Here is a 144,179-nt window from a genome sequence, read left to right as displayed (position 1 = left end):
AAAGGGTCATGAGTGCTCATTTCAAGGGGTGCACAATTCTTGCATTCTTAATGCTGCACCATTTTATTTTCAGATTTTACGGAAAGTGGCCGCACATTCCCCAACCTAGATCTGCGCCTGCGGTTAACAGTTACTTTTCAAACAAATCATTCCTGTCGATCGATTGTGCGATATCACAAAATCATTGATTTTGTAACAAAATAAGAATAGCAGGTTTTTGTTGTTGTTGTTGCATTACATGGTTTTATGCTTGTTGCCCCGCATTTAGATTCCAATTTGGCTGATATTGGCAGGTTGAAGACCATTTTCCACAAATGAAGTGGTTCGCAGCCCCCCCCCCAAAAAAAAAAAAATGAATAAAAAATCCGAGGTCAATAATAAAACACAATACGATTTTTCTTTCAACCGAGAAGCCAAGGCATGAAATACGGGCTTACCTGTCGTTGAAGCTTGCGCCCAGCACGATGTAGAGATCTGTCAAATTGAAGTATAATAGAAGTAAGAATGAATTCCGTTGAGAAAAGGCTTTCTTATCACCAGTGATGATGAAATAGCTTACATAGCAAAGGATCATATTGATATTGTTAGGGCTGAATATTGATTTATACAAAAAGGGCACTCGTCGAGTTTTTTCCTTAACGGGAAACTATCAAGAAATGAAAGGGCTCAGGGTCGTGTAACTCTATAATACACCTTTTTTTTAAAGTGGGGGTCGGGGCAGGAATTCACAATCATGTTTCCCCCCTCATGAAAATACCGTGAATCCGCTTTTTTTAATTCATTTATTATAATTATTATTTTTTTTGGTGGGGGTGAGACGAATCTGTTTTCTTTATAATGTAAAATGAATTACAGTGGTAATATGCCTTGTGTATAAAAAAACAGGCCAAAAATATTTTTTTCACGGTTTGTTAATGTCATCATGCCTTCGATGGAATGAGGGCTCTGTCCTGCCCGAGGGTGTCCACCTCTGTCATAGAGTGGCGAAGACCTTCGACTTGAGATGTCCCGAGTATAAAAAGTCGAGTTGGGTCAGGTCGGGTGATCTCGGGGGCCATTCTGCGGGGGGGGGGGGGTTTGAGTGCGTTTCATGGCGATTACGCGGCCCCCAAACAGTTCAATCAAGCACTCTGTGCCGACTATCCTTGTGGGAGAGTCATTACAGTGTCGACGGCATGAAGAGAGCGACGTTGTGCATTGAAAGTCACGGAGGACAGGTGGAGGATTGAAGAGGTACTATAAAGATTGAGTTTGGACAGAGAGACTTTCTAAAACTCGAACTAAAACTTTGAAAATTATGCACTTTCAGATAATTTCATTCCCTTTCCCGTTCAATGTAAATATTTACATGTTAAATAATTCATCTATCTTTAACCAAAAGAACATTACGGTTTTTGGCTACATGAAGGAATCACGAAAAAAGAGGATAAAACACATCATGTGATAGCAAAAAAAGGAACCTTGTATTTAGAGAGTATTTTGTGCGCAAGTCATTTTCGTTACACATTCCACACAAATTGATCATGCTCAGTCATGCATAAAACACTCATACAACTGGAAATTATATATATTATTTAAATTGATTATATCAAATAGACCCTAAACAAAACGTGAAAAATCACTTTTGTTATACTTCATATAAATTAAGAGTTTTTCTTTTCAGTGCCTGTTTTGTTTTTGATACACACGGTTGAGTTAAGGGACTAATAAATCTGTTTTCCTCCTTCTTTCTTCTCTCTCTTTCTCTAAAGACATCCTTCCCTCTCCACCTTTTAAAAAGAAAGGTTCATGTTTTGAGATATTTTGACAACGAAAGAAGGGGTCGTTTGTGCGCACATCTTTTGTGAGACGCGTTTGTCAATTTTGTATCTGTCAACAATCTTCTCCCTTTTTGTAACATACAAAGAAGGGCGTAACGGTAAAAATTCTTTCCAATGATATCATTGTACATTTCTTTTCATTACCATAATGGCTTATCCTTTATTATTCAGAAATTGTGGGAATCAGTGCGTAAATGATTCTTTCTTAATACTGAACGAATAAATCATTTTCTTGGTCTCCCCCTAATGTAGATTGATTGTCAGACAAACAAGAATTAAATGAATTCAATGATGCATTGTTCATGTTATTTCAATGCACTTCTCACGCTGATCACGTAGAGAACCATACGCTATGGGTATTCAAGGTAAAAACAAACATGGTCGGTTCCAGTCCACTTACACTGGACTTGTCCACGCCGTTTCTTTTCTCAAAATGTGATAAAGCTTTTTAGCTCAAACGCTTGGTGATGGAAGATGAATTATTTCATTTTCCTAAATCTGATCTCTTTTTCGTGTTGATATGTTTTTTTCGAAACAAGTTTCTAAATCACAGCAAGTCAACTGATTGGGGTACTAGATTTGCGAGAGAGACTTGTTCCTTTCATTTGAATTTGAAGAGACATCGAAAACTCCGCACGGGACGTTCAAAACCCCTTCCCTGCATCCCCCTCCCCCATATGGAGCGCGCTCTGTGAATGTTGGTTCGCTTCAACGTTTAAGCGCACTTTCCGCCACTTAAAAATTAAATCCTTGCTATGTAGTTGGATTAAAAAAAAAAAAATCTGTGGCCCGTTGCATAAACCTTTTGCCATTAAAAACACAGGCAAATAAAAAAATGATGGGAAACAAAATTATGACATTGAACGTTACATATTTTTATGCAACAGGCCCCTGGAGATTAGTTTATAAAAATCAGAGCTTAAATAGAGCACTTGTCATGCTATTTTGTCAAAAAGTTGGAATTGACACTTGCTAGAACGTGGGGGCAGTCATATTCATGTAAAAAAGGTCAAGTCCACCCATTAAAGATATTGATCTGAATAAATAGAGAAAATCAAAGTAAAAAAACGTTGAAAATTTTATCAAAATCGGATGTAAAAAAAGAATGTTATGGTATTTTTAAGTTTCGTTTATTTTTCACCGAAAAAGTGATATGCACAGGCACGTGACATACAAATGAGACAGATAATGGTGTCACTCACTATTTCTTTTGTTTTTATTGTTTGAATTATACAATATCTCATTTCTTACAGATTTGACTATAAATACCAACTTGACTGCACTATTTAAAATCGCTAATTCCACATGTTCAGGGACGAAATAATCGATTTTCACATGACAATGAGGAGAAAATTAGAATATTTTATATGAGGGTATATACAACAGAATTACTGACGACGGCACGAAGAGAGCGACATTTTGCATTGAAAGTCACGGAGGACAGGTGGGGGATTGAAGAGGGACTTTAAAGATTGAGTTTGGATAGAGAGGCTTTTCAAAATCGAACTGAAACTTTGAAAATTATTTTATTTGCCTCAAATGCACTTTCAGATAATTTCATTCCTTTTCCCGTTCAATGTAAATATATACATAATTATGTATCATTATCTGTGTTGAATAATTCATTCATCTGAAATAACCAAAGGAACATTACGCTTTTGGCTACATGAGAGAAATATGAAAAAGAGAATAAGACGCTTCATGTGAGAACAAAATAAAAGTGTCTTGTCTTCAGTGTCAGAGAGTATTCTGTGTGCAAGTCATTTTTTTTACACATTCCAAAAAACTTGATCATGCTAGGTCATGCATGAAATACTTATACCACTGGAAATAAAATGACATCAAATAAACGCTAAAATTAACAAAACGTAAAGAAATCATTTTGATAATACTTCATATAAATTTAGGATAATTTTTTTTAGTACCTGCTTTCTTTTTGATAAGGGACTAGTATCTCTTTATATCCTCTCCTTTTCTTCTCTCTGTTTCTCTAAAGACCTCCTTCCCTCTCCGCCTTTTAAAAATCACAAGGGCACTTGCACCCCTACCCCTTTATAACCAACCCAATCGGAGCAGTTATTAAATAACTTACAAAATTTACGCCGGGAGTTGAACTTACGAATATCAGAGCTCAAAATGAGCTCTTGTTGGGAACAAATTATACTACGTAATGGAAATGCCGAAAGGGCTGTAGAATTATGTAAGACTTTAGGTGACCGATTAACAAGAGGAGGTACATGTTTTCAGATATTTTGACAACGAAAGAAGGGTCGTTGTGCGCATATCCTTTGTGAGCCGCGTTTGTCAATTTCATATTTGTCAGCAATCTTCCCCCTTCTTGTAACACACAAACAAGGGCGTAACGGTAAAAATTCTTTCCATTGATATAATCATACATTTTTTTTTTCATTTTCATAGTGGCTTATCCTTTATTATTCGAAAATGGTGGGAATCAGTGCGTAAATGATTCTTTCTTAAGACTGAACGAATAAATGAAATCATTTTCTTGGTCTCCCCCTAATGTAGATTGATTATCAGACAAACACAAACTTAAATGAATTTAATGATGCATTATTTCAATGCACTTCTCACGCTGATCACGTCTGTACAGAACAAAAAAGTAAATTATGGGTATTTAAGGTAAAAAGCAATTTTTAGTTCCAGTCCAATTATTTTGAACTTTTTCATGCCGTTTTCTTTTCTCAACATTTGATAAAGCTTTATAGCTTAAACGCTTTGTGATGGAAGATGAATTATTTCATTTTTCTAAATCTGATCTCTTTTCCGTGTTAATATGTTTTTTTTCGAAACAAGTTTCTAAATCACAGCAAGTCAACTGATTAGGGTACTAGATTTGTGAGAGAGACTTCTTCTTTTGATTTGAATTAGAAGAGACATCGTGAATTTCGCACGGGACGTTCAAAACCCCTTCCCTGCACCCTCCCCCATCGGGAGCGCGCTTCCCGCGCTCTGTGAATGTTGGTTCGCTTCAACGTTCAAGCGCAATTTCCGCCATTTTGAACACAATTAAATCCTGGCTACGCAGTAAGATAAACAAAATGAAAAAAAAACATCCGGGACCCGTTGCATAAAATTTTTGCCAATAAGGAATAATGGCAAATAAACAAAAACTCTGGGAAACAAAATTATGACATTAAAACTTATATATTTTATGCAACAGGCCCCTAGAGATCAGTTTATGAATATCAGAGCTGAAATGGAGCACTTGTCAAGCTATTTTGTCAAAAGATAGAATGAACACTTGCTAGAACGTGAGGGCAGTCATAATTATATTAAATGGTCAAGTCCACCCCTGAAAAATATTGATCTGAATTAATAGAGACAAACCAAAGTAGCATAACGCTAAAAATGTAATCAAAATCGGATGTAAAAAAGGGGATATGCACGTGACCTGCAAATGAGACCGATAATGATGTCAGTCACTATTTCCTTAGTTTTTAATTTTGTTTGAATTATACAATGTTTCATTTCTTACAGATTTGACAATAAAAACAACTTGAGTGCATAGAGTGTTAATACTAGTTCCACATGTTCAGGGATGAATTAATCGGTTTTTCATTTGACAATGGGGAAAAAAGTATAAATATGCAACAAAACTAGTGATTGCATGCTATTAGCAACCTTTTTTGAATCAATGTTTGGAAGCTACATTAGATTTTCAGACATACCAGACCACTGGCTGTCTTTGTAACTTGTCCCAATATCTTATTTGACCCGTTAAACCAGTGATTTAGACATCCAAATCACATATCCTTGGCCGATATGAAATTAGCTTTGTCCGTTTTAGGTATTAGCAGCCATTTTAGAATCAATTTCTGGAAACCATCTTGGTTCTTGGAAATTCCAGATCACCGGATGTCATTGTACCTCGGCCTGATGTACTACTTGATTCTTAAAATCACTGAAGCAAATTAGAGCCACATTAGTAAGTACATGAATTGTGGAATTTTATCCTACGGCAGCCATTTTGAGCGCAATCTTTCCAGGTACCACGGAGTGCTTATGTATTCACTATAACCTGTATGAACAGATTTTTTTACCCCCTGGAATATGCACTTAAATAAGATTTTAGGTATAAGTGAGTTATATGAATTCTCAATGAATGGCGGCCATCTTCGACGCCATCTTTAACATAACTACTTCCCGGATACGGATTTTGGTAGATTTGTATAATGTTATTACTGACATAAAATAGTACTAAAGACCGTTGAAAACCATTTACTGCAATTTATTCGGGGTAAGGGTATTTTGGTCGTGTATTGACCCGTCTATTTTTTATGTTAAATGATCAATGAATAAATTACCTTTTTATGCTGAATGGATTCATTATGTTACCTTAAACATTGTCCCAGTATTTCAAATTTACTTCGTCAAAATCTATAGCGTAATTTTGAGAGGGCCAGATATGGCAAAGCGGGCTAAATCTATTAAAAAGTTACCAGCAAAGCGAGCGAGCAAAAATGTTAACATGCTTTATTACAAAAATCCTCTTTAACGATTTTTGGTATAGTAGTCAGAAAATAATAATCATATTTCCTCCGTCTCTCTTTACTTTTCTCTTCTTTTTTCTTGGTAATGATTTTTTTTGAGGGGAAGCGCCCCCAAGCTCGAAGCCGTTTTTCAAAATGGCTACTTGCTGCCAATCGTGATATCTTATTGAATAAAAAAATCGATCTCAAATAGACTTCAGATTTTGATTAGTCAACCCCTGTAACTTACTGAGATGATGAACAGTTATAAGGCACGAATGGCCCCAAAATACTTTCATCAAAATAGCCGCCTGCGAATGGTTACACTTCGTAATTCCGAAGCTTCGTAATTCCGAAGGTTCTTTATTCCGAAGGTTCGTAATTCCGAAACACGTAAATTGCCTATACCTCGATGTTCGTTAATCCGAAAACGAAAAAGGGTTCGTTAATCCGAACATTTGTGGCGTAATTCCGACGATTCGTTATTCCGAAGGTTCGATAATCCGAAAACGAAATAAGGTTCGTTGTTCCGAAGGTTCGTTAATCCGAAAACGAAATAAGGTTCGTTGTTCCGAAGGTTCGTTAATCCGAAAACGGAAAAAGGTTCGTTATTCCGAAGGTTCGTTGATCCGAAAACGAAATAAGGTTCGTTTTTCCGAAGGTTCGTTAATCCGAAAACGAAATAAGGTTCGTTTTTCCGAAGGTTCGTTAATCCGAAAACGAAATAAGGTTCGTTAATCCGAAAACAAAATAAGGTTCGTTAATCCGAAAACAAAATAAGGTTCGTTAATCCGAAAAATGAAAACCGGGAAAGCAGAGGCAGAGGCAAGGGGGGGGGGGGGGCGGGGGGCACTGTTGCCGTTCAATTATCATATGAGGATGGGAAGGCAAGGGTGGCCGAACGAATTTTCGTTGGGGGTAAAGCCAAAAAATGAAACTCATACGTCAAAATGGGCACTTTGGTGATATTTTCACCTTAAGATTATCATCTGCTTGAAGTCATTGTGTGTTTGATAGTGATTAAGTAGAGAAAAACTTTATTGAAGTGACTTCTTATTATGGCAAAATGTATATTTAGGCTTTATTTTTCGGGAGAGAATATAATGAGGTGAAGTTGTATAACGTTTTTTGTGGTCAATTATTCTTAAAATGGCATTATTGCGAGGTGTAGCGAGCGTGAATCACAAGCTAAAACTTTAGGTTATTTAAATAAAAATAGAAAATTAGTTTTTAAAAATCCGAGCAGATTTCTGCTGTCATTAAAAAGATGTGCATCTAAATAAAGAATTAACACGAGCGCAAAACGCAAGCTTAAACATACTGACCAGAAAAGGAACCTGTTAAAAAAGCATTTAGTGACCTCTTTAGGATGCATATTTCACCAATCGAATGAGAGTGCGAAGCGCAAGCTGAAATTTTTCAATATTCCAGCCTGAAAACTTAACTTGTATACTTTAAAAAGAGTATTTTATTTCGAAAAAACATGAAAAACGGCATATTTATTTTTGAAAAAGGAACTTTCCCATTTTGGAAAATATTAATTCCCCTGATTTTTATTTCATTTTTGATGCCCCCTGCCTCCCTCCCGGAGGATCCAACTTTCGTCAAATAGGGGGGGGGGATTTGTTTTAGCCATATTTTCCTTGATCGGCAGTTTAAAGTTGATTTTTTTTTGTTTCTTTGAAAGGGTAGTCCTAACAGTCAATAATTAGCTTTATCCTTATAAAATAAAGTAAATATGTAATAACATGATAAACCCTTTTTAAATAATGCGAGCGCGAGCTATATATTTTTGTTGATATGATGGGCAATATGTTTGTGATCTTCAAAGCGAGATGCCTATGTAACTAAATTTAGATAATAACTGCTAGCAAGAAGCGCGAACAGAATTTTTAAATATATAAGCTCTGACCTGATCTAAAGGGGACATTTTAAGAACTTTTTGCAGTTAGCCATGAAGACGATGCGTGTTTTAACCAATGGCGGCGGAACGATTTTTTTTTTTTTTTTGGGGGGGGCAAAGCAAAAAAAAGGGGCCAGTAGGGGCAATTTGGTGCAAACGGATATTTTCACCATTAGATTATCATCTGTGTAAAGAGGTTGTGTGTTTTGTAGTAACTAAATTGAGCACAATTTTTTAAGTGATCACTAAAGTTATATATTTACGTTTCATTTCTGCGAGCGTAGAGAGCAAGCGGTTTGGGGGAAAAAGTCAAATCTGAAGATGTCAATTCACCTTTTTGGTCAATTACTGTTAAAAGGGCATCCTTGTGAGATGTTGCGAGCGAATCACGTGCTCAAACTTTTGGAAATTTCATGTGGGCCTAGAATGATAATATTGATATAGATATCATTTACCCAGGGAAGCCACTTCAGTTCTGAAAACTATTCTCCCAGCTATTATTATTTTTTTTTACAAGAATGCTTAGAACACGTAGAATGTCCAGTTTTCAGGTTGGAAAATCGGAAAAATTTGGCTCACGTTTCTCGCCCGCATCAATTATTTTTTATTGAGCAACTCATTCTATTCCTGGTTACAAAAAAGAAGTATGAAATGTTCAGTTTTCAGGTTGGAATATCACAAATTTTAAGCTTGCGGTTCGCGCTCTCATTATTTAGTTCGTGAGATATACATTCTATTCATGAGTCACTAAAAGCAGTCCTTAAAAGATTACTTTCTGAAGCCTGTTGCATAAAACTTTTTACCTGAGAAAACTCTGGTAAAAACTGAAAACTAAGGTTAGTCTAGCTGATTTCCGCCATTGACTTTGGCACAGGGCAAAAACTCCTGTAAAAACAACCTGAGTTTTTTCTGGTAAAAAGTTTCATGCAACGGGCCCCAGGTCAGTATATAAACAAATTACAGCTCGCCCTCGCATTAATTCTTTAGAAAGATACACATTCTCACGATTACAAAAAATGCTCCGAATGCTCACCTCACGTCTTGTTACATGAAATGTCTACTAGTTTCAGCTTGCGATTCGCGCTTTCAACATCTCACAAGGATCATTATTAGTATTATTTTTATTACCAGCAGAAGCTGTTATTAAAAATGACATCCCCTCCAATACAAATCCTATTATCTAGAGGTTGCTCGCACGCTTCCAACACACTCGATCCCCTTTAATTAAACAATTTGCTTATAGGCAGCAATTGCTCAGATAAAATCGAAATTAGCCTATGCTTGATCAGGGCGCCATTCTTAATGAAATACATGCTTTGGCCCCAACACACGCATGTATCATCGATCGTTATTACTATCATTGCATAATATCGTGTAATCTTGTAATGACAACATCGTTTTTGTTACCAAAATGAATTATTTTCATTTTCGGAAATACGAACCTTATTTAATTTTCGGATTAACGAACCTTATTTCGTTTTCGGATTAACGAACCTTATTTCGTTTTCGGATTAACGAACCTTCGGAATTACGAACCTTATTTCGTTTTCGGATTAACGAACCTTCGGAATTACGAACCTTATTTTGTTTTCGAATTAACGAACCTTCGGAATTACGAACCTTATTTCGTTTTCGGATTAACGAACCTTCGGAATTACGAACCTTATTTCGTTTTCGGACTGACGAACCTTCGGAATTACGAACCTTCGGAATTACGAACCTTCGGAAATACGAACCTTCGGAATAACCGAACCTTCGGAATTACGAAGCTTCGGAATAACGAATGTAGGCGCCTGCGAATATAAGTCTTTGGGCAAAATTGTCCAGCATCCAAATGCGTGTTTGGGGATTTGGTTTAGCCTATTAGCAATTATGATCTGTTATAGGTCTTCTTTCGTTGCGATGCTAATTAAATGATTAAACAGGATAGTGTTTACACATTTAGCAACATGTACATATTCATGTTCAGCACCCTCGAATAAGGGAAAAGGAAAGAAAATGAACTTGTTTTATCAACATTTCTACTTTTCTGGGGCCATTTGCAACAGTGAACTCATTCCTAACACATTTTTTAACTTTTGTTTAAACTTAAAAGAGTAGGTCAAATCTTATGCACGTAGAGCAAGTTATTTGCATCGTATTTCAACCTCTCCGGTTTCTTGACAACCATGTTATATTTTGTAAATTAGATTTTTAGATTTTCTGCAATGGCAATTGCTTAAAGATGTTATTTATACATTTTGCAGCAAACATGTACATGAATGTTTCGTACCATAAAATTAGGGAAAATGAAAGAAAATAAAATTCTTCTTTCCTTTTTTATCAAAGCTTGTAATTTTCTTGGGAAAATGAGCCGTTGCTATGGCAACAGGCCATTTGCAATATTTATATCTATCATAGAATCCAAGGATTACACATGCAACATCAATTTATATCATTCCATTGAGTTCATGCATAACACTTAATGAATTTAGTAGTCAAAATCAAATGACGGGACCCAACCTTTTATGCATGTAAATTAAGTAGATTTTTATTGTATTTTTTTTGGAAATTAAATGTTATTTTATTGCTATGGCAATGGATTAAGATATAATTGTATTATTATATTTAGCCACAAACATATCTTCATTTATCACTGTAAAATTAGGGAAAATGGAATGATGATCATTTCCTACATTTTTATCAATATTGTTACCTTTCTCGGGGGAAATACGCTTTGCCACGGCAACGGGCCCCTTTTCAACATTGATATTTTTCATTTAATTCAAGCATTTCAAAGGAAACGCAATGTCTAATCTTTCTAAAGAACTCACGCAGAACACTTTTGTAATTTTTGCTCAAATAGGTGGGTCAAAACTTAAGCATATACATTAAATCAATTCTAATTGAATTTTCCACTTGTCCATTGTCTTGGCAACCACTTCGTGAATTAGACGCTATTTGGTCGCTAATGCAATGGCTTAAGATGCTATTTGTACAGTTAGAAACTAACATATCTGGATAGTCGAAAGAAGAAACACAAACCGTCACATCCCGCCGTACCGATATATAACGTCGTTAAATGTATACTTTATTCGATCTGTTTGAACAAAATATATAAAACAATAACAAGTCTTTGTTACATAAATGACTTTATGGTTCAGTTTACAGCATGTTCATAAATAAAATTGTTTTATCACACAGCATCTTGTGTCACGTGTAATTATTTAACTGTTGTTCTCATACATGAACAATCATTGTCTATTGTCTTTTAAAACAATGTAATCATAAGGATTATGGAACCGAATTGCTATCGAAATTATGATTATAATTCACGTCTGTTTGCTGAAATAATAAACAAAGATAATATTTGTAAAATTCTTATAGTTTGGAATTAATCTCAACTTTCTTTGACTTCGTCAATTTGCTTTCAGCTATGCACACATTTATTTAAAATAACTTTGCTTATCTTTCATATACATAAGTCAACTTAATCATAAATAGTGAAAGCTTATATGCATTTTTTTCTAATTCTTTTCATAAACAGTAACAATTTGTTACTACATTGTACATTAAATAATTCCTTTGCCAGCTAGCAATTAAAATACGACACGTATTTGCGTTTGTAAATGTAAATATAACAATAACCAAACATTTTTTCTTAGTATACATCACTAAAGTTAAACATTTATTTGATTCTGAGATGATTTGCTCTTAAATCAAAACTTGTTTTGATTTAGTGTTCATATGTTTATTTATTTATGCAAATACTATTCTGCTCTGTTATATCAAAAACATAATATCATTATTTTCCTTTTCATTTCGCAAATAAGTTCTTAATACAAACATACAATTTTCACTTTCGTGGATCGACTCTTTCAATTAGCATAATTTGTAATGAATCTAGACAAAAACTGAAAACTGAAATCCGAAACCAGGAACAGGGCTGAAAACTGGGTCAGAAACCTACACGCACTGCTCTTATTCCTAAACAGGGCAAATCGAGACACTATAAATTGACTTTATTTAATTTGTCTGACATATATGGAAAACATAAAAGATCTAATGAATTAAAAAAACACTTACTCTTTTCTGGCGGGACAAAACCACGTTTAAATCACATTTAACAACAGAAAGTTTCCCCAAACTATGGAGGCCGATACAGGCGTCTGACTCCTGAACCTTTCAAAAATGGAGTGACACGTCAACGCACCTATGCACCAAACTCCACTAAGTGGACATAATTTGCATAACAAAAAATCGTATGTCATTCTATACGGTATCCTAAACAAATGATAGGAAATAAATTCAAATAATTCAATGTTTCCAATATTGGTATTATATAAATTCAAACAATCTTTTCGCTGGCGAAACAATATCCTTGCTTAGCACTGTAGAATTAGGGGAAATTAAAAATAAATCCGATTCTACAATGTATTTTTTTTGTCTGGGGGAAAACAAGCCGTTATCATGACAACGACCAATTGGAATTATAGTGATCTTGAATATTTCTAAGTGTCATATGTGTTCAAATGGATGCTTAAAATTTTATCTTTTTTGGTCATCTTACAACGTATATTCACCATTATTATAGGAATGTATGTTATTATTGATGTATGGCAACGGCCAAAAAGGCATCAACGCTGATTAACAAATTTACCTCCCATCTTTAAAATGGAGTGCACGGCATATATACTAATAAATGTAAAAGTTTCATGCTTTAGTCATAATTTGAACAACTGTTCGGCGGAGTAGATGTCGAGGATCAATTGTCATAGTACCACGATAACATGGTTATATACACTTCGTAATTCCGAAGGATCTTAATTCTGAAGGTTCTTAATTCCGAAGGTTCATAATTCTGAAAAAGTTAATTGCCTATGCCTCGATGTTCGTTAATCCGAAAACTTAAAAATGTGCGTTAATCCGAACATTTGTGGCATTATTCCGAAGGTTCGTTATACCGAAGGTTCGTTAATCCGAAAACGAAATAAGGTTCGTTGTTCCGAAGGTTCGTTAGTCCGAAAACGAAATTAGGTTCGTTAATCATCTCGTTTTCGGACTAACGAACCTTCGGAATTACGTACCTCATTTCGTTTTCGGAATAACGAACCTTCGGAATTACGAATGTATGCGGATAATATGGCGTAAGTCTGCACTTGTAGTATAATTTTATAACATGCCCCACAAATGATCTACTCAAATTGAATATGGATGGAGTAGAGGGGCAATTAGTTAAGTTTCTATAGAATGTATTAAAAAATGGATAGCTTCTCGTGATTTTTTGTTTAAAGAAGCTGGTCATTTTGTAATAAGAGTTATAATCATTTGTCATTCATGAAATATTAGCCATGTGTATGAAGCGCCGTCAAAAGTCTTTAATTTTGTCTCTGTTCACTTTAAAAGGGATCTACAATTAGAAATTAGTTCATGTTCAATTAGATTTTTCAATCAAATGGAAAGGGTAAAGCACACCCACAGATTACATTAAACCCGAATATGTATTTAAAGATACTGTTAATCATTACATCATCGGGTTGAAACAGTAATGTTGGCATTACTGTAATGGGTACGCTTTGATTATCTGATGATTTGTCCAAACCTGATATCACAACCCCACTCACCTTACCTCCATGCACCCCCTCCCCCGTCTCATACATTGCAAACTATTGCACATGGTATTATATTTTCTAACACAAAATTGCAATTGTTCCATCTTTAAGATTAAAACCGGATTAAAATCTTCTCCAAGAATTTAGAAACAAGATTGAAATGTACATAGGCTAATTTGTTACAATAACTTATTTTCAACTTAACCCTTTGCGTGCTATGGGCTTCTACAGAAGCCCACGAGTCCTTCACTTACATGACTTAGCTACGACGGGCTTCTACAGAAGCCGAGATATGTTTGGTTTAATTCGATGAAGTTTCTCAGCTTTTTCGTAATTGTTATTTACTAAAACCTCTGCCACTATTTCCTGTATAAACCTACTTCGATAACCAAATGAAAAAATATATAGCTACGTGGGGAAAATTCCCCAAATAGGAAATCATTTCAACTTTACCCGAATTTTTCGTTGGAGTCAGATGGGAAGGAAAAATTTTGTGACGTGCACGTACGCGCGCGCACAAGGCCTGATCACGTGATTTATTCTGATCAGGGGATTTGATCCAAATCGTTGTTCTTATAGATAAAAAATCTTTTCTGCAAGATCGTCACGTAATAAGCTACGCGTTTATTCACCATTTTCGTCTGATTTGTTTCATCAAGGAGATCACTAGGATAAAATTATATCTCCTTGGGTTCATCGATCGATTGTGGAGCGTTGTGGCCCAGTGGATTAGTCTTCGGACTTTGAAACAGAGTGTCGTAGGTTCGAATCCCAGCCATGGCGTAATTTCCTTCGGCAAGAAATTTCGGCAAGGTAAATGGGTACCTTGCAGGAATTTATTCCTTGAAATGCCATCGCGCTGTAAAAGACTGCGAGGCTAAAGCCAGGGTAGTAATATCCAATTAAGCGCATAGCGACGCATTTGGCAGTGATGTGCACTATATAAGCATGTTGGTATTATTATTATTATTATTTTCAGAAAAACAAACAAATTGTAATGTCTTAGTACTTTGAGCTGATCTCGGTGCACTTTTGAACTTTTCCCCTCCCCGTCATCAATCTTCTCGTTATTTTTGTCTACTATTCTGAAAAAAGAGAAAAGAAAGCAATTCAGCACACCATTTATCTTACGTTCTTTTCAAAAGGGAAACGTCCATGTAGTTCATGATATCGGCACTACTCAAACAAAAGAATGTCTGGGCGGTCACTAAAACAAATTCCTTCCGAAAAGAGCAGGATACAGATGGTCAACGCCCCGAACAAAAGGAAGATTAGTGTTTATCGACAGGATTCTCAAAACGGGCCCCTGGTACATTTTTGAACCCCCCTCCCGCTTTCTCTCGTTCTCTCATCTTATTGCTCCTTTTTTCTTCTTCTATTTCAAAGGAGATAAACAGAAAATAAAGCAATTTAGAACACCGTTTATCCTCTGCTCTTTTGAAAGTGAAAACGTCCACGCAGTTCTTGATCTCGGCACTCCCCAAACAAAAGAAAGTCATGGCGGACGCTCAGACAAATTCCTTATAAAAAGAGCAGGAGACAAATAACCAACGCCCTGAATGAAAGGAAGATCAATGTATTTCGTCAGGATGTCCTCCTGAATGCTTTTCGGATTTAGCAATACAAAAGCTCTTAGGAATACTGCTTTTCATATTACGACAGTAAAATTTAAAAAAGTAAATGTTTCCTCACTCATTGACAAAACATGCAGGCGCTTAAGACATGGCAAGAACATTTTCTTTTTGAGCATGACAGTGCTTTCTTCATAAAAAATACAATTTCCCCTCTGTGATGATACACATAAGGCTGGAAGAAGATGCAAGTGAGATTGAAAAAAAAAGAAAATGCAAATCGGGATACATGTATAGGAGAATGATGAAACGACAGAAGGATGAGAGGGAAACACGAGGAAATAGACCAAACAGGTATAATGTAAACCATAATGTGCGCTTTTGCTATTGCATGAATATTTACTTATAAAGAATTATAGATTTTTAGTCCCCCACCTCAATTTTTATAATTCACGTCATTTTATAGAATGACTATGTCATGTTAGGTTTTAGAAGCTCTTCGTCTCATTCTCTCTTTCTGTCCCAGGTGAAATTTTTTTTTACCGAAAATTCGACAAGAGCATAATCAGTTCAAATTAAAGAACTAAAAGTTTCCTCGCCGGAAACTGAGGAAATAGAATGAGAATTTACGTTGAGGTATCCACCTTAAAAAAAACATGTTTGTTTGGTGTGTCCCGACAAACCCCTCTAAATCTGACACCTACACCTCCCCCTAAAAGTGTTATCAATTTTCCTACTTTTTCGCCAGTTTCGTTCTTTTTTGTGTCTTTTGTTTTTCTTGCGAATAGCGTAGTAGAAAAGGATCCATATAAAGAAAAAAGAGACAGGTTGACCTTTTATTTTTCTTTACGGCAAACATACCTTTAGGGCGATTACCCTGGTGAGCATCAACACTAAAACTATTTGAAAAGATGTATAAATTACAGGGGCCGCTGAGCGTTTTTGATAACGGAAGGGTTGAGCTGAATGTGGGAGGGAGTGATCCGGCCAAAACAAAACCACAAGTTTATGGACTTCGCGTTTTTGTATACGTTTGCTGAAGGGGGGGGGGGGTGGACTGACGCTTCCTACAGACTCCAACGCCTCTGTACTATTTAATTGAACGATTAAAAAGATATAGGCAAATAGGGATATAAATCTTTCAGGATTTATTCCTCACCTTTTTTCGGTTGTGAAAAATGCCAGAACGGTTAAAAATTAATAAAATGAAAGAACATAATAAAACACTTTTAATTTAGATGCTACAATTTCAATAGATAGGAATAATTTACTTTCTCTCATTGTAACGAACAGTAACCGGTAGCATGGTTATTTTTGGAGGGAAAAGGGAAATAGAAAAAAATGAAACGTAGAACGAGACGAGGAGAGCGTTGGGAGGTATGATTTCAGATCCACTATTCGAGTCACATTTATCTCGTTTACTCTGAAATTGCAACAGGAAAACAGATCGAATACTGGTATGCAATCTTAAGGAACAAAATTATTTTTTATTACAAACAATAATTCATGAAAAGAAGAAACCAAATGCATTTTTTAGTGAAACATTGAGGCCACCGTCTTGAAACCCATTAGAAGCCACAAATCACAAATTAGTTTCTGACTTTCGTTGGCCAGCATCATCATTGTACTTGCAAGGGAATATTTACCTTTTTTTCATTCTGGAAAATAAAAGCATTTGGTATGCTGTGATTTCACCCAAAACGGATTATCGTCGTAATTATACACGTCTTTGCAAATGATCTCTATACAAGGAGCTTAAGAGACAATTCATGAGAAGCGTGACAATAGGCAATGAAAAAAAGCACTAGAGCAGACAACAAAGCCGACTTACCTATTTCAAATTCACGAAAAACATTGAATTATGCATACATGGTGCGTCTGTAATCAATGTAGTAATCTTATACAGAGGTTCGCGGTTCGAGCCGCGCCCCATCGAGCCCTTGTGGGTCACATATTTCGGATAACGATATTAAAGGACAGACTCAGACATAAGTAATCATATCAGGCTGATAAACGTCTTTAATAGAAATCAAAACGCACAAGCTCTCGAACACACTCACACACACACACACACGCACACACACACACACACCCACAGACAGATTAGTGAAAAATTAAAGTAAGACTCACCATGATGAGAAAAAAGATTGTCCCCCACATTGTTCTTAAAAGGTCGGTCCCCTTAACAGGCCTGGGCATCCCTTCACGGACCTTCATGCTGACCTATGACCTCTCAATTAACCGTAATATGTAATATGTTATCCCACTGTTTCCATGAGTAATGAGTCGGTGAAGAAAGTGTACTCTGTGCAGCAGTATTTTCTAAACCATCATGCCGATTTACAGCATAAAAGATCCTTAGAAGGAAAACAATGTTTCACCTATACGAAAGAACAAATATAAATCTAAGATTAAGAGACTATAACAGATTGAAACATAAGAGAAACTGAAAAGTATTTTTCTGCTTTTTCCTCTCATACATTTTGAACCGCTTTGGGTATGCAATCACAATTTACAAATCTTGTGTAAGTAATATGATGATACATCAGTACGATTACCGTAACTGCTATTTGATTGTGAAATAAAAATGAAAAGGATAGTTTTATTGATATGTTGCGTATATTCAAACGATTTTAAATTTATTTTCGCTTTTAGAAGAATGACGAAAAGTTAGATTTTTTATGAATTGCATCATTTTCCATTTCTGTTTCTACGGCTTCATGATATTCAAATAGATACGGTAGAAATTGTAATTTTCTTCTAAATTTATATTGATAATAATTTAAAATAATTTTCAACAAGATAAATTTCCAAAATTTATAGAAATTAAATAGAAAGTAAATTAGATTGCGTGGGTATGTCCTACAAAGAAATAACTAATGCTTCACAACAGTTTGATATTATCATATCTGAATTATGGAATCATTGTCTAGGGGTTTCAAATAAATGCTTCATAGAGAAACAAATTAGTCAGAATGATATCTTATTCTGGTTTCAGAGGATGCACAGCTCCACTCTTTCCTAGGTTTAAAATATTAATAATGTGTTTGTATTTATTGGTATATTATCGATATCTTCATGTATTTATACACTAGAAATTACTTCCATTAAATCTTTTTTTTTTGATAGTCACATTTATGACAGTCTGATTATCGTCTTTAAAAAAATTTCATTATCCCGGAAAGCAACTCAAAATGTTCTCGTATTCTGGAATGTTATCCTCGAAGACGTTTAAAAAATATCTCAATATACTTAAATTTAAACTTAGAACATTTCTTCAACATAATTCCCTAGATTTAATTACATCAGTTACATTTTCTTTCATGTAAGCTACTTTTGATAACACCTCCTGGTGATAGAAGTATTCTCTACACATTGAGAACAAGGGCAGGGATAATAATATATACACCCCAGCTCAAAAAATGTAAAAAGTAAGGCGTATCAGTTTCATCAGAAGTAATTGATTAAACATGTCTGATAAAATTTGCATAACTCAATATACAAACACTTTTATTATTTTTATGTATATCAGAATTCCATACTTACCGATTTCGTAATGAAACAGCTTTTTGACTTCAATTTCGAGGGCTTGTGCTAAGCATCCAGTCCGAATGAAAAGCAAGAGCGCCTATGATATTTTTCTATGTTGGAGACCACTTTCCCGACATTTAGCAGAATTGGTTGGTGAACTTGCTGCTGCCTCATTCACACTTCCGAAACCGAATCCATTCCGATCAAAGCAATTACATTATTTCCAATGACGTACCATCGGTCGGTTTGGCACTCATTTCGCTCGTGTGACTGCGTAAGAGTTAGCCAATAGAATTCATGACAGGATTGACGTCGAACGTTGTAGGGGGTATAATGTTTGTTGGATTTTAATGGTATTAACACTTCCTTGTACGGGCACAGGGCATGAAGAATAAGTAAATAACACATTGAATGATGTTTCATGGCTGGAATCGTTGTTATTACTAATGTTAATTGCAATTCAAGAGAACATTAGCATGCCAATTTAATTCCTTGTTTTTAGAATGTACAATCGTAAAACGGTCAATTAATGGGAAGTTCACGCTGAAGAAAAACTTGTCGTAAAAACACCAGAAAAACAACACTTAAACATATTGGTGGAGGTGTTAGGAAAATCAATTAAAGATTAAGAAATGTGTTTTAATTTCAAGTTTTCATTTGTGACGTAATTTCGAGCAGCTACTCAATATGTTACATCATTTTTTTAAATTACATGTCATTGTTTGTTTTTTATTCAAGAAATATGTCATAACCTGACACATGATCAGATTTTATTTTCAAAATGGTAATAATTGTTGTTCGCTCGGAACTTAAAAGAATACATTTCCACTTACGCCATGTTTTGATCCTTCATTTCACGGCGGCCCATGAAACCCCGAGCCGATGACGTATTTTATTTTTCTTTCGATTTTTTTTTATTGATCAAACAATCGGTATGTTCAGTGTATAACAGTTAGTGATCATAATATCAATCACATTTACAATGGTATAGGGTAAAACATACATCACAGTACATGAAAAGTGGGCAAAAAAGTAATATGTATATCAAGGATATTTCAAAATATGGTTTTCAACAGGGGTCCATTTTGTATAGTGCACTCCTTCAATATGCCTCTATTTTGCAATGTTAAGCTCAATTAGTTTTGTATTGGAAATTAAAAATATTAGCCCTCTTATACATGGTTGTGAATTTTTACACTTTTCTACCTAAACATATATTTTGAACATTAGAACCAAATGGTTTAGTAACATTTTGTGGGGGCCTTTCCAGTCCAAAATGAATCCAAATTAGATTCTTTTCTTACTAACATCTTTCAACTTAACATTAAAATTCTTGCCAATCTTAAAAATAAATTCCCGTCGAAGATTACAAATAACATCACAGTCACAAAAAACGAAAATGTGTCTCTAAATTTGAGTGTTCTGAGTCGACTACTTTCATCTTAAACAATCTATGATGAGTATACAGTATATTATGTATTAATTTGAATGGAAAAACTGTAATTTTTGCTTCTACTATGCACTTAAACACGAAAGGATGTAGATTTGAGACAAGCCATCATCTTGAATATCAAAGGTTGTAGAAAATAATTGTTCACTTACTGGTCTGGTTATCAACCCAGACAAAAAGTTCTTGTATTTTGCTTTCGATTTCACATTATATAATGCAGAAGTCACTTTTTCTTGTAACTGATATTCATTATTTTTTTATCCCAAAACATTTGTAATATCAAAGGATGGAATTCAAATGTCCAATCTTTCTTCACTGACTCGATTACTGACATGTATTAAAAACAATATTTATTTTTAACACATTTTCCGTTCCAATAATCAAAATGAAAATCAATTTCATCACTCTTGAATACTTGATAAATATTAGATAGCCCTTCTTCATACATTAGTCACCAAGCCCAAATCAAAATCTGTCTTTGACCACGCTTTTAATAAAGCAATATAAAATGGATGGATATCCTTAACTTTTGGCAGTTTCTCAATTGCATAATTACTGACAAATATAGATACTCCACCATATGACTTTACGAAATATTCCCACATAGTTATCGAACTTATGATCTGATCCGAAGAAATATCGCTGGACCTATTTCACTAGCTGATTGTTTATCATACATTAAATGTTTGGGAATTTTAGTCCCCCTTCTGCATGATCAGCAAACATAGTTGTACATGCAATTTTATCTGGGCCATTCCCCATGAATGAAAACATGAGCTTCTCAACTTCTTTTACAAAAGCAATGGGTAATGAAATATTGGATATTAGATAAGTTACTTTGGACATTATACAAGTTTTTCAATATTTGTATTTTGCCTATCAAGGTAAGTCCTCTGTTTTTCCCTTTATTTAGTAAAATTCTCATCTCTTTATCTCTGGTTTCAAAATTCATTTTACCTGTTTTTTCTGTATTATAAGAAAAGAAGATGCCTAAAACTTTAACTCCTTTCTCTGGCCATAGAATAACACTGTCCTTTTCACCTAGATGACGATTCTTACCAATCCACATGGCTTCATTTTTTTATTTACTGATACATAAACCATATATTTTTAGAAAATTCCTCAAACTCTTAAAATGCATGTTGTAGGGAGTGACGGTCTTTACAGAAACATGTAATGTCATCTGCATAAGCAGTGTAGTTTACTACCTTTCCTTCAACTTCAAACCCTTTATACTGTCATTATTTCTAACCCTATTCAAATATACCTCTAATCCCAAAATGAATAATAAGGGCGCAAGAGGGTCCCATTGTCTTACTCCTCTACTTACTTGTAGCCTGTAAATAGCCTGTAAATCCATTACGAGAACAGAGCTATTGATATCATGAACAGTTTTTACCCAGTGGATAACGGAAGGATCAAGTTATAGGCTTCCAAACATTGATAAATAAATGAGTGGCTTGATGAGTCGAACGCCTTGGTAAGATCTAACGCCATAATCGTTCATGGAAATTTTCTCTTTTTCATAAAACATTAAGTCTGATATTAATCGAACTCCTTTACAAATGTGTCTAACTTTTATAAGTGCCGTCTGTTGACAATTAATCAGGTTTCCTATCACTTTATAAATTCTTTTGGCTAAACATTAGGAAAGGATTCTCGCATCAACATTTATCAAAGTAATTGGTCTTCAGTAATTCAGTAAGCATCTTTCTTTATTGGGCTTTGGGATTAAATTTTATCACCCCTTGCCTTTGTGAAACTGATTTAGATTGGTCTTTATATGCTGCATTAAAAGAGTCTATCATATATTTTGAGACCATTGGCCAGATTGTTTCGTAAAACTCCACCTATAGGCCATCATTTCCTGTTGTTTTATTTTTTAGTCATTTTAACCAGTTCTTCTTTTGCTTCATTACATGAGATTAAAACCTTCACCTGAAGTCTTTTCTGATTCTGCTATCTTTTCCAGGTTGCTATGACAAATATAATTGTTGGAGATCTCGTCATATCTACTATATCTCAGTTAAAAAAGTGAAATATTCCTTGAGAAATATATATTAATGTTTGATTGTTTTCTAAAAGTCCCATCATTCGCATCCAATACATCAATAGATGTATTTTCAGCCTAGCTTTTATCCAATGAATATATATATATATATATATTTACATATATATATATATGTATCTATTGCTTTACCCCCTGATCATACCAATTGCATTTTGATCTCAAAATTGCCCCTATTGCAAAATAACCATAAAATTTGTATAATTCGACCTCAATGTGTTTCTTTCTATCTACAACGTCTTCATCTAAACCGTTTCCTTCTATTTCACTTCTGTCTCATATATTTTTCAATTCCTCCTTTAGTTCTTGTCTTAGTCTTTCTTTTTCACCTCTTTTCTTCTTTGAGTACGGGATAGTAAATTTTTTAGTTTGGTATTTTATCCAGTCCCACGACATTTTTTATCATGTTTTTGTTCAAATTCATTAACCCAAAACGGGAGGCTGTCACTGAGAGCAGTAACAGGATCCAACCAAAAGTACAGTCTTGACTAAATACATGGATTGAGTCTCCTCCGTGTAAACCTTTTTGTTTGGTTTGTTGTTCTCCAAATATAAAGACAGAAGCATTCTTTCAGTTTAATATTGTTCTATATGAACCGCTAACGTTTCCACACTGTTCTCGTACTATCACTTTCTCTATCCATATCCAAGTCCTGTATGAAGTTATAGTCTCCTCTTATTATGCATTTATGTCCTTCATCAATGAACTCTTGTAGTTTCAAATAAAGATCAATAAAAGAAAATCTACATGTTCCTTTTCATTATTGGGTGCATATACGTTAACAATAGATTTTCAATGCTGAATCCGTCCATACACTATCAGCTTGTTTTGTACTCTACTTCCTTCTGTGTTTGTTTATCACGGTAAAACAGCCTAGCCGGAAACGTGAAGTAGGCCTTTCCATGCTCTGTCTTCAGCTTCTGTCGGGTATGCGATATCTTCTTTCGCTGGTCTCTTATCTCATGCACTGGTCGAAGAAGACACCCAGATTACGAGCATTCTTTGAAGGAGGGACAGACACACTGCCAGATTGATGCTTATGTGGACAATCTTGTTTCGCATATGTGGTGAAGAAATGACTAACAATTCAGTCTTGTCATCATTCAGCTTCACAAATTTCATGACCATCTATTGCCGGATTTCAGCCAGGTAGGTACTAGTAAGACTTGAAATAGCATCAACATTATCATCTCTCACTTTGGGGTCGAATTGCGTTTCATCCGCATAGAAGTGAACCTGCACTCCATGATGACGAGCAATTTCCCCAAGAGGTGCAGTGTACAGATTGAAGAGTATACAGTGGTCCGAGGACGGAACCATGCGGAAAGCCGTACTTCAAGAGAGCCACCTTTGTCAAAGTCCCATTGATATTCACCTTTTGCCGTCTGCAGTGGAGATACGACCGGAATCATGCTAAGATAGTGGCATCAACCTTAAAGTCTTCATACAGTCTCAGGAGAGAAACTTCATGGTCTATCGTGTCAAATGGTGCTGACAGATCTAAAAGGATAATCATGAATGCTCGTCAACTGCTTTTAATATGTCATCAGATATCCTGAGAAGAGCTGTCTCAGCATGTTGAGCTGTTTGTAAGAAGACTGGATAGTGTCGTGAAGGCCATTGTCCTGCAGATGTGTCTTCATTCTCTTCACAGAAACTTTCTCAGCAACTTTGGCAAGTCATCATTTTCCTTCACAACTGTAGTTGGAATAGGATCTAGGGATCAGGATTCTTTCTTATGATTCTCTGTATTTCTAAAGGAGATGATCTGGCGTAAATGCAGTAAGATGATAATCGTACGAGGAAGGTACAGTTCTGTCCAACTCTATTTTTGACTCCTCTCTGCCAGAGATGGGTGTGTTTGACGGTAGGTTACATCTGATAGACTCAATCTTTCCAGTGAATATCTTGAGAAGTCACTTGCTAACTCAACAAATGAAAAATAGGGCCATATTAACAATTGATTGCATAGATTATTATGAGTAATCAATCGTATGAGTCAACCCTAGGATCAATCGTAAAGTTGTTGTGTTATAGGCCGTTGGAATGGCTCAAGGTCTAACGTGATTTCTTTGAATGAATTATTTAAAACTGTATACATGTATGGAATGAGTAATTTTTGCTTATATGTAGTATCTGTATCCATAATTTAACAAAATGTGGAGCTCACATTTGTTTATATTCACTCAGAATTTAGGTAAATATCTCACACTTTTGTACGTATGTGCATTATTTTTTGCTCATGAAACAAGTTGATGCTTACTTTATGTGAATGCATTGTACATTTAAAAACTGCCATGCCCTAATGATTAAATGATTTATAACAAACTGGATAATTAGTGGGAGATGTCATTCGTATTTTGGGTCATTAGAAGTAAGTTGGTGAGACTGTGTAACGACATTGTCGATGTGGGTGGTTGTAAATGTGATGATGTTGTTGATAATTGTGATAGGATAAGTATGATGATGATGATGATGATGATAGTGGTGGTGGAATGATGATACTGATGATGGTGATAGTGATGATGATGTTGATGATATGCATGCAGGGAGATTAATAACCAAAGACAAACACTTAACAATCGGTGTTGTAGTCCATGAACCCACCGACTCTCTTTCAGAATCTAAAGACCCCTAAAATAGATAGAATATTAATCATTTTAGGTGTAATCTTTAGAATTTTGGTAAGAAACATCTTAGACATCTATGGGTTTGATAGTTTTTTTTCAGTGTCAATGAAAACCACTTTTTGCCAACCATTTCCCTATAAATAAAAGATTAAACTAGGTGATCATAATATGCACAATGCACTTTTTTCACTTCAACAAGCATAATCATGCAAATAAAAAAAATACCAAAAGAAGATCACTACAAATGTATTCGTCTTAACATATTTTAATCATACTGTTCTCTGAGTAAAATATATTTCGAAGTATAAACTTTTAGTATGAACATTTTTTTTACTGGCAATATAATGGAACATGATCCCCACGTTTACTGCGCATAGAAGCATTTTCAATTGGCAATTAATACGTATACATACAAATGACTTCATTCGAAAGTAATAGCATGAAGCAGCTCAATGGTAATACATGTAGCTAATGATTACAAGTTTCATAATCTTTTAACATTTTGCGAGAAAATTTAAATTGTGAAGATGTTGACTACATACTGATATATTAATAATGGTCCATATAGGTGTGTGTAGACAAGTAGTATTTTTATGTTATTAAAAGGGTGCACACACACACACACCCTCACCCACATACACAAGTGGATCCACTCACAATTATAAAATGATGTTATGATAACCTACATGTATATTCAACTCTATTAATTCAATTCAGCATGAAAACTACAATAAACAAGAATCACACAAATATGAATACAAAAATAAGGTAAAGATACACAAAATATTTCAGAAATATATTTCATGTATACTGAGGATCAGCTAGAAAGACAAGGTCTTAGAATACATATTATAACCAAGTGCATATCCCAACCCAAAACCCCACACTTCTCTATCACACACACTCTCTCTCACACACACACACACATGCATTGACACACCCTCACAATTCTTCCTCAGCCCCTTAATACACAAATCGAATAAATTATTAAATGAAAGACATTGTCTGGTACCCATAGGCGGTGGAAGCGGGGGGGGGGGGTTGACTCGTCCCCCCCCCTCCATTAAATTTGAGGTGGGGGGACGGTCCCTCCTAATTTTTTATTTGATAACATTTTTTTTTGCTTGTCAATTTTATTTCCTGCGCCCCCCTTCTGATCCCCTAATTTTTTTGTTGGCTTGTCAAATTGTTTACCTGTGCCAATTACAAAATTTCAGGTGGACTCCCCCCCTAATTTTTTTTGCTTCCGCCGCAAATGCTGTTACCTGACATAAATACTCTGTTTAACCTTAATAACCCTCTGGTGCCCAAAGAAAGAGAGGGCACTTAATTTGGTATTTGTACACATACACAGGACTGTACTGAGGCATTTATAAGGGCAAACTTGATATTGCCTGGAATATAACGTGACCATATGTAAAATGTTCAAATCATAAATGCCATTAATAAGCTACGATATCAAGTAATAAATATATCAAATACTATTAATTTTTTTTGGAAAATATATGTACATGTATCTATTTGAGGTGTGGCAGAATCAATATATTGAATATAATAAATCATGTCAAAAAATGAAGTTCATGCCCCAGACAGGAATATAATAATAATTATACTTGCTTATATAGCGCTTAATACTTACTTTGTCAGAAGTCTCTAAGAGCTCTACAGTATATGCAGCATAATTACCCTGGCTTTAGCAGTGCAGTTGTTACGCGCGCTGTGTTTCAAGGAATAAATTCCTGCCAGGTACCCATTTACTTCTCATTTACTTGGGTTGAGTGCAGCACATTGTGGATCAATTTCTTTCTGAAGGAAATTACGCCATGGTTGGGATTCGAACCCACGACCCTCTGTTTCAGAGTCCGGAGACTAAGCCACTGGGCCAAAACGCTCCACATTTCTCCAATATTACATGGTCTGTGTATAATACATAAGCTAAACTTTCATTATATTCATTTAGAATGTAATATCGGAGCCATAAGTAAATAGAACTTTCATATATCAGGAACTAAACAAAGTATTTACAATAACTCTGATATATTATCACATATCTGTGAACCCTTTGCATTGACTTATGTATTGAGGTAAATATTAAATGATTCAGGAAATTTATTTACTCCTGGGAGTCGTTTCGCATAAGGACTTGTCGACTGTTTTATCCGACAGTTTTCACAGGAAATGTGCATCTTAGCCATTCAGATTCAAGGAAAATTATCAGATCCGATAACTTGTCGGACGACATATTCATATGAAACGCTTCTCTGGCGAAGTTATATCCATTGATGTGTAACGCATGATGTTGATTACAAACTATTGACAAAAGTATAGAGATTTACATTTATTATTCTAAGGAGTGTAATTAATCATTCTTCTTATAGAATGCAAATTTACATTTTTAACCTGTTTGCTTAAAAATGTATACATTTGATATCTGCTCACTTTTGTATAACATATACATGTACTATCATGTTCCGAATAAACAAATCATAAGAAATTACAATGGAGAATTGTCATTTAAACAATCAGAATTATATAATGTTGACATTTTAAATACTTCAAACCCCACCTACATGTATGTATAATATTGTTTTAATTTATTAATAATAGAAAAGATTGATTGAGGCTAGATATATTTAGCTCACATAGCATATAAAATAATAATTAGAAAAGGGCAGAGTGAAGGTAAATTGATATTTGTAATGTTTAATTTTAGATTATAGGATTATAGTCTATTCCGAGGCGCATTATCTACTACCCCAGGTTTGGGTCTGGTTGCCGCTTCCAGTGCTTAGTGTATGCAATGAATCAATCCTGTACACATTCACATCACATGTAGGTTGGGTGCAAATCAAAATTGTACTGGGACTGTTTGCAGATACATCTAAGCCTTAGTAGTACATGTAGCTGTAGTGTAACGGGTTTCGTTCAACGACGCTCTGTAAACAATAAAATCGTACAAAATAATGAAAAAGAAAGACATACTAAAATAAGTGCTCGTTTTGAAGATTGCACACTCGGGTTCAATTTCAATTATTTCTCTCCATAATTACGTAATAACAACGCATACGTGTGCAGAACAATAATGTTCAAAACAAGATGAATATAATTCATGAGCGATGAACTGCAAATATCAGAAGTAGATGGGAAAAGAAGTGGTCGGATAGAAGCAATTATCGTTGATAATTATCGTTGATAATATCGTTGATAATATCCGAGGTGTAGAACAGTTGTTTTAGTGGCCAAAACAAATATGGAGTAGTGTGTATGCAGCGCTTTGTAACCGAAAGGAAAAGGCGCTATATCAAATGACTTTTGGATTGGATTGGATTGAGCAGATATAACTTTTCTAGCATTAGAAAAAATTTGATGACATAATAAATCATATGTATCAGTTTTGATATTTTGATCCTGTACTCTTATCCAACAAAATGAGGACAGATTTTTTTCTTCAAAATTAACTCTTTACAACATTCATGCAACAAATATGTTTGTACAGAGCAAAATACTTTCCCACACGTTGCCTCCAAATATCATTTTCATACTCAGTGCGTCCCACAACAACCGAAACCGAGATTTATCGATGATTTATCATAACTTAATCACAAATACAATAGACAAATGGCCTATCATTGTAAAGCATAGCATCTCATCCTTCATCTGAAATTACTTGGATTATTTTTTATTCACGCATAGTGAGCAAAAGCAAATTGAAGAGGGGATCCCAAAAACTCACTTGGCGGGCTCTATCTGGGTTTTAAAAAGAAAACCACATTTTTGATAGGTTTAATATCTGCTCTTTAAGTTGATACCTCAATTACAGAAAATGGTCAAGAAATAATAAAGTTCTGGTTATTTGAAATACGGCTTGACTTTCAATAATTTCATACAATGAAGAGGTTTTACAGGCTAGCGTTCAATCTCACTCAAATTCCGTTTTGCTGACGATCAGCCATGCATTAAGGCTTTTTTTTAACCAGGTGATAGCTTCTGTGGGAAATCGGTGACACACGTTAATTTAATGAAATTATGGAGATACAAGCATTGTTTTGAGGGAACATAACTTTTTTACTTCTTGACCATTTTTTGTGATTGATTAAAGTATTAAAAGAGAACAGATTTTCTTTTTGAAATTCAGATAGCCCCGCCAAATGAGTTTTTGGTATCCTTTCTTCAAATTGTTTCAAATTGCTCACTCATGCGTGAATGAGAAATGATCTCAGTAGTATCAGATGAAAGAGGAGATTCTAAGCTTTACATTGTTAGGTTATTTGTCTATTGTATTTGGGATTAAATTATGATAAATCGTCGCTAAATCTCGGTTTCGTTTTTTGGGGACACACTGCATAGCAAGTCGATGTTAAAGGGGAATCCAGCCTTGGCCATAAAATGGTGTGTTGGGAAGGAGAAAAATAAATTAAACAGAATGGTGAAAGTTTGAAAGAAATCGGACAAGCAATAAGAAAGCTATTGCTGTTTTAAAATTGAGATCACTAATACTATGTAGATTTCAAATTGGCAACTGGGTAAGTAAATTATGACAAGGGGCAAGGACAACTTTCCCATAGGCCATGTACTTTATTATCAGGGATTTGTGGTTTTCTCCTAAGTACCCATTCCCCTGGGGCAGTAATCTAAATATAACCCAGATAGTATATTGTTTTATGTCCTCATGAAAGAAAAATATAATTTGAATTAAAACTTTTGGGAAAAATGACAATTTAGCCATGATATGTATTGGAGTACATGGAAGAGTAGTCCTTGCCTTACATCACTATGACATCCCATATGTGGCCAATTTGAAGTCTCCATGGGTATAGTGATTACCAATATTTACAACTTTTAAAAATTCTTAACTTTCTTGTTGTTTGTCCAATATTGTTCAAACTTTCAGCTATCAACTTGTCTGATTTTTCTTTTCCTTATAAAAACAAGTTTTTATTTGGGTTGGATTCCCCTTTAATGTATACCTAATGAGTCTGAACCTTGAAATCATGTGGTGAGCATTGGGGGAAGGGGATACTTACCTCTCCACTGGCGCTGCTATGCCCATCAACTACATATGGTGTAGCAAAGTTATCTAAGCCTCCTCGTCCCTGTTCATAGGGAGGGGAGGGAACATACAAAAGAGAATAAAAGAATCAACAAAGAACACAACGAACAGAATCATTGGGAAGGTACAAAAAATGTTTAATCACATGGATTTCATATATCTTTAACTATCAAGCAAATTCTAAATCCGTACTTTTTTTGCGGGGGTATATTTTTTTATGGATAAACCATATAATCTTTTACAAATAGCAGCAGACTTCTACAAATATTGTGTCTGACAAATTATGCATTAAAGTCTGACAAATATACTAACAATTAAGATTACATGAATTATCACAATTAGGTTGATTCCTTATGCATTGTGGTTATATTCAGATGTGGAATTATAGGATCCGACAGTTTCATGGTTTGAAATACCCATGCAATGTTTGTTTGTTATGTGTTTGCTACTGTAGAGGTGTGTTCGATTCCATGAAAACAACATACTTTCGATTAACTGCTATGCAAAATATATATAAAATCGTAAAAAAAGTTTGAAAATCTGAATTTTATCGAAAATCCCTCCTCGGTTTTAGAGAACCATCGCTGCATAAACAACATCAAAACATAAAAAAATGAAGAAGCAGGGGCTTGGTTTGAATGTGTTTTTTTTTCACCTCTACTGTCACCAAAAAAAGGGGATCATGTTCTTTGTTGACCCTTCAAGACTATTTCTGCTCATTTTGCAGCTTTTCAACTCAGACTTCATCTAACAATTTTGAATTCTGCTCCTTTTGAGATGGTATGATCATACCCAGTGGCGTACCGTAGGTCATGGCATTGGGGGGGCACCAGGAAAAATTTCGGGTCACTAAGGGAGCGCGCGAAGCGCGCTCAGTTGTCAGGTATACTGACCTAATAGAGATATTTTAAGGACATGCAGTGCCATCAAACGAATATGTATCTCACTGATTAAATAATGCGAGCGCGAAGCGCGAGCTGAAAATTTTTGATATTGAGGGCTAAAAATTGACATTATAAGCAAATTGTTTTGTAATCATGATACTTAACTGTCTCGTTAAAGAAACAATGTGAGTGCGAAGCGCGAGCTAAAATTTTTGTATAAATTGACCCTAAACAAGGAAATTTTAAGGATTATATTTTAGAATCCATTAAGAGTATAAATATCTCACCATAGTCATCTAATGCTAGTGCCATCCTTTGCTGATTTTGTTAGAATTACATCTAAACACAGTCATGAAGCACCTTTTGTAGTCATGTAATCATGATTATCATACGTATCTTACTAACCAAATTCTGCAAGCGCAAAAGCGAGCTGAACATTTAGGAAATATAGACCCGAAGAGGGGCATTCTAAAGGTTGTTTGTATGAATTCTCTAAGACCCTACGTATTTGACTAACCAAATGATGCGAGCGCGAAGCGCGAGCTGAAATTTTTGTATATATTGACCCCAAAACATGGATATTTTAAGGACTATAATTACGAATCCATGAAGTCAGAGTATACATATCTCACCATAGTCATCTAATGCGAGTGCCAAGCGCTTGCTGATTTTGTTAGAATTACATCTAAACACATGGAGCACTTTTTGAAGTCATTGTAATCATGATTATCATACGCATCTCACTAATGAAATACTGCGAGCGCGAGCTGAAAATCTAGGAAATTCAGAAATGAAGAGGGCATTCCAAGGCTTGTTTGTAAGAATTCACTAAGACCCCACGTATTTCACTAACCAAATGATGCGAGCGCGAAGCGCAAGCTAAAATTTTTTGATATTCAGATCAGAAAAATTGACATTTTAAGGACTGATTTTAGGAGTTCATGAAGAGCAGAAATCTCACCAATCCACTAATGTGAACGTTAGCACGGACAGGAAATGTTTTATATTAAGACCTTAAAATAGGGCAATAACTTTCAGTAGTCATGAAAAAGAAGAATATATCACTACTTAAAACAATAATAACTCTAATTGCGAGGAAATATATTATTTTGTTGTATATTGATTTGAAAACGGGAGGCTTTAGTACAGCAGTTTTATATGTCTCGTTAAAAAGTCTATGCGAGCACCAGGAACAATGAAGACACAATTAAGCAAATAATGTTTCATAAAGTTGTGAAAAATGCTTCTTATGTTATATAACATAATATAACACTATGATAAACAACAATTTCTTCTTTCCCCCACTACGTTTCTCTTCCTTTTTCCTTCTTTTTCTCCTTTTCCCCCTTTTTTTTTGGCCAGCCGATTGGGGGGGCACGTGCCCCCCCATGCCCATCGTAGTTACGCCACTGATCATACCAAGCATGGGATCATTTTAAAGATAATTAAATGATCTTTTGAATGATAATAAATATGCATTGTGTAACATTGAGAGTTTGGAGAAAATAATTGCCAAACTCAGATTTCCAAATATTTCTGAGGGGTATATATTATTCAATCTCTATCTCTGTTCTACAAAAAAAATGGTTTATCATGATTAACTAAAGAAAGATAAACCAGAGTGAAAGAGATAGTCATAGAGAGGAGAGAGGGAAAAGGGAATGAGAGATGGAGGATGAGAGGTGAAAGGGGGGGGGGGAGTACGATAGAGTGAAGAAACTTAATCCCTATTCGTACCCGATAATAGCCTATTTCACTTACAGGGTTATCCATTCCTTGATATTGTCTTATCCGATTAACAGCTCTACCGATATCATATTGTCGACGATCAAGAGAAGCTTCAAACGAGTAATCGTCAAATGAACGATCCGACCGTCGGTCATCGAATATACGCCGGTGCTCTGAGATGTGGTAGTTGCTATGCTTCTGCATCCTGTCAAATTGCATTAGAAAGAATAATTATTTTCATTTTATATATATATATATATATATATATACATGGATAAATACATACCGATTTACAGTAAACTAATACACATCGTCAGAGGAATTAGAAAGAATTCCACGCAGAATACCATTGAAACATTTCTATAATGTTACGTCTGGACTGTTTCAAAAGTGACAACAGCTACAAAAAAAGTGAACAAGCATTATAACGCCCAGGCAAAATTATGTGTATTATTTATTTTATAAGATAGTGATATAGATGATCATTATTATTTCAATATTCTATCCTCATCTCAAAACCATGACCGGTCAATAGAACTAGTCATTAGTACCAGTCAATAGACAATTTTCATGTTGGCTAATACAAATAAATCACCGGTTATGTGATAGAATTCAGCTACGAATTTGATTAGGATCCATTTCACCAATTCATAATATACCTTTATTTTTGAAGAGAGTCAATTGATCGGTACTGCCATATGGATTGATAAAATAAAGTGGAGAAGGAAGAGGAGAAGAATGGAAGAAATAGCAAGCTGCTTCAAATAATCATGCAACTATAACTTACCCCATTAACATCCTATTTGCCTCATTACGACGCACTGTCTGGACCATTATTAAACAAGCGCAGATAACGAAGATCAGAGCTCCCGACATAGCACCAAGTATGATTCCAACAATAGCACCAGGTGATAGGCCAGTCCTGCCAGAGACTATGGGGATAAATTAATAAGAAACGATTTTGCTTAAAATAAAGTATAATTTACCTATGAAACTTCAACGTAATGATTATCATGTAAGTGAGTGTAAAACTGCTCGACCATCGGGAAATGCAAACTATTGTGATTTAATATCACCAATGGCAAGACAAAACAAAAATCCTAGCTTAAAAGTATAAAATCCATCGGGGTATGATGGAGAGAACGCCAATTATAAGTTGGGCGTTCACACCTACGAGTACCCATGATTGTAAAGTAAAGCAAGTAATCGTGTGGTTAATATAATGCTTCCCTTCCCTATTTCTTTTCATTATACCTGATTTACTCGCGATCTTAAAATAATTCTTTCAAGTACATGCATTAGTGAGAAAGCAAGATATATTGAGGGATACTGATGGTCAATGTAAAATTTTCTATTTAATACTCTTTGATAAGAATTTGAAGTTTGACGATCATCAAGGGTGAAGGCTTGTTGTATTGATAACATGACAAATTGTTCACGAGGGCTAGTTACCATTTCTTTCTTCACAAATCTTACCAGCAGACTAATGACTATGACTGCATTCAAAGTAATAAAAAGAATTAGTTCATGCTTACATGATGAACAGTCTGTCCCTGAGTAATCCTCTGGGCATGCGCAACTGTACGTGTTGAATTCATCCGTGCAGGTCCCTCCATTTCTACAGGGGTTGCTGTTCTCACAACTATCGGTATCTAAACAATGGCACATAATTAATACCCGTAACAACATGCGGACCGATCTCAAAGCTATCGGTATCTAATAAACCATGGCATAGAGCAATATCAGCGATAATATATGAACCAATCTCAAAGATATCGGAGTTCAGTAAAACAGCGAATAATACTAGCTGTGATAAATATGTCGAAGATATTAAAGTTTGCCAAATGTTCAAGCACTTTGGAGAGATATTGGACATAAATTAATATTATAACAAGAATATGAGAATCTGTTTGTTATGGATTGAAGTATATTTAAATACTATAAAACAATTCAATACAGTAATTTTAATAGTTAAAACAGAGATTTATTCTGAAAGGCAGGGAGCTGCTTTACCACCTGTTGGACCCATAATGACAAATTGTAAAAGGAATATAATGAAGAATTAGATAAGTGAGGAACATCTTGGGAGTACATCTCCAGAAATGGAAACAGACTGATTGATGCGTATACTTTACTTTTATTATTGCTAATTTTTTCCCAAAGTTTGGAAATGTATTACACAATGTTTTATAAAATCATTTTATGTTATCTTGTAATCTTCAGCAAGTGTGAGATAAAACTGTTACCTTTAATAATTATTTGCAATATTCATTTTGTCTTGCAATGCTTGGTGATACATGTATGATTTTTTTGTATTATGAATATATCCACCGATATACACCGATCAAAAAATATATCGGTATATACTAAAAACATGTCAAAAAGATTGATACGAGTTATATCGTACACACCGATCTAAAAGACATCGGTATCTAGTAAAACATGTCAAAGAGATTAATACAAGCTAGAGTATACACATCGATCTAATTGCTATCGGTATCTAGTAAAACAAACATAGTATAATACTCATATAACATTATACATGTATTTTGTCTGTGTGTTTATTTTTGTTGTATTACGTGTCTGTTATAATTAGATGTTAAGGAAGATGTGAGGTTTTTTTTTTTCGGGGGGGGGGTGATACAGAATTAAAAGCACTAGAAGTAACATTTTTGACGCATTATATAATCTCTTTAAAGGGTTATTTCTTTATTTAAGCAACTTTTTTATACGTTTAATCAAATTATCGGTTATTCAACAGAAAAGTATGAATTTGTTTTACTTTGAATGTGCACTTACTGTCTATGGTTAACTCTTCGACGTAAAGAGAATCGTCGAAAAAGGGTAATGTCTCATTAGCAGGTGATAGGTCAGTGGCTGATTGAGCAAGACTATCAGCGGAATCCTGAGATGGTGCTGCGAGACTCATTTGAAGATCACCAATCACACTACCACTTCGGAAAGAGACTACCACACATGTGATACTGATGAGCTGAGCTGAATTTAAGCTTACATTCAAATACGTTGAAACCTGTGAATGACAAGGTTTATTTGGGATAGAAACGCGAGTAGATTGTTAGAGGAATGAGACAGAATCTAGCAATTGTTGCAACAAAATGTTCACTGTCTTCTAAATGGAATCAAAAAGCTGTCCCGATGCTTACGCCTATCAACAGTGTCTATATTCCAAAAAAACATACAGACCTATACGATGTACAGACAAATACTAAAAATCTGATTAATTCATATAAAGTAGAATCTAATCTCATCTAATTTATTCTGATTTAACATAATCTCACCACTTGAAGCGAATTAAAGCATTAAAACATAAATAAGTGGACTTCCTTACCGCACCACAAAAGACATCTTCCAAAGCCATAAAAGCGGCCGTAGACCGATCATTAAGTTCTTCTGTGAATACAAGCAGTACACCATTTCGTCTGTTGGCTGTGATACTAATCCTTATGATGCTCACGAACGTTTCTAATGAGAAATAGATAGCAATGTAACATGTAAATACCTTCTTCCTGTGTGACCATTTCGTACTGATCACGAGTAACCTTTTGTTTTAGAGTGTTCTAGAGAGTAAATAGTTATGATTATGTTTTTTTTTATTAAATACCAGATACCATGGACCCCTGAACAGTTTAAGTGAAAATTCGATGTAAGTTTGATGAACACGACCAATTACTTTTAATAATTTTCCTTTTTCGTAATTTCAAACATGGTTAGTATTATTATCTTTAAAGATCATGTAACCTTTAGTTCGTTAGAACAGAGACACTAGATTTCCACTTTACTAGTTGTAATCTCATGTAATCAATGTGTACATTTATTGTCACAAGTATCCTGTAAATCGGCGGAAGTGAATGGTAATGAATTAATTACCATGACAACATGAAAAGAACAAAAATATTATATACTGTAAGAGGGTAGATCTCATACCACTGCAGTGGAATGGGTTCTGGTGCACTGGTTACTTAGATAAATAAATTGAATTGAATTCAGAACATTTATTGGGGTAATTCATCGGTAAAAAATTAAATACAAAATTTGTTGACATTAATTTGCTTTATTTTCTATTCATAATTCATTTCACTTCCGGGTCCTGTTGTATAAAGAATTGTTATAAAAAAAGAAGAAATTACTATCAGCCAATCAGATTGTAAGATTTCAGTAGCTTTTAACTATCATTGTAAATGTGTAAAAATAACACAAGCAATAATAAGAAAAATACTACTAATAATAAGGTACTGATATTACATGGCATCCTGAAAGGGGCACTATATTTTACCCCGACTTTAACTCCAAAATAATTTTATTGAATCATTGATCATTGACGTTTTCATCTCAGTAGACATCTTTATTTTTTTTACAGGCATTTACATAAAAAACAAAATGTGTTGAAATTAGATTTATTAATTGATTTTACTTCTGAACATACCAGGTGAGGCGATCGTTGATGGAAGAGGGGTAGAATCAGGAGTATCAGTAGTTAAATCTGTAGGACTAGTATTTTCCGGAGTAGCTGTGCTGGGTTCCATGGTAGTTGTATCTAGTGAGCCCTCTGTGGTGGTGGCGGCAGTGGACGTAGTTATTTCTTTAAACAAATAGAAACGGCAAGATGAAATTAGATGTCATTTTGATACAATGATAATGATAGTAATAATAAAAAATAATAATAGGAGAAGAATACGAAGGAGGATAAGGAGGGGCAAAAGAAAGAAAAAAAGAACATATAATAATGATAATAATGATGCATGGCCCTGGCAAGCAGGGGTGCTAAAGCACCCACACGATTTTCTTTGCGGGGATGCTGCATGTATTATTCTCCTGGAATTTTGGAAGGTGTGAAAAAGTGGGGAAATGTAATCAAAATGACCTTCATTTTGCAGGATTTTTTTTTCATCAAATCACCATCATTTAGGGGTGACTTCTTTTTTGTTATTGCTTTTTCATATTTACATCCGCACTCCCAGCAAAAAAATCATTCCCGTAGCCCGTAATAAAAATGATAATAATAATCAAATATAAAATATGTAATATACTATTTAATGTCGAACTCTATATATCCCGGACTTTAACTTAAAATAATTTCATTGACATTTATATCTGAGTAGACATATTTTGTTACATTTTATGGACAGATACACTTCATACAATAAATGCTGACACTAGATATTTTAATTCAGTTTACTTCTTAACATACCAGTTGAAGTAATCGTTGTTGGAGGAGGGGTAGAATCAGAAGTAGTCAAATCAGTAGGACTAGTATCCTCTGTATTAATTGTGCTTGGTTGTATGGTAGTTGTAGGTGGTGGGCTCTCTGTGATGGTGGTGGTTGTGGGCGTGGTGGTGGCTGTGGGTGTGGTTATTTCTAAAAAAAAAAAGAGAAATCGCAGGATGTCATTTTGTAACTACAAAACAGCAACAACAACAATAATGATAATAACAATTATAACAGAATATACCATCGATATATAATTATGAAGTAGCATATTTAATGGTACCCTACATACCCGGATTTAACCCAAAAATAATCCGATGAACTTATTGATCATTGGCGTTTATAGATGGCCTTTCACTTTAGAGTATTCTAAGCTATTTTCCAATTCAAAAGTGCAATCATTTTGATGCACACAACTCAACATTTACATTGTTCTGGTTTACATTATACTTGGCCACTCTCACATAATATGTATATCAGAGTCATCTTTAACACATTATTATATATCAAACCAATGAATTTCATGTTAATCTAGTTTTCTTTTTGAAACACATTGAGGTGCTTGATCGTACTCCTGGTTGCAAATCAAGAAAGTATATCTGGCTTGGAAGAGCAGTACTCTTACTTTTAACCAAAACCTTGTTTTAATTCATATGACGAAGGTGAGATCCCCGAAACGTTCGTCCCTCAAACTGATCTCAAGATTGCCGTACTACTTATTTTTGGTCAAATTACCCATTGAGCAATTAGTTTCAGTAAAACCAGGTGCGCAGGTACAGCTATACATGTTGATCCCATCCGTACACGTCGCTCCATTTTGACAAGGATCAGATTCGCACTCATCGATTTCTACATGCGTAAAAAGGAAAACGTATATAAGGTCATTTTGTAGGGAAGAAAAACAGGTAAAAGAAAAAGAAGAAAAAAAGAAGAAAACAGAGGGAGAAAAAGGAGAATAAGAAAAAAGAGGAATAAGAAAAAGAAAGAAAATGAAGAAAGACAAAGCAAATAAAAACACAAAAGATAACAAGAAGACGAAGAAATAAGACTTAAAGAGGAAGATGAAAGATAAGTAGACAGAACAAGTTTAAAATACGATGTAAATCGTACTTTTACAACCAGTAGCAGTCTTATCGTAGAAGTAGAAATAGTATTTTAAGTGGAAGTAGTAAAGTAACGGAAGCAATAGAAGTAGTAGTGGTACAAGTAAAAATACATTTAGTATTTCTTACATTGAAAATCATTACCTGTACAAGAATCATTTCCAGTTCCAATGAAACCATCATCACAAGTGCAATAGTAGCTTCCATATGTATTTGTACAGTTCCCGTTACTACACACGTCTGTTGCATTACATTCATTAGTATCTAAGGAATAAAAGAAAACAACATATTTTCCTTTGCAAAATAAGCTGGATTTCAATCATTCAATTTGTAATCAAAGTGTTCAGTATTCTAAACGTGGATTAATGATAACCAATTTAAAAGGCGGAATTGTTTTCACACCGAGTTTTTAAACTTGGTTATTCACTCAAAATTGAAATAGTACGAATTGTTTAAGGACAAGATTAATGAAATTGCTCTTATTGCAGTAAGCTTGCTTTCTTGGCATTAAAAAAAACAGACTGGGCTTCCAATTGTATTTAAAGCACTTTTCGAAACTTTGATTTCTTAAGTTGGAATGTTTATATGAATTGTTATTCCAATAACTTTGAAAATCGAATCGCAACGGATCTTGTGATGTGAATGACATCATACCAATGCATGCAAAACCATCATCATCAAGCTCAAATCCAGGATTGCAAGAACACGAGAAATCCCCCGGTGAGTTGATACAAGTTTGGTTGCATCTATGATCCCCGAGACACTCATTGATATCTAAAACAGTAACAAAAATAATCAAGAAAAGATTTACCATTAATCAAAAAGTGAGGAAAAGCCGTGAGGAAAAGCTTTGAGTAACAGTAGGAGCAGAAGTGAAAGTATATCTAGTACAGCTATACTATTCATCCTATCATGAATACTGGTTAATGATAGGGTTGATATGGTTGGAAGCATTATGGTCAGACCGGTACCATCGTGGGGGGGGGGTAGGACCAGGGGGTCGCCATTAAGATATATAGGAGTGAAAAGAGGAGAATGAACAGGAGAAAATAGAAAGGGTAAAAGTATTTTAAAGAAGTAGAGTTTTGGGGACGGCAGCTGGGCTAACGCAAGTGTGATAACGACATAGTGCCATGCACGTCTCAAAATTGATACAAGCTATATACATATTCTATTTTCATTAATTTGCATGAACCTTTGACTGACAAAACCTTCAGCCATAAGTAGGAAAAGACTTTACTGCAATGATATACAACAGTTAAATGTATTAATTATCAACGCACTGTAAACTAAATAGGCAAACCTTAACATGCTGAGAGTGAAATCAATTTATGGCTAAGTATTTTAATAGTACTCCACCGTTATGCACAATGTGATTCAGATTTTTTTCAATATTTATGGTGTCGCTTTTATTTTATGGGGTATTCATGGTTTGTATAATACAGATCTATATCTGGAAACTCGTTTACCCACCTACACAAGAAGCATCCCCGTTTCCGAGTTGGAAGCCTTCAGAACAGGTACAAAAATAGCTACCGTCTGTATTTGTACAGTTACCGTTACCACACACATCCGTAGATAGCTCACATTCATTGATATCTGTAAAAGAAGGAGAAGGTAAATTTAGTAATGATGATGATGATGATAATGATGATGGTTGTAGTGATGATGTTGATGATGATGGTGGTGATTATATCAAAGATGAAGATGATTACGACGATGATAATGATGACAAATGAGAGGTGAAGAGGAGGAAAAGTATGGCGATTAGTAGATAGAAGAATAAGACGAAGAAAAGGAGCAAAAATGATAATGTGGAAGAATAGAGGTATAACAAAATAGGAGAAGGTGGAAAGAACTAAAAAAAAAAAAGAACGAGAAGACATAGAAAAAAAATGTCACACTAAAAACATTTTAGTGATAGCATTCATTGTGCTTTGTTGATCTATCTCTCACTCTTCTCACCCCTCATTATTTCATATCAAATCAATTAACAACAAAGTTACACACTGAGGCAAAATACAAAACAATATAATCACTTCAATTTATTGAAAGATGTTAAAGCTTGAAATCAATATCAAAGTAGGAATGACAGTTCTACGTGACCAATATTATTAAATACCTACCCTCAGGCGTAACTTCATGGTTTGGTTCAATAAGCCGTGAGCTTGGAAGAAGTTCCATAAAAATATTCTCCAGACCAGATTCGATCAGTGACGAGTCGGGTTTTAAGTCAACCCGGAAGGAAATCTGAAGAGAACTTCCTGCCAAGCTGTAGTTCTGCACAGATACAGCCTGCAACTCGTCTGCACTTAGTGCTGAGGTGTTGAGGTAACGCAGGACCTTAAAAGTAACAAATAGAGAATAATTTGATTTTTTAAATATGTATCATTCTGATCTTCCAGACTTGCAGAAAGCTTTGATTAATGTATTTCACACACCAGTAATGGCAAAAAGCAAATTGTCAGCAATAACGTTCTTCAAACTCTCACGTAAGCACAATTTTTGCAACATTCAAGCCTTTTGAAATGACGCCTTTCCAAAAACTTACATCTTGTGCCAACTTCTGCTGATTTTCTTGAGAGTCAATTGTGTCAGGGTAGGTAACAACGCTAAGCCCGTTGATGAATGAAAAACGAGCGTTGAGCGACAATGTCAATGCACCTATTTCATACAATCAATGAAAATATTACAGATTCAGATATTATTATTAACATTGTCATTATAAAAAAAAAAAAAAAAAAAAAAACATTGTCATTATCATTACTATTATTATTATCATTATATTTTAGTTTTATTTGGCATTTCAAATACGTAGAGAATACAAAATTACAAACAGGTCAAAAAGAAGAATGACAGTGTTACATGATAAAGAATATATGACCTAAATGAGAGTTGAAGAGGCTGCCTGGGAATAGAAAAGATATAGAAAGTACTTATATCATGTTTTTATACCTCTAAATGTTCATTGTCATTATTATTTTCATCATTTTTACTGTCATTATTGTTATTATTATTATTATTAATTTCATTTTTAAATTCATTACTTTTATTATTATTGTTATTATTAGGAACACATTTTCTTACCTAGACAAACTCCATTGATTTCTGTTGTATCCTCCTTGCATACGCATGAGAAGTTACCCAGTGTGTTCACACAGTTGAATTCAGTCCTGTTGCAATTATCCAAGCCAAGTTCACATTCGTCAATATCTATTTCAGTGTAAGAGAGTATTTCATACTTACAAACATAAAATTGATTAAAATACAGTGAGTCAGTGAAACACAGTTTTAGAATGAATATGACATCTAGCGATTCCAAGGACAGAGCCTAATGGGACAGTCCAAAACCTACGCCAAATTAAACAATAAGTGGTGCTCACTCAAGCAGAAATGTTTTTTTGACAGTTATATCGTTATTTGTACCAATGTTAAAAGGTGGAAAAATCCTCAGGATATTACAAATGTATAGTTTTACAGGATTTTATCTAAGTGTAAACTTTTTTTTATACGCACTGTATAAAAAATGTGAATAAATACATAAACCCATAAATAAATAGGTAAATGAATATATAATAAATACATAAATAGATAAATAAATAATTAAACAAATGAATGATAGACAAATAAATAAATAAAAAGAAATCAGTACCTTGACACTCTTTTGGGGACATGTTTTCGTATCCTGAATGGCAAGTGCAATTATGATCTCCTGGTATGTTGTTGCAAGTAGATATATCAGGCGGGCACTGGTCGACACCAGCTAGACATTCATCAAAATCTAAGAATGAAATGAAAGGATAACATTTTTAGGGGAATTTTGATTATTTAAAGATCTTTTTTTTCCGAGTTAGATTGTTCAATATATGTATGATATTGCACAAGATGTACATGTAGGCTCAAAGTTCAAGTCAACCCCCAAAATATACTGATTTGAATTATAAAAGAAAAAAAATCGCACAAGCATAACGCAGAAAATTTCATCAAAATCGAAATTAAAAAAATATATTTTTCACAAAAGAGTTGTATGGATATGAAAGAATCGGTGATGTTTCTCACTGTAAAATGATGAAACCATTCTAGTTGCACATGTTCAGGGAGGAATGTATCTTTGTTTCACATATCCATGAGGAGAAAATCAAATATTTCATAAAATGAAATACAAAAGAAATAGTAAGTGGATGATGTCATCAGTCTCCTCATTGCATACCGACCGGGATGTACATTTTTGGGGAAATTAAGCAAAACTTTCAAATGTCGTAACTTTAGTATACATCCGATTTTAATGATTTTTTTCAGTGCTAGTCTTTGTTGGATTTTCTCTTTTCATTCAATTAACATTTTGGAGGGACTTGTCCTTTAATGCAGATCGTGGACTACTTTTGTTCTCATACTCCCTGCATCGTACTTAGCCCGTCAGCGTTATGAAGCTAGCAGAGGTGCCATTGCCGAGTGGTGTAAGGCGTCGATTAGATTTTTAAAAATCCCACGAACAAGGCATTTATTCGGCAGTGATCTTTTATTTAACATTTAAATAATGGATATGCTATTCTCTGCAACTAGGTACAGATATTTTAAAGATCACGATCTAATAATTATGTAGCCCGTTTACTATTATGTCGAGTTCCGATTTATCTTCCATTAATTTATAGTTAGATCAAATTATTGTTCTTCAAATTAGGAATAAGGATTATCAAATAATAAATCATTAAATTAAACTGGATTGCACTTTGATATCAAACATTTTGTCATTAATACAACTGTTAAAACTAACAACTATCTTTCCTCTAGAAGCCTTGTGAAATTTTGCCATTGTTACAAGCTAAAATCACCACCAATGATTTCAATGATTGTAAATAGACTGATGGTGTGCCATTAAAATAATGAAATAGCCATGATAGTTAGATCGGACTGGATTAGGTGTAGTTGCTGTAACTGCCTCGTGATGTAACGTTTTACCTATACAGGATCCATTTATGAGTTCAAAGCCTGGCTCGCAAGTACAGTTTTCAGATCCAGTGGAATTCATTAGTTCCTCAGTACAAAATATCTCTGAAAAAAAACGTAAAAGAAGGTACATTTAGGTAAAATAATATTGCGAAGATAATTGAACTGTCAAGTTGTGGATTTTATTGTCCACTAGTATCGTTATTGTAACCGTTATATCAATTAACATCATTAACGTTTTCTTGAGTTCTCATGATTAGTAATATTTAATATCATTATCATTAATATCACTATAGTATAATCATCCAATTTGCAACCATTTCAATTATAACGTATATTTTCGATCTTTAAGAAGTTTTACTTCTGCTGTTGCTATTATTATTACTACGACGACGACGGCAACTACGACTACTTATACTACGACCACACTGCTTCTACTACTACTACTACTTCTACTACTACTACAACTACTACTACTACTACAACAACTACAACTACTACTACTACTACTGCTACTTCTACTACTACCACACTCTACTACTACTACTACTACTACAATTCTACTATCTTTTACAACGATGACAAAGACAATCTTTTTTTATTTTCATCTGCTTAAACTTTTTTTTTGTGGCTTGTCATTCTATTCTTTGATCAGTCCGTATCTTCCACATTTTAAAAGCTTTGTTAATCAATTTTAATGGCATCTAGTTAAAAAAATCACAAAAACCACCCCAAAACCCGCAAATGGACATTTTATTTCCACACTGCCATACACTATACTCACACTCGCAAATATATATATTTTTTTTTTTTTTTTTTTTTTTTTTAAACAAGTACACACCTAGTTACAAATAATGCGTGAAGCATTTCCATTTATTTGAATGCAGGATAAAAGAGCACAGGTGTCGTAGCCGGGGATCGAACCCCGGACTTTCCATGTATAGCCAGGCGCCTTAGACCACTCGGCCACGGCAAATATGTGCTCACACACACACCCTCACCCACACACATCCACCCACCAGTCAATCAACTTACCCACACACACCCACAAAATTCCCCTCTTTGTCATACACACGTTCACACACACCCTCACACCAACACACCCTCTCCTACGTACCGAAACATACACCAACGCACCCATCACACACTTCCACACACTCATCATATCCTGCCCTATTCACACCACTGCAACGCTTACAAACTCATACATGAACTTACCAATACATGAACGTTGATCAAGGCCAAGCCTATAGCCTGTGTCACAAGAACATGTGTAGGATCCCAATGCATTTTCACAAACCTGATCACAGTTATTTGTGTCATTATCAGCACATTCATTGAAATCTAAACAAATCAAGGTAAAAAAGGGAATCACAATTATCAATGGTTATAGTTTTAAATGAACTCTTGTAACAAAAAAAGAGAGAAAAGAACGCAGAATATATCAAGTTATAAGCATGATGATGGTTAGACCCAAAACTTCAGTCTCTGTAAACTGGTTGTTACGCCAAACTACGTTGGCTACGGATATAACACCGAATGATAGAACATTGTCAGAAATTGATAAATAAATTCACCCCATACACGATTATTCCTATTGCCTACTCCACTGTGCCATATCACAATCCCTCATGCTCCGATGGCCCTAATGTAAAGGATAACCTGCAAGAATATCAAACGAAAATGTATTAAAATCATCTCTAAATTCCTTATCTGAAAAAAACCCCAAGTATCCTGCAGTTGTGTATTTAAGAGGCTGGACAGGGGAATGTGCCCAGGACGCCCCCAAAAAAGGAAAATAGAAAGAGAAGGGGGAGGAGAAGAGAAATGATTCAGTTCGAGGATTTCATCCCTTGTCCAATATGAAGATGAATTAATGAAAATAGTCCCTGGATTCCTTAACAGTTGCGGAAAACTCGGCCATTTCACTTCATCGCACGTTTTACATCGGAGCTGCATTTTAAAGGCTTTCGCTGCTGTAAACTCTAGGGTTTACAACATTTAACTCACCGTAGCAGTTACTTCCGTCGCCCGTCAGCAGGGGAGGGCATGGCCCACATCTGTATTCTTCATCCGAAGATGGAGGCTCATCGTAGCAGATAACCCCGTCATAGCAGGGCCCGCTGCCCTCACATGCATCGAAGTCTACGTCACAGTGGTCACCTGACCATCCATCAGTGCAGTTGCACGTGACCACCTGCAGTGGCATTACATTCGTGTAAAAAAATGGCTTCTATGCCGGGGGGGGGGGGGCACTTACATTGACGAGTGGTCGGAATGGATAACATGCGCGATCCCCAAAACACGTAAAAAGGATGTCTTTTTCAAGATAGGGCATGTTACGTACGTAACGTGATAAGGGTATCCATAACACAAAAAGTAATGAAAAAGGGTATCCATTTTGCTAGGAAAGCTACGTGTTTAGGGTCTAATTTGCGGGGATGATAAATAAAACGTTTTATAAAGGATGTTCTTTTCGCCCCTACTACGGTACGTGTTTAGAGTGGGATTTGCGTGAGGTGTGGAAGGTGGGGCGGTACTAAGACCAATAGTCTAGATGATCGGTGCAAAAATAGCAAGAATTGTTCAGATTATGGTAAAAGCATGAAATTTGGCTGACAGGTAGAGAAAATAGTGCTGAACATTTTTAGTAGGGGGTGCCAACCTGACCTCTTCTCGTATAGCAACAGTTGCTAGGTAACTTATTTACCTTGGCAACCACCATTTCTGGGATGTTATCTAAAATTCAAAAACTATATTTTGACTTCTAAGCTCCCATTTTACAATCATATATCAAGAAAAATTCCGACCATGTATAGCAACAGTTGCTAAGCAACATATTTTCCATAGCAACCATAGATCATATTACTTAATACAACATCTGGACATAATGTTTGGATGAAAGTGATTAAAAATTGGTCAAAGTGTGAATCTGGAGTGAAAAAATATAATACCAGATCCCTAAAAAGTTCAGAGACAGTCCAAATAATAATGTGTGCATAGTAGGCCTAATCTTATCTAGGTAACAAGCCTAATTTCGATATACATAATTTTTTTTCATACTTTTTACTCACACATGACAAAGCTAACACACAGATAGGAATCATCATTGGGTCATTAAATGTGCAGATAGGATCTCTCTTGTTATGAAACCGAAACAGGGTATTGTAGTAGATGTAGCATGGAACACTCGGAAAGACACCGAACCTTGAGGGAAAAGGGAAGCTGAAACTTTATTGATACTAACTAATCGCTCCAATTAAATGACAAGCCTTCTTGGGAAGTAATGGCGAGTTATGCAAATGCACTTGTCAGTAAAATTGTTATATCATATTGACTGACTTGAATATATATATATACAGTAGACATGAAACAGCCTCAAGAATCACTTCCTGTATATGCACTGGTTTATTGCCATTTCGTCCACTGCCATTTTGTCCACTACCCACATGGTCTAATATCATTTCGTCTACCATCAGTTGGTCCACTATCCACATGGTCCAATTACCATTTCGTCCAATCACCATTTCGTCTAATAGCCATTTCGTCTAATAGCCATTTCGTCTATTATCATTTGGTCTAATAGCCATTTGGTCTAATGGTATTTTTTTGCCAATTGGTCCAATAGCCACTTTGTCCACTATCATTACGTCTATTCCCATTTGGTCTAATAGCCAAATGGTCTAAAGGCAAATGGTCTAATAACCACTTGGTCTACTTTCATTTCGTCCATGTTCCATTTGGTCTAACTGCATTTGGTCTACTATCACTTGGTCTAAACTCATTTCGGCTAACAATCATTTGGTCTAATTGCCATTTGGTCTAATAGCCAATATGTCCAATTGCCATTTTGGCTAATCACCATTTCGTCTAATATTCATTTCGTCTAATACGCATACTGGTCTACTATGCTCAGAGTTATCAATAGACAGAGTGGCGAAACCGGAAGTGTGTTCTGATTGGTCCGATATTTCATGGAGCCCCAATTAGTTCCCTCTGGCATATTTTCTGCACTTGTGATCTTCTGCTGGGTGCATGCCCCCGGAAATATCAATAAACTACACGTTTTCTCCCATTTAGTGATTAAATACCTCGATACTTTCAACTCATGGATATATTTTCTAGACGCCAATGTGAGTATTTTAACATATAAAGTTGCCTTTTTGTAGATACATCTGGTTTTATTTTGCATAAATCGGCTTCCAAAATAATGTCAAAAAAAGTGTTTGGTAAGAGAGAATAATTGCATTTTTTAAAGTTTTGTTTAATCATGTTTTGCACAAATTACCTCAACGTGTTGAAAATAGTGTTTTACTATTACTGTCAAGGTTGAATGATTTTTTAACAAGTTGTTTCATGTTATTTTTCGGGAAATCCATTCAATTTGTACCAAAAACAGTTCATAAAATATAGCATATGGGACTACCCTTCACAAGACCCTAGCCAAAGATAAGGAGCTACGCCGCCGTAGCTTTCGGCGGCGAAAACCATAGCCCACCCTATAGGCCGTAGGCGGTTAATTGCAGGTATGACGCCATCAATGGGTGGAGGCACTTTTTAACTTTAGTCTAGCCTAGGCCTAGTTCTAAGTTACTAGTCTTAATCTTAAATCTACTAATATATAGAGGAAAGTATATCCCTAAATATTATACTCTAGACTCCATTTTTGTTACATTTTATAAAGGAAATGTGTTAATTTTTTATAGAAAACTTAATAGATCTAACTTTAGGCCTAAGTAGTAAGGTTAATAAGACTTAAGCACTGCATGTAGTTGTTAGATTAAAATTTGTAATCTAACAACTAAACTACAGACAGTGCTCAAGTCTATACTCTGGACTACGGTCTAATGTTGGTGAATATCTATAGTAGATGTAGACCTAGTCTAAGACTAAGTTAGGCCAAGATCGATTCTAACTTATCGATATTTAGAGGCTAAAATCTAATAAAAGAGCTTAAATCTACCTCTCAAGACAGCAGGTGAATCAATCTTGATTCTAGTTAATACATACAGAAGGAATGATGACACAAAGTGCTTTTGTCTATGTCCTCAATAGCAGTAATGGTGCTAGATTGACAGTACTGTCATTTGATTCACTCCTAGTGTATGTTAGTGCAGTATTCAAAATGTGTTAACATGTGCTTTGACCATAATATAACTGTGACAACAATGCTTGCTTGGACTGCATGGAAATGGCACAGGTCTAATGTGTAGCCACATTTAGCACCTCATATCTTCATAATAGATTATCTGCTGGTAATTGTACTTGATCACTAATTTTGTTATCATAATTGCATGTGTTTTCAAATATCATGCAATTAAGGTAATGACCTCAGTGACTACAAGTTTTAAGCATCAAATTTGGAAACAACAAGCTGAACAGAATTTACTTATTTCAAAAAAGGTTTCTGGTAAGTCATAATCTAATAAACATATATAATTTATCATGGAATGAATGTTAACACAATCAGGAAATAATGCAAGATTGAAAGTAAAATATGTTTTCATTCCCTCTTATAATTTTGCAATTTGGAAAGAATGAACAACTTATACTGATATAATTTTTATGTATGATTGGTTGTTTATTCTCATAAATGTATTGTTAGGGTATTTTTTCTTTTTTGTTTACAAATGCATCATGTCACTGGGACTAATCAATGTATTACATGTTCAATAAAATTCCCTCATTATCCTTGTGTTAGGATGTACATTTATATTACCATGTATACCCATCTTCTTTTTTTTTATCTTATATCAAAATTCATTTCCAAATATGCTATTTTTATATAAAATTCATATGAAACGTATCTCTTTCCTGTCCTCCATGAATTGATTATGTAAATTAACCTTCAAATGCAATGTACTGGATGGATGGATTACGACATATTGCATTTTGATGCTGATCTCCGATAAAAGTGGAGGAAGAACAAGAAGAAGAATTGTCTGTTATTCAAATTTGAAATTCATTATCAAAAAATCTAGTTTAATTAAAATTGATTCAACAGCCTGTTTTTTTTTTAAATCTAATGCATATGATAATGTAATGGGAAAATAAAAAAAAAATTGTTCACCGTTATTCTTTTTCATTTATTTATTTTTTTTTCCATTTCCAACAATCATTCACATTTACAATAGTTTTGTTACATACATCTTGATATAATTATAATCAATAAAACAAAGAAACTTATTATGTATAATACTCACGATAACAGGTCGGAAACGGAGGAGGCTGCTAAAAAGCGAAGATATGATTTTCCGATTGAGATTAATTTCATTCTTATTGTCATTCTCGATAGACTTAGATATAGGATATGCATGCGCAATTTAAGTTTTTATGAGCTTCATTGGATTTGAAGAATTGAGTGACATAACGCAAGATTAAAAACAAAGTATTGTTTGAATCCATCTTATCGTGCATAGAGAAATGTATTTCGTACATGGAAATCACTTATTATATCTTATTATTGTTTTCAGGAAAAGATCAAGCTTTTGCCAAGAGGGGGGAGGGGGTGGGGGCAGAATTTTTTCACCAACATTTTCCCCAATCAATTGCTCGAAGTTTATTTTTGTTTGTTTCTTTGAAGGGGTAGACTTAACAGTCACTTCATTCTTACAAAACAACATGAACATATAAAGGCCCTATTTAAACTATTGCGAGCGTTAAGCTCGATCTAAAATTTTCAAAAAATTCATATAGACTTTCCTGAAAAATGATTTTTTTGGGGGGTAATTTTTGATCCTGAACAAAATGCGTATGTAGCTAAATAATTCATGAATAAATAGTAAATTTTTAATTTGTTCTGGCTTGATCGAAAAGGGACCTGTTAAGGACTGTTTGCAGTTAATAGCCATGAAGACAATACATATTAGATCAATCAAATAATGCAAGCAAGAAGCGCGTGCTGAAAATTTTTGACATTCCGACCTAAAAAAGGAAATTCTAATTCTTGTAGTCATGAACAGAATAATTAAACAATGCGAGTGGAAAAAAAATTAGACTTACATGTAGACCTAAAGACGGGACTCTCTATTCATGTTTTGTAAACCATGGAGATGGTTAATTAGGTATCTTCCTACATTAAAAATTTTGATATTCTGATATGAAAAATGTTAATTGAAGCTCTTTTACAAGCACTGAAAATGAAAATTGTAAAGTGGATATGGATTGCATGTAACATATGATGCGAAAGTGAAGCGAGAGCTGATATTTCTGGAATTATTTTAACCTAGGACTGGGACATTCTAAGGACATCTTGTCATTATATGAAAATGGTCATCTTTCTGTTCCTCTTCCTAAACGCCAAATAAAATGTGTCAATATTCCATTATAAAAAAATCATTGAATTATCAAAAATTTTCGAAAATTTTATCGTTTTATTTATTATCATTATCATCATTTAGCGAAGAACTCATACATAATTCTTAATATGTTGAAATATCATTATATACCGTTATTGTTATAGAAGTAATGCATACTCTCTTATTCAAATTAGATGTTTAAAAGTTTCATTTTATATTTCATGTATGCATCTTTATTATTGTATGTATGTCATGTATTTATTGTCTATGTATTACACCCTGCCGATGGCATAACGATTATATTGTTATAGTCCTATGCCATGGACCTGGGTTGAATGTATAACTTCTTTTGATTAATAAAGATGAAACATATATATCAATGAGAGTGCGAAATTTGTTGATATCAAGGCTTGAAAACTTGATATTTTATGCACTTTAGTAATTATGAATAGGATGCATGAGTTAATATTTTATTAACAATTCATCAAGGGTTGTAATAAAAAAACGGTTCTTATAAAAAAAAAATATTGTTTTAAAACGTTTTAAATCGCTTGTAAAGTTTTTTCTACCAATTATGCAATTTTATGTAAATCAATTAAACTATATACAGCATGATTTAAGCTCTTGTTGTTTTAAATACATTTTTGGAGTAAGTATTAAGGAGATGACTTCAATTTTTCATTGATTTCCCAGAACTCAATGTGTAAATCAAAGAAAAATAATGAAAGCTCGATGTCCGAGCTGAAATATGTTTTGGATTATATTAATTTTCAAAACTTGATATTTTAAGCTCTGTATCAGCATATTGAACAAGATATGTATCACAGACATCAAACATGCAATATATTGTGATATGAAAGATACTCTTGGGGGTATTTTCCAACTCTTCCCCTCACCTTATTTTATTCACTCGCCTCCCTCCCCCTTCCTCTCTTTTCCACCCCCCCCCCTTTTTTTGCTCCGCCAATGAGATCTGCCTATGGGTTATGCAGTCTGGTTGTTTTCTCCCTCATTTTCAATATTCGTCCTTGATCTTGCTATAGCTATAGGCTCTCCATCTCAAACATGCATTACAAGCGTCTATATAAAAGTTAAGACTCTTCTTTTTTATTACACTGAACAAGAAAAAGGAAGGTATACATCGGAGAATGTAAGAGAAAGAGATAGGAGGGTGCCGTGAGATGAGAGAGGCAAAGAGAGTGATAAAGGGAGGGGTAGTACTGATAAACATGTACATTTACAACTGAAAGATTATTTACAATTTCCACAATTTGACAGAATTGTCAGATTAAATCAATGAGAGGAAATGGAGGCAGATATTTTTTTAATGTGACAATTATTGTCAATCCGCAAATTTAAAATTAAGTTAAATTGTTTTCACTAAGAAGATCGAAAAGTCTCGAAAATAAGAGGAAAATAATCAGCATTTAAATAGATGATAATTTCAAAATAAGCCTACATCATTTTACTTAGAATAATAACATTGCGGCCGGTGATGAAAGTTAAGATGGAAACAACTATAAATCACATTTATTCAGATATGTACAAGATATTATGAAAATGATGATCGGGCGCAACGGGTTGAAAGGTGATCACCATGTACATTTTTTAAAAAATAGTTGAAACAAAGAAGAGAAAATCGAAGGGAATTTTTACGATTGTATGGGTATTGTCACTCTCATTATTCCCCCTATTTTCGGTTGATAAAAAGTGTACATATCGCTTAGATCCTTTGCCCCGTATTAAAAAGATAATGTTGCTCATCAAGGTCATCGCCAGGAGTGGGGGAGGGGGGGGGGGTTGCAAAAACCGCATCAACTTTTTTTGGTTAAAAAAGAAAAGAGAAAGAAAGTATGATAATCGCCGCCCTGATAATAGTAATTATAACGATGGCAATGATGATCATAATAAAAAATAATGATTTCAATGATAATTTTTAATATGACAATGATGATAGTCATAATAATGGTAATACTAAGGAAAACAACAATAAATTAAGAAATGATTCATCAGTAAGATCCCCCTTTTCGTTATACAAAACAGAAAGATAAATGGTTTATTTTTAGGTGACATAAAAATGGACAAGTTTGCCGGCCCATCCGATTACAAAGCCTTTGACAGGTTGATTAAATTCTAATATTCATACTGTTTAAATCATTCGAAATCATTTTAAGACATGAAATTCGATATGAGTACAATGCTCCTATTTCTAATTGATTGACAGTCCGTGAAAATATTGTAGCTAGGAGTTGCCACCTGTATGGACCCGACCCCTAAATCAGCGCAAATTATATAGCCCACATTTTTCAGGCCAGGGGACTATATTAAATTCTAACTTTAAATAAAAACATATATCATCAAAATGCTTTTCCTCTATATTTTGTGTGATCACTTAGGCCTATATGTTTTTTATCATCCCCGTACGATACCGGCGTTGTGATTACAAATTTCAGTGTAGCGTTTCAGAAGTAGAAAACTGCCCCCCCCCCTTCCCCCAAGTTGCCCACTCAATTATGTCTTCGGCATCACCTTGTTAATTTTTGGTATTCCCATATTGTTGCCTATTTTTTTTCTATATTTCCATTTTTTATTTATGTAAATTGAGTGAATCAAACTTGTATAATTCTTCAAATTAAAATTAAGAAAAAAAACACCGGAATTGAGCTTTAATGAATATTGCCAGACAAACCAAAATGTTAAAGGAGGTTCATCATCAAGCTTTAAACCAAAGAGGAGAAATTACTTTTAGACTCGGATTATTATTTTTTCCGGACCTAGGCTAGTTTGCCGAAAATTAATTAATCAGGAATAATAAAAACGGGAATAAAAATAGTGATGATTGCCAAATAATTGCATGTGCGCAGAGGGAACTAATCAGCCCCCCCATGACTGACCTTTGACCGCGCGTATCATGTTTTCAGTGCGCGTGTCGCCACTCTGTCTATTGATAACTCTGACTATGCTGCACTAGCGCCCTCTACGACCCGAGTCGACTCTATTCGCGATTGTGGGCCTAATTAATTACCAATTCTCTTCAACTTCTTGATTTATTTTATCACTGTTGACTAGTGTTGTTCGTCATTGATTACTTTGCATTATGGAAGTGTTTTCCACCCAAAGGGGGAAGCAATGTGTGTCTTATCGAGGTTATACATACACGATACGGGCGAGGAAAAACGGAATGGTATACTGGCGATGGCGAAAGGGGGCGCCAAAAAGGGGAAGGAAAGAGAGGAAAAGAAAAGGGAGAGAAAAAAAAGAGGGAAAGAAGAGAAAGAGAAAAAAATGGGGAAGAAAGAGAGAAGGAAAAAAGGAAGAGGGAAGAGGGAGAAAGGAAAGGAAGAAAGGAAAGGAAAGGGAAACATCTCATGCTTCGCGCTCGCATTAATAATTTATTGAGATATGTATCCTGTACATAATAACAAAAGAAAAATGATTAAAATCTCCCATTTTTTAGATCTGAAAATAGGGAAACAGCTTCAGCTCTTGCTGCGCGCTCACATTTTTATTTATGATACATCCATCTCTTCTTGAATTCCTTCAAACAATCCTTAATCTGTTACTTCTTTATGTCAATTAACCAACATTTTCGGCAATAATTGCAGTAATTGTTCATTTTAAGATAATTATGTATCCTGTATTACAGGGGGTGTTCAAAGTGTCCTGAAATATCAATTTTTTTAACTCGCCGTGCACATGTTTGTATATTCATTTCTAAACTGGATATATAGTGACGTGGATTGTCAATGTCTAATTCCTTCCTTCAGCTTTTTCTCGTCTCATTCCCCGTTTTCTTTTCCCTCCTTCCCTTTTTCTCTTTTTTTCTCCCCCACCCTTTTCTCTTTTTTGGGGCCGTCAATAAGGAGGGGCGGACGCTTTGCCCTCCTCGAAATGCCTATGTATCCACTTTATGAATGCTTACAAACAGTCCTTAAAACGTAATTTTTCATGTCAGAATATCACAAATTTCGACCCGCGCTCGCATTGTTTATTTAGATGTGTATACAAATTTACAAAAAGTGATTAAAGTGCCCCGTTTTGAGGTCTGAATATAGGAAAATTTCAGCTCGCACTGTGATGTTGCATTTACAAAAGTAAAATATGTATCTTCAAGAATTCCTAAACGCAGTCCTTAAAACGCCCCTGTTTCATGTCAGTATATGGAAAATTCTCAGCTCGCGCTGCGCGCTTGCAATCCTCGCATTAGTTATTAATCTAGAGAAATGTTCAGGATTTCAAACAGTGTCAAGACTTACGATTTTATGTGTAAAATAATAGTGGGCCTACATGAAATAAATGTTTTAAAAAAAAAGATCAGCTCGCGCAAGCAAAAAAAAAAAAAAACACGAAAAAAACCCTCTTCGATCCGCAGACAGGGGAATATATAAATGAATGAACATTTTTCGAGCAACAGCCCCCCCCCCTGCCCCCATTAGCAAAAGCTAGATCCGCAAAAGGGATGTGTTATAATTATACCCGGCAGGCCTATATACTCGCGACCAAAAATCTACTCTAGTGATTTCAATACCCCCCCCTTCCTGTAAACTCCTGGATCCGCGCCTACGTATAAGTAATTATTTTAATTATGTATATTATTTCTATTATGATTATCCTTATTATTATCATTTTTGTTAATATTAGTAATATGATCATCATAATTATTATTAGTAGTAGTATTATTGTGAATTTTATTATTATTATTATTATTTATTAGTATCATTATGATGATTATCATTCTTATTATTATATCCATTAATTGCTACAGCATGAGTATATCACAAACATTATACTCATCGTTATTGTCAATACTACTAGGCCTACATTTATTTTAGGCGCAGGCGGGCTTCTAGCGACGGGAAACGAACAAAAAGGGAGAGGATAGTACAGGGAAAGAAGAAAGGACAGATCGGGAAGAGCTCTTTTTGTTTTTTTTTTGGGGGGGTGGGGGGTATATTGATCAATAATATTTCTTTAAAAGGCTATATTTTCTTTCATCTGTTTATCGTATTTTGATATCGGAATACAATATTCTCCTTTCTTTTTTTAAATAAAAATTGAGCGACAAATTAAATTAAAAGGACCCTTTTCCATTTTCCCCATCTTAGTTCCCCCTTTTATATGTGTGTGTGTGTGCGTTTTAGGGGGGGGGGTGGGGGTGCCTGAATTGCTGTACCCACTGAATCGACCCTTGCGATAGTAGTTATCATCATAGTTTTTAGGGGGTTTTTAAAACTAATATCATCAATAATTTCAAGTCATTTCGCTCCCCTCTTCGGATAACGCAAATTATTTGTATTAGACGAAATGGCTATTGGACCGAATGGCTATTAGACTAAATGGCTATTGGACGATTTGGGAATTGGACGAAATGGTTAGTAGACGATTTGGTTGGTAGACGAACTGATTATTGGACCTAATGGTTGATGGACGAAATGACTAATAGACGAAATGGCAATTGGACGAGTTGATAAGTAGACGATGTGGATATTGGACCAACTGAAATTAGCCGACATGGCTATTGGACCAAATGAACGGTGGACGAACTGGTTAATGGACGATTTGGCATTAGACCAAATGGATTTAGACGAAATGGTTGGTAGACGAAATGGTTGTAGACGAATTGGCTATAGACTAACTGGCTATTAGACTAAATGGCTATTAGACGAAATGGTGATTGGACGAAATGGGTGGTAGACGAAATGTTAATGGACGAAATGGCATTAGACGAAATGAATGTAGACCATGTGGTGAGTGGACGGGATGGCAGTAGACGAATTGGCAATTTACCTATGCACTATGTAGCATATGCGGCAGACCTGAAATAGTTCGAGCTACATCTTCTGTATGTATGTTGCTCCTTTTTTTAATTGATTATAATGTTGGACAGTTTAGTCATTTATTTTATAATATTTTCTATCTAGATAATGAAGAAAAAATATTTACATAATGTACAGCTGTGCAGTTTCCAGTAGTTTGGGACTTTGGGTACAATTCTAGTGAATGAATAGAACGTACATGTGTCGCAGATGCCCTCAGAGTTGGGCATGTATATCTAGTCCAAAATTTAGGTTAAGACTGCCCAGATTGATTATAAGTAGGGAAAAGTAAAACCACTGTGAAGCATGCATTATGCTTGACAAAGAATAATAGAGGCAATAGGGGAATACATCAAGTGTAAGAGACATTTCTCCTCATAAGGACATTATATTAGGTGATAGTGCAATCAGCAAATTAATTTCTGAGTTGGGCATGCAAAGATGTATTGGATGTATATGGAAGGAAGAAGTATATCAGAACTTCATGCCACTGTTCTGTGCCGGGTTTTTGTGGCAGAGTATTGATCACGTCCAGCCAGGCGCGGATCCATGGGGGGGGCCGAGGGGGCCTTGGCCCCCCCCCCCCCTTCGGCGAAAAAAAAAGAGAGAGGGAAAGAAAGAGAAAAAGAGGGGAAGAGGGGAAAAAAGAAGAAAAAGAAAGGAAAAAAAAGAGAGGAAAAGGGGGCAAGAAAAAGAGAGAGAGGAGAGGGGGAAAAGAAGAGGGGGGAGAGAGAGGAAGAGGGGGAAGGAAGAAGAGGGGAAAAAGAGAGAGGAAAGGGGGAAAGAAAAGAAGAAAAAGGGAAGAGGGGGAAGGAAGGGAAGGAAAAGAGAGAGGAAAAGGGGAAAGAAAGAGAAGGAAAAAGAGAGGGAAAGGAAAAGGAGAAAAAAAAGAGAGAGGAAGAGGGGAAAGGAAGAGAAGAAAAGGAGAGGAAAAAGAGGAAAGAAAGGAGGAAGAGAAGAAAAGAAAGGGGGAGAGAGAGGGAGGAAAGAAGAGAAGAAAAAAAAGAGGGGAAAGAAAAGAAGAAGGGAAAGAAAAAAAGAGAAAAAGAGGGGAAAGAAAGAGAAAAAAGAGGGCGAAGGAAGAGAAGAAAAAGGGAGGGGGAGGGAGAAGAAAAAAAAGAGGAAGAGGGGGAAGAGAGAGGAAAAAGAAAAAAAGGAAAGAGAGGAAGATGGAAGAAAGAAGAGGAAAAAAGAGAGAGAAGGGGAAGAAAAGTGGAAAGGAAGAGAAGAAAAGGGAGGGGGAGAGGGGGAAAAAGAGGAAGAGGGGAAAGAAAAGGAGAGAGGGGAAGAGGGAGGAAAGAAAAAAAGAGAGGGGAAAGAAAAGAAGAAAAAGAAGAGGGGAAAGAAAAGAAGAAAAAAGGAGAAAAGAAGAGGGGAAAGAAAGAGAAAAAAGAGGAAGAGGGGGAAGGAAGAGAAGAAAAGGAGGGGAGGGGAGGGGGAGAAAAAAAGAGGAAGAGGGTGAAAAGAGAGAGGAAAAGGAGAAAGAGGAAGAGGGAAGAAAGGAGAGAAGAAAAAAGAAAGAGAGAAAGGGGAAAGAAGAGAAGAAAAGGGGAGACGAAGAGGGAAAGGACGAGAAGAAAAAAAAGAGGAAGAGGAGGAAAGAAAATGATGTTCGAACCAAAAGGGCGCTGAAATGATGTTCGAAGGAATGTCAAAATGCTGTTCGAACTGGGGGCAGAATTGATGTTTGAATGGGGGGGGGGGGGCGAATTAATGTTCGAGGTAGGGGGCGCCAAATTGATACTCAAACTAGGGGGCGCAAAATTAATACTCGAGCTAGGGGGCGAAATGATATTCGAAGGGGGGCCAAATTAATGATCGACCTACATGTAGGGGCGCCGAACTGATATTCGAACTAGGAGGGCGCCGAAATGATGTTCGAAGTGGGGGCGCCAAATTGATACTTGAACTAGGGAGGGGGCCGAATCGATGTTCGAGGTAGGGGGCGCCAAATTGATACTCAAACTAGGGGCGCCGAATTGATGTTCTAACTAGGGGGGCGCAAAATTAATACTCGAGCTAGGGGGGCGAAAAGATATTCGAAGGGGGGGGGGGCCAAATTAATGATCGACCTACATGTAGGGGCGCCGAACTGATATTCGAACTAGGAGGGCGCCGAAATGATGTTCGAAGTGGGGGCGCCAAATTAATACTCGATCTGGGGAGGGGGGCCGAATCGATGTTCGAGCTAGGGGGGGGGGCGCCTATGATACTCAAACTAGGGGGGCGCCGAATTAATGTTCAAACTAGGGGGGCGCAAAACTAATACTCGAGCTAGGGGGGCGAAATGATATTCGAAGGGGGGGCCAAATTAATGATCGAACTAGGGGGGCGCAAAATTGATACTCGAGCTAGGGGGGATGATATTCGAACTAGGGAAGGCAAATTGAGTTCGAAGGGATGCCAAAATGATGTTCGAAGGGGGGGGGGGCAAATTGATGATCGACCTACATGTTGGGGCGCCGAACTGATATTCGAACCGCCTTGTTGTTGGCTCATTGTTCCATATATTGAAAGTTTGAAATGCCTTGGCCCTGAGGTTTTTAGGCATGGCCTTGGGGATCGATGCCTTGGTCTTGGGTATTAAAGCCTTGGCCTTGGAGGTTTGAGCCTTGACTACAACACTGATGGACATATTGATAGATATTATTTACAGAAATTTTGAAGTTTACTTGCAAGCACTAAGAAATAAATGTTCAGAATTGAACCCCGAAGGGTTGATGCAAATCAGCACCCTATGGGTTAAAAAATTGAACCCCTGATTTGGGGTTAAAAAATTGAACCCTGCGGTTGGGGTTCATTTTTGCACCCTGCGGGTTCAAAATTGCACCCATAGGGGTTCAATTTGAAATTTAGGGGTGCAGTTTTGAACCCGCAGGGTGCAAAAATGAACCCCAACCGCAGGGTTCAATTTTTAAACCCCAAATCAGGGGTTCAATTTTTGAACCCATTGGGTGCTGATTTTGCAAGAACCTTTCGGGGTTCAATTTTGAACCTTTATTTTTTAGTGTGCAATATGTAAAAGAATAAATGATACTTTCATTATAATGGTGAAAGTTTCGGATGCGTTTTTTATTTTTTGACGAATCGTCAAATACTCAAATAACTGAAATAACTCTATGGTTTATATCGTTCCTATATTTTTTGTTTCATGTAGTAATGCGTAAAAGACAGCTATATACAGTTGATGATACGACACCTTTTCTTTTCTAACCTACAGTGGGAAATCACGTTTTATTTTTTTAAACGAATTCCACTGAAAATATTACGTGGATTTACTCAGGCCTAAACTGCATTGCTATCATTTACATTTATTGTTACATCTTGAAATAGTTGATGTATACAAGATACATGGGACCTTGGAATTCATGTTTCACTAGTATTGTATGAAAGAGAGAGATAAGAACTTATCGTCCAAAATGATGCGAACTTAAGAGCATTGTTTTCATATTTATAAAGACACCGACAATAAAGTATGTTTTTACAGTAATTTATCTTTAGTATCTTATATTCTTTTTATATACACCGTTTACACGCATTTTGTTTCTTTTGAAAATCTATTTGGAGTATATAAAATTTGAGCAAGATTATAAGATGCATAACCTTTTGATACTTTATAATGATTGTTGCAAGAGCGGAAGAGCCAATGTTTGCTGATTAGGATTGACAAGACAACTCACTGTTTTGAATGGAATTCAAGCGAATAACAAAAGATTATATAATATATCCAAACACTTACAGATCAAAGTAGGCAGTGCACTCCCAATTAGTAAATGCTGAGTGCTGACTACTGAATCTACCTCACCTTTATGATAAAAAAACATGTAAATTTATATCTTTTTCAAGAATATCTTACCCAAAATAAAATATTAATTTTCTTTCATGCAGAATATACAATTTAGTTATTGCACTACCAGTTTTCATACGCGGCGATACAGGGGCGTCATCCCCATAAGATTTTTCAACCCCTGAAGCAAAAAGTAGAAAAGAAAAAAATAATGGGAGTACCCACAAGAACGAAGAATGCCTACAATGCAAGAGAGGTTTCTGTGGAACTAGACATTACCCATTCGGCAATGGGAGTCAATATTTCGGAACGATTATTACTTGACTTGAAATTAGGGCCCCCTAAGAAATCCTGGATCCGCGCCTGGATCCCGCTCACATAATTCTAGCAGGGCCTACTCTGATGAGAAGTTAAACGAATTGAAAGCATCAAATGGTTAAAATAGAAATCGCTCGAGTTTCCCGCTCGCATCGATTATTTGTTAAAGTGATATTACATTTATTCATGAACAAATCATTATAAAACCATTATTCAATTGCATCTTCTTCATGCATAGGCGGATCCAGGTGGGGACCCGAGGGGCCCGGACCCCCTATTGGTAGAGCAAAAAAAGGGGGGGGGGAGAAAGAAAAAGGAAGAAAAAGAAAAAAGAAAAGGAGGAAGACGAATGAATAAAATAAGATGAGAGGAAGACTTGGAAAAAATATTTTATGTCACTATATAAAATTTTCGCTCGCGCTTTGCGCTCGCATTACTCATCTTTTTCATGATTTAGGAAACATGAATAGAGTGTCCCGTTCTAGGTCTAAATCTAGAATTTTTCCGCTCGCACTTCGCGCTCGCATCAATTGTTTAGTTATACTGTATAGCTATCCTGTTCATGATTACAGAAACTGATTAAAGTTTTCCATTCTTTATGTAGAAATGTCAAAAATTTTCAGCTCGCGCTTCGCACTCGCATTATTTGATTGATGAAATATGTAATGTCTTCATGTCTAAATGCAAGCAAGTCCTTAAAAGGCACTTTTCGATCAGTTCAAAACGTATACAAACATTTTCTGCTCGCGCTTTGCACTCGCATTACTCATCTTTTTCATGATTTAGGAAACATGAATAGAGTGTCCCGTTCTAGGTCTAAAACTACAATTTTTCCGCTCGCACTTCGCGCTCGCATCAATTGTTTAGTTATACTGTATAGCTATCCTGTTCATGTTTACAAAAACTGATTATTAATTTTTCCATTCTTTATGTAGAAATGTCAAAAATTTTCAGCTCGCGCTTCGCGCTCGCATTATTTGATTAATGAAATATGTAATGTCTTCGTGTCTAAATGCAAGCAGTCCTTAAAAGGCACTTTTCGATCAGTTCAAAACGTAAACAAACATTTTCTGCTCGCGCTTTGCGCTCGCATTACTCATCTTTTTCATGATTTAGGAAACATGAATAGAGTGTCCCGTTCTAGGTCTAAATCTAGAATTTTTCCGCTCGCACTTCGCGCTCGCATCAATTGTTTAGTTATACTGTATAGCTATCCTGTTCATGATTACAGAAACTGATTAAAGTTTTCCATTCTTTATGTAGAAATGTCAAAAATTTTCAGCTCGCGCTTCGCGCTCGCATTATTTGATTGTTGAAATCTTTAACGTCTTCATGGCTAACTGTATGCAGTCTTTAACAGGACTGGTAGGCCTACCTTTCCAATCAGTTCAAAACGTTTATCAAAAAATTATACTCGCGCTTCGCGTTCGCAGTATTGCAGGCACATCTTTTTTCAGAATGTTCAAATTTTAGGAAAAAATACATACAATTTCATAAAAAAAAATTGCTCGCGCTTCGCGCGGTCATTATAAAATAAGGATTATGATATTATACATTTATGTTGATTTAGAGAATAAAGCTAAGAGGTGACTTATAGGACTACCCCCTTCAAAGAAACAAACGAAAAAAAAACATCTTCGAGCGGCCGATCGGGGAAAATGTGGCCCCTTTATTGGCGAAGGCTGAATCCGCCCCTGATTCATGTGTTTATGAAATAAGATAATTCAACATGCATTTAAGGCACTTATGATTGCCTGGGGGGAGGGAGGGGCCGCCATTGGCGGCGGAAGCCAAAAAATGTAGGGGGTGTGCACTTGAATTTTTGGGATGGACACAGGTACAAAATTGGACAAGCGCCCCCAAAAAGGTTAACAACCTAAATTTTAGGAGTTGCTAAACCAAAAAGCAAAAAAAAAAAAAAAAGGCCATCAACCTAGGGGGGGGGACAACACACGTTTCAGGGGGAGTCCACGTGAATTTAGGGGGGAACCAGGAAAACAAATTGCCCAGCAAAAAAAAAAAAAAGTTTATCATAAACAAATTTAGTGGGGACCGTCCCCCGTCTAAAATTTAGGAGGGGACACGTCCCCCCCCCGCTTTCGCCGCCTATGGGGGCCGCCATTTTTCCGAAAAGTACACAGGGGCGCCAAAATCAGGTCGAATTTGGGCCCCCTCCCTTCGAAATCCTGGATCCGCGCCTGCGTCCGGCCAACCTTGGCCTTGTTGCAGAAAGAGTTGCGTTTAAATGCAAGTCCCGAACACGGGTGCTTTATTGGCTGAAAATCAAGTTGCACAAGATTTTTTGAGTTGCGTTTGATCGCAACTCTTTCTGCAACGGGCCCCAACTATCACAAGTGCGTCACATACGTAGGTGAAAGAGTCAGCTGCGCATATACTGCATCCTGCAAGATCTTTCAAGTAATGATCCATGAAGCTGCAGGATCCCAGCCAAACACCTGCAATCGGAACTGACTGGTCAAATCAACTTCTGCGGGAGCTTTCAAGTCATGATAGATCCCGGAGGAGCAGGATCCAGGCCAACAAGCCTGGAAACAGAACAGATGGTCGCTCCAAATCAACTCTAACGAGATCTTTCACGTGATGATAAATCCTGGAGCTGAAGGATTGATCCAGGTCAAAACACCTAGAAACAAAACGGACAGGTCCAAATCAACTTCTGCAGGATCGAGTCATGATAGATCAATCATATAGCTACAGGATCCTGCCAACATGCCTAGAAACCGAACGGAACTGATCGGTCAAAATCAACTCTAGCAGGATCTTTCACGTCATGACAGATCACAGAGCTGCAGGATTAACCAAGTCAAAACCATGGGAGAAGGAACTGACAAGTCAAATTCAGCTCCTGCACATGGCATTAAGTCCGGAAACGGTATGGAAAGCTAATATGATCTTCATTGCAGGCTTCGAAAGGGAGGGGATAAACCAAGGCAGAGTGTGTTGGCTTTCAAGAGAATCACTATTGTTACCTAGAGATAGAGTGGTATCCAAGCACTTATTTGAAAATTACTTTCCGGCGGGATTTTGGTGTTTGAAAATAATTTCTAACTCAGTTGACTCAATCAATTCTTGGCAGTCATTTTTTCATCTCTCCAAGATCAGAGATATTTAATATGTAAGCACCCATGACCTCCTGGTGAGCTCTTGTAGCTGTTCTTCTAATTGTTCTTCTCTTGTTAAATATCGGTTTTGTGGAATTCTTTCCAATGCATTTTTAGGTGTTATACAGGGTCTTAAAGGAGATTCATAGGGTAAATACATAGCTACAAATACAGAATGTCAATGGTTTCAAGACATTTATTTCTTGATGATACAAATTTCATCAATTATACCTCCATTGTAAATCACTCAGATAAGTAAACATAAGGTCTATTATCATTCAATGATAAATATGTAACTAAATTATATAGAAATAACATACATTAAAGTACCCTTTGCTATGAAAGACACCAAATAATTTAAATCGATGGCCGATCTTTACATGTGTTTTTTTTTTTATCTTAATCCATAATGATTATGGTTTCCAAGGGAGCAAAAATGGTGTTAAGGTGATTTTTTTTTAACATGCAGCAAGCATTACCATACCAATAATATGCAACCCCAAAACATCGTCTTTGGAAACATGAGCCATATCATGAAGTAGTTTAATTTGTGCAATATCTTACATTTTTAAGCATCTATTAGTACCTCTATCAAAAGTCTTACCATAAGACCTTTGAGCATTGGTTGCTACAGAAAACTTGTTACTTATCATCTAGTACTTTGCATGGGTGTGTATACATGGTATAATTATTCCTGGGTTGTTGTGATTAATGTATTAATGCTTTAAAAGAAAAAATATGGTTCATATGAATTATGATCAAGAAAAAAATACCTTACAAGAATGGGTTACCATGGAAAAATGTTACCTAGCAACCGTTGCTATGGTGCTTATTAGGCCTACCTAAGGAAAAAATCATCACATGAGGAATCTATGGGCCAGATTTAATTTCTGAGCTATTCTGAGTAGATCATATTGATCATATTCATCTGAACAATGATAAACAATTTGTTGCTATGGAAAATGGTCCCTTGGCAGCCATTGCTATGAATAAACGGATTAAAACTGTTTTGATACAAAATACAAAGGAACATGCTTTAGATTAAAGTTCATGCAACATATCGCTCATTAAATGCTACTTAATCCCAATAAAGCTCAGTTACTAAGGTAAATATGTTACCTAGCAACCGTTGCTATATAAGGCAAATTCACGTTGGCACCCCCTGCTAAAAGTGTTTAGAATAACTTACTCTACCTTTGTGCCAATTTTCATGCTTTTACCATTTTCTGAACATTTTTTTCACCAATCACCTAGACTACAATGATATGTAAAGGGGGCGGTACTAAGACCGACGGCCCGTGACATAACAATAAAATGTCGCTGCATACTTGTTTAGGGGTTCATTTCAGGGAATACGTGCCAAAAGTATCGTTTTGTCTCCAATGCTTGTTAAGGGGAGGGTTTCACACCAATACTTGTTAAGGGGTGCATTTTCAGAATATGGAATATACGTGTTTAGGGTGCTTTTGGAGACCTTATGGTCGCGCATGGTATCCACTCGTCAATGGGAGTGCCCCCCCCCCCGGCTTCTTTGTAAATGTGAATGCTTCGAGCGAACTTAGTTAATGATAAAGTACCGAAAATCCAACTCAGTATGTTTTAGGTATGGTTAATGATTGTTCAAGAACAGTGTACCTGCAGGGAAAATTACAAATTTGATTGAGGGTGGTAACATGGCGATAGGGTAAACTTGTTTGGGACAAAAATACAGGTTGTTGAAACTTTGGATAAAAAGACAAGCCAGTTGAAACATGACAACTCGGCTTATTTTAGATTAGAAGACAAGATTATGGGTTTTTGGTTGCTTGTTGACTTGTTTAAGACAGGAGCAGAGGAGCTGAAACTTAGAAAGACAATTTGTTTGGGAAAAGACAGGTAGACAAGTCGAAACTTGGAAAAGCAATTTTGGTGAGACAAGAAGAATAGAAAAGTCGAGTTTTCGTTTTCCTCTAGAATCGGCTAAGTCTTGTCTTCTTTTCCCAATTGACTTGCCCAGTTCTTATAGCTCGTAATCCTATCTGCTTGTTGTACATATTTCTGCATTCTGAGTTTCAAGAACTCGCCTTCTTGTCCCCTATCTCAACGTCTGGATGGCACAGCCTTCCGGTCGAATTTATCCAACAATATTAGTTCCTTCTAGGCAAAGTGTATAAAAGCACATGTTGGTTATACTTACAGCAAAGCCATTAGCACTGAGGTCCTGTCCCTCGGCCTGGCTCTCAAAGTCACACACGCCATTGTTCTCGCATTGACAGATGAGGACATTGTACGACAAAGAGGTCTCCGCGCCTCGGTTGTCCATGGCGATGATCTCAATGGAGGAGACGTTCAGGTCAGTAGGTATCCAGGTGAATACGCCATCTATGAAAGTAGTAGATAGAAGGGAAGGGAAGAAAGTGAGAGATGCGGGGAGATATGGGATGAGAACAAGTGTTTAGAAAAGAGGAAACGGCAGAAAGACGGGCAAAGTCAGAAAGGGACGAACATACATAGAATATACAGAGAATAGTGAGAAACAACGACAAGAGGTAGATAACAGATACAAAACGAGAATACAAAGAAGGGATGGGAGAGGGAGAGAGAAGGTTAAAAGATAACGATAAGCATAAGAAGGGGATGGAATATAAAGAGAGAAAGACCAAAAAGAAAGCATGCGTAATCATTCAAACTTCGCTTCACTTATGTAACTATATATATTATGACCTGTCATTAAAACTCTAAACCATTATTTAGGCGATTGAAGGAGAGTAAGTAACAATAAAACATCAACTCACACCCTTGAAAATCTCACCTGAGCTGATATTTGTACCATCCGGAGTTGTATCGTTGAAAGTGAAATATACGTCATCATCATTAGGGTCCTGTGCAGTAATCTCTAAGGTAATGTTCACGCCAACTTGCACAAAGAGAACATCATCCTCTTGAAGTCCATCTGTTTCTGTCAGCTCTGTCACGCTTGTTATGTTTGGAGGGAAATTTTCTATAAAGTTATGAAACAGAAGAAAATTTATTTTTCAATACATGCGTGTATTTTAAAATCAGAAATGTTACTCAAATTTGTTTCAACATTAGGGAGATCTCCTATCGCTCCTGTGATTATCAGGGCTTGAGATATCAATGTTGTCATTGTTAATTGCTAAAAAACTGATATAAACTTACAAAGTGGATCTATGAATGCAAAGAAAAAAATACAACTGGTAGTCCATTTTCAGCTCCCACTACAATGCTGCTGCTGGTCTGCCATAGTGTCAGTTGAAATGCAATACAATTCTGTAATTCTAATAGGCTTTGTACAGGTATAATCTGGTCCCAGTTGGCAATGGGTTAATAAACATAATACAAACAAATTACAAAACAATGTAAGAGGAAAACCAGAACATATGATAATATTCATAATTTGGGGTTAGTGATCGAGATGCCAAATCTCACCAAGGTTTTGAAGATCGTTGTCAAGTTGGTTCCCGGTGTCCATCGTCTGCATTCCCAATTCGGGGTTGACAGCGAGGAAGTCGAAGAGGCACGCTTCGTTATCCCCGCAAGTCTCCCGGGCGTCTCTGGTCCTGTCTGGGTCAAGGGCGAGTAGGGCGTCTAAGAACATTGGTGTGTAGTTACTCGGATTGTAGTAACTCCAGTCCCTATCACCGTATTCAAACAGCGACTCGTTCTCCGTAATCATCCCTTCAGGAGTAGAGAAAGAACTCTGTTAAGTTAGGTAAGAAGGTTTAATGGTTGTTTTGATTTGCGAAAGGTGATGATTGTCATCATCATCATCATAATCGTCGTCTTCGTCAAAATCATCGTCATCGCTAATACCATTATCATGATCATTACTCTCATAATAATCATTATCAACGTGGTTGCCGTCATCGTCAGGGCATTGTCATCACTTATACCTTTATCATAATCATCATCGTCATTACCATTATTATCATCGTCATGCCATTACCATCATGAGCATCCTAATCGTCTTCGTTGTTATATTATCGTCGTCATCATCATTATTAACAAAAACAATATCATTGTTTATCATCGCCGTCATCATTATTATCCCTATTACCACAACCACCACCATCATTTTTTTATCATCTTCATCATCATCATCATTATACATGTAGACAATAATAATAATACACTTAGTATAGGATTTGTATAGCGCACGTATCCACCTTGTTAGGTGCCCAACGCGCTTCTACATTATCCCGGGTAAGTTAATCTATCAATTCCGGTGCTCACATTATTTTAGGGATTACTTCTTGCCTGAAGCCATTAACCTCACCTGGGTTGAGTGCAGCACTATGTGGGTAAATTTCTTGCAGAAGAAAAACACGCCATGCTTTGGCATTGAACCCACGTCTTTCAGATTGAATGACGAGAGTATTAACCACTAGACCAAGACGCTCCCTTGTGATCATCGTCATCATCATCAGCGTGATCGTTATCATCACCACCATCAACATCATCAACTGCTTGATAATAAAATGTACGTGTGCCAATAAAAGCTAAGAACTTACATGATTGTCCAAATTGGAATATTTCTTCTTCTGTTAAATTTCTCCCGGGTTGATCGGTCAGCAACGTTCCATTTCGTAAAAGAAAATCATCCGATGTATTTCCATTGACATTACCTGATAAAGATGTCAAAAAAGAAGGGTATGATGCGAAAATATTAGCTCAATATGCTTGATAAAACTTTTAGAAAAAAAAATGTTGTATCGTTTATAAGACAAGATCTTTATCGTTATACATGTACATGTAGTACTCTCATTAAATATATATGCTTCCCATGTATACGGGTACAGGATATGCACTGTACATCATTTGCAAACGACCGAAGCCGAGTCGACGTTGGCCATGGCGGTCCGACGACTCATCTAATGCAACGGTCGATCTTTTTTATGCTAATGATTTCGTCCTCCTATTCGCTCTGATTAACACCCTTCCCTAATTCAACATTCATTCTTTGGAAACCTACGGATGGAGAGATTATATGGCAGAGACTTAGGAAACTATAGTGCCCGTTTAGAGCTCGGCTCCGAACGAGAATCGCCCGCCAGAGCCTGCGATCAAGTGACGAGCATCATTCATGAATCGCATGAAGAGTTCGTTAAAAAAAGAGAGACGAACAAGTCCACCCCAACAAAAAGTTGATTTGAACAAAGAGGCAAATCCAACAAGCATAACACTGAAAAATTCATCAAAATCGGATGTAAAATTAGAAAGTAATGACATTCTAAACGTTCGCTTAATGTCACAAAACAGTTATATGCACATCCTAGTCGGTTGGCAAATGAGGAGACTGATGACGTCATCTACTCACTATTTCTTATGTATTTTATTATATGAAATATTCTAATTTTCTCCTCAAAATCGAGTGAAACGATGACTAATTCCTCCCTGAATATGTGAAACTAGCACTGTCTCATATACATGTAAGTTTTAGTCAAGTTGATCCTTATTGTCAAATCTGTAAAAAATTGTAACCAGAAAAAAAGCTGTATCAGCAACACTATCATGACTATTGGGGATTTTCACGAACAATGTTGCTACCTTTGACGGATAAATCGTCATTACCGCGCTCTTTTGTTTTGGAAACGTACTTCAAAGCCATTCGATCGCATCCCCGAGACAAATCTTTTGACCTCCCATCTATCAAATTAAAATGCGAAGGGTATATCATCCCGGATATCATCCCATGTATCCAACAAGATGCCTTACCAAGCAGACCCCTCCCTGTTGCGTTCTCAGAATACTCAGGCGGGACCATGACGGTTATATCCAAGATTCCATTCGTAAAGGTCACTGTAAAGGACGTACTCGAATAGCCTTCTGGTTGAAAGAGAGCTGTGACCTTGATCTCACCCTCGGATTCGGTCTCATTATCCGAGGATAAGATGAAAGTCGGATCCTGCGAGTCATATCCATCTAGGTATGAACATAGAAAGATTAAGGGAGTATAATTTAGCATTTGTTGTAGGGTACATATAACCGAGCTTTTAATTTTTGTTTTCATTTTGATTTGTTGGTATAGTCTCAAAGTTATATTCATTATGTTATTGCTTAGATCAGCTGTTGTACTATCTACAATTCTTTACACCAGCCAACACAACCATCTCAGCACTTTAAAATACCGCTACCAGTACCAAGGTCATCATAATCATCATCGTCGTCATCACCAACCACATCAAAAAAATTATTGCCATCATCGTTATCATCACCACCATCATCATTATCATCCCCACCACCAACAACATCATCATGATTATGATAACCATCATTGCCCTTATCCTCACCACCCATCTTATCATCACTGTTATATTATTAATGTTATTTCAGTCCATTAATCAGATATTTTCAAAGCTTCTATCAAAACAAGAGTTATTGTTATGATGTACAATTTAATTCATGTTTGATTTTTTTTATTGGAGAAACCATTAAATGCGTGCTTAGACATCATCCTCACTTTCAGGATCGTAATTATCATTCACCAGCATCATTACCACTACCACCACCACCAACAGCAACATTATGATTATCATCACATTTGTCAAACTACAAGAAATACTTTATGAAGTCTGCCATATTGATAAACGAACCATTAACTAGATCGTAAGATGTCATATCGTCGCAACGATCATCGGTTTTATCATCATCATCATCACCATCATCACCATCGTCGTCGTCGTCATCATCAATCTTAAATATTCTATGCTTACCGTCTAGCAAATCTGTCATATTAATCGAGGAACCATTAACAAGAATACTCATTTCTGTCCTGTTGTCGTTCAGCTGGAATTCAACCTGATCAATATTAAGGATAATAGTGCGATTAATTATCAACGTTGTACAGTTCTCAAGACGCAAGGAAATACAAAAAAAATGCAAAGTTACATTCATCAATCAACTGTACGATATATCGGTAAGCTTTGTGGAGCATGAAATTGGGACTTTTTGCATGCTTTAAACCTTAATGAAAACAATCGGTTTTGGATAACCATAAACCAATGAAAATTCCTTTTGAAAATTCATACTATCATTAACAATTCTCACATTTGTTTTATGCGCCACTGAATAGGTCATATCAAATTTGGCTACACCAAATTCATCCTTGACCTCTCACATTAGTTCTTGTATTGAATAATCTGTATGAAATGAATTCCGCACTCCACCTACCCTTGTGATATCTTGTGTAGCAGCGAACCCTATGAAGACCGTTCCGTGTTCAACGGGTTCACTGTTGTTAAAGGCCTTGCCAGTTCTTGATTGTAAAACGAATGGATCACCGTGACTGTAAGACATCGTAATGTATTCACCAAGGCCGTTGAAGGTGTATTTCCTCCCATCCAGAGTATTGATATGCGGATCTCCCCAAAACCATCCTGAAATTTTGATAAAAATTTAGAGAGAAATGTACCAAAATACTATTTTCAAGAATCACCTTCATTAACAAAGCTACCAGTCGACAGACGTACCCAATCCCGGGGGGGGGGGCACTTCCATCTACGAGTGGATACCATGCGCGACCATGGGGTCTCGAAAAGCACCCTAAACACGTAATTTCCATATTCTGAAAATGCACCCCTTAACAAGTATTGGCGAGTGAAACCCTACCCTTATCAAGTATTGGAAACAAACGATACTCTTGGCAAATATTCCCTGATATGAACCCCTAAAGAAGTACAGGAATGTTGTATTGTTCCTTCGGTCGTCGGCTTTACCTTATTTGGTTTAGTACGACCCCAGCTTCTACACCTCGCGCAAATCGGACTGTAAACACGAAGTGTTGGGGCAAAAAGGACATCCTTTATAAAACATTTTAATTTTGTTTTATCATCCCCGCAAATTCGACCCTAAACACGTAATTTTCCTAGCGAAATAGATACCGTTTTTTCATTATTTTTGTGTTTTTGACACCATTATCACGTTACGTACGTAACGTGCCCTATCGGGAAAAAGACATCCTTTTTACGTGTTTTTTGGTCGCGCATGGTATCCACTCGTCATTGTAAGTGGCCCCCCGGGACCCAATCCCATCAAGGCTTGAGGGCACTTGGATGTCTGTAACCTGGGTTCATAATTCTTGATCAATTTTATCCAATCAACGTCACCACATTAACGCTGTCTGCTTCTATGAGGGTCTGGAACCTTCGCTAGGCGATGCACTTTGGATTCAAGAACAGGGTATATGTACTGAAATGCCAGTCAAATGACAAAGCTTAGATAAGAGGTATTTGTCGATAAATGGTGCAGCAGTTTCGTCACAAAATTCGGAGCTGACAAATTGCTGTTATGCAGTTTGTCCAGAGTTCAGGACGTAACTGCTGGATTTATTCCCCGCTGTTTAATAATAACAACACAATAAAGATAAAGAAGTCAATCACGTATACTGTGGTGAAATATAAATGTCCCGTTTGTATAAACCTAACACTTAATACATCGGAACGATGTCTCTAAGCGCTTTACAAATTATTCTTCCATTCATCTGACCCATGCATGTCCAAACACAAAGTATGCACTTTCTTCACTCCCTGGGGAGCATTCCAACAAGAGTTTAAAAGACTTACTCGGCGTACTACATCTACTACTATAAGCTGTCGCATCTGATAATATAATAATTCAGTATCATTGTTAATCATGATTTCAGTTCGGTGATATTTCTTACCCATCCATGGTCGTCTGTAACCAAAGCAGTGAGCCCGTGGACGACGTCGCTCGTAAAGTCTACAGAAATCTCCACCAGCAAGTCCACAGCAGTAGAACCGTGGTAAGACATCTCTCTCTATGGAATTTAAAATAGTGATTAACTAATACAATATGAATATATAAAAAAGAAAATAAAGTTTGGAATTCAAGGACAATGTTGAATAGGTTTTATCTATACATAAACTAAATAAATATTTTTAAAATCCATTAAAGGAATTGTGCGGGATGAAAATATTTACATCTCAATAAATAGAGTAAAAGTCACAAAGCAAAATGCTGAAAATTTCATCAAAAGCGAATAATGAATAAAGAAGTCATTGAATTTCTAAGTTTATCAATATTTTGTGAAAATAGATGTATGCATATCGTAATGACTATTCATTAGGTGGGCTGATGATGTCACATACCCCCTTTCCCTTTTCTTATGTTATTACATGAAATCATATTTTTTCATATTTTTAGAAATGTATAAATGCCATTATGATGAAATAAGTTGCGACAATAATTAACTAAGGAATTTAATCAGTTGTCAATTCAATTGTTTTTCGTTCCTGGTAGAAAAAACTTCGAATAAACCTAATTTCATAAATGAAATAAAAAAGAACAAATGGGGATACGACATCATCAGCCCTTCAAATGAATATTCATGAAGACATGCCTAGAACTATTTCACCGGAATAATGCAAATCTTTGAAATGCAATAAATTAGTTATTTGTTTTTCGATTTTGATTATATTTCTCAGCATTATGCTATGTGATTTTTTTTAATACAAATATCTCCAGCCTGGACCATCCGTTTAACAACGAGCTACCTTTTAGCATGTTTAGATTTGATTGTTGTTATTCGATGCGCATAAATGACCCAACTTTCATATTGCTGGCCGTCTACAATCTAAATATTATTGAAACCAGTTACATGTAGATGGACCTAGGTATTGTTAACATGGGAGCGTCATGGTGTAGTGGCTTTGACTTAGTATCTCTTAATGAGAGTGTCGTGGGTTCAAATCCTACGCCAAGGTTCCCGGAAACGACCTGCTAAGCCAAGGGTAATTATGCTACATTTACTGTACAGCGCTTAGAGACTTCTGAAAAAGAGGTACTAAACTAAAGGATTAAAGTTACGATTGAAAAGTTTCTTTAAGAATAATGGTAGCGCACACATAGGATGTTTCCGCTCCGTGACTTACGGAGTATTTAAAAACAAAGTACATGCACTGAAACTACCCGTCAAATGACAAAGAATCAGCTATAAGGTCATCGTCGAAAAATTCGCTTCATGATTTTTCTGTATATTGAATTGCTTTCGTGTTTGATTTTGAATGAAATCTTTCTATGAAAGAAAACAAAAATTGGGAAGCTCAACAACATTTTTGTCTTAAGCTTTGGAGCTGATCATAAATTGCAAATAATATCGTTTGTCCAGAGTCAAGGATCAAACTGCTGTTTTGATTCACCAATTTTCGACAAAGACTCCTTGAATGTTCTTTGTCATGAAAAGCATTTCATAATATTTCTTCTCTGTTCTTAAATCTTCGGAGGAGGCAGAGCCAAAACTCCTTATTCAACGGCGCACATTTATGATGCGGCTTCGCCCAAGCTGTCAAAAGCGCGTAGCACATTCAAGGAATTCTACGGCAAGGCAACCATATGCCTCACCAGTAAGGACGATGCGGGTCTACCTCTCGCTGAAGGAAATTACGTCGATGACTAGGAATCGAACTCACTGCACTGTCAAAGGCGAGTGTCAGCTATTTCAGACCACGACGCTTGGCATATGATGTACATGCAAACTCACCTATCCATGCATAAAAGTAACTAAGGGAGAAATAGAAGAATGAGAAGAATCTAGCGTTCGGTGGCATGACTGCTTGGTAGTGGCTGGACCGCCAAAGGCCTCTATAGCCCCAGATCAAAGCAGAAAATTCATAGGTATATATCTGTATCCACCTCCAATAAAAAATCTGGGCCATCGAGGCTGGTAACAGGTAGTCCCTCTGCTGTCTGTTAATAGGACATAATTATGACAAAATAGAAATGATCGACTCATAGCGTTATTAGTATCTCATTAAAACTGTGGTATTGCACTTTGTCATCCAGGCTAACACATTTAGTTATTGTTTATATTTTGAGGAAAAGCTGACTTCTCTATATAGGACAACACCTGGGAGAAAATCAAATGGGAGCATTGTACTTAAAGTGAGGGGGCATGAGGCCAATTAATAAAACCGTGAGCTTGATGGCATTTGATTAAAATAAGCCATGTTATAAAGTAGTTTAGCATCCGGTCTATTTTCACTTTAACACGGTTAAATATCACCTGATATTTATTATCATGCCCAGTTAAATAAAATAATCAGAAAAGGGCGTAAATATTATTCTAGAATGCAAACGCAATTAATAGAAAATCTATCGAACCCATAGCAATGCTGTAGGAGTATGGTAATTATTAATACTGTTATAACAACATTAATTTCATCATCAACAACGGTTAATATCACCTTTATCATTATTAGCATCCATTTACCATTTGCAATAACACTACTAATATTAATAATAATAATGATGATGATGATAATAATAATAATGATAATAGTAATGGTGGCTACCTATATAGCGCACATGTGCTTCAAAAGGAAAATAAACACACAGACACAAACCAAAATGAATAGAATTTTCATTTCTCCTGAATAAACACACTAGGACTGGAGGATTGGCGAGATGGAATCGTACTTTTTGGTGTAGGTTATGAGACGGGCGGCAGAGTTCTGTACACGTTGAGGTTTTGTCAAGTCATTTTGTGGGAAGTTGCAGAACAATGAGTTTGAGAATTCTAAACGGGCGGACATTAAAACATGGATAAAGATCTCGGTGCCGGTTTAGTCAGTGACTCTCTGATGAAATTAAAATTACGTAATTGATATCTGACATTCTGTTTGACTTGAGTGATATGATTTCGAAAATACATTTCCTGATCACCCCAAGATTATAGCCTGTTTTGGACGGATTGATACAAGAGTTAACAAGATAGACGTGGCATTTGTCATTTCTTTAAGCATGAACTTTAATCAAAGTGTTTTCATTTCATTTATTGGTTTCTGCAACACTTTTTCATAAACACATGAGCAATGAAAATATAACTATAATATACATAATTACTGAAAAACAAAACATTGACCATAATTGTATTTTCTATTAATATATATCGATTGTTAGAACGTTGCAGGGGTTACCACTATAAGCTAAGCTTGACTGCGTGGCAGCCCCAGAAAACAATAATTACTATTCATCCAACATATCTTAACGTAAGGGTGCAGGTGCGAAATGACGGGGGGGGGGGAGGGCTTGGTCCTCACAATGTATTTTTTTTCTTGGTTGTTTTTTCTTGTTTGTAAATTATGTGTTTCATTTTACATAAAGAAAAAGAGCAATTTTGAAATTAACTCTCTGAATATTTATTCAATAATATTGTTTTAATACCTTTTTTAAAGGGAGAAATGAATCTTAACTGTTTGAGTGAATCTGGCAATGTATTCCATATGTCAGGCCCATGATGTCTAAGTGTTTTATGTGCTAATAGTGTTTTAGGATTGTCTAAGTGAATATTCTGACATATCCTTGTTGGGTATGAGTGTAAGTTGCTATTATATGGAAGGAAATCGGTAAACAAAGGAGGAAGCAGTTTGTAATGATATTTATACATAAAAATAGCTATTTGTATAGTATTTATATCATATATCTTATACGTTTTTAGACGATAAAAAAGTGGATCAGTGTGTGAAAGATATGTTGATTTTGTGCAGATCCTAACACTTTTCTTTTGTACACTGTTAAAAATACCGTGATTTTACAGAAAAAGAAAAGAAGATTTTGCAAAAATCAATAACAAAAATCGATCTTTGAATTCATAACACTGGATTTTTCTGCAATTTAACAGAACAGGTCTGTTTAAAAAAAAGGGAAAAGTATGTTTTATTCAAGGAAATCTGTAAGATTCCATACACCAAATACAAATTTCCTGTAAGATTACGCAATCTGGTGGGATTACAGGTGTTCTCGAGACTATGCTGCAGGAACTTCTTTTATTTTAAGGATAAATTTCCTAACAGTGTAATAAAAGTAAATGTTCAAGGTTAGTTTTACTGCAGTTTCCCCAGATAATGTTACAGTAATTAATATATGGTAGTACCAATGCATTATCATTAAAAGGGAGTGCTCTGGCAAAAATACTTTAATTTGTATAATATTCTAACTCATTTGGCCATTGATGATGATGTATTGCTTACGTGTTGGTTCCATGATAAAGGTTTGTCTATTGTAATAGCAAGAAATTTAAGTAATCTCTTTTATTTATGGGCTCATTATCGATTATAATGTCTTGGGGGAAATCGTCATTCTTATGAGTAGTTTGAAAATGAAAAAAAATTAGTTTTACTTATGTTTAACGATAACTTGTTACATTTAAACCAGGAGTTCATTATATTAATCAATTCATCTAAATTTCTGTGAGATAATAAGATGTTGGTGTCGTCAGAATATATATAAACGAAAGAATTTGGGAAGAATTTATTGTATCGTTGATATATATTAAAAAAAGAAGTGGTCCCAAAATCGAACCTTGTAACACTCCACAATTAAGAAAGGACAACGGAGATCTGATATCATTAATAGAGACGAATTGTTGTCGATTTGAACGATAACTTTTAATCCATCACCAGGCAACTGCAGGTATTCCGTAATTATATAATTTATGTAATAAAATTTGATGATCAATGATGTCGAAGGCTTTACCTAGGTCCATAAATAAAGCGATTATATGTTTTCTTTTTGAAAGAGAGTTAACAACATTATCAAGTGATTTACTTATTGCAAAATCGGTTGAGAATTTATTTCTAAAGCCAAATTGGGAGGGAGTAAGAATTTTATTTGAGGACAAAAACGAATCCAATCGTTTGTACAAAATTGTTTCCAATATTTTTGACAAACATGGTAAAAGTGATATTGGACGATAATTTGAAAAATTTAGTCGGGTCATCTTTTTTGTAAATCGGGACTACTTTTGCCATCTTTAATAAATTGGGACAACAGCCAGTAGAGAGAAATAGATTAAAGATATGTTCTAGTGGGAAAAAAATGCTATATATTACATGCTATAAAAGTTTTGTGCTGATTCCGTCATATCCTTTAGATTTTTTAGATGCTAAGGTTTCAACTATTTTGAGTATTTCATGTTGATCTGTTGGAATAAAACACATTGTATTTAAATTGGGCTCGGAGAGATACTCAGTAAAATTCTTACCATCACTTTGTATTTTTGAAGCAAGGTCAGGCCCAATGCCCGTGAAAAAAAAGATTAAACGCTTGAGCAATTTCAAAAGGTTCAGTAAATAAATCATTTTCAACTTCAAGTTTTCCAAGTTTATCATGGGGTTTGCTTAGGTTTATTAATTTGTTTATGACATTCCAAGTTGCATTCTGTGTTTTTTATTTCTTTTGAATAATATATTTTTTTCGAAGATCGAATTACGCTGGTGAGTGTATTGCGATATTTTTTATACTTGATAAAATTGTGTTCAGATCTATTAGAAATGAATGATTTATAAAGTTTATTACGTTTTTTTTTATATTTTTTACGCTTCTTGCTTTGAACAAGTGGTATATTTTTATCATAGTAATGAGTAAATTTATCAATAAACAATTTACGAGCAACATTTGCATCATTTTCTTGCAAAATGTCATCCCAATTCTCATTGGTTGAATCTTCAATCAAAGCTGAAATAGTATTTATATTTTCTTTCCTGTATGTTTTCCTGTACGTTCTCGTAAACCACAAGTGCAGTATACAATTTGAAGGTGGTAAAGATTTTCCACTTTTGAAAATAATGAGACTAAATGAGTAAGAATTTGCTTTGAGCTTGCGAACACAAGAACAGTATATCGAACCGGCGAACAAAGTCAAACGATTGAGTTACGCAGAGTTTATAAGGATGCAATGAAACTAAAGCTCAATAGTAACTACATGTTTCATTGAATTGTGAGACAATGTTGTTACTTGGCAGCTGCTCTATAATGTACTCTGCAAGTTCCATACACCTGAATCCAGTTGATATGTAATTGAATCGATTTGTGGATTGTATTACACTGTATACACTATTGAGATTAGTTAAAATCAACATTCCATAAGGAAAAGAGTCAAGTAAGAGATCAGGCACGAAATAGTACAATTCAGAGGAAATCACTTGACCGTGTTAACATCGTCTCTACAGTGCGTATCAAAAAAACGGGACAGATCTGAAAAGTCTATAAAATTTTTGTTTCAAATTATGATTTCTATATTTTGGTGTTAATATACAGGCGCGGATCCAGGATTTCGTAGGGAGGGGGGCCCAAATTCGACCTGATTTTGGCGCCCCTGTGTACTTTTCTGAAAAATGGCGACCCCCTCCCCCAGGCAATCATAAGTGCCTTAAATTCATGTTTAATTATCTTATATCATAGGCACATGAATCAGGGACGGATCCAGCCTTCGCCAATAAAGGGGCCCGGAATTTTTTTTCAGCCATATTTTCCCCGATCGGCCGCTCGAAGATGTTTTTTTTTCGTTTGTTTCTTTGAAGGGGGTAGTCCTATAAGTCACTCCTTAGCTTTATTCTTTAAATCAACATAAATGTATAATATCATAATCCTTATCTTATAATGCCTGCGCGAAGCGCGAGCAATTTTTTTTAAATTGTATGTATTTTTTTCCTAAAATTTAAACATTCTAAAGATGTGCCTGCAATAATTACTGCGAACGCGAAGTGCGAGTAGAAATTTTTGATAAACGTTTTGAACTGATCGGAAAGATAGGCCTACCAGTCCTGTTAAAGACTACATACAGTTAGCCATGAAGACGTTATATATTTCAACAATCAAATAATGCGAGCGCGAAGCGCGAGCTGAAAATTTTTGACATTTCTACATAAAGAATGGAAAACTTTAATCAGTTTTTGTAATCATGTACAGGATAGCTATACAGTATAACTAAACAATCGATGCGAGCGCGAAGTGCGAGCGGAAAAATTCTAGATTTAGACCTAGAACGGGACACTCTATTCATGTTTCCTAAATCATGAAAAAGATGAGTAAGAGGGGATCTTCCTACATTAATAATGCGAGCGCAAAGCGCGAGCAGAAAATGTTTGTATACGTTTTGAACTGACCGAAAAGTGCCTTTTAAGGACTGCTTGCATTTAGCCATGAAGACATTACATATTTCATCAATCAAATAATGCGAGCGCGAAGCGCGAGCTGAAAATTTCTACATAAAGAATGGAAAAATTTAATAAGTTTTTGTAATCATGTACAGGATAGCTATACAGTATAACTAAACAATTGATGCGAGCGCGAAGTGCGAGCGGAAACGAAAAGGTGTCGTATCATCAACTGTATATAGCTGTCTTTTACGCATTGCTACATGAAACAAAAATATAGGAGCGATATAAACCATAGAGTTATGTCAGTTATTTGAGTATCTGATGATTCGTCAAAAAATAAAAAAAAAAACGCATCCGAAACTTTCACCATTACAATGAAAGTTTCATTTATTCTATTACATATTGCACACTAAGAAATAAAGGTTCAAAATTGAACCCCGAAAGGTTCATGCAAAATCAGCACCCTATGGGTTCAAAAATTGAACCCTGCGGTTGGGGTTGATTTTTGCATCCTGCGGGTTCAAAACTGCACCCCTAAATTTCAAACTGAGCCCCTAGGGGTGGAATTTTGAACCGGCAGTGTGCAAAAATGAACCCCAACCGCAGGGTTCAATTTTTGAACCCATAGGGTGCTGATTTTGCATCAACCTTTCGGGGTTCAATTCTGAACATTTATTTCTCAGTGTGTGCAAGTAAACTTCAAAATTTCTGTAAATAATATATATCAATATATGCATCAGTGTTGTAGTCAAGGCTCAAACCTCCAAGGCCAAGGCTTTAATACCCAAGACCAATGCTTCAATCCTCAAAGCCAAGGCTTCAATCCCCAAGGCCAAGGCATGGAAACCCAAGGCCTAAAAACCTCAAGGCCAAGGCATTTCAAACTTTCAATATATGGAACAATGAGCCAACAACAAGGCGGCAGTTCGAATATCAGTTCGGCGCCCCTACATGTAGGTCGATCATCAATTTGCCCCCCCCCCCCGTTCGAACATAAATTCGGCCCCCAATTCGAACATCATTTTGGCATCCCTTCGAACTCAATTTGCCTTCCCTAGTTCGAATATCATTTCGCCCCCTAGTTCGAATATTATTTCGCCCCCCTAGCTTGAGTATCAATTTTGCGCCCCCTAGTTTGAGTATCAATTTGGCGCCCCCTACCTCGAACATCGATTCGGCCCCCTCCCTAGTTCGAGTATCAATTTGGCGCCCCTATTTTGAACATCATTTCGGCGCCCTCCTAGTTCGAATATCAATTCGGCGCCCCTACATGTAGGTCCAACATCAATTTGGCGCCCCTACATGTAGGTCGATCATCAATTCGCCCCCCCCCCGTTCGAACATAAATTTGGCCCCCAGTTCGAACATCATTTTGGCATCCCTTCGAATTCAATTTGTCTTCCCTAGTTCGAATATCATCCCCCCCCCTAGCTTGAGTATCAATTTTGCGCCCCCTAGTTTGAACATCAATTCGGCGCCCCCTTATTTGAGTATCAATTTGGCGCCCCCTACCTCGAACATCGATTCGGCCCCCCTCCCTAGTTCGAGTATCAATTTGGCGCCCCCACTTCGAACATCATTTCGGCGCCCTCCTAGTTCGAATATCAATTCGGCGCCCCTACATGTTGGTCCAACATCAATTTGGCGCCCCTACATGTAGGTCGAGTATCAATTTGGCGCCCCCTACCTCGAACATCGATTCGGCCCCCCTCCCTAGTTCGAGTATCAATTTGGCGCCCCCACTTCGAGGATCATTTCGTCGCCCTCTTAGTTCGAATATCAGTTCGGCGCCCTCCTAGTTCGAATATCGATTCGGCGCCCCTACATGTAGGTCCAACATCAATTTGGCGCCCCTAGTTCGAATACCATTTCGCCCCCCCCCCCTAGCTCGAGTATCAATTTGGCGCCCCGTAGTTCCAACATCAATTTGGCGCCCCTACGTCGAGCATCAATTCGCCCCCCCCGTTCAAACATCAATTCTGCCCCCAGTTCGAACAGCATTTGGACATTCCTTCGAACATCATTTCAGCGCCCTTTTGGTTCGATCATTTTCTTTCCTCCTCTTCCTCTTTTTTTTCTCGTCCTTCCCCTCTTCCTCTCCACTTTTCTTCTCTCCTTTCCCCCTTTCTTTTTTCTTCTCTTCTTTCTTCCTCTTTCTCCTTTTCCCCTCTTCCTCTCTCTTTTCACCCTCTTCCTCTTTTTCCTCCCCTTCCCTCCCTTTTCTTCTCTTCCTTCCCCCTCATCCTCTTTTTTCTCTTTCTTTTCCCTTTCCTTTTCCCCTTTTTTCTTTCCCCTCTTCTTTTTCTTCTTTTCTTTCCCCTCTCTTTTTTTTCTTTCCTCCCTCTTCCTCTCTCTCTTTTTTTCCTTTTCTTCCCCCCTCTCCCCTCCCTTTTCTTGTCTTCCTTTCCCCTTTTCTTGTCTTCCTTTCCACTTTTCTTCCCCCTTCTCTCTCTTTTTTCCTCTTCTTTCTTCCCTCTTCCTCTCTTTCCTTTTTTTCTCCTTTTCCTCTCTCTTCCCCCCTCTTCCTCCTTTTTTCTTCCTCCTTTTCTTTCCTATTTTTCCTCTCTCTCTTTTTCTTCTCTTCCTTTCCCCTCTTCCCCTCTCTCTCTTTTTTTCTCCTTTTCCTTTCTCTCTCTTTTTCCTCCTCTTTCTTTCCCATTTTCCTCTCTCTTTTCCTTCCCCCTCTTCTTCCTTCCCCCTTTTCCTCTCTCTTTTCCCCTCTTCTTTTCCCCCACTCCTCTCTCTCTTTTCCTTTTTTCTTTCCCCCCTTTTCCTCTCTTTTTTTCTTCCCTTCTTCCTTTCTTCTTTTCTTTCCCCTCTTCCCCTCTTTTTCTCTTTCTTTCCCTCTCTCTTTTTTTTAGCCGAAGGGGGGGGGGGGGGGCAAAAAAAAATTATTACCAAGGAAAGAAAAAGAACAGAAAACATAGAAAGTGAAGTATGATATCATTTTCTGAATATTATGTCAAAATCACAAGATTGGATATTTTAATAAAAAAGTGGAAATTTTTGCTTGCTCGCTTCGCAACTTTATAATACATTTTACCCGATCTGCCATATCTTGCTCCTTTAAAATTGACTCAATACACCATTGCCGTTGAAAGACATGAATCCTTTCCTGTTTGTCCTGTCAAGCACATAATTAAACTTGGTGAAGGATTCAATAACCCCTTGAAAATAGGATTCATGTTTTTTATAGGTACCAAAGCATAATTTTTTCACCAAATAATTATTAGAGGTACCATAACATATCTTGTTTCACATAATAAAAGGATTTGAATAATTACAAATTTTCCCAATTAACAATGCAAATCTTCTTACTTGGGTTGACAAAAAGTCTCTTCTTTTCTTACTTATGAAGGAAAATTCAAGGGTAAAAGAAGTTTAAATGAAAAACAATATAATTCAGGTAAATAAATAAATTTGTAAATTAAATTTGACAGAATAATTCGAAAATTATAGCAAAGATAATGAAAAGATTAAGAGCAAGTCTGCTGATAAGCCAAAAGCCTAATCATCAAATTTTCTAATTTCTGCGATTTTGGCGCAAGCCTCTTTTTGAACCCCAGACAAAAACGTCCCGTGTTCGCTCAAGCATGAACAATTTTGTTTAATGGCAGTTCAAAGATAAGATCTTAGAGCATCTATTAACATCAAAATGTAGATATAATGATTTGAACGAATTTTTCATAGACTTCAAAACTGTCCCGTTTTTTCTGATACGCACTGTAAGGTGACAGTCACCATCGAGACTCATAACATGCATTTAAGGAAACACTTCATCGATCAAAGATTACATTTAACTTACAAAACGACCACACATGAGAGATTGTGTTTCAGCGTTATATAAAAATGTATTGAATAATAGAATGCCATAAATTTATGTTTACAGTATATAGTAAGAACAGCGGTATAATCATGCACACATAATAGAGCTCTTTTGAGAAAGGATGTCTTATTCTCTTCGGAAAACGATTTATTCAAAATAGTGTTTACCTGGTTTTATTCATGCTTTTGTGTAGAATGATATTATAAGGTACATAGTTTCACATTTATATATATACATATACATTTGGAAATCGAGCGCTGTATCATTTCCAATGAAGACAAAAGAGTGAAAGATGAATAACGTTCTTATCAATGATTTAGTTTTCAAGTAATTCTAACCACTTCTGTAAAAGAGTCGTATTAATAATATAAATATCGACTTTGTACTCAGTTATGCCATTTATCTAGACTATGTAATATTCTATGATATCTACAACGACCGTTGGAAGGAAATGATACAATTTTTCAAACATTATGGTAGTTTCGATGATCTGTTCTCAGTATCAGTAGTTAAAACATCTTATATTCACTGGCTTATACATAATAAATTTATGTTAATTAAAAAAAATGGTAATACACACATTGTTCATGATAGTACTTTCTACTTTTACATCAAATGCTTTAGTATGTATTTACTCAAACCAAAGGATATGGATTATGATTTTCTCAATCTTTTATCCAATTTTATACTTTACACGACTGGAAAAGGCGGAGTTTTATAGACATTCTTCCAAATATAGATTTCAGTGCATTGGTCATTCACGGATTTATTAGGAAATTGATAAAGAAAACTGAAACAAATAAGACTTTGGGCTGATTACAATGTGTGTATCATTACGAACATCTATTGTTTGCCAATACGTAATAACGGTTATAATATTTGTTTCATGAATGAACAATATCAAAATTATATCTTCATGACTGTCACGGAACTATGAACAGTTCAGTTCATTTCGACGATCATATCAAAGAGAGATTTAAAACCTAATTGTATCACTACATGATGTAGATGATAACCTACAGAGTATACAACGCATATACAATAAGTGTTGCTACGTGTACATCAGCTTAAGATTGCTAAAAGATTGTGGACTGATCACTAGAGTATTATTACTCCGATTATTTAGCTATAATTTCTGTATTCTTTTTAATATCAGTATCTTAATATTTCATATTTTTCGTTGACCTCTGTTTATGTACAGAACTACTGGTCAAGTAATGCATACATTGATCGAGCGGACAAGGTCCTGTATATTATTTTCATGTAGGAAATACATTTTTAAATATGTATCTTTTGCTATGATGTATATTAAGGATTTATGAAGTCGTTATTCTAACTGATTGTTATAGAGAAGACAGGTACTCCGAAGTTTTAATAGGTACGAATATTACCTTCTTGACAGCATCTGGACTTTTACAACAGAAGACTGTGTAAGAGCTACGTTAAAGATGTCATTTCAAGATAATCGGTATGAGTAAAAGATTGAATGTAAAATAAAGCTTTTGAATAATTAAACAATAAACAATGCACTACCTATTGAATGATAATTAAACATAGCACTTTCAGTAAAGAGATGAATTTTATTTAATTTGCACAAAATGATATGAATTATTCCTTCAAGGGACAAAAACTACACATTTTACGTAGATGCTATTATAAAAGTTATTATATAATAACCAATTATTGGCGAAGTGATAACAGGAAATATAGTTGACAAATGTATTCAATGGTTGTTTTTTGCTGTCGTTGTTGTTACTCAACTTGTAGGTACATCCAGAAAAAAAGTAACAGTTGAGTGATTTTGTAATGAATATTGATTAGTGCTAGAATGACAAGTATTATACGTTGTTCTGTGTAATAAAAATCCATATCATGAAGAAACAATCAGTTTTAATTTATTCTTGTTGCTGTGATTAATTTGCAACAAAAGACTGTTTGGTCATTTCCTATCATCAGGCATGCATATGGCATATGCATTTACAGTGTATGATCTATATTTAATGGTCGGAACTTTTTAATGAAACAATTCTCCTTAACATACCCCCAAAAAATGAGATTTGTCTGCTCAGGGATGCTCTTTAAAAAATGAATTCTTGATTTAAGGGAGATGTGAGCATTTTCTATTCGGTTCTGAACAAAGATAACTGCAATTCGGAGGAAGGGAATCAACAAGTACAAGTTCAATGTTTCCATAATATCGTTCAAGACGAAAGTAGAAAAGGGGTCAGATTCAAGCTGATATGAAGTTTAAAACAAAATGCAAACATACATTTTGTGTATGATCATTGAAAATGTAAGTATCTTTAGAATTTGTTCTCTTATGTTCGAATATTTTCTTCATTTCAAGAAATGATGGAATCTATACCTGTACTACTACTAGAGTCTAGTTATAATCATTTTAACGAGCACTTTATTATCAACGTGCATATGACATGTGCATTTACCAAGTCTAGAGTGTATATCTGGTGGTCGGAACCTTAAAAGAAACCATCATCAAAAAGTACTCTTTAAAGTACAAGAACTATAATAGCATATTTTGTTGAGATTATATTTCAAGAATGCATCAAGTATTTGCTCAAGAATGCTTTTAGAAATATTATCCTCGTTTTGATGGAGGTGTGAGAAATAATTATTGTTCTATTGGCTATAACCTCGTTGCTTGATGAGTGACTTTGGCCAGAGTTTAATGTTTATCATTATGTGGAACATTACTCACTGAAAGTTAAAGGGAATTCCTCCGGCCTGTCCCCACTTCCGGGGGGTAGAATCTTAAAGGGGAATCCAGCCTTGGCCTTAAACAGTTGTGTTGGGAAGGAGAAAAATAAATTAAACAGAATGGTGAAAGTTTGAAAGAAATCGGCCAAGCAGTAAAAAAGTTATAGCTGCTTTAAAATTGAAATCACTAATATTATGTAGATTCCAAATTGGCAACTGGGTAATTAAATTATGACAAGGGGCAAGGACAACTTTCCCATAGGCCATGTACTTTATTATCAGGGATTTGTGGTTTTCTCCTAAGTACCCATTCCCCTGGGGCAGTAATCTAAATATAACCCAGGTAGTATATCCTTTTATGGCCTCATCAAAGAAAAATATAATCTGAAATAAAACTTTTGGGGAAAATGACATTTTAGCCATAATATGTATTGGAGTCCATGGAAGAGTAGTCCTTGCCTTACATCACTATGACATCACATATGCGGCCAATTTGAAGTCTCCATGGGTAAAGTGATCACCAATATTTACAACTTTTAAAAATTCATAACTTTCTTGTTGTTTGTCCAATATTGTTCAAACCTTCACCTATCAACTTGTTTGATTTTTATTTTTTTTATTAAAACAAGTTTTTATTTGGGTTGGATTCCCCTTTAACTTCGTTCCTTTGTTGTACATTTCTTGGACTTGCTTGATCCATTCCTTTTTTTCCTTCTAGATCTGTTGGCGTGAGCTCATCTGTGATGAAGTGTCTTTCATCTTTCAGGGTCTCGCGGGCTCGACGCATGGTATCTACTTTCTCTCTGTAGGATAAATCAGAATTAAGAATTCTGATTTATTATCATTCAGGTTCAGGCAATAAGATACAAGCCATGATTCAAGGTATCAAAGGCATGTTTCGGGTTTTGTGATAGCTGAGGTCAGTGACGACATTGAAGGTCGAAAAGACAAATAGAGTTGTATGTCATCGGCATAACAATGGGATTTATGCCATGTTTACGAAAACAATATATTGTTGCAAAAAAACATACGAGACATTTGGCTTCCTCCTGCTCGTACGCACGGGCGTCCGTCGATATAACGCATGGAATTTCGACGAAAATATACACCCTTTTTCTTAAAAGTTGATGGAGAGGGGGAAAATTAATCGTATCAAGTCGGGGCGTTCAGTAATGAGGACAGAAGAAACTACATTTCACTGATTTTCATGATTCATCCGATTTGATTAACTCAGCTATTCGTATTTTGGGGCTAATCTTTCCCTTACGCATTGCTTTTTGGCAGAAGTTCTATGGAAAATGCACCCTTTTTCACATAAAATTCGAGACGCTCTGTATTCATTTCCCCATTGCTCGAGAATGAATGGGCAGTTAACGACGGGTGGAACGATTTATTGAAGAATGGAATTTTTATTTCATGAAAATGAAAGCCATTTCCCCATTGGATGTTATCTTCAATACGTGGTTTTTAGATGAAGTTAGTTGTCGAATCGGTACTCCTAGCATTTGAGGTCTCTATCGGTGACGTCACTCGGCATAATGCACTGCATATATACAATAATCTTGTCTTCTCGTTCAAATGAATGTGAAACTTATATAATTTTCATCACAGCATTCAAAATAAGTACTGTAGTTAGCATTTCTTACTTTAAGTGAAGTAAGTCCCTCCAGTGAGTTCGATCACCCCTAATGGAAAAATGTATCACTCCCCAAATTGTAACACAGGCAGCTGTTTGCACTCAGGGTCACTCCGTGACCTGTGTGTGTGTTCAAGAGTTGTACACGATTTTCTGTCTCATATAGGCAGAAATCTTTAAATTAGTTGCCTATAGAGGGAATAGAGCTGCAGTGGACGTTCTGCGGAGCCCTGGGGTACATCAATGGTAGTTAAACCTGTGATAGAACTACCGATTCTAACATATTGAGATCGTTCTGATAGATAGGATATGAACTAAGGAAGGGAAGTCCACTTGATACCTAATGAGTTCAGCCTTTCAATTAAGATAGTGTTTGTCAAATGCTAAACTCCTATCTAGAATAATAAGAGCCGTAATGTCATTCATTTCCCGAAAGATAGCATCTGTAAATTTAAAGGACAAGTCCACCCCAACAAAAACTTGATTTGAATAAAAGAATAATTTTTCTGACACTCTTGATTTAAGCCTGATTTGTTCACTATGTTATGCAGGGCTCACTGGTAGAGCAGTTGCTGAACGGAAGTGGCTAGCCAAGGTAGTAATATTATCATTATTAATATTATTACTATTATTATTATTATCAAGATGACTATTGATATTAATTTTTGACATTATCAAGGCTACCATTAGCTATCATATTAAGGGCATATTATTTGGGTCGAAATACAATAAAATCGTGTTCTTACCAACGCAGTCAAATCCATTACCAGTATATCCAGCTAGGCATACACACGTATAACTTCCTATGTTGTTCACACACTCGGCGTTGACATGACAGACGTGGGTGCCCGATGTACATTCGTCGATATCTGAATGATTGTGATAATGTACAATTATCTGAGCAATAGCCCATAAAACACAAACAATACTATCCATGTGTACTATTGTGTCGTAATTATCTCATCATTATACGTATTGTTTATATTGAATCATTCTAATATCGTTACTGTTATGTTCATCATTATCAATTACTGTACATAAAAAATGGAGTGATTGATTATTTCCGAACATCAATGAAACATATAAAACACAAAATAAATAAAAGCTGTTAAAATAGTAATCATTGGATGCCGGTGGGAGCCGTAAGCACATTGGCTTGAAGAAGAACGCCAGTATACGACCTTCACTGGCCAATGTCATCAATTGTAATTTTCATCGTTTTTATCATTAATGTTAAATCATATTAATAATCATCATGATAATGATAAATGAAGATTTTTAATTATTGCTATGATGGATACGGTTAATGTTATTAACTTCATGATCATATCAATTCGGATTTTTCGCTTCAGGATGAAACGGTATTCAAGAACCTAGAAAATATATTGTCCAAAGTCCGCCATGACAAATAATATCCAATAAGTCTTTGTCAAAACTTTGTCAAAAAATGTTGAATAAAAACAACAGTTTAATCCTTGACAAAATACACAAAGGGATTTTGTTGTCAGTTCCGATATCTAGGAAGAAACTGCTTTTCGGGTTCACCAATTATCGACAAAGTACTCGCAGCTGTTCATTGTCATTTGACATAAAAAAATAATATATTTACTGTGTTCTTAAAGCAGTCGTGCGTCGCGGAGCGAAACTGTCTGATGACAAGTAGAATGAATAGATATCAGTAACAAATGTATTTACCAGAACAGATTGTTCCACTGCCTTCATATCCGTCATTGCAAATACACGTATAGCTAAAAGTGTTGTCTTCACATCGTGCATTGACGTCACATTCATCGCTCCACAATGCACATTCACTAAAACCTAAATCAATCATTGGTAGTACTAGAAGAAAAAAAGTAAGTTATAGTAATGAGGGTAATATAGGTTTTCCAGTTTCATCAGAGCTGCATTTAAATTAATGACAGGACGTTTAAATTCGAAATATTTTGTCAATCCTCTGCACACATGGTTCATTTTCATTTATTCAGCATTCAATTCGGTTCTATATCATTCCTTTGAATTTTGTAGAAATTAAATTTAGAAAGAAATTCGTTCAAATTAATGGCTCAAATTTGTCATTTAATTTCGCGACGACGAAATGACCGTTTAATTCCGCCTAAAATGCCATTTTCAGTTTCATTTATCGGAACACATATTTGCACTTTAAACGTCCAAATCAAGATATCATGTTTCTGTCTTCAATTTTTATTACGTTATACATTTTTTTTTCCAAACTTTACTTTCTTTCTATTTTTTTTCTGATCTTTTCAGTTAAAATTATTTTATCCCATTATAGGATATGGTTGTAAACGATATTTGATGAGTGGATACAGGGGCGGATTCAGGATTTCCCAAAAGGGAGGGGCACAATAATATTTGACGAGCAAAAAAAGAAGGTTTTTAACCAAAGACTAAGGGTATTTCGTCAACGAAAAAAGCAAAAACAAACAATTGAGCCTCTTAAGGGCAGCCGGCAAGTATAAAAAAAAACAACTACGAAAAACACTGTCCATATCCTATGAGTGATTGCATATTAATGAATTTGAAAACCTAAACGTTCGCAAGGAGGGTAACGGTGCGAATTTGAAAACACTTCTTCAGCTATTTTAATTTGATCGTTCTTTATTCCTGTTTGAATGGGATAACCGTGAAATCGCGTACCAATATAATTAAATTGAATTAAGTATTTGGCTATTCAAATGTTGATCTCATAGGTCATTTCAAATCAGTTGAAAATTGAATTATTACATCATTAAATCGGTTGAAATTTTGACGAAATTGGGCGGGAAAACCTATAGTACCATTAAAAGTATAAAAATTAATAGAGAAAGTAGTAGCATTGAATTTTATCTACACCTCAAGCTATAAGAATCATCAGTTATGACATTTATATTTTGGAAAGAGTATTAAAAAAATATTAATAATTTCACAATTCAATGAACATTCAGTGAAAACCAAAAATATATGATTTTCAAATGTATTGTTTCATTTTGGGAACTGAAACTATCTCAACTTTCTTTTCTGTTATGCTCATGACCAATTAACAGGCGTCTGTGATTCTAAGGCGTTTTATTAAGCTTTCACACATGAATGAACATGTGAAATGTGAATATATTTTTTACGTTTTTGGAAAAATGCAATTGCTTACCTTTGATATGTGTCACAAACTGTCTCGCGTTTTTTTATTTGATTTTTAAGAAGGGGGAATGGCATTTTCAAAGTCACAGACTCATTTTGAGGGGTCATGATATGAACAATGGGGGGGGCACTCTGTTTTAAATGTGACTTAATTGCTGTTTTTTATCATCCATCATTTTATCGACAAACATACTTTCCGATTTTTTTACACTTATTGGTTGAGCAACCAAACTTGCAAACTATTTATGAATGAATAATATTTATGTTGTATAAAGTCATCCTTTTCCTAACAATTTCTCAGGATCAGATAAATTTATGGACTAATCAGTGATGGATACAGTATTTGAAAATGAGGAGGGGAACTGATCAATTGGGAGAGGGGAGCCACTTACAATTATAATTTTTGACACGTGTTTTATGTTACAGAGGGTACTGTCATAAACCTATATGATGATATGTAACAACGTTTTGGGTTCACTCAACCATGAGCATACGTTATCAAACTTTTGTGTTGAATGGATAGTGAAACATCATAAGTATTATAAAATGTACACACACAAAAAACAACCTTCGCCTAACCCTGTACTTACACAATCTGAAAAACGACTCTTTGTGACTTTCAAAAATTGTGATTTTTTATTTAATCTTTGATTTATACTCATGCATGATCCAACATTCCATTCTCATTATTTTCAAAAGAGTTGTATAATGAGTGTTAAAAAAATCTACGAAATATTACATCTCAAAATCTCTTTTCGTTCAAAACTTTCGGCATTTTTTTATATGTAGCAGCACAAAACTCATTCAAACAACAACACATTTATGAGTTGATAAATCTACATGTATAGATAGACAGACAGGTGGATGGATGGGTAAACAGCAATAGCCTTTGACCTAGAGAGTATCCGAGCGGTACAGAGCGAGGAGAGAAATAGAGATAAAGATTAATATAAAGAAAGAGAAAAAGGAGAAACATTAACAAACCTGCGAAAGTAGGCATTTTAGTTGTTGCGAAGCTTTCAGTTGTTGAATCCCCGGATGTTGTGCCTTCCATATCACCTGATTTGTCCGAAAAAGAAATAATTATAAAAATTGCTTCATTTATGTACATGTCTTTAAATAACCCGACACCACAATATAGTAGATTTGTTAAGAGGTTGAACGCTGCATTTTTTAGTACAAATGCCCCACTTGGCACAAATGTTCCTTGAGTCAAAAGAAAAAGATTCATCCAAAGAGACACGCTGTATCTATGCAAATAAGCAAGTAATTTGCATAAATTTGCATATTATGTCGATCTAGTGAAAACAAGTATTTAAGAATATATGTTTTCACCAGAACTGCCCTAAAATTGGAAATAAAGACTTAGGGTAAGAAAGGGAAGAAAATTGTCATAAAATGATTGGGATATCCTTGTTTATTATTAGCTAATTTACGTAAATTATGCAAATTATCATTTAAAACAGAGTTTTAAACAGAGTGCTAAACTGTTTTATAAATAGCAGCAATTAATACACAATGTCAACGCCCTCCATGAAAGACAATATATTAGCGAAAACAGTGATATGCTTCATGACAGTATTAGTGTCTTAATTTGCTTAGAAAGAGGGCAAATATGTCAAAATGTAAGACGTGATATTGCGCAAAAATCGAGACCAAAACAACCTCCATGTCACAGTCACACTCACGAATCGGACGATAAAGCGACCAGTGGTACGTCATTCGAGATAACACAATCTCAACACAATAGCTTCCATCGGCTTATCGTATCGCTTTTGCTGGTGTGTCTGCCACACCATAATGAATGATATATACGGGCAAAATGCATTTCGGTATCGGTAAAACACTATTTGTTTGATTTGTTTCTAATTTGTTTCTCTTGGAAAATTTACAGAAGAAATTGCTTTGCAGGTTACTGCTTTAATGAAGCTCTGGCACATGAATCATGACGACTGTACCCTACCTCAATCCATATTTTAACTTTATTAAAATATATATATTTTGGATACCCCGAAGTGGCAAATTTGCATTCTCCCCGGCATTCCCGCTACTTTACAAAACCAGTTTGACTTGTATTATTGACTTGGAAAAGACAGATGTACACAACAAAAAACTGTGGTGTTAACCGGTGTACATAGAGGACCACATCAGTTCTTTTACACCGGTGTTAAATTGGTGGTATTAGTCTTACAACTATAGGTGTTATTACAACACCTTTGGTTGTTACATTTACACTCTTTTGTGTTATGTTCAATCTCTAGGTTGTAATTTTAACGCCTCATGGTGTGGTCCTCTATAAATACCAATTGGTGTCAGTTTTAACACCACAGTATTTACAGTGTATGTGACATCAGTTAAAATGATTCCTGAAGAAAGTTTTTTGTTGTTGTTGTTGTTTATTCAAGCCCACGGGAGCCCTCCGAATTTAGCCTATCCCTCTCCATATTTCGACACAAAATGCAAAATATCATGTTTTAATTCAATTCAAGTTTATTTTGCTCTCTGCATAAAAATGAACACAAATGTGGTAAAATACATAGGAACAAAGTTTACATATCAACAACGACATAAAAAAAGCATTGGGAGGGAAGCAGCCAAAAAGGAAAAGAATATCCTTATAAAAAGGCCGACCCAACTTACTTTAAAAAGAATAATAATTATTGACAAAAGCCATCGGCAAGGTAAATTGCGTATTTTGTTATAATAACTCATTTTTTTTATCTCTATATTATTATATATACATTCATCACTATTGATATTATTAAGATTATTATTATTATTAATATTTTTATAATTATTATCATTATTGCTCTGCCGTTTGTAATAATGCTCCAGCACAGTAAAGGCTATAACCCAACAGGAGCATGCCTAGGACACCCTTTCCCCCTTTTGCTTTTATATATTCAAAAATAGTTGATTGTCTTTAGAACTCTTAAAACATTACTTTTGTTTGCATTGATATCTTGGAATAGATTGAGAAGAGAATATTCGACAATTGACACGTAGAAGAGCTGTGGAACATTGAAGAACAGTCACACGTAAGCTCTAAAATACTCAAATCCCCTTATTGATTAAATTTAAATGTTTTTAGAGCCCAATCGGAAGAAAGATACATTTCTACTACACACAGTAAAGCCTATTTAGGTTTTCCTCTTGAAAAAACAAACAAAGAAGGCATTGTTTTATATCGCATAAAACAAGCTCTTTACATGACGGTGGCCTTTAGAAGTTGCCCAACCCTTTATTTTGTTTTGACAATATATATAAAATATTGTTGAAATCAAGCCCTCATCTGGAAAAGGGCACTTTTTAAAGGTAGCATCTACATACTATGGAGGAGGCCATGGCACTAAGAAGCGGGGGCTGAAGCACCCGCAAGATTTCCCGGGGGGGGGGGGGTGCTGCGTGTATTATTCTCCATAGACAGCACCCTCTGGAGTTCCTGCAGATGTGACAAAACAAAAAAAACCCGTTACCAAAATAACCTTCATTTTGAAGTGCAATCTTTCTTTGAAAAAAATAATAAACATGTTCGACAAGTGATTTAAATAGGCATTAACATACATGTCAAGTTTAAATCAATATAATCAATATCATTAAATATCATAAAATCAATATAATTATATATATCATAAAAAAATGGCGGGGTCCACTGAAAAGCAAAGCTTGTAGAATGTGGACCCCTCAAAAAATAGATACTAGGAATATTGGAATATAACTAAAGGAAAACATGAAGATAACTAATAAGGCAAATAATAATAATAAATAACACGAAAAAAAACATAACACAGGAACATGAGGTGGAAAATTGACAATGGAAAATATTCAACAAAACCACAATTCTTGCATTACCTTTTCAAAAACTGTATTCGAGACTCAGATTTAAATCGATAACGATCAACGTAATTCTTAGGATAAAAAAACATCGACGTGACCTATTATTTTTTTTTCTTTTCCTCGTGTCAGAGGTTTTTTATTCATTCAATTGCCAAGTTAACATGTATTAACATCCAGGCCCATCCAGGGTCTTAGAGACAACATCCGAGATGTCGTCTAAAAGAATTTCATATTTAAACACATGCCATATAGAATAACTGTTGTATGGTTTACCTTGAAAATAATTAATCATATACATCAAATAGATTGCATATTGAGCATACACAAGGACTATATTTATATCTGTTGCCTTTTCATGTGTGAAATCAAAACCAACTATTAATAATTTTTCGTTTAATATAATTTTTTCTTTAAACATTAAATTAATCAAATCCACAATACGTTTCCAGAAAAGCTTTAGGCTTGGGCACTCTAAAACAACATGAACAAAAGATTCTGTTGTTTTACAGAAAATACATAAGTTGTCTGTTACAATTTTCCACCTCCACAAGTTGTATCTAAACGGTAAAATCCTGTGAAGAGTTTTGAAGTTGAGTTGCTTTATTTTATCGTTTTCAACGTCTTAAACTTAAATTTCAATGTGTCTTTCCAGTCAAAATCAATTGCAAGGTTCAATTTACCCTCCCAGAATGCTAAAGCAGCCGGTTCTCTTTTCTTAAATTCACACAATAAACTATAAAAATTGCGAGACTTCATTGATCGAAGTCTAATAAAATCAAGCGTTCTAATTTCGAATACGTCGCTTCCGTATTGTGAATTTGTTTCATCGTTATCTGCATAATTTATGTCTAGAATTCTTTCGATCCAAATTTTTGGTATCGCATTTTTCAGTTTCGAATACATAAAGTCAATTAACAAAGAATTTAAGCCAAGCACTCGACAAATATGTTCTCTTGGTAGAAATCGTCCATTTTCTACAATGTCATTAATCGTTATAATGCCTTTTTCAAACCATTTTTTAAAAAATAAGGGTTTTCTATCATGTGTGATATTACTATTATACCACAAAACTTGATTTTTAACATTAACAATATCTGGAAACTGAATATACTTAAGTTCACTCCAAGTTATGAGACAGTCTATATAAAAGTCGGGTACCTTTTGTTTTACGCACAACTTCAACATATCTTTACTGAAACAATTTGTTTTCAAAATTAATAAAAAAGGACAAATTTTTTCAATCCAATATCTAAACATAAACTTCCACGGTACATCATTATCATTTTCAAAGAATCTACTAAACCATGATAAATGTAAGGATTGGAATTTAGATTTCAGATCTATCATTCGCAGTCCTCCTCTTATAATATCATTAATCAAGACTGCTCTCTTGACTTTTTCTCGTTTTGAATTCCATAAAAAATTATACATCAGTTTATTGAGATCAACAATTAGCTTCTGGGGGATGGGTAACACAGAGGCAACATAAACAAATTGAGAAATTACTAATGATTTAAGAATCAAAACTTTACCATAGTAAGTTAAATTTCTCATTTTCCAAAAAATTAATATTGATTTAACTTTTTGAAGTTTCATAAACCAGTTCAGTCGTTCAGACTCTTTTTTATCACTTGTTAGATACATTCCTAAGTACTTGACAGGTTCATCATTCCATTTAATACCTTCAATGAATGCGTGTTGCTGTTGCATAGTGACAGCATTTGTTTTCATCACATTTAGGCTTGGCCCAGCAAATAAACCAAAACGTTTTACTTCTCCAAGACATAAGTTGGCAGATTGAATGTTGTTTAAAAAGAGAACAGTGTCATCTGCAAGTTGTGATATCTTAAATTCTTTTGAAATACCAGTTTCAGTAGATACTACAGTAATACCACTGATATCAATATTCTGCTGTATCTTTAATGCCATAATTTCAACCACAAGAATAAACAATAGAGCCGACAGAGGGCAACCCTGTCTAATTCCTCTTTTTATTTCATTTTTTTTCGAAATCCAACCATTATTCATGACACTCCCTCCAACATTTGCGTAGAGGACCTTAATCCATGAAATAAAAGATTCTTTGAATTTAAGTTTGTATAATATTTGAAATAAGAACTGATGGGTAACCGTATCGAAAGCTTTTCGAAAATCAAGAAAAAGAAAAATGCCTGGGTGATTATTATATTCACAATATTCAATAATATCTTTAACCAAACGTAGATTTTGCATAGAAGAATGCTGTTTTAAATAACCTGATTGATCAAAAGAAATCAATTTATCTATAACACCTCTTAATCTTGTACACAATACTTTTGCTGCAATCTTATAATCAGTGTTGAGCAATGATATTGGTCTCCAGTTATCTAGACATTGTTTATCACCTTTCTTGTAAAGCAAAGTTAAAATAGCTAATTTCTGAGTTTCTGATAACTGTTTTTTAATAAAACCTTCATTAACACTATCTATTATAAGGGATTTAACATCGTCCCAAAAATACTTTAAAAATTCAACAGATAAACCGTCACTACCTGGCGACTTATTGTTTTTCATAGAAAATAAAGCATTACGACATTCTTCTTCAGTAAGTATACCTTCGCATGACAATGCTTCTTGTTCTGTTAACGTAGGTAATATAGTTGAATCTAAATAGTCATCAATATCAGACGATTCAACTTCATTGATTGTTTTAGAGTACAAACGTTTATAATATTGAAATATTTCTCCAAGAACAGATTCCTGGTTTGTAACAACCCTTCCATTCTTTTTAATAGAATTAATTTCTTTTCTCTTTCCGTTTCTCTTTTCACTTTCAAAAAAATATTTGGTTGACTTTTCACCATGCTCCATCCACTTTTGTCTGGATCTGATGAAAGCTCCTTTGCATTTATATGTTAACCATTGGTCTAGTTGAATTTTTGTTCGTTCTAATTCAGCTTTATTTTCATTAGATGGGTCTTCATCAGTCCAATAACTCATTAAATCGAATTCAGATTGTAATTGTTTAAAAGTTTCATTATTTTCTTTCTGTTTTTGTTTCGAATACTTGATTGTGTATTCTTTAATTTTTATTTTACACATATCCCATTTCATTTGAGGATTCATAATTACATTTTCCAATATAAATTTTTTAATCAAACTTTTCACATTTTTCGTATAATAATCGTCTTTTAATAACGAATTATTCATTTTCCATAAGCCACATCCTTTTCTAGGACTATTAGTTGTCAATTTTAAAGTAATTGCACAATGATCACAATTTGGAGCAGGTTTAATTTCAACCGTTTGCACACAGCACCATAAAGAATCTATTAACAGCCAATAGTCAAGACGGGAAAATATATTTAATGACAATTGACGCCAGGTGAATTGCTTTTTGAAAGGAAACATTTTCCTCCAAACATCAATCAGCTGGAAATGTTTAATTAGTTTCTTAAACATATTATTTTCTTTATAAGCATAAGACACACCTCGCGTATCCAGTTGGACATTTTGAACGCAGTTCCAATCCCCGCCTAACACTAATGAATCGTTAACTTGTTTAACTTTACGTAGCCATTTTGCTAAGTTACTATAAAAGATTTCCTTTTCATTAGTTTTTGTTGGTGCGTAGACATTTATAACAAGATAAGAGTTTTTATCATCTTTCAATCTTATCGCAAGAACACGACCATCAAGGTGTAAAAACCTTTCGATCTGTTCAAAATAACATTTACGCACAAAAATAGCCACACCTTTAGAGTGGTTTGTGCCATGATTGAAGAAACATTGGTAATCTAATTCTCGACTCACTATTGATTCCATTTCAAAAGTCAAAAAAGTTTCTTGTAACATTATTACATCTGTTTTCTGTTTAATTATCCACGACATAATTTTGCTTCGTTTCAGTTTATTTCTGATCCCTCTTACATTGAGGGATAAAAAAGAAATATTTTGTTTTCGTTCACTCGCACCGAGGAAATATATTTTTTTCCATGTCCGTGTTTGGTGATCTGAGTTTCAGTTTACTCACTTTGCTTTGGTCACTTTTTTTCTTTCCGATTTCCTCTTTTGAACTTTCTGCTGGGGTGTGCATTTTTGTGGAGAAGCTATCCGTTCTTCCTGGGTATTCTGACCTGACGAGAGTGTGCTGGAGTCATCAGTGGCGTAGTCGGAGCTTGATGGGGACGTTGATTTTGGACGTAGAAATTGTGACAGAATCGGTTGGCGAGTAGTCTTCGGTCGAACAATAGTTGCGTCATCGCTACGATGAGTCATCACCGCTGGTGTCCCGGGGATTTCCCGCTCATCCGTTTCGTTTTGTGTTGCGCGCTCTGTTGATGTGCTTACGTGTTGATGATTGCTTGAAGTGGTTGGTTGTGTTGAAAGGTGGTCGATGAGTGGTTGATCTCTTGTGTTGGTCTGAGCATCGTTTGATGTAGCTTCGTTGTTAGCATCGACGGTGTGACAGCTAGTGCTTTTATGCCCAGGTTGTTTGCAGATTCTACACTTGATATCATTTGCGCAATGCGATGAGTGGTGGCCGTTTTCCAGGCATTTTGAACATTTCTTTGTTTGCTCAGGCTGACCGGCGTGGAAAGCTCTGCCCCGAAATATATTTGCGACGTTGATCATTCTCGGCAGAGGTTGTGATGGTGGCTCTATATAGCATACACGGTCTCCATTCAAACAGTTAACGAGTTGCCCATTTACTCGTAACTTCTGTCTGATCACTTGACTCTTTACGTTACATTTCAATTTTTCAAGGGATAATTTCACGAGGTCATCCCCGACAGATAAGGGAATATCCTTGATCGTTACCCTAGTTAGCTCCTCATTATTTATTTTCGTGAATGGGTTCGTATCGTACACTGGTAGAATTGTTTGCCTCATTTGCAGACCACTGGTGATGAGCTTAACCCTGTCTTCCTGCGTACCAAGGTAGATTCTCCATAACGATCCTATTCGTTGTATCCCCAAAATTGCGTTACTAGCAACAGACTTAGACAAGGCATGATAGAATTCCTCACCTGTAGGCATGTTGTTGTTAGCCGGGATGTCACGGGCTTGGATGAAGACGGGTTTCGGCCCATTGGGTACGTAAGCGTCCCGGTTGGGTGTGGCAGATTGGGCATACATTGCGTGTACTCTTCTAGCTAGAAAAGAATCCTCAAATATCTGTTGAATCGTTGAATATTCCAAAAAGATCTTAACACAGTAGAACAATAATTCCTTCAATGGTAATATAGTCGTAATCTCATGTACTTCGGTGGTTTACTTTCTTCGTAAAAAGATAAGAAAATAAGAGCTCTCTTGGAAGTCTTCGGCGCGTCTTGACGTGACCTATTATCCCAAAGTAACAAGTCGCCTGAAATCAATGATAGATTTTTATTGAACGTGGAAAGCTATACATTGTATATGTAAATTGGCGAAAATCGATCCGAAATAACCAACTTATTATTTGGAAGAAATTCGCTGAGAGCGTCAGAGAAGAAAATCAAATCAAATGTTTTTGGTGTATATTTCAGCATGAGATATAACTACTATACAAAATTAGTGAAACTTCAAATAGTCCGAAAAATTGATAAAAATCAGTCGTCGGTACTGACTTTATCACAAAATCTTTGAAAGGAACAATTATATTGTCTAAAAGAAAACCATCATGCACGGATGTAGAGTCGGATTTTTACTGGTTACGAATTCGCAAAAAAAGCTAGTTGGACAAGATTTCACTCCCCCCCCCCCTCCCGGAAAAAGAAGAAGTCATGATCGCCCATTTTACGAGTTGCACAATTCCGCATACATTCGTAATTCCGAAGCTTCGTTATTCCGAAGGTTCGGTTATTCCGAAGGTTCGTAATTCCGAAGGTTCCTTAATCCGAAAACAGAATAGGGTTCGTAATTCCGAAGGTTCGTTAGTCCGAAAGCAAAATGAGGTTCGTAATTCCGAGGGTTCGTTAATCCGAAAAGGAAATGAGGTTCGCAATTCCGAAGGTTCGTAAATCTGAATAAGAAATAAGGTTCGTTAATCTAAAAGGTTCGTATTTCCGAAAATAAAATGACATTTGTTTCCTTGATGGTTTTTATCACAGAGATAAGAATTGTATGGGTAACTGTGTTTCATTCCGTGTAAGAAGGTCTGCTATACTTGTGAAGTCAGTGGGGAAGGTCGTGGACACTCGGTCTTGTGGGAAGTTCCTCCCAGGGTATACTGACGTTACTGCATGCATGGACCTACTAGCAAATGCTGCATGTAATCAATTTTTGACAAAAGGTAATTATTGAAATCATAGAAGGGTAATTGAGGCTCCGGTGTAAATAAGACCCTCAGTTAGATTTATACAAATGTGTCAAATGGATTGTTTTTTTTTTGTATGGTATATTCCTCAGCACATATTTTGAGCATGGAAAATCTCTTGTAGCCAAATGGACATGGCCAGGAGGAGTACAAACGTAGCAGCACCTGAAATAAAATTTGAAGGCAGCATCGCCGCTTTAAAAAGGCGAGTGCGTATACACCCTGTAATGAGTATATATACATTTTTTTATGTATTTTTTTTTATTTTGTCAGTGTTTATTGTACATGCCGGTATTGTATTAAAATTCACCTCTTTTTTCTGACTGGAAGCCTATGAACTTAAAATGCACGACTGGGCAAATGAGCCCACCCCCTCCTGTTTAAAACAGAATGAGCACCGCATGGTTACATGTGGTAAAACAGTAAAACAACCAAGAGTAGACATTTTTGTACTTAGTTTATCTTGTTCTATCTTGTTTTATGCACTATGCGAAGGAATAAAGAGGTGACATCATAAATTTAATATTTTTGGACACTGAGAGCGAACGAAAAGTTGCCATCTGTTTTGATGATGGGAACTTGATTTGTCAGATTTGTTATTGGTGGCGCGATCTCATGTTTGATGGAAGGGATAGAAGCGATTGTGGGCAGAAGCAATTCTCGTCGTTTTTGGAGAAAGTCCCGTTTCGCTAATCCAAGGAAAATAAGTCTGACTGCTTATGAGAGGGAAACTGAATGCGCATGATAGCGTAAATTTTCCCCATTATTTTTTCTTAAACTTCTTGCTGTTCTGGAGCTGGATTGAGCAGGCTCTCAGCGGTTGACGTGATCCTTTCCGCATTCATTCGTAATTCCGAAGCTTCGTAATTCCAAAGGTTCGGTTATCCCATAGAGCTATTAATTATTCCGAAGGTTCGTATTTCCGAAGGTTCGTAATTCGTCAATCCGAAAACGAAATAAGGTTCGTAATTCCGAAGGTTCTTTAATCCAATAACAAAATGAGGTTCGTAATTCCGAAGGTTTGTCAATCCGAAAACGAAATAAGGTTCGTTAATCCGAAAACGAAATAAGGTTCGTTAATCCGAAAACGAAATAAGGTTCGTTAATCCGAAAACGAAATAAGGTTCGTAATTCCGAAGGTTCGTTAATCCGAAAACGAAATGAGGTTCGTAATTCTGAAGGTTCGTCAATCCGAAAACGAAATAAGGTTCGTAATTCCGAAGGTTTTTTAATCCGAAAACGAAATAAGGTTCGTAATTCCGAAGGTTCGTTAATCCAATAACAAAATGAGGTTCGTAATTCAGAAGGTTTGTCAATCCGAAAACGAAATAAGTTTCTTTAATCCGAAAACGAAATAAGGTTCGTTAATCCGAAAACGAAATAAGGTTCGTTAATCCAAAAACGAAATAAGGATCGTAATTCTGAAGGTTCGTCAATCCGAAAACGAAATAAGGTTCGTTAATCCAAAAATAAAATAAGGTTCGTATTTCCGAAAATGAAAATTATTAATTTTGGTTACAAAAACGGTGTTATCATTACAAGATTACACGTTATTATGCAATTATAGCAATAACGATCGATGATACATGCGTGTGTTGTGGCCAAAAGCATGTATTTCATTAAGAATAGGCGCCCTGATCAAGCACATCAAGCTAATTTCGATTTCATCTGAGCAATTGCTGCCTAAGCAAATGGTTTAGAGATGCAGGGGATCAAATGTGTTAATTGGTCGCGTGCGAGTAACCTCTGGATAATAGGATTTGTATTGGAGGGGATGCCATTTTTAATAACAGCTTCTGCTGGTAATAAAAATAAAAATAATACTAATAATGATCCTTGTGAGATGTTGAAGCGCGAATCGCAAGCTCAAACTAGTAGACATTTCATGTAACAAGACGTGAACTTTAACATTATGAGTATTTTTTTTTTTATCGTGAGAAAGATGTGTATCTTTCTAAAGAATTAACTCGGGGGCGAGCTGTGATTTGTTTATACAGTGCGTATCAAAAAAAGTTTACACTTTGAAAAAGCCCTGGGAATTCAAAAATATACAACATGTGGGTAATTTTTTCACATATAATTATGGGTTTGGGTCTCATCTATCAATTGAAAGTAAAAGTTTTGACAGAATGTTACACTTGAGTGAGCACTGTCCATTTTTGTAAAGCTCGCAGAAATCTGTTTGCGCAGAAATGCTTGTTGTCACACTGTGTCAAGGGGAAAGGGCGAAATCAAACTTACCCTGCGAAGCATTTCTCATACATTTCCCTCGCACTTTTAGCTAATTGAAATAAAACAGATACATTCAAGCATTTTGTAACAATTTTGCCGCCCAAATTTGAAATTTCAACACTTAGTAAGCACAACCTTTACCCTTTTTGTGCCAGCTGGATCTGAGGACATAACTGAATCTGAACAAAAGTTTATATCAGCCATCTCCAGCATTTTCACTAAGTTTTTATCATTTAAAGTGGCTTTACATTTCATTTTTCATTTAATACTTGTTTCTCCACGCTTTTCCCAAGCTTGGCAATGATTAATATATGAAAATCAAGCCTAAGCCATTTCATGTAAATCACAGCTCAGTGTAAAGCAAATATCGTCACGATGGACTCGGTGTGTGGGGGAGTGGGGTGGGGCGCAATGCACTCTTCGAAGTGTTTTGGGCAAGGAAACAAGTTTAAAAAGGTAAAAGATATCTTCAAATCAATTTTAATAGCTAAATTCTGCGTGTTCTTCATGATTAAGGTCTACTTTTATTTGCATAACTATTTCAAAGTTCTGCGCAAATCATTTTTCACCATTTTTTCAAAAGTAAGTGGTGCTCACTCAAGCGGAAATATTTTTCGACAGTTATATCGTCATTTGCTTAAATGGATCTGTACCAATGCTAAAATGTGGAAAAATCGTCAGGATATTACAAATATATGATTTTACAGGATTTTTTCTAAGTGTAAACTTTTTTTTGATACGCACTGTATACTGACCTGGGGCCCGTTGCATAAAACCTTTTACCAGAGAAAACTCAGATTGTTTTTATCGGAGTTTTTGCCCTGTGCTAAAGTCAATGGCGGAAATGAGACTAACCTTAGTTTTCAGTTTTTACCATAGTAAAAAGTTTTATGCAACAGGCTTCTAAGTAATCTTTTATGGACTGCATTTAATGACTCATGAATAAAATATATATCTCACGAACTAAATAATGAGAGCGCGAACCTAAAGCATAAAATTTGTGATATTCCACCTGAAAACTGGACATTTTATACTTTTTTGTAACCAGGAATAGTTTCTCAATAAACAATACTTGATGCGAGCGAGAAACGTGAGCCAAAGTTTTCCGATTTTCCAACCTGAAAACTGGACATTCTAAGCATTCTTGTAAAAAAATTTATAATAGATGGGAGAACAGTTTTCAGAACTGAAGTGGCTTCCCTGGGTAAATAATATCAATATCATTATTACCATTCTAGGCCTACATTAAATTTCCAATAGTTTGAGCACGTGATTCTCACAAGGATGCCCTTTTAACAGTAATTGACCAAAAAGGCGAATTTTACATCTTCAGATTTGATTTCTTTCCCCCAAAACCGCTTGCTCGCTACGCTCGCAGAAATGAAACGTAAATATATAATTTATCAATCAGTGATCACTTAATTTTTTTGCTCAATTCAATTACTACAAAACACACAACCTCTTTATACAGATGACAATCTCATGGTGAAAATATACGTTTGCACCAAATCGCCCCATAATGCCCCTGTTTTGGCTCCCCCCCCCTCAGGAAAATATGTTCCGCCACCACTGGTTGAAACACGCATCGTCTTCTTGGCTAACTGCAAAAAGTTCTTAAAATGTCCCTTTTAGATCAGGTCAGAGCTTCTACATTTAAAATTTCTGTTTGCGCTTCTTGCTCGCAGTTATTATCTAAATTTAGTTAAATAGGCATCGCGTTTTGAAGATCACTAACATATTGCCCATATTATTAATAAAAATATAGCTCGCGCGCGCATTATTTAAAAAAGGTTTATCATGTCATTACATATTTACTTTATTTTATAAGTATAAAGCTAATTATTGACTGTTAGGACTACCCTTTCAAAGAAACAAACAAAAATCAACTTTAAGCTACCGATCGAGGAAAATATGGCTGAAAATAAAAATGCCCCCCCCCCCTATTTGACGAAAGTTGGATCCGCCGGGAGGGAGGCAGGGGGCACTTGCACCCCAAAAATGAAATAAAAAACAGGGAAATTAATATTTTCCAAAATGGGAAAGTTCCTTTTTCAAAAATAAATATGCCGTTTTCGTTTTTTTCCGAAGTTAAGTTTTTAGGCTGGAATATTTCAAATTTTCAGCTTCAGCTTTGCACTCTTCTATCGACTGGTGAAATATGTATCCTAAAGAGGTCACTAAATGCTTTCTTTAACAGGTTCCTTTTCTGGTCAGTATGTTTAAGCTCGCGTTTTGCGCTCGTGTTATTTTTTTTAGTTAGATGCACATCTTTTTAATGACAGCAGAAATCTGCTCGGATTTTTAAAAACTTATTTTCATTTTTTATTGAAATACCCTAAAGTTTTAGCTTGTGATTCACGCTTGCAACACCTCGCAATAATGCCATTTTAAGAATAATTGACCCCAAAAAACGTTTTACAACTTCACCTTTGAATTTGTTTTACCAAGCCGCTCGCTCATTACACTCTCTCCCGAAAATAAAGCCTAAATATACGTTTTGCCATAACAAGAAATCACTTCAAAAAGGTTTTTCTCTACTTAATCACTATCAAACACACAATGACTTCAAGCAGATGATAATCTTAAGGTGAAAATGTCACCAAAGTTTTTGACGTATGAGTTTCATTTTTTTGATTTACCCCCGAAACTAAAATTCGTTCGGCCGCCCTTGCCTTCCAATCATCATAACAATTGAACGGCAACAGTGTCCCCCGCCCCCTCCCCCTTGCCTCTGCCTCTGCTTTCCCGGTTTTCATTTTTCGGATTAACGAACCTTATTTTGTTTTCGGATTAACGAACCTTATTTCGTTTTCGGATTAACGAACCTTCGGAAAAACGAACCTTATTTCGTTTTCGGATTAACGAACCTTCGGAACAACGAACCTTATTTCGTTTTCGGATTAACGAACCTTCGGAACAACGAACCTTATTTCGTTTTCGGATTAACGAACCTTCGGAACAACGAACCCTTATTTCGTTTTCGGATTAACGAACCTTATTTCGTTTTCGGATTATCGAACCTTCGGAACAACGAACCTTATTTCGTTTTCGGATTATCGAACCTTCGGAATAACGAACCGTCGGAAAAACGCCACAAATGTTCGGATTAACGAACCCTTTTTCGTTTTCGGATTAAGAACATCGAGGTATAGGCAATTCACGTGTTTCGGAATTACGAACCTTCGGAATTACGAAGTGTACCCGATCCTTTCAAAAGATGGCAGGCAACGGAATCTCCGAAAACCAGAAATAACTGCAAATTTGTATCCGAACGTTATTTGTATCTTTATTTTAAATCAACACTGGAATGTCATAATGTTGTGTTATTTATTCACTTTTGAAATGAAAGAATTCATGATTATATCATCATATTTTTAAAAAGACGTCCACAGTATTGTCTTCCTTCACATTTAAAAAGGTAGAGTGATCTTTGATAGGGAACTACATTTAGTGACTTAACGCCCTCTCTTGAAAAATATAGAGGGATTGTCATTTACTTTTTGTAACTTAATCGACCATTTTACATTAAACTTTTGATGGCTGACATTTTGCATTTTGGAACAAAGTATGTCATTTGATTTTCTTCATTGTATTTAATTATTTTGTTATTGACATCGTAAAGAGAATGGTGATCTGAAGATTAGTTATTTTCAAAACAGCTTTAATTATATGCCCGATTTTAAAGCGGCCTTTGTTAACATTGGATTTATGATTTATTGTTGCTATTTTACATTACACTTGACCTGTATAAGGAAGGAATTGTTCAAACTCGTAAAGTTGAATTTCATCAAATATGTACGCATAAATACTATACGTGACGAGGCTTTCGAAATGGAAATATATAATTTTATGAACTGATTGACATGGGGAATATTAATTCTTGATACCCTTGCTTATTTGCCCTTGCCCCATGATTGTTTTACAGCTGTATATGCATACGTTGGCTTTTTAAGCCACCATCGTCTTGATGAGAGACATTGGCCGTGATCGAAAGGCACTGGATATAAGGACTTGATCATCGGACACAAATAGTCTGCCGTTTGCGAGGACTAGCTACCTCTTAGATCGACGAATTTTCATTCGCAGTATTCAAGAACCAAGAACATACGGACTGATCCATTAAGCGGATTATTTATAAAGAAGTTAAATACTTTGCTATGGAGTAAAGGCCCTCAGAAGCACAGCTTTCCAATTATTTCATATTTCCAGAATCGTTTGTTGTCAACCTTTATGATACAGATATTGACTGATGGGGTGTGTAATGTAAACATTCTTTGGACTGCCGGATTTGTATTTTCCCGAGGGGTTATATTTCCCGAAGCGCGCAGCGCTGAGGAAAAATATGATCACGAGGGAAAATATTAATCCTTTAGGTGGTCCAATTTTTTTTTTCCACATCCCATCAGTCAATATCTGTTATATTAGCCTCTAATGATGAAGATAAAGTTAGGCCAAACGATGCGTGCATCATGTTTATGATATCCACAGTGATTGATTGAACTGGTATAGATCTAACATTGGATCTTGATCTATAAATATCTACGTAACGTTAGTCTAACGCAGTGAATGACCCTTTTCTAATCAAATCAACTTTGTTTAGGCCTAGCCCTAGTTCTAAATCTAAGTCCGAGCCCAGTCCAGGTTCAAGACCCAAGGCAGGCCGATAATACATGGTAACATCTAATCCACAAGAGGGCGCCACACACGTAGACAAATATATTCATGGACCGATTGGTCAATATACTCATCGAAGGTGGACCTGCTGGGAAAATACATTGATTTCGATCATATCACGTGATGCGCTATTGACCAATCGCGCTTGGCTATCTGTCTTGGCTATATAATATAAATTATTACATTTGTTGTATATTATGTGACTTATATTGATTTAAATGTACAAGTTAAGACGATTTGTCTTCTTGAATAAAAACTTGATCTAACTTGTAACTTTTCGATTTCTGAACGATTCGTTTTTATGTTTGTATCGCCATATGAAATACTTTCCTCTATATATCTGTGACACATGGCATACGAGCCCGTTAGGAAATGCACATTCCTGTCTGCTAATTCGGCACACCTCTTCTTAAGACATGAATCTGATAAACTGGAATTTGTTGACTTGTGGGAAAACGAAATAAATGTAGGGTTTGGCAGCAATTGCAGCTGTAACCAAACAACTTCAATATCCTTCAAATGGGACTATTTTTGTTAAGGATTTGGACAGAAAAAAAATCTCTTGAGCCCTCTATAACTCTTCCCAAATCTTGGTTTGCCTCTAGTGTCAAACAATTGTGCAGTATATCGTGGGTTTTTCCCCCAAAAATAATACTAATTATAACAACAAAATGATGTATCCGCCATCGCTCATCAGGCAAAGATTTTGAAGCGATTCGGCAACTATAGACAGAGTCATCTACAGTGACAACACACAAAGACAACCCTTGCATTTGTATTTCCATCTGATTTGTTTTAATTAATATTCTACAAAGCCTGAAATTTACCCCTCCGTTTCCCCGGGCTCTCACTCTCTTTCTGTTCTCTATCTCTGCTTTTCCTGCCCTCGCTATATGCTTCTTTCAATGAAAAAAAAAACAGAAAAAAGAGGGGTCGGGTTAGCGTTTCGTGAAAGGACTTGCAAGTTTCATCCGACAAGTATTGTTTTTGAAACGCTCTCGTGGGCTCAGGGTCGTGTAACTCTATCATAAACCTATATATTATTCAGTGAGGGGGTGGGGAATTTACAGTTATGTCTTCTTGCCTCCCCCTCCCTCAGAAAAAATACCGTGGCTCTTCTTGTGTGTATTTTTTGGATGGGTAAGGTACAGTGAAATGAAGAAACGATAAAAATCCTACTCTTAGACAAGGGGCGGGCACCATGGTATTTTTGGGGGGCGGGGAGAGACGAATCTATTTTCCCGGTGCCAGGTAAAAATGGCAGAAGTAAAAATGGCAGAGGTAATAATGGCAGAGGTGAAATGGCAGAGGTAAAAATGGCAGAGGTAAAAATGAAAGAGGTAATAACGGCAGAAGTAAAAATGACAGAGGTTATAGTGGCAGAGGTTAAAATGGCAGAGGTAAAAAAGGCAGATGTAAAAATGTGAGAGGTCATAATGGCAGAGGTGAAATGGCAGAGGTAAAAATGGCAGAGGTAAAAATGACAGAGGTAAAAATAGCAGAGGTAAAATGGCAGAGGTAATAATGGCAGAAGTAAAATGGCAGGGGTTATATTGGGAGAGGTAAAAATGACACCTCTAGGTAAAATACGGTCAGTCTTAAACCCCCATGCAATGAAATGTCAAAAAGCCCCCGCATATAAAATCCTGAAATTTTTTCCGAATTTTAACCTTGGTAGAGACACATTTGAGCAAATTACGATATAACTGTCGCAAAATATTTCCGCTTGAGTGAGCACTGCTTACTTTTGAAAAGTTAGTGAAAAATGGGGTGCTGGTTTGTTAAAAAGCCGAGAAAAAAAGTTATCACTCCAAAATGAAAGGGGATTTGGTTAAGGAGGAAAATGACACAAAAAATTATTTCAACTTGATGAAGTTCTTTTAGGTCAGAAAAAGAATTACCAAAAAATAATAAAAAAATAAATAAACCGTGTTCTTTCTTCTGTTTTGAAAAATATCATACAGAGATTTGTATCAAATCACTACATGTTAGCATACAAAGCTGATTATCAAGAGGGTGCTGCTTATGGTGTACAAAATACCCAACAGCACTTCCGCTTCCAAGGGTTATGACCATCAATCTAGGCGTTTATATCATATTGGATGCTGTGGTAAAGGTTCAGGGTCTTCTTTTATGCAAAGAATCTGAACCAGACGGTCTCCCTCGATCGACCCCAAATTGGTTTACCAGTCAAAACAAGATTATTATTGATTTTCATAATCAGTTACATATTCAGTGCCAAGACTGGGAACGCATGCTTATTGTCATTTAATAATCTAAAAAGAAAAGTACAGACGACATTACAATTAAGGACATAATATTTAACCACAATCATTTGTGACAATTTCAACGTCTAAGCTTTCCCCGCTATGTTCTCTATGTTTTTCCCCGCCCCCTAACCCTCTCTGTCTCTCCACCTCTCTTATGTCTACTATTCCTCCTTTTTGCATCGGCAAATCTGGCAAAACTTTAGATATAAAAAAAGCCAAACAAAAAGGAAAGTTATAAAATGATAAATGAGAATAGTGCAGTTTCATTTTGCTCCTGATAAATTGAATGAAAAATTTGTTGTTTGATTTCTTTTTAAAGGTCAAGTCCACCTAAGTGAAATGTTGATTTGAATCAAAAGAGAAAAATCAGACAAACACAATGCTGAAAATTTCATCGCAATCGGATGTAAACTAAAACAGTTATTACATGTGAAAGTTCAGTATATTTTTAACAAATTAGTTATATGAACGAGACAGTTACATGCAAATGAGAGAGTCGATGATGTCACTCACTCACTATTTCTGTTGTTGTTCATTGTTTGAATTATACAATATTTCAATTTTTACGAATTTGACGATTAGGGCCTCCTTGCCTGAAGCACAGAATATTAAAATAATGGAATTCCACATGTTTATGGAGGAATGAAACTTTATTTCACATGACAATGACGAGAAAACAAAAATATTTCATATTTCATATAATAAAATACAAAAGAAATAGTGAATGAGTGATGTCATCAGTTCTTCATTCGCATACCGCGCGAGATGTGCATATACCTGTTTTGTGAAATGAAGCGAAACTTAAAAATGCCATGATTTTCTTATTTTACATCCGAATTTGATGAAACTTTCAGTGTTATGCTTGTTGATTTTTTTCTCTTTTTATTCAGATCAAGTTTTTGTTCGGATGGACTTGTCCTTTAAAAAGCGTTCAAGGTACACCTCCAACGAATTCGTAAATAGCATTGTTGATGAAATGCCTAACCGTGATATGCACTTCTTATTTAATGTATGTACATACGGGGGCTTTTTGAGAATTCATTGCATGGGGTTTAAGACTGGCCATATTTTACCTAGAGCTGTCATTTTAGCCTCTCCCATTATAGCCCCTGCTATTTTACCTCTGCCATTTTCACCTCTGCCATTTTTACCTCTGCCATTTTTACCCCTGCCATTTTTACCTCTGCCATTATTACATCTGCCATGTCTGCCATTTTTTACACCGAGCCATCTTCCTGATATGAATTACAGTGGTAAATTAGAATTAAGGGAATAGTATCTCTAGTTTCTCTAAAGATCTCCTTTCCCCTCAACTTTTGTAAATGACAGGGGCAGTCGCACCCCTGCCCCATTTATCACCAACCCAATTGGCACAGTTATTAAATAACAGACAAAATGTATGCCGGGAGTTGAACCCGAACTAGAATATGTAAGCTGAAAATGAGCTTCTTGTTGGGAAGAAATCATAAAAGGAAAGGAAATGCCGAAGGGGCATTAGACATAGATAAGCCGGTAGGCGCCCTTTCAATATCAAAGAAAGGTACACCTTTTTATTGACATTTTGACAAAGAAGGGTGTTGTTTGTGCGCACATTCTTTCAGAGTCGCCTCTGTGAAGTTCATTTTTTGTGAACAATCTTTCCCCTTTTTCTAACACACAATGAAGGGCGTAACGGTAAAAATTCCTTCCATTGATAGAATTATTTCTTTTCATAATCACAATGGCATATCTTTTATTATTCGGACAAGGTGAGAATCAGTGCGTGGATGATCAATTCTTAGGACTGCACGAATAAATCATTTTCTTAATCCCCTTCCACTAATACAGATCGATTGTCAGACCCCCCAAAATAAATTAATTTTTAATGAAGCATTATTTCAATGCATTTCACTCGTAGTCAAGTAGAACCTAAGATAACCGTCACGTTGGCATGGTTGGGTATGACTGCAATTTTTCTTTGCTTCGGGTTGTATTATATGGTGTCTAATCCGACGGGTGCCTCCTAGGCACCCTTGGGCATTTGTTGTTATTGACATCATAAGCCACGCCCACTTTTTTCACACAACTCTTTAATATGAATTTCATATTTTAAGGAATAAACATGTAATGTTTAGTATCAAATTTTAAGTTAATGAAAAATGAAATGTGAATTTATTTACCATTGGGCATTTAAAGCACGCTTAGGTAAGTTTTAGGTCGTTTAATGTCATAAAAGGCCAAATATAAGGCATATATTGCCAAAGATATGCTTTAAATACAAACGAGTAAATTAGTATACAGGGGAGGATCCAGCCTTCGCCAATGGGGAGGGGGGGGGAGATTTTTTTTCAGCAGGCAACAGGCCCTTCTAAGCTTAATATATATATATATATATATATATATATATATATATATATATATATATATATATATATATATACACACACACATATATATATATATAAATACATAATATAAGTCTTATTTACAATTTGCAAGCGCGAAGTGCTTTTTGTTTATTTTATGCATTTTGTCTTAATATTCAAACATTTTGGGCAATGTTTATGATCCTAAACAAGGCGAAGCGAGAGCTGAAAATGTTAACATTTCTACCTGAAGAATTGAAATTCTAAGCACTTTTATTAATGGTGGAAAGGATAAATATATAAGTAAACAATTTTTGGCAATGTTTATGATCCTAAACGAGGTGTCTATCCAACTAAATAATTGTTGCGAGTGCAAAGTATAAGCAGAAATTTTTAATACAAGTATTGATCTGAAAAAAAGGATCTGTCAACGGCAGCTTATTAGCCATGAAGACTTTATAAATTTTAACTATCAAATAATGCAAGCGCAAAGCGTGAGCTGAATATTTTGAAATTTTTACCTGAAGAATTGAAAAGGATGAGTATGTAACTAAGTGACTGATGCAAGCGCGAAGCGCGAGCAGAAAAAAATCGAGATTTGAACCTTAAAATTGGACACTATATCCATATTTTTAAATCATGAAAAGGATGAATAATTGTTGATCTTGCTACATTAAAGGGGAAGTTCACCCTGACAAAAAGTTTATTGTAAAAATAGCAGAAAAATTAATGAAAAATATTGCCGAAGGTTTGAGAAAAATTCATCAAATAATTAAAAAGTTATCAGAATTTCAATTATTTGATTTGTGACGTCATATGCGAGCAGCATTCCTACATAGCGAATGGTAAAAAATCAATGAAATGTCATTTTCTCAGAAAATTTAAAATGGTTTTCACTGTAACTTTTGTATATCAATAGACAAATCGTTTCACACCCGATCATGAAAAGAAAACAAAATTAAGTCATCAGGAACCATACAAAATTTGAAATTTATGCATTTTATATTGCATAACACATGGGACAGCTGCTCGTTTATGACGTCACAAATCCAAAACTTTGAACTCTAATAACTTTCTTACTCTTTAACGGATTTTCCTCAAACCTTCACCAATATTTTTAATATTTTTTCTGCTATTTTTACAAGAAAGTTTTCTTCAGGGTGAACTTCCCCTTTAACAATCTAAGCGCAAAGCATGAGCAGAATTAAATTTGAATTTATTTTTAATGTACGATTTGATCTGAGAAAAAAAAGGATCTGTTAACAACTGCTCGTAAGCCATTAGGACGTTACATATTTTAACTATCAAATAATGTGGGCGCGAAGCGAGAGCTGAAAATGTTGAAATTTCTACCTCAAGAATCGAAATTCTAAGCACTTTTTGTAATCGTGGAAAGGATAAGTATATAACGAAACAATTGATGCGAGCACGAAGCGCGAGCGGAAAAATTTTGAACATTCTTTTCATATTTTGTAAATCATGAAAAGAATGAGTAATTGGAAATCTTCCTACATTAATAATGCGAGCGGAAAGCGCGAACAAATTTCTTAAAGTTTATTTTTGATAAAAGTTTTGATCTGATCAAAAAAGGGATCTGTGAAGAGCTGCTTGTTAGCTATGAAAACGTTAAATATTTTAACTATCAAAAAATGAGAGTGCAGAAGCGCGAGCTGAAAATTTTGACATTTCTATATGAAGAATGGAGATTCTAAGCACTTTATCTAATCGTGAAAAGGATAAGTATATGTATTGATGCGAGCGCAAAGCGCGATCGGAAAATTTCTGGCCATATATTCATGTTTTGTAAATAATGAAAAGGATGAGTAATTGAAAATTTTCCTACATTACTTTTGCGAGCGCAAGCGCAAACAGACAATTTGTGATAGTAAGATCTGAAACTGCATAATGATTTAAAATAGAGTGCAATCTGTTTATCTGAATAAATGCGTATTTCAGATTTCGTCCTAGAATTTGGGTAATCTAAATACCTTTCCTATCATGAAAATAAATAAAGCTAGCGCAAAGCGCGAACTAAAAATATATGATATTCCGATCTGTAAAAAGGGGTCTATTTAAGCTCTGTATGTCAAGCACTTGTGGATTATTGTTACTTTTAGTTTTGGCACAGGAGCGGGACATTCTATAAGGACATTGTGTCATCATATGAAAATGTTGACTATCTTCCTATTTCTCTTCCTAAGCGTGAGAGCGCGAAATCTGTTGATATTATGGCCTGAAAACTACATTACAGCACTATTGTAATTATGAATAAGATGCATGAGTTAATATTTTTTAACAATCAATGAGAGTGGAAATCGCGAGCGGATTTTTTTTATAAACTGCCATTATACTGTATATGGGGCTTTTAAATAGTTTGTTTTAGAATTAATATTGAGATATACATAACTCACCGATCAAATTGCGAGCGTGAAGCGCTAGCTGATACGATTTGACAATCTGACCTGCATAGTGACATATGTACATCTTTATGGAATACAGAAAAATAATAGGTACCTTACAAATCAAATTGACTTGCCAAAAGACATTTGCGCCGGTTAGGGTACGAACCCTTGACCCTTGATTTAAGAGTCTAGTGACTAAATGATACCTCCACAAAACCCACACAAAACCCTCCTGCTTTTGATCGGCTGCTTACCTGCTGCACATCGGCACTCTTCATAACGACTCAAAGCGTTTTCCCAATATCCCAAGGTACCATCTTCGTCATAGCCATCTGGACCACCATTGTGTATACGGGCGAAATCCTGGCAAGTAGGTTGACGTCCGAGGCGTTGGAAAGTAGCATAACGCGCCATGTAGCCTTGTACCGCCTGCTCGCTGCATTCAAATTCAGCCGTGCAATTCATCCAAGCTAGCACGGCAAGAATTAAGGGGAGAAAAAGAAATGTAAGTTTTAAAAACTAATTATTATTCAAGGAAACTTTGGTCATATTTCTAAACAGTATTTTGATAAGTTGACAATCTCATTCAATTCAGAATTAAGGAGGAATGTTACGTGTCAACTAAGTTTGAAGAGCGAAATGAACAATATACACACTATTGAAAGAAAAGTTTACCCAATATTTGGTAAAATAGGAACATGCATGTCGGTTGGGTATTAAAAAAACTACCAAATATGTCGTATCTTTAACGCAATGTTGCGCTGAAATAGCTCAATATGGGGTTAAAAATTACACAACATGCGTGCTCCCCTTCTACTCAATATTGGGTAAAATTTTTACTCAGTGGTTTTAGAGGGCATGTTCTTTTCTTCTTCGAAGAAAGAACCGAAATTTTACTTACAGCCCTTGAGTTCACCTCCTCTTAACCGCGCATCAATCCAGTATGCTTCTTTTATCTGGTATGGGCCGCATGAAAGTGAGCCAACATCATCATGACAAACAGGATGAGGTATTGTACACCCGGATTCGACCTTGCAGATACACGTTAGACAGTCGGGTGAAACAGGAGTTGGAAGCTCTGGAAAAGAAAATTTGGGAGTATTACGAGGAGAACTATATCACTACTGACTAATTCTTCAAGGGGGGGGGGAGGGCAAACTCTGTATACATGGTATATATTGCATAATGATGGGTATGTGCCGCGGAGGGTACCCCCATCCGTTCCAAGGCATGGCATTGTTGTCTAATTGCGCTTTTCACCGGCGAACTTCGCTAGCGAAGGGAAAAGTGTCTAGTATGAAAGGTACACAGGAGAACTTCACCCATGAAGTTCGCCGGCGAACTTCTCCACCTCTGGAGGTGAAATTCTCCGGTTTGCTTTCATATTTTGAGCAATGTTTGTGATTTTGAAGAAGATGCGTATGTAACAAATAATTACTTCGAGGGCGAAGCGCGAGCAGAATTGTTTTACATGCACTCTCACCTGATCGTACTGGACATTCAAAGCAGTTCTTTAATCATTAACAGGAAAGGTATATGACTATACACCTGATGCGAGCGCGGAGCGTGTGCGGCAACAAAATTTAGATTAACACCTAAAAACGGAACATCTCATGTTTCGTAAACATGGGAAAAGGATGGATAATACCTATATTAATAATGGCAGGACAATAATCTCAATTGACATGCGTGTGCGTGTTTAGATTTATACCTAGAATCTTGACATTGTAATTCATTTTCAATGTGCGAAATATCTTATTAATAGCATTTAGAAAAAAAGAACAATTAGAGTAATTACAGATAGTCATCTTGCTAATTACAGTTTTATTATAATTTTAATAATGCGAGCGCGAAGCGCGAACTGAAAATTTTTGATATTCCGATCTGGAAAAAATGTGAGTTTAAACGATATTTCGAGCACTGTGTAGAAAATGTATAGGGATCCCGTTTATTAAATGATGCGAGTGCGAAGCGTAAGCTGATATTTTTTGTTATTATTACAAGTCACGTACTTTGACGTGCGACCAGGACATTTTAGGGATATTTGTCATCATATGGCTATGATAAATATCTTCAAATATACGTCTTTCCAAGCGCGAGATTAATCTTAATGTCGATATTCCATTTAAAAGGGACAATATGATTATTAGGAAATCATGAAATATCACTTATCAATCTAATAAGCCTAATGAGAGCGCGAAAATGATATAAAGCCCAGACAATTGGACATTTTATAATTAGAAACATGATGCATGGGTAAATAAATCTCTAACAAAAATAATGCGAGCGCATATTGCGAGCCAAAATTTTTGATAAACTGTCATGAAAGAGGGATTTTGAATAATTTGTTAGAATTAATATAGGTATACATAACTTTCCATTTAAAATGCAAGCGCGCAAGCCTAGCTGATACTTTTCACAATTAGACCAGCCTGAAAAGGGATCTTTTTCCAAATTTAATGGAATACACGAAGGGAATAGTTACTTGACAAATCAAATAATGCTAGTACGAGCTGTATTAATTTTGTTGATATGTTTTGTCTATAGGCGTATTCCGCCACAAGCCTCAGCTTTAAGGGTATACGCCTCCTTCCTACAAGAAAAATATATGATGAAATGGAAGAAAATAAATGTTCTATTTAAATTGAATTTAATTGAATATTTAGACCATTAAACTTTAATTTTACAGAAATCTTTAAAAAAAATCAATTTTTAAATCAAGCAAATAATGAAAGCTCGATGTCCGAGAAAGGTTTTGTACATTTACTTCAAAATTTTATATTATAAGCTCCATATATGTAGTCATGCATCTCATAGATTAGGCAATGCAAACAGGAATCGTGAGCAAATATTTTTGTGTTGTGACATGAAAGACGTTTTCCCCTCGTCTTATTGTATTCACTCGTCTTTCTTCTCTTATTTTTCCTCTTATTTTTTTTTCTTCTCCCTTCCCTTCTTTTTCTTTTTCCTTTCTTTCCCCCTCTTTTTTCCCTCCAAAAAGAGTGTGTGAGGGTGTTTGTGTGTGTGTTGGGGGGACATTTGATATACATGTAGTGTCCCCCCCCCCTTCAAAAAAGTGAGGGGACGCGTCCCGATTCCCCGTGGGATTTCAAACCATGGAAGCAATATTTGATTTGAAAGAAAAAAAATCTTATATAGCCTATGTAGTCGAAACATGTGTAAAAATATCATATTTTCATGAGAGATTTCTTTACTCTCGCCTGCTTCCGACTCGGATATAATAGCGAAATCAGGGTTCTTGACAAAAAACCCAAACCCCCAAATTGTAACCCTAAATGTATAGAAAATATATGAACATTTTTTTTTCTCTGAGTATTTGCAGGTTGCTCGAAAGTTATCCTAGTCCTCGAATTTACCACTCGTAACGTTCTCCTAAATGTCTCCAGTTCTGTCCTTATACAATCTGCATGCTGTCCGAGCCGAACACCGACAAATTTATTTAGATAATCCTTTTCCTAGAACAGTCCAAAGAATGTCCTAGGACAATACGCAGACAGTCCTGGTCGCGTGTTTCCGTTTTACACCCTGGCGAAGGCAATCTCCGCAAAAATAGCTACAAAGCGACTGGTGAAGAGTCTACATACGTTGCTGGTTTCTCCCACACGACAACATAATCAATACAGCCACCGAACTCCAGCAAAGAGTTCAGAGGCTATAATATTTTGCAGTGGCGTTTGTATACACAAGAAATAAAGATTGAATTGAATTTAACAAGGAGGTGAAAAACCTATAGAAATAGGGCAATATCCAAAATTAATTTAGTAAGCAGTAATAATGGTGATAAGACGAGAATAATAACAATAGCACAAAAAGAAGAAGGATCTAAGGCATGTAGAAATCAAGCAAGTTTGCTTTGTTTCCACTTAAAATTGTTTCATAATGTTTCTAGAATTGAAATATACTAGTTAAGAGTAGCAGTAGTATCGGTGGTAGGAATAGTAGAATTAGCATATTTTATTTCATCATTTAGAATCATATGTTTTGAAACAATAATAAGTGCAATCAACTGCTACATGCTGTAGATTCTCCTTCCTTAATATTCTTGTCTTATTATCATTACTGCTTACTAAATTAATTTTGACTATTACCCGAATTCTAGTTTTTTACCTCCTTGTGTATACAAACGCCACTGCAAAAGCATGTTCATGACGGCTATACATGAAGTGCCGTGGCCGTGTATGAACTCTGTGCTGGAGTTCATTGGCTGCGTAGATTGCATGTGGTGGTGTGGGAGAAACAAGCTTCGGTGTGTATACTCTTTACTAGTCGCTTTGTAGGTGTTTTTGCGGAGATCGCCTTCGGCAGGGTGTAAAACGGAAACGCGCGTCCTGGTCGTGTCCTAGGATAAAATCATTTGCATTATCTTTTACAGAATTTGGTTGCGAACAGCATGCCGAAATGACAAAAGTTGCTTTCGCAACCCTTCCTGGTCTTGTCCGCGCCCTAATGGAAAACCGCCTTTAAGGGGGTTTTCCCCTTAACGTCACGAGTGGTAAATTCAAGGACTAGGACAATTTGGATAATTTTCGGACAACTTGCGAAAAATCCAAGAAAATTATCGTTTATATATTTTTTTATGAATTTAGGGGTGTTATTTGGGGTTTGGGGTGCGCTTTTTTTTTTAAAGAAAAGAATGAAGTAATTCGTCATGAAAGTACGCTTCTTAAAAACATTTTTCGACTACAAAGACTATATAGGATTTTATTTTGTTTCAAATCATATTGCATACATTGGTGGGAATTCTTGAGGGACAGGGAGGACGCGTCCCCTCCCCCCACCCTTTTTGGAACGAGCAAACAAGAAAAATGGAAAGAGAGGAAAAAGAAGGGAAAAGAGAAGAGAAAATGAAGAGGAAAAATAAGAGAAAGACGAGTGAATAAAGTAAGATAAGGAGGGGTGGGATTTCATGTCACTATTTGAAAATTTCGCTCCCTTTGTGCTCGTATTGCCTAATCTATGAGATACATAACTTGCTCAATAGACTTATATTCAGCTTAAAATATCAAGTTTTAAAGTAAATATGCAAAATATTTCTCGGACACTGAGTTTTCAATTTGTTTGATTTACAAATAGGTTTTACTGTTTTCTGTAAAATGACTATTATAGTAAAAAAATGTTGATATTTAAACCATAAAATATAATATTTTATGGTTTAAATATCAACATTTTTCGCTCGCGGTGCGCACTAGCATTATTTGATTCGTCAAGTAACTATTCTCTTCGTGTATTCCATAATTTTTTGAAAAATATCAATTTTTAGGCTGGTCTGATTCTAAATAGTATCACCTAAGGCTACGTACTTGCATTTTGATTGGGGAGTTATGTATACCTATATCAATTGTTTGTCACTTATTTTTGTTAAAAGTATAGTAACTCATGCATCTTATTCATGCTAACAAAATGTCAGGTTTTCTGTCCTTAATATCAATTTCGCGCCTTCATTTGGCTTGTTAGATTAATAGGTAAGATAATAATATTTTCATGATTTCCTTATAATCATTGTCCTTTTTTCAGAACGGAATATCGACAAGTTTCGTCTCTCGACAAAAAACAAAAATCTCCTTAAATGTACCGGTCGCAACTCAAATTATATTTGTACTGATGAAAATATCAACTGCAACTCAAAATATATCAATTGATAAAAAGATCAACTTGCGCTTCGCACTCGCATCATTTATTTCGCGCGATCCATATCTAATTCGTAATTGCGCTTAAATCCATATTCTTTAGCTCGAAAAATCAAATATCTTTAGCTTGCGAATCGCGATCTTATTATTTATATTATCATAAAGAATGAAATTAAAATGTTAAGATTCTAGGTTTGAATCTAAACACACGCGCGTATGCTTATTAAGATACGAATCTCGTTCCAGTTTCAGATTAGATTATCAAATTATTAATGTAGGTATGTTATCCATTTATCCAATTATCCAACCTTTTCCTGATTTACAAAACGTGAGATGTCGAATTTCATTTAGGCTCGCGCTTTGCACTCACATCAAGTGTAAAGTCATAAACCCCTATCCTGTACGTGATTTTAAAAGGTGCTTAGAATGCCCTGTATTTAAGTGGAAATGCAAAAAAAATCAACTCGCGCTTCGCGCTCACATTATTTGATTGTTGAAATATGTAAGCTAAAACAATTGTGTTTGTCGGTATAATGTAGTATTCACTTTTTGAAAGAAGATTTTGTGCATTTTTATACATGACAATAAATTATCTCGGATCTAAAGTAACTTTAAAAAGACTGCATATTTTCATAGCAAAGCCGAAGGTTCCTTTTATAACATTACTTTCTAATAATTTTTCCACAAATTAATACATACATTACAAAAGAAGAAGAAACGGGAAATTAGAATGCAAATTGCAGTCGACATGCAATTGCAGACCAAGGGGCGAGGTGGTTTTTTCCCCTTTAAAAAAGTACAGAAAAAAAATAAATGAAATGGGAAGGGAACCTTCAAAAATGATATGGTGGAAAAGAAAAAAAGGGGGATGCCGTGCTGAATAACCAAAGAAGAGTGGAAAAGAGGAAGAAGAGTGAAAAAATTGAGAGACGGGGAGAATATCACCGTTTCAGCTAGGTCAGTTTGTAGAAATTAATGGTTCATTTCGCTCTTCATACTTTCAATAGTTTAATTAAGAAGATTGTGCACGCTGTTCATTTTTACGAAAAATACTTTGGTCTTTACGTCTTTTCTTTTTCGTCCTTGATATTTGAAAGAAGTTCGAGCTTCGCGCTCATATCTTATGTTTATGAGAAATATGTTCTGACTCCCGCCTTGTAAACGGAGAGACTTAAATGGATTTGAATAACCAATTCCATCACCCAGGTGTGTTGTTATAAGATTGGCCTTCCCTGGCAGGAATTTAAAATGGATATGGTGTGATCAAACTGAAAATTTATAACCCATATGTCAATGGTCACATCATGACTTTCTTTTGTATTTTATTATATGAAATATCTTTATTTTCTCGTCATTGTCATGTAAAATAAAGTTTCATTCTTCCCTCAACACGTGGAATTCCATTATTTTAACATTTTGTGCTTCAGGCAAGGAGTTCCTGATCGTCAAATTCGTACAAATTGAAATTTTGTATAATTCAAACAATAAAAAAAAAAATAGAGAATGAATGACATCATCGACTCTCTCATTTGGATGTAACTGGCTCGTTCATATAACTATTTTTGTTAAAAATAAGCGAAACTTTGAAATGTCATAACTTTCTTATTTTAGATCCGATTTTGAGGAAATTTTTAAAGCATTGTGCTTGTCTGATTTTTCTCTATTGATTCAAATCAACATTTTTCTGAAGTGGACTTGGCCTTTAAGTATGTCTCTACACTATGACCAGGCCTGAACTCGGCTTGACATGGGTAAAAAAAATCATGTTAACTCTGAGAAAGCAACTCTTTCCACCAGTTTACCTAAGGACACGTTTGATATTTAGCGGTAATTTTTCTGACACTCGATTTAAGCCTGATTTGTTCACTATGTTATGCAGGGCTCACTGGTAGAGCAGTTGCTTAACGGAAGTGGCTAGCCAGGGTAGTAATATTATCATTATTACTATTATTATTATTACTATTATTATTATTATTATCAAGATGACTATTGATATTTTTTTTTACACTATCAAGGCTACCATTAGCTATCATATTAAGGGCATATTATTTGGGTCGAAATACAATAAAATCGTGTTCTTACCAACGCAGTCAAATCCATTACCAGTATATCCAGCTAGGCATACGCACGTATAACTTCCTATGTTGTTCACACACTCGGCGTTGACATGACAGACGTGGGTGCCCGATGTACATTCGTTGATATCTGAATGATTGTGATAATGTACAATTATCTGAGCAATAGCCCATAAAACACAAACAATACTATCCATGTGTACTATTGTGTCGTAATTATCTCATCATTATACGTATTGTTTATATTGAATCATTCTAATATCGTTACTGTTATGTTCATCATTATCAATTATTGTACATAAAAAATGGAGTGATTGATTATTTCCAAACATCAATGAAACATATAAAACACAAAATAAATAAAAGCTGTTAAAATAGTAATCATTGCATGCCGGTGGGAGCCGTAAGCACATTGGCTTGAAGAAGAACGCCAGTATACGACCTTCACTGGCCAATGTCATCAATTGTAATTTTCATCGTTTTTATCATTAATGTTAAATCATATTAATAATCATCATGATAATGATAAATGAATATTTTTAATTATTGCTATGATGGATACGGTTAATGTTATTAACTTCATGATCATATCAATTCAGATTTTTCGCTTCAGGATGAAAGACGTTCTCAAAAATCTAGAAAATATATTGTCAAAAGTCCGCCATGACAAATAATATCCAATAGGTCTTTGTCAAAACTTTGTCAAAAAATGTTGAATAAAACAACAGTTTAATCCTCGATAAAAAAATACACAAAGGGATTTTGTTTTCAGTTCCTATATCTAGGAAGAAACTGCTTTTCGGGTTCACCAATTTTCGACAAAGTACTCGCAGCTGTTCATTGTCATTTGACATAAAAAATAATACATTTACTGTGTACTTAATGCAGTCGTGCGTCGCGGAGCGAAACTGTCTGAAGACTAGTAGAATGAATAGATATCAGTAACAAATGTATTTACCAAAGTGTTTGTCAAATATTAAACTCCTATCGAGCATAATTAGAGCCGTAATGTCATTCATTTCCCGAAAGATAGCATCTGTAAAGTTAAAGGACAAGTCCACCCCAACAAAAACTTGACTTAAATAAAAAGAGAAAATTCAAGCATAACACTGAAAATCCATCAAAATCGGATGTAAAATAAGAAAGTTATGGCATTTAAAGTTTCGTTTCATTTCACAAAACAGTTTTATGCTTCATCTCGGTCGGTATGCAAATGAGGGAACTGGTGACATCACTCACTCACTATTTCTTTTGTATTTTATTATATGAAATATCTTTATTTTCTCGTCATTGTCATGTAAAATAAAGTTTCATTCTTCCCTCAACACGTGGAATTCCATTATTTTAACATTTTGTGCTTCATGCAAGGAGTTCCTGATCGTCAAATTCGTAGAAATTGAAATTTTGTATAATTCAAACAATAAAAAAAAAGAAATAGAGAATGAATGACATCATCGACTCTCTCATTTGGATGTAACTGGCTCGTTCATATAACTATTTTTGTTAAAAATAAGCGAAACTTTGAAATGTCATAACTTTCTTATTTTACATCCGATTTTGAGGAAATTTTTAAAGCATTGTGCTTGTCTGATTTTGCTCTATTGATTCAAATCAACATTTTTCTGAAGTGGACTTGGCCTTTAACTATGTCTCTACACTATGACCAGGCCTGAACTCGGCTTGACATGGGTAAAAAAATCATTCTCTTATAAACATGATGTTAACTCTGAGAAAGCAACTCTTTCCACCAGTTTACCTAAGGACACGTTTGATATTTAGCGGTAATTTTTCTGACACTCTCGATTTAAGCCGGATTTGTTCACTATGTTATGCAGGGCTCACTGGTAGAGCAGTTGCTTAACGGAAGTGGCTAGCCAGGGTAGTAATATTATCATTATTACTATTATTATTATTACTATTATTATTATTATTATCAAGATGACTAATGATTTTTTTTTTACATTATCAAGGCTACCATTAGCTATCATATTAAGGGCATATTATTTGGCTCGAAATACAATAAAATCGTGTTCTTACCAACGCAGTCAAATCCATTACCAGTATATCCAGCTAGGCATACACACGTATAACTTCCTATGTTGTTCACACACTCGGCGTTGACATGACAGACGTGGGTGCCCGATGTACATTCGTCGATATCTGAATGATTGTGATAATGTACAATTATCTGAGCAATAGCCCATAAAACACAAACAATACTATCCATGTGTACTATTGTGTCGTAATTATCTCATCATTATACGTATTGTTTATATTGAATCATTCTAATATCGTTACTGTTATGTTCATCATTATCAATTATTGTACATAAAAAATGGAGTGATTGATTATTTCCGTACATCAATGAAACATATAAAACACAAAATAAATAAAAGCTGTTAAAATAGTAATCATTGCATGCCGGTGGGAGCCGTAAGCACATTGGCTTGAAGAAGAACGCCAGTATACGACCATCACTGGCCAATGTCATCAATTGTAATTTTCATCGTTTTTATCATTAATGTTAAATCATATTAATAATCATCATGATAATGATAAATGAAGACGTTTAATTATTGCTATGATGGATACGGTTAATGTTATTAACTTCATGATCATATCAATTCAGATTTTTCGCTTCAGGATGAAAGACGTTCTCAAGAATCTAGAAAATATATTGTCAAAAGTCCGCCATGACAAATAATATCCAATAGGTCTTTGTCAAAACTTTGTCAAAAAATGTTGAATAAAACAACAGTTTAATCCTCGATAAAAAAATACACAAAGGGATTTTGTTTTCAGTTCCTATATCTAGGAAGAAACTGCTTTTCGGGTTCACCAATTTTCGACAAAGTACTCGCAGCTGTTCATTGTCATTTGACATAAAAAAATAATATATTTACTGTGTTCTTAAAGCAGTCGTGCGTCGCGGAGCGAAACTGTCTGATGACAAGTAGAATGAATAGATATCAGCAACAAATGTATTTACCAAAGTGTTTGTCAAATGTTAAACTCCTATCGAGCATAATTAGAGCCGTAATGTCATTCATTTCCCGAAAGATAGCATCTGTAAAGTTAAAGGACAAGTCCACCCCAACAAAAACTTGACTTAAATAAAAAGAGAAAATTCAAGCATAACACTGAAAATCCATCAAAATCGGATGTAAAATAAGAAAGTTATGGCATTTAAAGTTTCGTTTCATTTCACAAAACAGTTTTATGCTTCATCTCGGTCGGTATGCAAATGAGGGAACTGGTGACATCACTCACTCACTATTTCTTTTGTATTTTATTATATGAAATATCTTTATTTTCTCGTCATTGTCATGTAAAATAAAGTTTCATTCTTCCCTCAACACGTGGAATTCCATTATTTTAACATTTTGTGCTTCATGCAAGGAGTTCCTGATCGTCAAATTCGTAGAAATTGAAATTTTGTATAATTCAAACAATAAAAAAAAAGAAATAGAGAATGAATGACATCATCGACTCTCTCATTTGGATGTAACTGGCTCGTTCATATAACTATTTTTGTTAAAAATAAGCGAAACTTTGAAATGTCATAACTTTCTTATTTTACATCCGATTTTGAGGAAATTTTTAAAGCATTGTGCTTGTCTGATTTTGCTCTATTGATTCAAATCAACATTTTTCTGAAGTGGACTTGGCCTTTAACTATGTCTCTACACTATGACCAGGCCTGAACTCGGCTTGACATGGGTAAAAAAATCATTCTCTTATAAACATGATGTTAACTCTGAGAAAGCAACTCTTTCCACCAGTTTACCTAAGGACACGTTTGATATTTAGCGGTAATTTTTCTGACACTCTCGATTTAAGCCGGATTTGTTCACTATGTTATGCAGGGCTCACTGGTAGAGCAGTTGCTTAACGGAAGTGGCTAGCCAGGGTAGTAATATTATCATTATTACTATTATTATTATTACTATTATTATTATTATTATCAAGATGACTAATGATTTTTTTTTTACATTATCAAGGCTACCATTAGCTATCATATTAAGGGCATATTATTTGGCTCGAAATACAATAAAATCGTGTTCTTACCAACGCAGTCAAATCCATTACCAGTATATCCAGCTAGGCATACACACGTATAACTTCCTATGTTGTTCACACACTCGGCGTTGACATGACAGACGTGGGTGCCCGATGTACATTCGTCGATATCTGAATGATTGTGATAATGTACAATTATCTGAGCAATAGCCCATAAAACACAAACAATACTATCCATGTGTACTATTGTGTCGTAATTATCTCATCATTATACGTATTGTTTATATTGAATCATTCTAATATCGTTACTGTTATGTTCATCATTATCAATTATTGTACATAAAAAATGGAGTGATTGATTATTTCCGTACATCAATGAAACATATAAAACACAAAATAAATAAAAGCTGTTAAAATAGTAATCATTGCATGCCGGTGGGAGCCGTAAGCACATTGGCTTGAAGAAGAACGCCAGTATACGACCATCACTGGCCAATGTCATCAATTGTAATTTTCATCGTTTTTATCATTAATGTTAAATCATATTAATAATCATCATGATAATGATAAATGAAGACGTTTAATTATTGCTATGATGGATACGGTTAATGTTATTAACTTCATGATCATATCAATTCAGATTTTTCGCTTCAGGATGAAAGACGTTCTCAAGAATCTAGAAAATATATTGTCAAAAGTCCGCCATGACAAATAATATCCAATAGGTCTTTGTCAAAACTTTGTCAAAAAATGTTGAATAAAACAACAGTTTAATCCTCGATAAAAAAATACACAAAGGGATTTTGTTTTCAGTTCCTATATCTAGGAAGAAACTGCTTTTCGGGTTCACCAATTTTCGACAAAGTACTCGCAGCTGTTCATTGTCATTTGACATAAAAAAATAATATATTTACTGTGTTCTTAAAGCAGTCGTGCGTCGCGGAGCGAAACTGTCTGATGACAAGTAGAATGAATAGATATCAGCAACAAATGTATTTACCAAAGTGTTTGTCAAATGTTAAACTCCTATCGAGCATAATTAGAGCCGTAATGTCATTCATTTCCCGAAAGATAGCATCTGTAAAGTTAAAGGACAAGTCCACCCCAACAAAAACTTGACTTAAATAAAAAGAGAAAATTCAAGCATAACACTGAAAATCCATCAAAATCGGATGTAAAATAAGAAAGTTATGGCATTTAAAGTTTCGTTTCATTTCACAAAACAGTTTTATGCTTCATCTCGGTCGGTATGCAAATGAGGGAACTGGTGACATCACTCACTCACTATTTCTTTGTATTTTATTATATGAAATATCTTTATTTTCTCGTCATTGTCATGTAAAATAAAGTTTCATTCTTCCCTCAACACGTGGAATTCCATTATTTTAACATTTTGTGCTTCAGGCAAGGAGTTCCTGATCGTCAAATTCGTACAAATTGAAATTTTGTATAATTCAAACAATAAAAACAAAAAAAATAGAGAATGAATGACATCATCGACTCTCTCATTTGGATGTAACTGGCTCGTTCATATAACTATTTTTGTTAAAAATAGGCGAAACTTTGAAATGTCATAACTTTCTTATTTTAGATCCGATTTTGAGGAAATTTTTAAAGCATTGTGCTTGTCTGATTTTTCTCTATTGATTCAAATCAACATTTTTCTGAAGTGGACTTGGCCTTTAACTATGTCTCTACACTATGACCAGGCCTGAACTCGGCTTGACATGGGTAAAAAAAAATCATTCTCTTATAAACATGATGTTAACTCTGAGAAAGCAACTCTTTCCACCAGTTTACCTAAGGATACGTTTGATATTTAGCGGTAATTTTTCTGACACTCGATTTAAGCCTGATTTGTTCACTATGTTATGCAGGGCTCACTGGTAGAGCAGTTGCTTAACGGAAGTGGCTAGCCAGGGTAGTAATATTATCATTATTACTATTATTATTATTATTATTATTATCAAGATGACTATTGATATTTTTTTTACATTATCAAGGCTACCTTTAGCTATCATATTAAGGGCATATTATTTGGGTCGAAATACAATAAAATCGTGTTCTTACCAACGCAGTCAAATCCATTACCAGTATATCCAGCTAGGCATACACACGTATAACTTCCTATGTTGTTCACACACTCGGCGTTGACATGACAGACGTGGGTGCCCGATGTACATTCGTCGATATCTGAATGATTGTGATAATGTACAATTATCTGAGCAATAGCCCATAAAACACAAACAATACTATCCATGTGTACTATTGTGTCGTAATTATCTCATCATTATACGTATTGTTTATATTGAATCATTCTAATATCGTTACTGTTATGTTCATCATTATCAATTATTGTACATAAAAAATGGAGTGATTGATTATTTCCAAACATCAATGAAACATATAAAACACAAAATAAATAAAAGCTGTTAAAATAGTAATCATTGCATGCCGGTGGGAGCCGTAAGCACATTGGCTTGAAGAAGAACGCCAGTATACGACCATCACTGGCCAATGTCATCAATTGTAATTTTCATCGTTTTTATCATTAATGTTAAATCATATTAATAATCATCATGATAATGATAAATGAAGATGTTTAATTATTGCTATGATGGATACGGTTAATGTTATTAACTTCATGATCATATCAATTCAGATTTTTCGCTTCAGGATGAAAGACGTTCTCAAGAATCTAGAAAATATATTGTCAAAAGTCCGCCATGACAAATAATATCCAATAGGTCTTTGTCAAAACTTTGTCAAAAAATGTTGAATAAAACAACAGTTTAATTCTCGATAAAAAAATACACAAAGGGATTTTGTTTTCAGTTCCTATATCTAGGAAGAAACTGCTTTTCGGGTTCACCAATTTTCGACAAAGTACTCGCAGCTGTTCATTGTCATTTGACATAAAAAAATAATATATTTACTGTGTTCTTAAAGCAGTCGTGCATCGCGGAGCGAAACTGTCTGATGACAAGTAGAATGAATAGATATCAGTAACAAATGTATTTACCAAAGTGTTTGTCAAATGTTTAACTCCTATCGAGCATAATTAGAGCCGTAATGTCATTCATTTCCCGAAAGATAGCATCTGTAAATTTAAAGGACAAGTCCACCCCAACAAAAACTTGACTTAAATAAAAAGAGAAAATTCAAGCATAACACTGAAAATCCATCAAAATCGGATGTAAAATAAGAAAGTTATGGCATTTAAAGTTTCGTTTCATTTCACAAAACAGTTATATGCTTCATCTCGGTCGGTATGCAAATGAGGGAACTGGTGACATCACTCACTCACTATTTCTTTGTATTTTATTATATGAAATATCTTTATTTTCTCGTCATTGTCATGTAAAATAAAGTTTCATTCTTCCCTCAACACGTGGAATTCCATTATTTTAACATTTTGTGCTTCAGGCAAGGAGTTCCTGATCGTCAAATTCGTACAAATTGAAATTTTGTATAATTCAAACAATAAAAAAAAAGAAATAGAGAATGAATGACATCATCGACTCTCTCATTTGGATGTAACTGGCTCGTTCATATAACTATTTTTGTTAAAAATAAGCGAAACTTTGAAATGTCATAACTTTCTTATTTGACATCCGATTTTGAGGAAATTTTTAAAGCATTGTGCTTGTCTGATTTTTCTCTATTGATTCAAATCAACATTTTTCTGAAGTGGACTTGGCCTTTAACTATGTCTCTACACTATGACCAGGCCTGAACTCGGCTTGACATGGGTAAAAAAAATCATTCTCTTATAAACATGATGTTAACTCTGAGAAAGCAACTCTTTCCACCAGTTTACCTAAGGATACGTTTGATATTTAGCGGTAATTTTTCTGACACTCGATTTAAGCCTGATTTGTTCACTATGTTATGCAGGGCTCACTGGTAGAGCAGTTGCTTAACGGAAGTGGCTAGCCAGGGTAGTAATATTATCATTATTACTATTATTATTATTATTATTATTATCAAGATGACTATTGATATTTTTTTTACATTATCAAGGCTACCTTTAGCTATCATATTAAGGGCATATTATTTGGGTCGAAATACAATAAAATCGTGTTCTTACCAACGCAGTCAAATCCATTACCAGTATATCCAGCTAGGCATACACACGTATAACTTCCTATGTTGTTCACACACTCGGCGTTGACATGACAGACGTGGGTGCCCGATGTACATTCGTCGATATCTGAATGATTGTGATAATGTACAATTATCTGAGCAATAGCCCATAAAACACAAACAATACTATCCATGTGTACTATTGTGTCGTAATTATCTCATCATTATACGTATTGTTTATATTGAATCATTCTAATATCGTTACTGTTATGTTCATCATTATCAATTATTGTACATAAAAAATGGAGTGATTGATTATTTCCAAACATCAATGAAACATATAAAACACAAAATAAATAAAAGCTGTTAAAATAGTAATCATTGCATGCCGGTGGGAGCCGTAAGCACATTGGCTTGAAGAAGAACGCCAGTATACGACCATCACTGGCCAATGTCATCAATTGTAATTTTCATCGTTTTTATCATTAATGTTAAATCATATTAATAATCATCATGATAATGATAAATGAAGATGTTTAATTATTGCTATGATGGATACGGTTAATGTTATTAACTTCATGATCATATCAATTCAGATTTTTCGCTTCAGGATGAAAGACGTTCTCAAGAATCTAGAAAATATATTGTCAAAAGTCCGCCATGACAAATAATATCCAATAGGTCTTTGTCAAAACTTTGTCAAAAAATGTTGAATAAAACAACAGTTTAATTCTCGATAAAAAAATACACAAAGGGATTTTGTTTTCAGTTCCTATATCTAGGAAGAAACTGCTTTTCGGGTTCACCAATTTTCGACAAAGTACTCGCAGCTGTTCATTGTCATTTGACATAAAAAAATAATATATTTACTGTGTTCTTAAAGCAGTCGTGCATCGCGGAGCGAAACTGTCTGATGACAAGTAGAATGAATAGATATCAGCAACAAATGTATTTACCAAAGTGTTTGTCAAATGTTTAACTCCTATCGAGCATAATTAGAGCCGTAATGTCATTCATTTCCCGAAAGATAGCATCTGTAAATTTAAAGGACAAGTCCACCCCAACAAAAACTTGACTTAAATAAAAAGAGAAAATTCAAGCATAACACTGAAAATCCATCAAAATCGGATGTAAAATAAGAAAGTTATGGCATTTAAAGTTTCGTTTCATTTCACAAAACAGTTATATGCTTCATCTCGGTCGGTATGCAAATGAGGGAACTGGTGACATCACTCACTCACTATTTCTTTGTATTTTATTATATGAAATATCTTTATTTTCTCGTCATTGTCATGTAAAATAAAGTTTCATTCTTCCCTCAACACGTGGAATTCCATTATTTTAACATTTTGTGCTTCAGGCAAGGAGTTCCTGATCGTCAAATTCGTACAAATTGAAATTTTGTATAATTCAAACAATAAAAAAAAAGAAATAGAGAATGAATGACATCATCGACTCTCTCATTTGGATGTAACTGGCTCGTTCATATAACTATTTTTGTTAAAAATAAGCGAAACTTTGAAATGTCATAACTTTCTTATTTTACATCCGATTTTGAGGAAATTTTTAAAGCATTGTGCTTGTCTGATTTTTCTCTATTGATTCAAATCAACATTTTTCTGAAGTGGACTTGGCCTTTAACTATGTCTCTACACTATGACCTGGCCTGAACTCGGCTTGACATGGGTAAAAAAAATCATTCTCTTATAAACATGATGTTAACTCTGAGAAAGCAACTCTTTCCACCAGTTTACCTAAGGACACGTTTGATATTTAGCGGTAATTTTTCTGACACTCTCGATTTAAGCCTGATTTGTTCACTATGTTATGCAGGGCTCACTGGTAGAGCAGTTGCTTAACGGAAGTGGCTAGCCAGGGTAGTAATATTATCATTATTACTATTGTTATTATTACTATTATTATTATTATTATCAAGATGACTATTGATATTTTTTTTACATTATCAAGGCTACCATTAGCTATCATATTAAGGGCATATTATTTGGGTCGAAATACAATAAAATCGTGTTCTTACCAACGCAGTCAAATCCATTACCAGTATATCCAGCTAGGCATACACACGTATAACTTCCTATGTTGTTCACACACTCGGCGTTGACATGACAGACGTGGGTGCCCGATGTACATTCGTCGATATCTGAATGATTGTGATAATGTACAATTATCTGAGCAATAGCCCATAAAACACAAACAATACTATCCATGTGTACTATTGTGTCGTAATTATCTCATCATTATACGTATTGTTTATATTGAATCATTCTAATATCGTTACTGTTATGTTCATCATTATCAATTATTGTACATAAAAAATGGAGTGATTGATTATTTCCAAACATCAATGAAACATATAAAACACAAAATAAATAAAAGCTGTTAAAATAGTAATCATTGCATGCCGGTGGGAGCCGTAAGCACATTGGCTTGAAGAAGAACGCCAGTATACGACCATCACTGGCCAATGTCATCAATTGTAATTTTCATCGTTTTTATCATTAATGTTAAATCATATTAATAATCATCATGATAATGATAAATGAAGATGTTTAATTATTGCTATGATGGATACGGTTAATGTTATTAACTTCATGATCATATCAATTCAGATTTTTCGCTTCAGGATGAAAGACGTTCTCAAGAATCTAGAAAATATATTGTCAAAAGTCCGCCATGACAAATAATATCCAATAGGTCTTTGTCAAAACTTTGTCAAAAAATGTTGAATAAAACAACAGTTTAATTCTCGATAAAAAAATACACAAAGGGATTTTGTTTTCAGTTCCTATATCTAGGAAGAAACTGCTTTTCGGGTTCACCAATTTTCGACAAAGTACTCGCAGCTGTTCATTGTCATTTGACATAAAAAAATAATATATTTACTGTGTTCTTAAAGCAGTCGTGCATCGCGGAGCGAAACTGTCTGATGACAAGTAGAATGAATAGATATCAGTAACAAATGTATTTACCAAAGTGTTTGTCAAATGTTTAACTCCTATCGAGCATAATTAGAGCCGTAATGTCATTCATTTCCCGAAAGATAGCATCTGTAAAGTTAAAGGACAAGTCCACCCCAACAAAAACTTGACTTAAATAAAAAGAGAAAATTCAAGCATAACACTGAAAATCCATCAAAATCGGATGTAAAATAAGAAAGTTATGGCATTTAAAGTTTCGTTTCATTTCACAAAACAGTTATATGCTTCATCTCGGTCGGTATGCAAATGAGGGAACTGGTGACATCACTCACTCACTATTTCTTTGTATTTTATTATATGAAATATCTTTATTTTCTCGTCATTGTCATGTAAAATAAAGTTTCATTCTTCCCTCAACACGTGGAATTCCATTATTTTAACATTTTGTGCTTCAGGCAAGGAGTTCCTGATCGTCAAATTCGTACAAATTGAAATTTTGTATAATTCAAACAATAAAAAAAAAGAAATAGAGAATGAATGACATCATCGACTCTCTCATTTGGATGTAACTGGCTCGTTCATATAACTATTTTTGTTAAAAATAAGCGAAACTTTGAAATGTCATAACTTTCTTATTTTACATCCGATTTTGAGGAAATTTTTAAAGCATTGTGCTTGTCTGATTTTTCTCTATTGATTCAAATCAACATTTTTCTGAAGTGGACTTGGCCTTTAACTATGTCTCTACACTATGACCAGGCCTGAACTCGGCTTGACATGGGTAAAAAAAATCATTCTCTTATAAACATGATGTTAACTCTGAGAAAGCAACTCTTTCCACCAGTTTACCTAAGGACACGTTTGATATTTAGCGGTAATTTTTCTGACACTCTCGATTTAAGCCTGATTTGTTCACTATGTTATGCAGGGCTCACTGGTAGAGCAGTTGCTTAACGGAAGTGGCTAGCCAGGGTAGTAATATTATCATTATTACTATTGTTATTATTACTATTATTATTATTATTATCAAGATGACTATTGATATTTTTTTTACATTATCAAGGCTACCATTAGCTATCATATTAAGGGCATATTATTTGGGTCGAAATACAATAAAATCGTGTTCTTACCAACGCAGTCAAATCCATTACCAGTATATCCAGCTAGGCATACACACGTATAACTTCCTATGTTGTTCACACACTCGGCGTTGACATGACAGACGTGGGTGCCCGATGTACATTCGTCGATATCTGAATGATTGTGATAATGTACAATTATCTGAGCAATAGCCCATAAAACACAAACAATACTATCCATGTGTACTATTGTGTCGTAATTATCTCATCATTATACGTATTGTTTATATTGAATCATTCTAATATCGTTACTGTTATGTTCATCATTATCAATTATTGTACATAAAAAATGGAGTGATTATTTCCGTACATCAATGAAACATATAAAACACAAAATAAATCAATACTGTTAAAATAGTAATAATTGCATGCCGGTGGGAGCCGTAAGCACATTGGCTTGAAGAAGAACGCCAGTATAAGACCTTCACTGGCCAATGTCATCAATTGTAATTTTCATCGTTTTTATCATTAATGTTAAATCATATTAATAATCATCATGATAATGATAAATGAAGATTGTTAATTATTGCTATGATGGATACGGTAAATGCTATCAACTTCATGATCATATCAATTCGGCTTTTCGCTTCAAGGATGAAAGACGTATTCAAGAATCTAGAAAATATATTGTCCAAAGTCCGCCATGACAAATAATATTTGTCAAAAAATGGCTCGTTTCTCAGAGTTAACATCATGTTTATAAGAGAATGATTTTTTTTACCCATGTCAAAAAATATATTATTGATAAACTAAAATTTAAGATCCGTTCCGATGTGAAACTCTTGCATGCAGAGTCTTTGTTCATTGAAATTGAAAACACAGGATTTAAAAATATCATCATAGGTTTGATTTATAGACCACCAGGCTCTAATCTTGATTTGTTTTGTGAAGAGCTAGAGCAATATTTATATGCAATAGGTAATGAAAATAAACATACTTTTATTTTTGGTGATTTTAATATCAATTTCCTACCCTCGGTCGACAGTAATCATTCAATCAATTTTATGAAACTAATGTACTCATTCGGCTTCCATTCATTCATCAATAAATCCACTAGAATCAACCCAAATTCATCTACTCAAATTGACAATATTTTTTCCAACGTACATAGCAACATGAATAATAAAATGATAGGAGGAATTCTATGCTCTGAAGTTTCAGACCACCTACCAATATTTTTAACTTGTGAAATGAAATTACCGTGCCCCAAATCAATTAACCAACACTCATATCGAAAAGAATCTAAACGTAATATTGAATTAATGAAGCAAGACTTATTACTTGAGGGGTGGGAGGATGTCTATAATGAAACTGACGCAAACACATCGTATAATCTCTTAAATAATAAATTACAACATTATTATGAAAAGAATATTCCCATAGGAAAAGTAAAAAATAATCGAAAAACACCCAAACAACCATGGATAACAAAAGGTTTATTAAAATCAATACAGACACGTAATTGCCTTTACAAGTCACATTTACGCAATCCTACTGAAGCCAATTTAAAAAAATACAAAGTATATCGCAACAAGTTAACAAAATTAATTCGTTTATCACTTAAAATGTATTATACTAATAGAATAAAAGATGCCAGTTCAAACACTTATACTACCTGGAAAATCATCAAAGAACTAATGGGAACAAGTGCAGATCCCCCACCTACTGATGACATGACTTTAAATGGTTCCAAAGTTGACTCTTCACTTCATGCAAACTCATTCAATTCATTTTTCACAAATATCGGACCCGAACTTGCAAGCAAGATCAATAGCCAAAATGCGCATTTCACAGATTACCTCCCCGAACCTAATCCACATTCATTTTTCCTGAACCCTACGAACCCCACAGAAATTCTCAACATTACACGGTCTCTTAATAGCTCCAAATCTCATGGGCATGATAAAATTAGTATGTCTCTTTTAAAAGAAATAATTCATCCGCTTGCAAACCCTCTTAGTCATGTTTTTAATAAATCTCTTTCACAAGGTATATTTCCTGACTTATTCAAAATCGCCAAAGTCAATCCAATTTTCAAAAAAGACAATCCTCATGAAATAAGCAATTATCGTCCTATATCTCTTCTCCCTAGTATATCCAAAATCCTCGAGAAAATAGTTTATAATAGACTTTATGAATTTATCAACAAACACAATTTATTAATTTCTAATCAATATGGCTTTAGAAAAAATTATTCCACAAACTTGGCTTTAATCCAAATTTACGATAAAATAACAAACGCCATAACCAACAAAGAGCATGTCATTGGTATATTTTGTGACCTCAGTAAGGCGTTCGATACACTGAATCATAATATTTTACTTTCAAAACTTAATTATTATGGTATTCGCGGTCAATCACTCCTTTGGTTTAAAAATTATTTAATAAACCGAAAACAATATGTCACTTTTAATGGCAACGATTCTAGTTTACCTCCAGTTCAATGTGGTGTCCCTCAAGGTTCCATTCTAGGCCCCCTTTTATTTTTATTATATGTCAATGATATTATTAATACATCTTCCATTTTATCATTTGTATTATTTGCTGACGACACAAATATATTTTTTTCTCATAAAAATATAACTTCCTTAAACAACATCTTAAATATTGAATTAATTAAAGTCTCACAGTGGTTTAAAGCTAATGAACTATCCTTGAACTCGAAAAAGACCCACTTCATCCATTTTAAACATTCTCATATTACAGATTCTCCAATTCACTTACAGATTGACGGCACACCATTAGAGCGGAAGACTCAATCTAGATTCTTAGGCGTCATCATAGATCAAGCTTTGTCTTGGAATGAACATCTGCACCATATCATGATATGTATCTCGAGAAATATTGGAATAATTTCCAAGTTGAAATTTATTTTACCACACAAAACTTTATTTCTATTGTATAATTCGTTAATACTCCCGTATATAACATATTGTAACGTTGTTTGGGCTAATTGTGGTTCCACAAAACTTACTTCTATTTCTAAATTACAAAAAAGAGCAATTCGCATTTGTACAGGATCACATTTTTTGGCTCACACCGATCCTTTATTTTTTAAACTGAAAACATTAAAAATTGCTGACTTATATACTATTCAAATAACTATAATTATGTTTAAATATATTAACAATCTGCTCCCTTCGTCTTTTGATAACATGTTCAAATTTAATAGTACTGTCCATACTTACCCAACGCGCATATCCGGAAACTTTCATCTCTCTAACCCCAGACTGGTAATTGCCTCTAAATCAATACGACACCATGGTCCTGACATTTGGAATGGTCTTCCAAACAATATTAAAACGTGTTCAACCATATACTCATTAAAAGCCACTCTAAAGAAAACTATCATTCAATCTTATCAACCCCACCCTCCAAATTAAAACATTCACTCAAATATTCACATTCGCTATTTAATATTCTGATTTTACTCAACTGCTATACACAGCACCAGCACCTGCACTTGCAATGCACCCACTTGGTCAGTAAATATCAATCTTAGTCACGAATCTTTATGAGGCCGCCATCAATTCAAGCCTAGCCGCTCACGATGGCGGTCTCCTGCGTTCATTTTTTACATTAAATGTATATGTTTACATTTATAAAAGATTAATTTATACTCACATCCTTATTTGTATTTATTATGTAATATGACCACATTGTTTATATTATGAATTATTTTGTATTTTGTAATTATAAATAATTTTGTATTGTGTTTTTGAACGCAGAAATAAATGCAAACAAACAAACAAACAAGAAGGGGGAATGGCATTTTCAAAGTCACAGACTCATTTTGAGGGGTCGTGATATGAACAATGGGGGGCACTCTCTTTTAAATGTGACTTAATTGCTGTTTTTTATCATCCATCATTTTATCGACAAACATACTTTCCGATTTTTTTTACACTTATTGGTTGGGCGACCAAACTTGTAAACTATTTATGAATGAATAATCTTTATATTGTATAAAGTCATCCTTTTCCTAACAATATCTCAGGTTCAGATAAATTTATGGACTAATCAGTTATGGATACAGTATTTGAAAATGAGGAGGAGAACTGTTCAATTGGGGGAGGGGAGCCACTTACAATTATAATTTTTGACACGTGTTTTATGTTAAAGGGGGTACTGCCATAAAACCTATATGATGATATATTACAACGTTTTTGGGGTTCACTCAACTATGACCAAACGTTATCAAACTTTTGTGTGGAATGGATAGTGAAACATAAGTATTTTAAAATTCACACATACAAAAAAAAAAATCTTCGCCTAACCCCGTACTTACACAATCTGAAAAACGACTCTTTGTGACTTTCAAAACTTGTGATTTTTTTATTTAATCTTTGATTTATACTCATGCATGACCTAACCTTCCATTCTCATTATTTTTCACAAGAGTTGTATAATGAGTGTAAAAAAAATCTACGAAATATTACATCTCAAAATCTTTTTTCCGTTCAAATCTTTCAGCAATTTTTTATATGTAGGCAGCACAAAACTCATTCGCACAACAACACATTTATGAGTTGATAAATCTACATGTATAGATAGACAGACAGATGGATGGATGGGTAAACAGCAATAGCCTTTAACTTAGAGAGTGAAACCGTGCGGTACAGAGCGAGGAGAGAAATATAGATAAAGATTAATATAAAGAAAGAGAAAAAGGAGAAACATTAACAAACCTGCGGAAGTAGGCATTTTAGTTGTTGTGAAGCTTTCAGTTGTTGAATCCCCGGATGTTGTGCTTTCCATATCACCTGATTTGTCCGAAAAAGAAATAATTATAAAAATTGCTTCATTTGTGTACATGTCTTTAAATAACCTGACACCACAATATAGTAGATTTGTTAAGAGGTTGAACGCTGCATTTTTTAGTACAAATGTCCCACTTGGCACAAATGTTCCTTGAGTCAAAAGAAAAAGATTCATCCAAAGAGACACGCTGTATCTATGCAAATAAGCAAGTAATTTGCATAAATTTGCATATTATGTCGATCTAGTGAAAACAAGTATATGTTTTCACCAGAACTGCCCTAAAATTGGAAATAAAGACTGAGGGTAAGAAAGGGAAGAAAATTGTCATAAAATGATTGGGATATCCTTGTTTATTATTAGCTAATTTACGTAAATTATGCAAATTATGATTTAAAACAGAGTTTTAAACAGAGTGCTAAACTGTTTTACAAATAGCAGCAATTAATACACAATGTAACCGCTCTCCATGAAAGACAATATATTAGCGAAAACAGTGATATGCTTCATGACAGTATTAGTTTCTTAATTTGCTTAGAAAGAGGGCAAATATGTCAAAATGTAAGACGTGATATTGCGCAAAAATCGAGACCAAAACAACCTCCATGTCACAGTCACACTCACGAATCGGACGATAAAGCGACCAGTGGTACGTCATTCGAGATAACACAATCTCAACACAATAGCTTCCATCGGCTTATCGTATCGCTTTTGCTGGTGTGTCTGCCACACCATAATGTATGATATATACGGGCAAAATGCATTTCGGTATCGGTAAAACACTATTTGTTTGAGTTGTTTCTAATTTGTTTCTCTTGGAAAATTTACAGGAGAAATTGCTTTGCAGGTTACTGCTTTAATGAAGCTCTGGCACATGAATCATGACGACTGTACCCTACCTCAATCCATATTTTAACTTTATTAAAATATATATATTTTGGATACCCCGAAGTGGCAAATTTGCATTCTCCCCGGCATTCCCGCTACTTTACAAAACCAGTTTGACTTGTATTATTGACTTGGAAAAGACAGATGTACACAACAAAAAACTGTGGTGTTAACCGGTGTACATAGAGGACCACATCAGTTCTTTTACACCGGTGTTAAGTTGGTGGTATTAGTCTTACAACTATAGGTGTTATTACAACACCTTTGGTTGTTACATTTACACTCTTTTGTGTTATGTTCAATCTCTAGGTTGTAATTTTAACGCCTCATGGTGTGGTCCTCTATAAATAACAATTGGTGTCAGTTTTAACACCACAGTATTTACAGTGTATGTGACATCAGTTAAAATGATTCCTGAAGAAAGTTTTTTGTTGTTGTTGTTGTTTATTCAAGCCCACGGGAGCCCTCCGAATTTAGCCTATCCCTCTCCATATTTCGACACAAAATGCAAAATATCATGTTTTAATTCAATTCAATTCAAGTTTATTTTGCTCTCTGCATAAAAATGAACACAAATGTGGTAAAATACATAGGAACAAAGTTTACATATCAACAACGACATAAAAAAAGCATTGGGAGGGAAGCAGCCAAAAAGGAAAAGAATATCCTTATAAAAAGGCCGACCCAACTTACTTTAAAAAGAATAATAATTATTGACAAAAGCCATCGGCAAGGTAAATTGCGTATTTTGTTATAATAACTCATTTTTTTATCTCTATATTATTATATATACATTCATCACTATTGATATTATTAAGATTATTATTATTATTAATATTTTTATAATATCATTATTGCTCTGCCGTTTGTAATAATGCTCCAGCACAGTAAAGGCTATAACCCAACAGGAGCATGCCTAGGACACCCTTTCCCCCTTTTGCTTTTATATATTCAAAAATAGTTGATTGTCTTTAGAACTCTTAAAACATTACTTTTGTTTGCATTGATATCTTGGAATAGATTGAGAAGAAAATATTCGACAATTGACACGTAGAAGAGCTGTGGTACATTGAAGAACAGTCACACGTAAGCTCTAAAATACTCAAATCCCCTTATTGATTAAATTTAAATGTTTTTAGAGCCCAATCGGAAGAAAGATACATTTCTACTACACACAGTAAAGCCTATTTAGGTTTTCCTCTTGAAAAAACAAACAAAGAAGGCATTGTTTTTTATCGCATAAAACAAGTTCTTTACATGACGGTGGCCTTTAGAAGTTGCCCAACCCTTTATTTTGTTTTGACAATATATATAAAATATTGTCGAAATCAAGCCCTCATCTGGAAAAGGGCACTTTTTAAAGGTAGCATCTACATACTATGGAGGAGGCCATGGCACTAAGAAGCGGGGGCTGAAGCACCCGCAAGATTTTCCGGGGGGGGGTGCTGCGTGTATTATTCTCCATAGACAGCACCCTCTGGAGTTCCGGCAGATGTGACAAAACAAAAAAAAAACCGTTACCAAAATAACCTTCATTTTGAAGTGCAATCTTTCTTTGAAAAAAATAATAAACATGTTCGACAAGTGATTTAAATAGGCATTAACATACATGTCAAGTTTAAATCAATATAATCAATATCATTAAATATCATAAAATCAATATAATTATATATCATAAAAAAAATGGCGGGGTCCACTGAAAAGCAAAGCTTGTAGAATGTGGACCCCTCAAAAAATAGATACTAGGAATATTGGAATATAACTAAAGGAAAACATGAAGTTAACTAATAAGGTAAATAATAATAATAAATAACACGAAAAAAAACATAACACAGGAACATGAGGTGGAAAATTGACAATGGAAAATATTCAACAAAACCACAATTCTTGCATTACCTTTTCAAAAACTGTATTCGAGACTCAGATTTAAATCGATAACGATCAACGTAATTCTTAGGATAAAAAAACATCGACGTGACCTATTATCCCAAAGTAACAAGTCGCCTGAAATCAATGATAGATTTTTATTGAACGTGGAAAGCTATATATGTAAATTGGCGAAAATCGATCCGAAATAACCAACTTATTATTTGGAAGAAATTCGCTGAGAGCGTCAGAGAAGAAAATCAAATCAAATGTTTTTGGTGTATATTTCAGCATGAGATATAACTACTATACAAAATTAGTGAAACTTCAAATAGTCCGAAAATTTGATAAAAATCAGTCGTCGGTACTGACTTTATCACAAAATCTTTGAAAGGAACAATTATATTGTCTAAAAGAAAACCATCATGCACGGATGTAGAGTCGGATTTTTACTGGTTACGAATTCGCAAAAAAAGCTAGTTGGACAAGATTTCACTCCCCCCCCCCCCGAAAAAAGAAGAAGTCATGATCGCCCATTTTACGAGGTGCACAATTCCGCATACATTCGTAATTCCGAAGCTTCGTTATTCCGAAGGTTCGGTTATTCCGAAGGTTCGTAATTCCGAAGGTTCCTTAATCCGAAAACAGAATAGGGTTCGTAATTCCGAAGGTTCGTTAGTCCGAAAACAAAATGAGGTTCGTAATTCCGAGGGTTCGTTAATCCGAAAAGGAAATGAGGTTCGCAATTCCGAAGGTTCGTAAATCTGAATAAGAAATAAGGTTCGTTAATCTAAAAGGTTCGTATTTCCGAAAATAAAATGACATTTGTTTCCTTGATGGTTTTTATCACAGAGGTGAGAATTGTATGGGTAACTGTGTTTCATTCCGTGTAAGAAGGTCTGCTATACTTGTGAAGTCAGTGGGGAAGGTCGTGGACACTCGGTCTTGTGGGAAGTTCCTCCCAGGGTATACTGACGTTACTGCATGCATGGACCTACTAGCAAATGCTGCATGTAATCAATTTTTGACAAAAGGTAGTTATTGAAATCATAGAAGGGTAATTGAGGCTCCGGTGTAAATAAGACCCTCAGTTAGATTTATACAAATGTGTCAAATGGATTGTTTTTTTTGTATGGTATATTCCTCAGCACATATTTTGAGCATGGAAAATCTCTTGTAGCCA

General features: G+C 35.2%; 3 protein-coding genes across 3 annotated transcripts; all 3 read right to left on the bottom strand.

The window, feature by feature from the left end:
• Window positions 1–27,753: 27,753 nt before the first annotated feature.
• LOC121421984 (neurocan core protein-like) lies at window positions 27,754–38,089 on the bottom strand. Its single transcript, XM_041616785.1, has 9 exons — window positions 37,927–38,089; window positions 37,162–37,317; window positions 36,067–36,200; window positions 35,517–35,748; window positions 34,253–34,369; window positions 33,505–33,649; window positions 32,751–32,922; window positions 30,080–30,148; window positions 27,754–27,991 (listed from the first exon to the last, which is right to left on the bottom strand). The coding sequence occupies exons 2-9, from the start codon at window positions 37,259–37,261 to the stop codon at window positions 27,944–27,946; spliced, it is 1,017 nt and encodes a 338-aa protein (XP_041472719.1). The 5' UTR covers window positions 37,262–37,317; window positions 37,927–38,089; the 3' UTR covers window positions 27,754–27,943.
• Window positions 38,090–38,639: 550 nt separating this feature from the next.
• Window positions 38,640–92,543, bottom strand: LOC121421983 (fibrillin-3-like). Its single transcript, XM_041616784.1, has 22 exons — window positions 92,528–92,543; window positions 90,104–90,247; window positions 89,155–89,277; window positions 72,995–73,111; window positions 71,506–71,711; window positions 71,049–71,133; window positions 70,051–70,257; window positions 68,847–68,960; window positions 67,765–68,013; window positions 67,127–67,315; window positions 66,512–66,696; window positions 46,005–46,191; window positions 45,213–45,338; window positions 44,007–44,099; window positions 42,700–42,828; window positions 42,135–42,260; window positions 41,599–41,711; window positions 41,174–41,390; window positions 40,521–40,646; window positions 39,702–39,821; window positions 39,192–39,311; window positions 38,640–38,793 (listed from the first exon to the last, which is right to left on the bottom strand). The coding sequence occupies exons 1-22, from the start codon at window positions 92,541–92,543 to the stop codon at window positions 38,657–38,659; spliced, it is 3,129 nt and encodes a 1,042-aa protein (XP_041472718.1). The 3' UTR covers window positions 38,640–38,656.
• Window positions 92,544–110,884: 18,341 nt separating this feature from the next.
• Window positions 110,885–140,242, bottom strand: LOC121421981 (fibrillin-2-like). Its single transcript, XM_041616783.1, has 12 exons — window positions 140,173–140,242; window positions 135,476–135,598; window positions 133,445–133,567; window positions 131,414–131,536; window positions 129,394–129,516; window positions 127,372–127,494; window positions 125,341–125,463; window positions 123,311–123,433; window positions 120,438–120,488; window positions 116,482–116,652; window positions 115,835–116,050; window positions 110,885–111,030 (listed from the first exon to the last, which is right to left on the bottom strand). Exons 1-12 carry the CDS (start codon window positions 140,240–140,242, stop codon window positions 110,885–110,887), a joined length of 1,515 nt encoding a protein of 504 aa, XP_041472717.1.
• Window positions 140,243–144,179: the final 3,937 nt, after the last annotated feature.

The sequence above is a fragment of the Lytechinus variegatus genome, chromosome 9 (genome assembly GCF_018143015.1).
Source record: "Lytechinus variegatus isolate NC3 chromosome 9, Lvar_3.0, whole genome shotgun sequence".
Taxonomy (NCBI): domain Eukaryota; kingdom Metazoa; phylum Echinodermata; class Echinoidea; order Temnopleuroida; family Toxopneustidae; genus Lytechinus; species Lytechinus variegatus.
Note: the sequence above shows the minus strand (reverse complement) of the source record. Positions and strands in the feature narration are given on the sequence as shown.

What these genes read in the sequence shown, in the direction of transcription:
- LOC121421983 (XM_041616784.1), bottom strand. An exon ending in TTACAGACGACCATGGATGG is followed by an intron (nt 71,712 to 72,994) that starts GTAAGAAATATC and finishes TCAAAATTTCAG; the next exon opens with GATGGTTTTGGGGAGATCCG. An exon ending in AGCAGAAGTTGGCACAAGAT is followed by an intron (nt 41,391 to 41,598) that starts GTAAGTTTTTGG and finishes GTTACTTTTAAG; the next exon opens with GTCCTGCGTTACCTCAACAC.
- LOC121421984 (XM_041616785.1), bottom strand. Translation starts at nt 37,261, where the DNA reads ATGGAACCCAGCACAGCTACTCCGGAAAATACTAGTCCTACAGATTTA. An exon ending in AAGATGTCTTTTGTGGTGCG is followed by an intron (nt 35,749 to 36,066) that starts GTAAGGAAGTCC and finishes TGTCATTCACAG; the next exon opens with GTTTCAACGTATTTGAATGT. An exon ending in CGAAGAGTTAACCATAGACA is followed by an intron (nt 34,370 to 35,516) that starts GTAAGTGCACAT and finishes GCCATTGTTTAG; the next exon opens with ATACCGATAGTTGTGAGAAC.
- LOC121421981 (XM_041616783.1), bottom strand. Translation starts at nt 140,242, where the DNA reads ATGGAAAGCACAACATCCGGGGATTCAACAACTGAAAGCTTCACAACA. An exon ending in TAATGGATTTGACTGCGTTG is followed by an intron (nt 123,434 to 125,340) that starts GTAAGAACACGA and finishes ACAATCATTCAG; the next exon opens with ATATCAACGAATGTACATCG. An exon ending in AGGAGGTGAACTCAAGGGCT is followed by an intron (nt 116,051 to 116,481) that starts GTAAGTAAAATT and finishes TTGCCGTGCTAG; the next exon opens with CTTGGATGAATTGCACGGCT.